Source organism: Epinephelus lanceolatus, chromosome 18 (genome assembly GCF_041903045.1).
Source record: "Epinephelus lanceolatus isolate andai-2023 chromosome 18, ASM4190304v1, whole genome shotgun sequence".
Taxonomy (NCBI): Eukaryota; Metazoa; Chordata; class Actinopteri; order Perciformes; family Serranidae; genus Epinephelus; species Epinephelus lanceolatus.
Genome location: NC_135751.1, coordinates 21,961,710 through 22,069,739, shown reverse-complemented (window position 1 = coordinate 22,069,739; position 108,030 = coordinate 21,961,710). Strand labels below are relative to the sequence as shown.

Below are 108,030 nucleotides of genomic sequence, written 5' to 3'. Positions count from 1 at the left end.
CAAGAAATGTCCGGGTTGAGTTTCTTTCGCCAATTCGAGAGGAGCCACTGATGGCTGCCATATGGTTTCAGGTCAAAACAACAGATTTTTAGCCGTGGCCTTTGTGATGCCTCTGAAGATTAAAATGACAGGGATCCTATCTGTGGCCCTGCTTAATGCTAAACTGAGGCCTTTATGGCTTTTTCTGCATCTCAGAAAAGACACCTCTCCACCCACCAAATGACAGTTTGCCCACAGAGCTGACAGATGTTGCATCACTTCTCCTGCAACTGCTCGTGCGACAGCAGTTATAATGTTAATGGAAAAGACTCTAATAATGGATGTGTGGATTTGAATATGTTTTGCTAAGGGCACTTCAGCAAGGCTCTACAAACACTACCCTAATCTGCAGGAAGCCACAAATGTCATGACACCCCCCCCCCCCACTCCTCCCTCCCCAACCCCCACCCCAACTCACACTCTTCCCCTCAGTGGACCAGGAGACAGTGAACACAACGGACACCCAATACTAATATTTGAGCATGGTAACCAGTACACAGACAGACCGGTGCAGAAGTGGACCATGGGAACAGTCTTTTCAGGCCTGACTGTAAAAATAAGGTAACTCTATACTCCTGCGAGAGACGCCACTGTAGAGGGGTGGAGCAATGAAAAATTGTAAAAGCACCAGGGAGGCATTCAAGAAAACACTGAGAAGGAAAAATATATACATGTGTTTTCTTTTATGGACACCCACGAACGAGTGCAACACAGACAGACACAACAGACACAATGGTGGATGTGAAATCACATATCACAAATCACAATGTTTTTTAAATTGCTGACACAAATGGCCTACATTTTTGTGTGTGTGTGTGTGTGTGTGTGTGTGTGTGTGTGTGTGTGTGTGAGTAGATAAAGTGACCTGAATGCACGCAGTGATTCAGATTTTATCCCTGCATAGTGAGCAGATCAAATGTGAAAAGAATTTGAGTTCTTTTGTGCGGGGGAGAAAAAAAAGCTGCAAGATGCTCCAGAGATAAGCGGTAAGGTAACACTGCAGGTCTCAGGGGAATGAATGCAGGGTGGACGGATTTCTTCTAAACCTGTGAACAGCAGAGACATGTGGCACAGCCTGCACTTAAGCCCACTGTTTGGAGTGCAGAGAGAGATAAGTCACCCTGACTCCAGGCAGCACTTGTGCTGTTGAGAGGGGGAACCAAACCTGCTGCCACAAGCGCTGTCTGTGTCAATTAACTGTATGCACGGTGCCCTAGATTATATGTTTTAATGATTCTAACAATGCAGTAGATCTTTTGTTTTGTCAGCAGTGTTCATAGCAGGTCCTGTTCATGAACTTAGTGTATAGGATTTAGGGGGATATATTAGCAGATATGGAATATGTTACAATAAGTTTTCTTCAGTGTATATTCAATCACCTGAAAATAAGAACTGTTGTGTTATGGTGACCTTAGAATGAGCTGTTTATATCTATAAAGGAAGTGAGTCCTATTCCGTGGAGTTTCTACAGTAGCCCAGAACAGACAAACCAAACACTGCAAGACATTCTCACTCCGACCTCGTCACACACTGACACTTGGTCATGGACTTTCCACAACCACATACGATGTGCAGAGTACCCTGGGTACGTTGGTTGTTGATGTTCTGGGACAGCATGTTAAGTTCTGCCTATTACATGCACTGTCTTCTTTAAAAATACACTTCTGTTTTCACAAGAAATTTAGCATTTACATGCAGTCTCTCAAAATAAACGCACTACGTCAGCAAAACACGGTGAATTGACTTTTGTTTTTATTCCTTCAACAGCTAACACACATGGTTGGGTTTAGGCAACAAAAACACATGGTTAGGTTTATGTGAAAATAACAGGGTTTGGCTTTAGAATCTTATGGGAATGGGGCGAACAATGCTCTCTCAGGTGAAAGTCGGTGTTTGTTGGACCCATTCACCATCCCTCTCATCTGTGTCGTCGGACTTTCGCCCCCTTAACTTGTGTTGTTGTCCTGCTGCATTTCCCCCAACGCTGCTGGGTGCCGTTAAACTGTAACAGCAACCGGCCCCGTATCACATGGACATTAAAGCACGCCTTTTTTTGTTGGTTTCTGACGTCACAAGTCACTGCCCAAATGTTGGATTTTGACGACTTCGGAGTGAGACTGGGCTTACCATTGACTTTAGACAGGGCATTTAAGGTTTTGCGTGGAACGCCCTCAATGACGAGCCAAACAGTGTTGGAAAAATGCTAATTTTTATGTGAAACTGCCTTATTCAGTTTCAGCTTCTGGTAAAAACCTGAACAATGAACACTGAGGGAATCACACTTGGCACATGGGAGATGTTTCAACTGGTTGTGATCTGCAATCCTCTCTGCTAGAAGCAACTAAATCCTACACACTGGTCCTTTAAGATGTATTTTCAAAGTGTGCCCTGCAAGTAAATCTGACTTGCAGATTTATGTGCATATAAGGTAGAGCCAGCAAAGCCTTCAGGCCTAGTGTCAAAATAGCGTTTGGTGTGAATCAGTGTAAAAAAGATGTGTAGCCTGCACGCATCTGGTCACATTACAGAGAACAGAGGTGACAACAGCTTCTCAGATGCAAACTCTGCACATTTCCTTCCCGTTTGACGCGAGCTAGAATCCTCTGAGAGTCATGTAGTCCACCTGACTGACTCAAACAACTTTGATGCACTTGACCTGAAGAACATTCACAGTGTTAAAAATACACATCTCACTCTGGTAAGAGCAACTGTGCAGGAAAGAGGAAGGTTTCCACAGAGGCTTGATGTCTGGGGGGCTTTTTTCTTTGGAAGAGGAAGTGATCTTTCCCGTACCACTCGCTTTCTATTTGAAATCAGAACAGTTTGTTATCTTCAGACGTGTTTTGTCTGGATTGATTCACGTAATTTAAGAAAATCCAGCAATGACTCATTAGATGAAAGAAATGTGGTGCAGACAGTGGCGTGTTGGAGCCCATAGCTGTTGCCTTTATTTCATACATTACATATTGACAGCTGCATCTGTGGCTTAGCTCTGTGTACTATAGAAATGTGGATCAACAAGGGATGGAAAGTCCCCCATCTCACACAACACAGAGCCTGAGAACAGTTCAAGTTTACTGTTAATGACATCCCCAGTGTAATACTGTGTCTAAAAGTAGGAACATAGAGCCGCTCTTCTAAAACAACCTTGCCTTTTTTGGGACTTGAGTTCTTTGAAAAGGGTCTACAGGGATGAGTAATACAAACAATATGGTGTCTTCTTTTTGTAGGTCTGATGCACTACCTAGTTTCTGCTGCTGCACTCATCTCAATCTCTGACTTAAAACCTGCTCACTGTTCCACTTCTGGTAAGTTCAAACCGAGGTCAGGTGACCGCAACATGTCTTAAGAGGCAGATTTGAAGTCTGTCTACTGTAAAGGTGGAGATAGTGTCTTAATGGGAAGTTTTCTCTTTTTTTGCAGACAGTTAGAGAAGAAGATTGATACTGCTGTTATGTTTCTATAAATATGACACTAGCTTAGTACAAAGATGAACATTCTGAAAATGTTAATCCTTTTACAAAACAGATGATGACCAGTTTAAAAAAAATAAGTGCAAATTCAACAATATGTCTCAATTTTTCCATACTCAGTCAGTCTATACTCAGTCATTACATGTGCATATTTTATTCCTACTCCAGTGTAGTAATACTGACATCACCATGCCACGTCAAACTTAAGTGGAAGTTACTGAGGAAGCAGGCTCAGTTAGGCCTTGCCTTACAAACCAATTACAAATCAAATGTTTATGACTGTAGGGCTCCACTAATTTTGGTTTTAGATAAATGCCTGATACAGACTTGTTTTTTTGCACAGTGTCCAACATCTTTAAATATGACCACAGTCTTTTTAGAGAAGTGTATTATGGTCAAGATTGAAACATGAAGTAAGCTACTCACTGTTAAACTTGCTGCTAAAATGTGGTGCCTCTTAAGACCCTGATACATTAAACTGGCTGTCAGTTGCTGGTCAATGTCGGGCCATCGAACATCTGTCACCCTAGGTTTTGTGGTTTGTCGTGCAACACTGGCACTAGTCAGCCATGGTCGGCTGTTTTTCGGCCAAGTCAGCATGTTGAATCAGCGTTGGAGACTGTGGAGTGAATTAAATCACTCTGATTGGCAGTTCAGCTCAGTGCATGAGATGAGAAACGTAAGTGAGGAAAGTAAAGAAAAGGCTAAATTCAAGGGGTGTGAGATCAAAACAAACTTGTTTAATTAGATAATATAAGGTTTTTTTAGCCATTGAGCTCCTTTGGAAAACAGTTCGTAATTGTTTGTGTTATTGTTCATTAGTGCACGGTAAATATCCATTGTTCTTTCAACATCAGGTTGTGTTGTTAGCATCCTAACTGGCTAACTTGGGTCTTGAGAATTATTTCCTCTCATGCAGGCGCAGAACGTACATCCTAGTTGGCTGTATGCTGTGGTCTTTGCTGTGCGTTCAAGTTCAACTTTTTGGCTGAGACACAGGCGACGTGAGGCTACACAACAGCCAGCCTTCACTGCCACTATTTCTTTGATGTCAGTTTGTTATGTCAATATCAGGTGTGCAAAGTCATCCAGGGGGCCAGATTGGACCCCTTGGCCCGCCGGCCATATGTTTGACACCCCTGCTGTAAAGTTTAATTGACATGCTGTATCTATCATATTTACCTGGAACAAAAACCTAAGAGTAAATACAATATGCTTTTATACTGGGACTAATTTTTAGTTGCGGGCAGTTGCCAGGCAACATGTGGAGACTCCTGGAAAGTACTTGCGCCAGCCAAGAAATAGTTTGAAGCGTAACCACCTGCAAAAACTGCTCAACACTTCAGTTCTTGTACAGAATAAACAAGATATCATGTGGTGCTATAGCGAGGTATCCATCATCTCATCTTATTCTCCACAGGAAAGCGAATGTTTCCCAACATGTCTAATTATAGCTTTAACATTGCTCCTTGTTATTGTAGAGACAAATTTCTGAAATGCAATTTAAGAGCTGGCCGGGAGATAAAATGCAAATCACTAAACACATAATAAAGCCCAGTTTTATGACGGATTCATTCCTGTGACGACAACAGCAGCGGCTCATGAAACAATGCTATCCCAGAACAGTTTATTTTGAGGTGCATTTTGGGGCGCACATCCACCATCACATGAAGTAATCTTCCTCAGGGGGTGGGGGTGGGGGGTTACAGGAGGTTTGCTAATAACAGCTGCCAGATGTGCAGAGTCCCTCGAGCCCATGCATATTCTCACAGACAATGGAATGCTTGTGAGGAGCCCCAACAGGAAGTGAGGTCAGGGCTCTTGACCCCTCCCCTAAAAGCTTGGTGAGAGACACAGCAGTGGGGCAGCTTTTAAAAGTGTCCCATCATAAACCCACTGACAGTGAGAGTCTATAAAGCCTTTCTAGTACGCATTTATTACACACTGCTCATTCAACCTGTCAGCACTTTAGCAGAGAGTACAGAAAGTGAACAACAAAAGCTTTGAAGGTGCACCATTAAACTGTTAAAAGTTGTCTCCATCTTCAACAGAATTATTGCAAAGCTTATGACTTTTTTTTTTTCGCAAGTTCTTCTTCTTTTTTCCCCTCAGAGTTCCACATACCAGCTGCTGCGGAGGCGGCAGGGATGAGTGCGGTAAGAGTGGATTGCACAATCTTGAGCCTCTCTCCCCCAGTAAACCATCAGCAGACACGACATGAGTCAAATTTGTTGAAACTGTTTGGTAGGGACTAGACCAAGACTCATTTGCTGGTGGATTTCCACTGGGTATGTTTTACACCTATAGGTTAACTGTATGATGAGCAGCTTCTTCTGTGTAATCTGCTCTGATGTCATTCGGACTGCTGTGCGTGAGACTGTAGACGTACCACCTGCTTCCTGGTTGTCTGAGCTGTGGTCACTTTAAGAGGAGAAATGCCTCTGAATCATCATTGGAGTTTTGTTTCAACCAAAGTGTTTCGTTTTTCATTTCCATCTGACTCTTTTCTCTCAAGCGGTACATGTCAGTTTCCGAGAAACTTTAATGGCACAGGTGGCACCAAAGTATGGTTTTGCGAGCTACAAATAAACCTTAAATCTCTACATTTAACAGTCAAGTCCCAAGTCAGACAAGTCAAGTCCCAGGTCAAGTGGCAAGTCCTAAACTCTGGGTTTCAAGTCCTAAACAAGTCATAATGCGCTCTTCACTTAATGTAATGCCATTTTAACAACAGAGTAATGATATACTTAATGTACAAAAATCATGACTGCTTTAAAATTTGTTCAAACAAGCTTTTTGGAAGCTGCTGTCTAGGGTTGGGTACCGAAACTCGGTACTTTTTGTACTTGGTACCGATTCACGTCGGTACTACCGAGTACCAATTCACTTAAAATGAAACGGTGCCAAATTTCGGTACCTGAGGTGGAGGCGGAGCGAGAGCGCATGACTCACACCTCAGACTCAGCAACAATGGCGACAAAAACAATGTGCAGACAAAAGTTAACGTGCAGCACTGTTCCTAAATGTTCTCAATAAAATGTTGAAACTGAGAAGTTTAGACTATGGGCTCGAACGACACATAGTGCGTCCAAATTCACACCCGTTCTTCTCTGTGGATTTTCTCCACGACTGTGTGTCATAGCGAGAAGCCACGCAGCGGAAACAGCAGAATTGTAGCTTTCCGACAAGGCCAAGCACTTGTCGGTAATCCAATGTTTTCACTGCGAAAAATTACAATAAAATGATGTATAACAGACCTTTCATACAGCTTTGCACACACATTACTCTTGGATGGATTACTCGGGAACGCAGGCTCGCACAAAAATGCCATGCATATCACATGAAAGCGCAGGACCACACACATCATTGTGCTGTCATCCCATCATGCTATAAATACAGATCAATTGTCTACAAAATAAAAACCTGACGAATTTCTTTACAGTCCATTATACAGATCTTGTTATCAGTCACTTCATATAGTGAGGAATATCGTATCTTACCACGTCTTAGGCTTGCGTGTGTTTCTCCCTGTCTGTCCACATTTGTAGTCCGGCTTTCAAGATGCAAATATCTCCATATTGTCCAGTTGACACTCCATCAAACTTTGTATGACAAGACCAGCCACTTCACCTTTGTGCACCCAGACAACTGCAGCCTAATGCATGCTGACAGGGCCGTAGTCACCATATACATTGAGGGGGACACGTGCCCCCCCACCAATGCCCAAAATGTCTCCCCAATATATAACTGAAACTGAGAAACAAATATTATCTTGGAGGACATCATTGCACTTGGTTGACTATTTTTCTATGATCTTAGATGTAAATATTGCATGTTTCTTTCAGATAAAACACATTTTTGACTTGTGAATGAGTCAATGGAATTTCTTGCAATAATGAAAAAATACTGGCAAACATGTCCGCCTGGCACAAACCACATGTTTTGGACAACTGTGAAGTGACAGAATGTCCCACCATCATGGTTCTTATATTGCCAGATTCCAGAAAGTCTCCCCTCTTCATATATGGCAGAATATGTCATTTTCCAACTTGCTATGGTGCGATACATGTAAAAATGTAAGAATTTAGGCACACAGATTTGTTTTTTTCATTGATATAAAAATTAATATAAAATACAGGCACATAGAAGAACATGAAATGATGGCAAATCTGGTTAGCCCTGATTGACCTGGAAAAAAACAAAACAAAATATAGCATGTGTATGTAGCCTTTATAATGACTGTGATATGAGCTTAAAAGTAAAGGCAATAAAAATACCCCAAAAAGGCCTAGGGCCCATACGGTTAAAAAGTACCGAAATAAGGTACTGTTTGGTACCGGTACCGAATTCCAGATACCGGTACTGGTACGGTTCAATTATGAACAGTACCCAACCCTACTGCTGTCTTCATGGTTCTCTCTTGCAACTTGAGCGGATGCTGTCAGATTGGTTCAAGGTGGATTTGGTGGAAATGAAAAGCTTTAACGTTAGTCAATTCAGAAAATGAAGCAAAATGAATTGACTTGTGGCTTGGGAAAAGGTGTCAAGCATTTTCAGGTCAAAATGCTCAAGTCAAGATGAAGTCATGACTCATTGGGGTTAAGGCCCAGATACACATAACCTACATCAAAGACCTACTGGCAATTAAGACCTACTGTTGCATACATGTTGCCTGTGTCTTGCAAAAATAAAAAAAAGTTGCACTGAACACACCGCAAAGACCACAGCCAACAGCTAACTAGCATGTACATTCTGCGTCTGTGTGAAAAGAAAATAATTCTCCATACCAGCAGGAAGCGGTTGTATATATTCTGCATACAAAAAGGAAAACCAGAAGACCAACATGACAAATCAAGATGCTAGTTAGCCAGTTAGCACATTAACAACACAACTCATTGCTGAAAAAGCATACACTGGCAAACAATAACACAAAAAATATGAATAATTTCTGCTAAAAAGCTCAATGGATTTAAAAAAAAAGTAATCTTACCTAACATAACAAATCTGTTTTAATCTTATACTGTCTTGACCTTAGCCATTTGTTTACTTTCCTCACCTCCGTTTCTCTTCTCATGCACTGAGTTGAGCTGCCAGTCAGAGAGAATACATTTACCAACGGACTCCACTGTCTTAAACACCAATTCAACATGTTAAATCTGCCGGAAAAAAAGCTGACAAGGGATAACTCCAGTCAAAATCTAGGGTGCGGGATGCTCTTCGACAACCTGACTTTGACCAACTGCCAACTGTGTGCTTGGTGCACCATGGCTGTATAAGTCTTAGTTGAGTTGCAAGTCTTTTTTTCATTTTAACCCGTGAAGTTTAAAATGATCAAATTTGTGCCTCAAGTCTGACTTGAGTCCAAGTCACGTCACTCTAGTCCACACCTTTGCTTAATGGTGCACCCACAGTTCTTGAAGCGAATCCAAATTTCTTCAGCACAGGAGCCAGGGAGCTCCTACTTTTGTAAGACAACTAATAAATCTTTTAACAACATTACGCAGCTCCCTCTTCTTATCACAGACACATGACATCATAGCCACTTGGGATGACTTTGGCTTTCAGTGTAGTGACTGTGAAGACATTAGTACCTCCTCTGGGGCTGGATAGAGGCTCTGTTACTGGAGCCAGCACCTGCCCTGCTGTATGTCTAGGCGCAGCCCTGATGACTAACAAGCCCTGACTTACCCTCACCTCACCCTCCTTATTACACCTATACTCAGACCTGTGATGTTAAAATCACAGCACTGACTCATCAGAAACAACAAATAAAACAGTGGAGGAGAAGCAGAAGGAGGTGAAATGCCTATTTATTGAATACGCCCCTTTAACATTGGAGACTGTTTTAATTTAATAACAATACCACAGAGCTATATATATATGCCTTTACAGATGGTCAGTGCTCTTCTCAGAGGAAACTGAGCCAGGATGAGTTGTGGGACTCTGGCTCACGCTGGGATCTGCTAGTAGAGAGGAAGTGAAGAGGTTGAACATCTGGAATTCATTTGTGTGCTCCAGAGTGGAGGAAAGGTCCAGAAATAGGCTTAAAAAAGTATTTTCCATATTAATTGCTGTCCACAAACCAGCTACATCGTTATATTTCGACACTGGGGCTCGCGACTCTTTATGGGCATATGACGTTTCCATACAGTCTGTCTCTCGCGTGTGTGTGGGTGTGTGTTTGTGTGTGTGTGTGTGTGAGCGCGTATTGTGCGCGCGCGCCTCCCTGACGCTCCACAGCCCCGTGGAGCTGTTGTTTCCACAGAGCAGGAGGACAATCAGACGGACTGCTGGATTACAGCGACCGAAGAGAAAGTGCTGTTAAAAGAAGTCCCTTTTTTGGCTTCAGTCGCTCCTAATATTTTTTTGGAATCGTCGCACTTTGGGGAGATAATTGTACGGTTTCAGCGGCGGCGCACAGACCGGTATGGATTTACCAAAGACTAGACGAGACACGCCGTCTAGTCCTCCACCAAAGTTTTGATTGTCATCGCTGCCTCTCGACCCCGGAGCGCAGGAAAGCACTGAACTTTGACGCAGCGTTTGTTGAAAGTGGTGACCACATGTGAGGACATTTGGAGACAAATAATTTGTCGGAGCGTCTTTTCGCTGCTCTCTACCACATCTCTCATGGGGTAAGTAAAATACAGTGTCAGTGACAGTCTGCATGTGCTGCAGCAGCCTAACAAAAGGATCTGATGTGTCTCTCCTGCTTTGCAGTTGTACATGAAATGAGTTTATTTCAGTCCCTCGCGTGTAAACTCACCCAGGCTTGTTAATAATGAACTGAAAGTCTACACTGACGCTCAAAAGTCTCGTTGACTCACATACACTTATGACAGCAGAATGGCTCACATGAAGCAACACCTCTGTACGGTTACAGCTCACCAGCAGAAACCAGCCTGCAGCCACAGTGAATATTTGGATTTGTTCGTTAAACACAGTTTGTGTTTTAATGAATAACATAGTGTGGTGTTAAATATTAACGCGCAGGGTTACAGCTGTCGATCATACAGGGGGGTGGAGGTAGAGGTGGAGGGGGCAGTGTATTTTGCTGCATCATATGTTGTCTGCATAACTGTTGTTGTTTGAGATGAGCTGCGTGCACCCCGGGTGCTTCCACGCAGGGGCCTCCCCACACACACATACATTAACACACGCATATCCTTGGAGCCGTTGCGCAGCCTGCTGTGTCTCTCCCCCCCGCCTCCCGCCCTGACCCCTCCGATGTTGTTGAGGCTTGTTCATCCGTCACACTAAGGAAGGCATTGTATTGAAAGGATGTATTAATAAGACAAAAGCCCCCATTATCCCCATGTACCGAAGTTAATCTCATAGGGCCGGAGATGTGCTCCCCAGAGGAAGGCAGCACAGTTTTAACAAGCAGGGTCTTAACAGGCTGCAGCACATTGTTGTCAGAGATTTAAAATGAGCAAAATATAAGATTATCACTAACATGCATTTGCATTGTAAACCAGTGAATATTAGATCATTTGCAACACTTGTTTGTGCCATCCTTCATGTGGTCACTTTCCTTATCACCACTAAACTGACCAGCTTCTTGTTTCCTTGTGTCCGAAAGAATAAACCCTGCAGACAGAGGGATATATAGGTGTCAACAGTCCAGCCATGAGGCATCCTGTTGTAGGAAAATCCTCAAATCACACTGAGATAAGATGATAAGGAGGAGGAACTAATGTTTATTGCCCAGATAAAAGCCCCCATCCATCATCCTCTGTGCTGTGGATGGTCTGGTTCAGTCTGCACAGTGTTGTGCTCATTAGTGGGCTGTCTGAAACTAAAAAAAAAACAGAAGGCTTGTGGCGGCATTAGCTCAAGCCTCAGCCGAGGTTGAGATAACCAAACTTTCAAATGTGCATGGATGCTGCAAAGCCTGTTGAAGTAAGGTTAACAAACATCTTACTGTGATAACATCAGGAGTAGGGGGTGAAGAGGAAGCACGCTCTGCAGTGTTAGGAAGGACTATGAAGCGCTGAAGGCCCTGTCAGCAGGTTCATTGATGCTGGTGTTGTGTGAGAGCAGCTTGGTTTGTTTGGGGGGATGCACAGTCGCTTATGGACTCAGGTGTGTCTCCCAGCATGCCTTGGACCGGCTGAAGACAGGGCAGCCGGCCGGCCGTCTGCATTCGGCCAGTGTGACCACATGACTCACTGCACCAGAACAAAACCAACCACCCCACCAGGCCTGCCCACTGCCAGGCTTCTTCACACACTTCACCATCCTTGGCCTGGGCAAGAGTAACCCCAGGGTGCTGTGAACGGCGTCAACTTATTGGCCAGACACTTGGCAGCTCCAGGCACACACAGCCCTTTACAGACACAGAGCACACATGGTATTGGTCTTACCAGTCTATATAGAGAAAATCTTTTATGTTACAGTGCAGGCAGACTGGCTCAGTCCAGCAGCCCATGACATCATGAGTTGAGGATCTGTGTGTTGCCGACCCGGCTCACTGTGTTCAGTGACCCTGTTTTCCTCTACAAGATGACTGCTGTAATCGGACCTTACTCAATGGGGACTGCCGGGGATAGCATGAGAAATGAAGACAAATAGATGAGCTGAGTAAATAAACAGATGTTTAAGTGCATGGACGAATAAATAAATTGATGGTAATCCAGTGGTGGGAACTGGATTTGCGGGACTTTTTTTTAAAATGGAACAGGTCACTAGGGGGTTGAAGGCGGGAATGGGTGGCGGATGGGTGGTGTCGATCCTTGAAGGATGCTCGGGTTTCAGCTCAGGCCTGAGAGCAGTCTGCTAATAGGAAGCAGCGAGAAGGCTTTTCCTCAGGGAGACTGACTTCTCTTTTGTTGTCTGTACTCACCACTTTATTCAGCCCGATCGGAGGGTTGACAACACTGTAAGATCAGAGGAGCGACCTGCCAGAGGCGCCCTGCCTTTTACCTGGTTAAATGAAACCAGTCAGAGGTCAACACATGACTCTCCAATAAGAATAGGAACTGTGGCAGGCTACAGGACAATGCATGTGTTTACACATTGCTTTGTGGCTTGTCTCTGTGATGGTAATAGTGTTCTGCAGAGAGCCATCTGGGTTCAGAGTTCTAACTACTACTCCCCCTTTAGCTGAAAAACACTTTCCTTGGGTGTGGCAGCTGGAGCAAAATAAACGCCTTCTGTTCGCAAGCTGCCGAATCGCAAGTCACAACACACAGCTGACAGCATGTAGCTTTCACACTCACGGCCAAGAGCTGGGAGTGTCTCAGATCAGAGAAATAAGTATGGCGTCCTCTGCTTTTTTACCCATTTTGTAAACACAATTGCAAATAGGATGTCACTAAAGACTGTGTTTGCTCTCTGCTGGCAGGCAGAGAGACACACATGCACACTTAACTTCCACTATCAGTCTCTCCTTTTCAAAACAACCTTTCTTAGTTGCTGTCAGTGCTGTTCTGATTCTCATATAAACATTTACATAAGCTGATATTTGGCGGAGACTATTTTAAGAAGGTGTTTTACCCAATGAAAGAATCCATTAGCTTTAAAGTCTCCTGTTACATTCCTTTTCCACTTGAAGGACTTGGACAAACTATGAGACCCCCCATGACCAGGCGCTGATGCTTGTAGCAGCATGCAAGGATTTCCTGACACTTTCTGTGGTGGGGATAAGGCTGTTCTTCTTCTGTCACATTTCAAGCTCAGACCAGCCCCTTGTTCCCAACTGCTGCCAGTTGGAAATAATGCTGCAAATGGCTTTTTTTAGAGCTCTGACTGGCATTTTTCATTGTGCAACGTCGCTGCACAGACAGGAGCATTGCACATCTTTCGGAGACAATGACAAGTAGATTGAAGACAAGGTTTCTGGTTACTGCTGCGGCTTTGGATGGGGTCGGCAGCACTTTGCAACCTCTCTTTAGGTTATGCAGTGTGATTTATGAACTGAGCGGGAACAGCCTCATACTGTCTGTTCCAGCAGCAGGCTTAATCAGTGTGGTCATGTTGTGGTTTCCTGATTTCTGGTCATTTTCAGCGCAAGCTCTGGAGCGATCTTTGGAGCAGGTACACATGAAGATGCTGTGGTTTTTCGAGACCTCCTCCTCCTCTTTCTTCTTCCCTCTTGGAAGCCTTTGTTATCCAGTCAGCTTTGTTTGTGCAGCTGGAAAACTCTGCGGGATTACTTCAACACCCCGCCTCCCCAGATCCAAAAGTGAGCTGGAGACAGTTTTCTTGGATTTTGAATTGCCCCCATGCAGCCAGTGAAAGCCTGCTGAAGCAATTTCATTTTGTTTGGAACTGAAAGTTAACTTGATCGCCTCCCAGTGTGCTCTTTCAGACTTTAAAAAAATAAGGCAAAATAGCCAATTGCGATGGCTGTTTTGTTAGAAAGAGCTATTAAGATTGTTTATCCTGTAAAGGCCTCAGATTCAGTCTTTCCAGGCTTAAAGACATGATGGAATTAACCTCCAGCCAAGCACAAGCCGGTTCATGACAAAGGCCAGACTGCTCCATCGCAATAGACAGATTAAGTGGAAGTTGGATCTGTTTACTTAAAACTAAAGTGACAACTGCTCAAACATGTCCATTTCAGATGAGTGTTGTCTCGGTCAAAGTCAAGTAGCTGTTGTCCCATGCCCTCTCAAAAGCTCCACCACAGCAGTACTCGCTTTCTGACCTGTTTGTTATTTTTACAAAATATCCCTTGGCACACCGCTCGACCAAAACCTTGCATAAGGCTTGTAAAGCTGCACAAAAAGCCAAGTTATTTACGGTGGGGCCTTTTCTTTTTAGAAATGTTTTACCTCTGTGCCAGGAAGTAAAGCAGACAGAGTATCCTTCCAAAACTCAGCAAGGTTAATACCTTTTTCCATGCACACATTCACTGGTCTTTAAATGCAGGTTGCATTGGCTCTGCACATATTTTTTTTCTTTTACAGTCTAAGTGTCCTCATGCCAGAGAGGCTGATTCATGTCGAGTTTTTCAAGAAATAAATTTGCTCTTCGAAGCAAGAAATTCTTAAATTGTATAAAATGTCGAGGAACAACTGTAGACTGTGTGGACACAACAATGTTCCCTCACCAGGCAACCGTGTTTTTCTCTAACAACAGAGCTGTGTTTAATGGATGTGTGTTTGCCAGAGGAGTCTGGAGTTGTTTTCCAATGCTGGACCATAAGGAGAGATGGAGGGCCTCCATCAATTCATCATGTTATCAGCGGGCACTAGGCAGAAGCAATCAGGGCAGCTTTGTGCCCTCATGTGTCAGCCTGTGTAGATGGTATCATTTTCCATTGTGCAGCGCTTCGCTCAGAAGCTGTCGCCTTCCCTCCTCTCCTCCGCCGTGCCTTTGATTTTGGCATGCTGTCTCATGACTGTCTGTGGTGATGCTCAATGCAACATCAGTGGAACAAACATGGATGTCACAGTCACAGAGAACCCTCCACGCTACCAAAATACAGGATCGTGTGAATATAAGTTATCATGACTTGTGTTCGCTGGCACGCCATGCAGCAAATAACCACAGTCTCTCTCACGGCAACCTCGCAGTTTCCCAATGAGGCAACAGAACATGAGAAGGGGTGGAGTTCAAGGTCTAGCAACAGAGTAGAATAGGAGCAGGGAGCCAGGACAAAAGAGACCTAAAGAGAGGGTTCAAAGCCATTCATTAGGGGAAAGCTTATTGTAAAGAAAAGGACATAGGAAGGTGTGAGAGGGGTAGAGTGGCTGAAACTTGAATCAAGCACACCTATGCATTCAGACCTGAGGTTTCTGATGCAGGACAGTGAACCCTTATGTAGGTGGTGACTGCATCACGTCAGCCAGGGTACATCAGTATTAAGGATGCCATGTGGTTAACACTATACCTATGCACACACAAGCATGACAGATTCACAGCTGAGCATTTTCATCTGTGGTTTACCGCTGTTCCATGTAAAGCATCATATTCTGAGAAAAGCTTATTACTTTTTCATGCAGAGCAAATCTCACATGCACGCTGCAGAAATACATCCATATCCAAGTTAGATAATGCTGCTATTTCTTGAAGTTGTTATCAGTAAGGTTACATGAAACAAGAGGGTTTAGTTTAGGACGCAGTCACTGTTCTGAAAAAGTAGTTTCTGGGTGCAGTCGAGCTCCAGAGTTTCATGATTCGAGGGCTGATTGTGCAGTCTGTGCTGTAATGAAGTCTTTAATAGGGGACTATAAGAACATGTCTGCCCCAGATGTGCGCTAAATAAATCCTGCTTGATGTGCATTTAATCACCTCTTTGTGGCCTTGTCTTTTGATCTCTGTGGTGAAGTTTAAAATATACGAGAGGAGAAGGGGGCGTCGGAGTGAGGACGACGTGGCCCTGCAAATCAGAGAGCAGCATGAAAGGGAAATATGCAAAATAGAGCGATATAAAAACATGAATAATTTGGAAGATGGTGACTTAAGTTGACAGCAATGGTCCGAGGGTGAAGGTATTACAGTAATTGCCTCTCAGGCGCCACCCTTGGAGATCCCCCACCCCCCAGTGAAGTAGACTGGAGAGGGAGGGGGTGTCTGCCGGTCATGCGGGTTATGGCTCCTAAGGCTGTATGATGCCCCCTTTTTTTTTTTTTTTTTTTACGCAGTTCTTTGTCTCCTACTCCTCTCACTGCTGCTCTAAGAGCCGCATCACATGAACAGCTGCCGTGAATAAAGTACTGCAAAGTTTGTAGAGATGAACTAATTGAGGAACAAGACAAGACTTTTTGTTCCTCACTGAAGTGTGTCGACAGTCTGGACCCCTCAGAAGAGGCTGTACCCAAACTGTCAATCTGCTTGACGAGCGAAAGGGTAATCCCTAATTAAACGATGAAGCCCCATGTATTGGGGACACCCACTCCCCTAATATCTAGCAGCTTATACGAGGCCTTAATGAATTGTGTTAGCATAATAACGGACAAAGAGAGAGGAAGGTTTACTCACACCTCATACAGAGAGTGAAAAAACACGAGGGAACCGTTTAGTTTGTCATTAAAAAGGAACTGTTTTTGATATCTAATGCCATGATGCAGGTACCGTGACTCTGATGCAAACTTGTGGTACTTCTCCATTTTTTTTTGTCCAAAAAAAAGGATGTGATTTATCTATGTCTGTGATATGATTTGGCAAGTCACAGACATTTCTTTGCCAAGTTTTTTTTGTCCGCCTGTTAAATTTGTTGTTCCCTCAGTTGAGTTCCTCTCCAAGCTGCAAACTGTGACATATTGCAGGCCCCCGTCTCATATCTCTCGGTCTGTTCTTCCTCCAGACCGTGCAAGTTACAGCACGACGCTGAAACAGGCTCTCTCGTCTTTCTTGTTTGTACTTCCCCTTAAAACCCCTTGTTTTCATTTGCGTGGTGATTTCGTGAGCCTCTGGTGTTTCAAAACAACAGAGCCTGATGACTTATTTGCCCGTAATTCCCTCCTCCATCCTCGGCCCACACTTTTGCCCCTTGAGTACAAGGCTACAGTGTGTGAAATCACTGCCAGAATGTGTCAGACTCTCTGTCTCTGTGGATTTTTACTACCTTGATTTCCGGTGTTTAGGAAAATAAGTAAACATCTGAAAATATCTAGATGAGAAAGAACAAAAGTGAGTGTGAGCGTAGCACTCTTAGCTTCAGTGCTGACTGTCGATTAGTAAACTGTTTGTCATGGCATTGAGTTGCTGAAGTGAATGCATTTCTACTTAACTGTTACTTTGTTCCACAGTAGGAAGTTGAGGTTGCTGATGCTTTGGTGCCTAGTTTGACCTCAAACGTATATGTTTATGAATATTCTTGTCATGCAGCTTCATTGTACTTCCCAGTTTTAAGAGTCTTATCAGTGAGTTCATTGACAGTGTGGCATGTAGCAGAGATAACAGCGACGGCCTAAGCTCAGGCGCTCATGACTTAACGTGTAAGAACCGTTCTGGGTTTATTCTGCAGAAGAGACGCTGCTTAGCACTTTACAAAGTCACCGTGTGTGACTATGCAGTCTGTGCTGTGCCCAGTGTCGTTTAAAGGACCAATCGTGTCACAGCAGCAACATGAATCCTCATCATCCCAGTTCCAGGGATACTGGAAACATTAATGCTTTTTTTTGCTTGGAAATTGACTGCGGACAGTCAATAGTGTTGCTGTGTTGCTGTGAAAAGATTTCACACACACACAGCCGCGGGGCTGAGGGATGGATAGAGCGGCAAAGATGCTGCAGCCACCTGCCAGCAGACACAGTCCATCCCTGTGTTTCCTGTGGTTGCAAAAAGCGTGACTGCGTGAGCTGCTACAAAAAAAGGCCTGCCCTAACGGGCCCATGTGTGCAGTTGGCAGTGTAGACATCATTGCTGATAAAGTTTAAGAAACGGAAAAGTGTAGAGAAGATGTGGGTGTGCATCTTTCAGTTTAGTCATTTCCTCAGCAGCTTCTGTGGTAGTGGTGGTAAAACTTTGTGGTGGTAGTTAGTTGTGTTTTCTCCCGTGTGTCTGGCATGTCAACACTTGACTTAGGGAAAACGCTCTGACTACATTGCTGTGCTTTGCATATGGAATTTTCCTCCTAGACACCACAGCTCTTGTGCTGTGTCTTGGCTGTATGTAGTCATTTTCACACCTTTTGTTTTACTTTGACTGTAATATTCAAAAAGACACCTTCACATTATTAACAGTTTTAACCTGTTTGAGTCAGGTTTTCCATTGAAACATGATTTGTTTGCCGCTCAGCTCACAATCGCTATCACTCCTGTACCTCATGCACAGCTACTATCACCTTCAAATACTTAAATCCTCCTTATCTGAGTGCTGGTTGTTATGGTGGCAGCACCCACAGACTGTCCTGAAGATGCAGGACACAAGGAGCAGAGAGGAAAAGAAAGGTGGACAGATTCAGTTTACAGTTACAGCAAAGCACTCTCAGACACTGATACCACCATTATCGGCTGTGAAGCTGAGCAGGAAAGAACAAATCACAGCTGCAGATGCTTTCTGTGTATCCATGATAGATTACTTTGTGGCTGAGATAAAGTCTATTCCCAAAGAAAAGCCTGGTGTCTCGAAGAGGGCGCAGGAAGTCATTAAATCTCCTTAAAATGGAAAATGTGCATGATCAACTTTTTCACTTTATAGTCCAAACAAAGACGATCTCTGTGATATAGTCTCATGCCGCCAGCTTTTTAGAGGACACTCTGTGCCGCGAAAGAAAACAGGCCGGATTGGTGCTTTGTTGCCATCACAGCAGCTTGTGAGCAGGAGGTGTGAAGGGCAGATGCAGAAAGATGTGTTACAGGATGTTTCAGACCACAAACTGTTCAACAGGGAAACTCGCTGAGGGATTTTTCTTTTAGGTAAACACAACAGTAAACACATGTACATGCAAACAAGATAAGCTGTAAATGTAAACTGTCTACACACAAGGTTAGTCATCGCTCTTATCTGGACCAAAATGTTTGTAGGAGATTGTACATGTGAGTGAAATTGTGTGTGTGAGTGTATGCGTGAGTGTATGAAACGTGGACGTATAATCTGGGTGAAGGTTTAGAAGCAGGGCTGAACAGTTAATCAAAATTTTATTGAAATTGCAATATGGCCTCCTGCAATTTTAAAACCGCAGTATTTGTTAATGGCGAAATGTGTGTCCGAATATTATTTTGAATTAAATTTCCATTCATTCATTTTGATTTTAGTGTCATGCCTTTTCAGGCCCATGCCACGTGGGTTTACAAGACACTGTTATTTCACAACCGTCTTCCGGTGATGCATGAACAAACAAAGCAAATCACGCGGAAAAGGAAAATAAACAAAACAAATATGAAAGCTTGTGTCGTGCTGCAGAGATGTCCCGGCCTACACATCATATCTAACTCAAGAAAACATTTTTGTTTGGTACAGATCCCTGCAAAAATCATACCATAATCATTAATGGTTTTCTATGAATCATCCATCATTACCTCAAATAGCCTATTGCAGATTGTATCACAGTTGCAATATCAGCCCTTGTTAAAAGCCCTGTTTTTGTTTTGCTCTCCCCAGAGAAAGTACAGCCTGGTTTAAGTAGAGAGTAACAGGTAGCAGGTGGTGTGATGGGGCGCCGTTGCCTTGGTTTGTGGTGAGCAGTAGCTCTGCTAATTGGGGCTTATCAGGTGTTTCTGGGAAAAACACCTGAGGCTTTTGTGTAGCCGTCAGTCCCATGATAGAGAGGGGACCTCTTGTCTGTTGTTGAGATTAGGAGAAAACAAGAATCAGCTTTCGGCAGCTTCCCTGTGAATTATCTTTTTGGAAGCCAGAGAATCGATGCAGCTGTTTGCAACTGTGGTTCCATGGTCGATTAAGCATGTTTTTATCTGTATGTGCGGTTGCGAAAAGCAAGCATAGCTGTGAAAACCCTAGTGATATGTGTCAATGTGAACGTGCATCACAAGAGCATCTCTACGGATGAGAGGATGAGAAATATTTGGTGATAACAACGTTCACATGAGCGATCTGATAGGACATCCTGTCTCAGGTGTCTGTCACTTGTTTGACTTCCTTTGTCTCTTTGGTGCTTGTTTTTTACCCTTCAGTCCACAGTTGTTTCTTTCAACACCTTTTTTTTTTAACCGTTTCTGAGCTTCACTGTGAAATCCAGACAGGATATTGTGTTATTTGTCTCTCTGTAGCCTCTATAAACCTTCACTTACATCACAGTACTTTGACAGTTGTTAGCGATACCAAAGAAAATCAAACTCTTACATCATGTTCTTACGAGAGGAGTCTACAATTAAAAAGTATTTTGAATACATGTATTTTTTTGGAGCAGCTGACTACAACTTCAGTGTATTTATGTTCAAGTCATAATGGAAGAACTTGAGACCATTTTCCAAGTTATTTCAACGTGGAGCTGCAGGTTAAGTTGCATTTCAGTGCTTGAAAATGCTGTCCCAATGTAACCCTTTTAAAAAGTATGGTAATAGTAGTAGTGAAAGTAGACTTAGCTCTACTTTTAAAAACGCTGAATGTAACCTAAATGCAAAAAAATTATATTTAAGTTACACTGAAATATATCTTTAATGCATAAGTGCATTATTTCAGTGTACCTTTCTATGAATTAGTGCACCACAAATGTCATTAGTTACTTCACATAAAGTTACATGGGTTAAGTTAGGAAAAAAATGTGGTGAGAACATACCCTGAAAGAATTCATTTGGTTTCACAGGGGTGCCCAAACACTGGTCGCTGACGGAAAGTCCTGTGTTTAAAACCATTAACCACCCAGACCAAAAGTGGTTTAAAAAGGATAATATTTATAAAATTCTAATATTTTTATATACTTTTAAAACTGTATTAAAATAATAAATCAGCCTCTACTAGTACTTTTTTTTTTTTAAATAAAATACTTAAACTATTCTGTTCATGTACTGAAGTTTTGGGGTTTGTGCTGCTGTTGCTATCCCATTGTGTTTGTTAGGAAATGGCGTGACAACATTTTTGACACTCTGTTTTGTCTGCTGTGGAAGTGTGACAGTGACGTGTGGGTCGAACACAGGGCACAACTTTGAACAACGGGTCGGTCGGGAAGGAGGGGCTCCACAGCAGGAAGTCTGAGCTCCTGTCGACCAGTCGCTGTGGAAACATCTGAATGGCACACGGCAGGTAGAGGCGCAGGGCAGGGCTGCGATGAGACGGGGCTGTAGGCAAACCAGCCCGTCAGGTTTTCACACACAAAGTGAAATCCCTGTGATGACAGAAGCCGAGGACAGCAGGTGACGGGGCGACCTCGTGCTGTCTGCACAACACATAATGAGACCTGTCCAGAGCAAAGCGGGCAGCGCTGAGAGAAAAGATCAAGCTAAAAAACAGTGTCTTTTTTTCATAGCACAGACAGGAGACAGACAGAGCTGGTCTGGTTTGACTGAGTTTTCCATTAATAAAATCATTATATGCTGCAATAATGCAACCTAATATAATTACACTGGTGCAGCTGGAACATGTGCTCAGCCTCAAGCCTCCTATTTGTGTCTATTAGTGGAGCTGGAAAGGATGGGGAGGGGGAGACAAGCTGTCCTGATACAGCAGTTGTGATAAGGGAGTGCTCGACTGTAAATAAATTTCTGCTATGATACAGTTGCATCAGCCAAATGGAAGTGTGCTGTCCCATTATGAAGGCTGAAGGGCAGTGCTATCCACACTGAAGGAGCCTATTGTTCTTTGTTCCTGCTTGAGGAAACAGGGTGCTGCCAACCAATAGCAGCTCCGTGTCGAACCTGCTTGTGTGCAGGGAAATGCTTTGTGTCTGTCACAATTAGCCGTATGCGTGAAGACAGACTTCTGTGCACATGCAGAATGAGGATCTGCGCGGTGCAATGCGTCACATGGATGAGTTTGTGTGTGCGGACGTCACAGTGATGTCTCAGATTCCAGCCTTTGTGTCCAGATGCCGTTCCACATGCATGCTCTCCGTCTGGCTTTGTCTCGTCCCCTCTCCATCTTTCAGTCTTTTGGGGTTTTGCCCAAGCAGAACAGAGATGAAGTTCAGCCCCAGTTTCCACTGAAGGTTTCCAGTTAGGAGCTATAGCTGCCGAAGATGAGCAATGGAAGCATCGGTGTTGAATTACCTCTGGAGCTGGCCTGCTGAAAGATCTTGTTGTTTCTGACAGGTTTAAGACACCAGCTCCACCTCTAATTAGATTTCCAGAGCCTCCAGCTTTCCTTTGTTTTCAGCCCTGGAGCTGCAGCCTATTTTATTTTGTTTGTTTATTGGTTTCTCCTTAAAAAAACGAGCTCCCTGAGTAATTTGATGCCACACTAACTGTTCACAAGGTTTTTGTCAATTTGCTTGGGTGCATTATTACAAAACTTAACATTTTATTAGGTCAAGCTTATTAGTAAGAAACTAATAAGCAGATGACGCATTGGTTTCTCACTAATAAGCTTGTTAATGTATTCAGAGTATAACAACTTATGCCCACAAACCACCTTAAGACAGAAGGCCTTGACACACCAAACCGACATCAAAAATCGAGTGGCTACAAAGGTTGACTGTTGCATCACCTCCCCTCAACACACCACAAAGACTGCAAAGAGGACTGCAAAGAGGAAATAACTCATACCAGCAGGCGGTGGTAGTCTGTATTCATCATTTAAAAAAGGAAACAGGAAGACAGGCAGGATGGATTCAAGACACTAGTTAGCCAATTAGCACAAACACAAACCAGTGTTGAAAGAACAAAGCGAACAATAACTCAAATAATTATTATTAATTAAGAGTTCAGAGGCTAAAAAATTATCTTACCCGACAACTTTGTTTGGATCTGACGCCCTCTCGACTTTGACTTTTTGTTCCTCTTGTGCACTGAGCTGAACTGCCAATCAGAGTGATTCCATCTCTGACCACCATTCAACATGCTGTATTGGCTGGAAAAAAAGCCCACAAGGGCCGACTGGATCCAAAGGTGCAGGACACACCGCACGAACTAGGGCAGCAGTCACTCACAGACAGCCTGACATTGACCAACAGCCGACTGTAGGCTTGGCGTGTCTGGGCCTGATGTGGAAAATCTTTAGTGTGTAAATACTTAAAGGCCACATAATGTAAAAAGTTAGGTTTCCATTTAGTCATAGGTGCTATATAAATACTGTGAAAGTATCAAAATGTTCAATATACAGAGAAATGCATACAGTCGTATTCATAAACCTTTGTCTTTAAACGAGCCGTCGGGATTTCCGAGAAGTTGTGATGTCACAACTATATTATATAAAGTGCTGCTACGGTGCCATTACAGTCGTTCCTCGAGTGAAATGACAGTGCAGAAGTGCCACAAGCGCACATGAAACAGGAACACTGACCAAACAGAGGAGAGTGGGCTTTTATGGGAGGGGGTTGTAAAGAGACTGGCACTAAAACTGATTTTTAGAATGAGGGTGAATACAGTTGTAATCAGGCAGACATCATGAGACAAATACTGTGTTTTTTTAGTGTGAAAGCATGCAAGCATGTTCCAGTAGAAACCCAACATACAAGTATAAACCTGAAAATGAGCTTAATAAGGGACCTTTAATACTGTAATATGATACATGCAGATGGTTTCTGGTTTTCTTTTGATTTGCCACAATCAAGTCTTGCAAAGCTTTTTCTAATAAAGTCAGGGAAACTCCCACCTTTTCCTCTTGGGCATTTATTTGATTTGCTGTCAGCTTGTGTGAACTGGTTGAAAGGGGCAGGGTGGGATGAGAAGGCCTGGCTGATCCACAAGCTATGCTGGAGTTTCGAGAGGTAGCTCACTGGAGTGGAATGGTTCTCTCCCCACAACAATGCCATGTGTTGACAGCCGAGTGCTCGGACAGGCTTAGAGGAATGTCCCCTTCAGACTGCAAGCGCTAGCCCTTTGTCTCAGCACCAACACTCGCGGGGTATTTACTCCTCTACCTGAAGACGATCCCTGCCTGCACAGGTTCGCCAACCCAAGAAAGGGCAGATCTTTGCACGATAATGTTCCTTGGAGTGAATTTCAGTTTCCCCACAGAGTCATTTTTTATCATAACGCACAACTCCCTAGTGAACCACAGGATTATTACTTTCCATTCCTTCTAAGCCGCAACAAGCTGCAACTGTTGCCTGCGTGGGTGTGCAGTTTGGGCTGGACTCAGCGAGTGCAGTCTGTTCTCTGTGTGGCCATTCAATCATGTCATGTGATTGTTCTCTTTACTTTCAATGTAAATCCCAGCTCTTCTTGAATCTGTTTACCTGTTAGATCACCTCAGGGACATTTTGTAATGAGGGGTGTTCATTTTGAACCTCTGGTCTGTTGCAGTTCCTCCACTCTTTGACTTGAAGTGTTTAGTTTCCACTGCTCAGGCTGAGGAACAGGTTGTTGCCTGGCTACTTTGTTTTGCTGGGAGAGTTTTACTTTGGCAAGTGCATTGCTTTGCTGAAAATGTATGTTTGCTTTGTCACAGTTTATTTCATAAGTGCAACTGAACTTCCCTTGTCAGTAACACGGGCCTTCTCTTCCTTTCTGTGTGTCTGCAGGTGACCCACATAGAGCTCCCTAGACGTGACTGTGGACAGGCAGTCTCCCTCCTAGCCTGGGCCCTCTTCCTGTCCTTTCCATAAAGGCAATGATTAACGGTTTAGACGCTCTGCACAACTCCACTGTGTGAATGAATCTTTGCCGTAAAGCCGCTGTGCTCTGCCACCCTGTCACCATGAAGAGCAAGTATTCCCAGTACTACAATCAGAGCCTGATCCACTCCTACTATGCCTACGCGAAGAATATGACCACCCAGGAGCTTGCTAAACGAATCGAGAACAAAAAGCAGCTCACCACCCTCAACATTGTCATCGTGGTCCTCTGCACCATCATCATCCTGGAGAACCTGCTGGTTCTCATCGCCGTCTGCCGCAACAAGAAGTTCCACTCTGCCATGTTCTTCTTCATCGGCAACCTGGCATTCTCTGACCTGCTGGCGGGCTCGGCCTACATAGCCAACATTTTCCTATCAGGATCAAGGACCTTTGACCTGAAGCCTGTGCAGTGGTTCATCCGGGAGGGTACAGCATTTATCGCTCTGGCAGCTTCAGTCTTCAGCTTGTTGGCGATAGCTATAGAGCGCTACATTGCTATCACCAAGGTCAAGGTGTACGGCTCCACGAAAACGTGCCGCATGTTCCTCCTGATTGGAGCTTGTTGGGTCACCTCTATCCTGCTCGGAGGACTTCCAATCATCGGGTGGAACTGCATCAACGACCTCCCTGAGTGCTCAGCTGTATTGCCGCTCTACTCTAAAAAATACATCCTCTTTGTTGTGACCATTTTCAGCCTCATACTACTCTCTATTGTCATCCTCTACGTGAGGATCTATTTGATTGTACGCTCCAGCCATCAGGAAGCGACCAACTCACCAGCCTATGCCCTTTTGAAAACTGTCACCATAGTGCTGGGTGTCTTCATCATGTGCTGGCTGCCCGCTTTTACCATCCTACTCCTAGATTCATCCTGCAGGATACAATTCTGCCCTATCCTCTCCAAAGCAGACATCTTTTTTGGCTTTGCCACTCTGAACTCAGCACTTAACCCAGTGATCTACACACTGCGCAGCAAGGACATGAGAAAGGAGTTCCTGCGTGTGTTGTGCTGCTGGGGGGTGCTGCAAAGCGGGCGGCCATCTGACCGTTGCCTGGTCCCTCTAAAGAGCTCCAGCTCTCTGGAACACTGCACCCACAAACATGAACACCAGACCACACCAATCATGCAAGATTGTACCACCTGTGTTTGATATGGTGCAAAAACATCAGTGTACTTGATGTGTGTGTGTGCGTGTGTGTGTGTGTGTGTGTGTGTGTGTATGAGTGTGTGTGAGAGTGAGAGAAAGCATGTGTGTGTATATGAGATCAAGAAAAGAGGCTGTGATTTGATGGGGAGATGTCAAAAAAGAAGCGAGCACACCCTGGACTGAGATGCCTGGCAAGGCCACAATGCAGACTTTTTGTTATTACAATCAAAGTTGTGTGAATTCACAATCAGCATTCAATCGATTCACCCACGCAGCAGGTGTGAAGACACAATATTTCAAGAGGGGGACCAGTTTAGAAATGTGAAAATAGCTTTTTCATGGGTACTCTCGTTAATTAATATGGAGTTGCAAACCATTTTCATGTATATGCCTGTCATCTTGTTTTTGTTTTTCTTCCTAAACATGTAAACCCCCTATTAAGAGCCAAAAATAGACACATAACATGCATGGTGTCATAGTTATGGTGAGTTGTTTTGGTCCTGTCGAGAACTGAATCAATGCAAAGCTTGCAAAGTCGCACTTTGTAGATTACTTCAGAGATTGTTGTCCTTCGTAAGGTTTAACCATGTTATTCTATTTTACTGATTTATGTATACATCAGGCCCACAGATCCTTTATTCAGTCTTTACAGGGCTGGAGACAGTGATCACCTTCACTCAGTACTGCACTCCAGAGCAGCCAAAACACCGCGAGTGCTCCCTCAACTAAACCAGGGCTATATATTCCCTATATAACCTTGCTTAAACCATTTGATTAACCACAACAAACTTACATAATCTGCTTACATTTAATGCATGAAATCCTAACTTATTTGTAAGTGTTAATGTATGTATGATATATTCCAGCTCCAGCTTCCATCACTAACATCCCTTCCCTCATTCGTCCTCATAATCTGTCCCTCTTGCTTTTACTGTTGTCTTTTGTATCTTAACAGTTTCCGTCGAGGAAGGCCTAATCAGAACACACATTTCCTGAAGTGAGTTGGCACTGATGAGTTGTGCCCCGTGACAGCTGTCCAGCAGCTTTGACTAATGGGGCCGATGTCCTGACAGTGTTGTAGCAACATAGCAGCAATGTGCTGGCTCTGTTTACGCCTTTCTCTTGGGGAATTAGGCTGAATGTATGTATGAAGTGTTTGGGGCTGGCGCTCCATTGTTGACAGTATTATTGATCATCAATTTGAATTACCAAGTCATTGACGAGCAGAGAGTGGGATGAACAGGGTAAGTCACTCTCACTGTGAAGTCTTAAATAGCAGCGTGAACAAAAAAAGTTGTCGTGAACATCCTGGTTTGATTTGTTAGCCATATGCCTTGTGCAGCTAAAGATGTAAACATGTCTCATCTTTCCAAAGACCCCTCACCTCCCTTACAGAACAGGAGAGGATGCGGTTTTTAAATGCACGGGGGGGGGGGGGGGCCTGGGAGGTCACTTTCATCCTCGTTCTCTGACATCCTACAACATGTAACTTCCTTAAGCAGCAGGAAGTCCTGTTTTTCATTGTCCGGTTCCTGTTGTTCAGGGTTACACTAATCTTCTCCCTGTAGACACACATTCAAAACTCTTCTCTCCCTCAGTGTTTTTTTTTTTATATTGACCTTTACATTTAGATGACCAAGTAGAAATGGTGAAAAGCACTTTGGCAGCTTCAGTGATGTTTGCTTTCCCACAGTTTTGTTTTTTTTTTCAAATAGAGAGGTGTTTAAATCTGTGTACCCATCACTTCATTGTGTTGCTTGACTCTCTGACGTTTTATAATAAATACATTAATGACTATGTATGTTTGTATGTAAGTATGTATGTAATTTTGTACAGTATGTATGACTTGTGTTGTATGAAATGTCTCGTGTGCAATAGCCTTTTGTGTCCAGTAGCACGCTGCCTGTGTTAAATCGGTACAATCTGAAACACTAATGTAGGTACATAAACTTTTTGTTAATTTCATTCCCTTTTTTAAAAAAATAAATGAAATACTGAAAGAATCTGTGTTTGTGTGCCTTGAGTTGATTCTGAGCTGTAAACAATTTGACTGCAGCTGTAGCTTATCTGCAGGTCCTGAGACGCCTCCCTATTGTGCTGAGATCTGAGAAGTATTCAGAATGCAGCATTTAATCCAAACATGCTCTGACAAGGTCAGAAAAACACTAGCTTCAACATGAAAGCCAGAAATTGTACATGCAAATACTGCCTGGCCATTAATCATGGCTCTCTTACCTAATAAAGTTGTTCCATGGCTTAAAGGCTAAGGCAAGACAGGGCTATGATGGGAAGCTGGGCAGAGGGCAGGGAGGGTGAAAATGGGGTGTGGTGAAGAAGAATGTCTATTTGTAAGATAGTTTGTCTGAGAGAAGCATAAAGCAAGGCCCCGAGAGAGGTTTTCGGGGTAAGAGGGGGAGACTTTGGGTGAGCGGAGAGGCTGACTTACAGTGGCCTTGGGAGACTTGGGCTTGTTTCCTGTCAGACATCCAGGATTCCTGGGTGGGAACATTGGCTGAATCAGCCCCAGGAGGCTGCGCTGCCGGGAAGGCTGCCAAGTCTTTCCAGTGCCCTGCAGGATATGACATCAGACTCAGAAACCTGTAGGTGAAGTTGTATACACAAAACATTTAAGTCAGCACACAAGACAGATGTGGGTTTGTCCCTGCAAAATGGAACAACGTGGAATCCTAAAACTAAACTAAACATGAACAAAAGAAAAAAAAACACACTTATGTATATCTCCGGCGGATTACTGGTATGTAAATATAGTACACACACCCACACAAACAACTGCCTAAACTGCATGGAAACTACATGCAAAATTGATCCGTGCTCAGTATACATAGGTCTATAAATTGACTTTATGTGAGGAGACTGGTGGTAAATGTGGCCGAGTTAGATTTGCATGTACAATATGACAGCAAGAGGAATCACAGCCATGATTTGACAGAGACAAATATCTGATCCATACAAGCACAACTACTTTGCTTTGCAGTTAATATTGCACTATTTACACTATGTCTGCCTCACACGTGTGTATATGTACATCACTAATGCCTGAGAATTGTTTTCCTTTGTTTTACTCTTCAATAAGGCAGAGTAAAGCCTCAACTATTAAACCTTGTAATGAGCTAACCTCCCAGTGATTTATTTTTTCTTGAAAAGCATACATAATAGATGCCAGAGGTAAGATCTGACGGAGTTGATGTCTTATTGAGTTGACATAAAGTTAAATATTTTTAATTTGACAGCAGTCATAATGAGTAGCCATTTTATTTTATTTTAATGCTCATCAAAACACTTATTCTTAAACCATAATTCCTACTTAGTGTTGATTCAGAGGTGCTGCGGAGATGAGCTGCTGTGGTTAAGACACACCTGATAGCAATATTATTTAATGAATCTATTATAAAATAGAAAGCTTACCATAACTTGAGCAGCATTCCCACCTTTTTGGAAACCAGGAAGTAAGAGAGGAGTCTTTAGGATATAGCTAACCTCTTTTATGTCTGATTAAATTATATTTTTGTAGAAATCTGATGGAATTGACAACAAAGACTATTGTAGCAGTACACTACATTCTTACACTAATGCTATCAGTATGTACTATTAGTTTTAGATTTTAAAGGCTTGTAATGCATTTTTTAAATTAAAGTAAATTAATAATTGTCTGAAGTTGTGAATTCTTGTTTGCGACAAGGGATGTGTTTACTGACACAAGGCAAGTTTAGAAGTTAAAAAATTAAAGCAGATCAAAATATTTTATAAATAATATTTATTTTATATATATAAATCTTTCAAATATTACTGTCCTGATGAGATATGATTTCCTATTTCCCATGATCTCCTATAAAATTCTCCCACTTTTAATTTGTCACTGTTTATAAATATAGCATATTTTTTGCTTTTTATCTTGTCTTAAATACTCTTAAAATGCTGTAACAAAAAAAAAATCCTGCTAGGATTAATAAAGTACTTTATGTATCTATCTTTTTATGAACAAGCCACAGCCCCCCATGCCCAGATTATCAGGGACATAGCCCCACCTTGTGGTGAAATAGGCATATAGCTAGCCATGTTGAAGGGATGTTTTCTCCACTTTTAAATCTACTAAATAAAATCACAGAAGACGTTTAAATGTAATTCTTTATCTAGCCTACATATCAAAGATGGAGACAAAGAGAGACCCAGCCAAGATCTGAATCACAGACATAAAATGAAGCTGAAAAGTGAGTCATTTGCAGCTGTTGCCCTGCACTAAGACATCTACTTTGTTGTTCACTGCAGGAACAATATAATTTATTGAATACGTTAATTCAGAAGTGCAGATGTGTCCCGTCTCTAATCCAGACCATTTCTTGCCAATATAGCTAATTAGTAAACAACATTCAGATTGCTTCCGCCTGGTCAGTTGTCCACAACATCTGGAAAATAGCAGGGGTGAGTTGGGTTGGTTGCTCATTTTAAGAGAATCATACGTTTTGTTAATACAACAATGTGATGAACGTAATTGTGTTTTAAATAATCAAATGTTGTACAAAAATGTGTTTCGTATTCAAACGATGCATTAAGTATGGAGATATTTCGTCCCACATCGAAAGCGTCTCCCCCATGGATCACTGTAGTGGTACGTTCCACAACACCCGGGTTTCCGCGCGAAAAGACGGCCCGCGCGCCCGAATTGCTTATAGCATCCATTGCAAGAAACAGCACGCGACAGGCAGTCACTGTGGAGCCGTACTGTAGTGACCAGCGGCCGGTTTAACCATTGTTTTAACGGATTTTAAAGTGATTTTATCTCTTTTATCTCACACGTTCGGCTAGCTGTCTACCATGCCATCCAGGACTTCCCTGTCTCTGCCAGAGGATGTCAGGAAAAGGTACGTAAACGTTTCTAACCTGAATGCTAATAATGTCCAGATAATGTAGCATGCATGCCGCTTGTTGTCTTGGTCCAAACGCCACAACAGCAACAATAAAACCCGTGTAACGAGGTGCTCTGGACTTGTCGTGAGCGGCTTTGCCCTTTTACCTTTTGCTCCTGCTAGCAGCTGCAGCTAGCGTTAGCTTGTTGTCACTTGACAGTCAGGGCTGATGCCGCATACACAGTTAGCGTAGCCTCCTGTTACCGTTAGCCAGTTAGCATCTTAGCCTGTCAATGGATGGAGCAGCGTGTGAGATTTGGCGCCACTCAGGAAGTTTTGCTCCTTATGTTCCTGCTAGCTCGCTATCAAACTGGTTTCACTGCTAAACCCTGTCAGGATGTGTGCTCCTAAATGAACTCACCGTGGAGTTGTTTTGACGTGTTCGTTGTTCGCAGGCTGCAGGTGCTGGATGAGGATGGAGCTTCCGACGAGGTGGGTTTTGTTTCTTCTTACTGCTTTTGAAAGCATGCAAGTCTCTTTGTCGGTTACTCCAGCTGCTCACTAATTGTTCCTGCTAATGACTGTTCAGTATGGGGATCCCAACATCACTGAAAATGATTGTTACCTCAGGGTCACAGTATTCTCTCACCTTTAAGTCAAGCTGCACTCTTAATTGGATTTCACCATCTTAAATCTGCAGTATTGTCTAGTTCATTTATAATGTATGAATTAAAACGAGTCTCTCCATGAGCTTGAAAGCAAAGTGATGAACTGTACAGATGATGCCTTCTAGATACAACTCTAAGGAGTGCCTCATCAAGTTAATTGAGTCATTTAGATTTAATATCTTGAGCATTATCACTCCCCAAAGAGTCATGAAGATATCATCACTCCTGAGTCGTGATGTCATCTTTAAGATGAGTTTTAGTGTGCTGACAAACATCAGTAAAGTTGTCATCACAGATACATCTGATTTCAAGTTTTGATACGGCAGAAATGTATGAATTAAAATGTGTTTTGTCAAGGATTTATTAGGTAAATTGGTATCAATTCCATTACCATTTCAGTACTACTCAAAAACAATAAATAAATATCACTTCATTAGTTAAACAGGCTAAAGTGTGGCTTTTCTGACCAGAGCTTTTTCTTAAAATGGCATTCAAGGATCATGTGAAGGAGAAGCTCAAGTTGGTGCAGGACTTCCTTCATGATGATGCTCAGGACCAGCTGACCAGCCTGAAGGAGAAGATGAAAAGTTCAGAGATCTCAATGGTTAGTGACTCTTAAAGCTATCCCAATCCAGAAATTTCTCCATGTATTGTTTCTCCTGTAACATGTGTCGTATGCCATGTATTTTCCCAGGAGGTCTACATTTCTAAAGTAAAGGCGTTGCTGGGAAAAGAGCTTCATCATGAAAATGGCTCCCATGTCGATGGCGTGGAGCAGAACGGAAAGACAAACGGCTTCACAAATGGCTCCCACAAAGAGGAGAACAGCGAAGATGTGACCATGGACGTACAGGAAGAAGAGGAGACTGTCAAGTCGCCAACTGCTTCCAAAGGGAAGGGTGGCCGCAAGAGCAAGTCTAATTCTGACTCCAAAAGTAAGCACGTAGTATTTGTCATGCAGCAGCTGCGTTTCAAGATGGAGATGAGTCAAATGTTTGGTATTGGGAATACTCAACCTTGTTTTTTCCCCTTTTGGAAGAGTCTCCAGTCAGCACCAGGGTTACAAGAAACACTGGAAAACAGCCAACCATCATGTCAATGTTCTCTAAAGTGTGCGTAAGAGTTTTATCCTGTGTCTCATACTTTCACTTTTTCAGCAAGTTAAAAAAGAATTCGGTTTAACAGTAAATCTGTCTTGCAGTCAAAAGCGCAAGTCGGAAGACTTGAATGGAGAAGCTACTCCTAAACAAAATGAGGTGAAGGAAGAGGAAGTGGAGGAGGTGAGGCGTTTTTATGTACCCCTGATGTTTAAACATCAAGAGTTTCAATTCTCAATGTCTGCTATATAACACTGCCCACACTCTCCAATCTGTTGTAGTCTCGGGAGGAGAAGCGTCTTAAAGTGGACTCAGTTGAAAAGTAAGTCTTTTGCCCTCTGAACATCAGTGACGGTGATGGAGCTCACACAAGTGCACATACTAATATTTTTCTTTGTGCAGTGCTGCTCCAGAAGAATCAAAGAGTGAGATGATTAAGCCGGTTTCTGCTCCAAAGGTAATGAAACATATTGTTCAGCTCAGTTTCATAGCTGTTAATAATTGTAAGCATTGACACTTTGTGCTGACACAACTTGTATATGTATTTATTTTTTATTACCAGACACCACCTCCCAAATGTCCAGACTGCAGACAATACTTGGATGACTCTGATCTCAAGTTCTTTCAAGGGGATCCCGATAATGCGGTAAGAGTTTGTTTATCATATAAGCAGTGGCTTCATCATGTGTCAATTGTAAAACCTCAATATATTTTTGAATGGACTACATTTTAAAGGGTAATTTTAAACCTGCTCATTCCATCTTCAGCTGGATGAGCCAGAGATGTTAACAGATGAGCGTCTCTCCCTGTTTGACTCAAATGAGGACGGATTCGAGAGCTATGAGGACCTGCCACAGCACAAGATTACAAATTTCAGGTAAGTGATTCTTCATCAGTCTTGAGTGTTTTTAGGTGGCACATAGCTTGTTCAGAGGAACAGACAGGTCCACTCTTATCTTGTACGCATTTGTATTGCAACACCTGAGTTAATTATGGTATTACCTCTTGTGTCTTGCAGTGTTTATGACAAGCGTGGCCATCTTTGTCCATTTGACTCTGGGCTGATTGAGAAGAACGTGGAGCTCTACTTCAGTTGTGTTGTCAAACCCATTTATGATGACAACCCTTGTTTGGACGGTATGAAATCCTATGTTTCAAGAATGGAAACTTGTAAATTAGCCCTGTGATAGTCTGGCAACCTGTCCAGTGTGTACTCATCCTCTCACTCACTGTAAGCTGGGATAGGCTCCAGCCCCCTGTGACCCTTAAAGCTATTACGGAGAATGAATGAATGAATGAATGAATCTATCTTTTTCAGGTGGTGTTCCTGCAAAGAAGCTCGGACCAATCAATGCCTGGTGGATCACTGGTTTTGATGGTGGAGAAAAAGCTCTCATTGGTTTCACTACAGGTAGCAAAGTTTCCGGCTCCAAATCTAATTTTATTTGACCCTCTTTACCCTGTGAAATGTGCTAATTGTTTCCGTATTTATTATCTAGCTTTTGCTGATTATATCCTGATGCAGTCCAGCGAGGAGTACGCGCCCATCTTTGCACTGATGCAGGAGAAGATCTATATGAGCAAGATTGTGGTGGAATTTCTCCAGAAGAATCCTGACGCTACTTATGAGGACCTTCTGAACAAGATTGAGGTGAGGACTTATCATCTTTGTTCATCAATTACAGAGTAAGTGAGTAATTAATACACTGCTCTGAAAACCTTTTGCCTTATGAGGGCACTGTGTCAACATGAAATGCTATGGTAAATACTAACACCTGGTCTCACACACAAGCAGCATAATATTTCTGAGGTGAAGACATGTGATCCCTGGCTGCAGTTCTTGTCTCTGCAACACAATGCCAGGATACTGACTAGTGTATGTTCATCCTGCCCTCAGACAACCGTGCCTCCTGCAGGGCTAAACTTCAACTGCTTCACCGAGGACACGCTGCTGCGCCACGCCCAGTTTGTGGTGGAGCAGGTGGAGAGCTACGATGAGGCCGGCGACTCTGATGAGCAGCCCATCATTGTCACTCCCTGCATGAGAGACCTGATCAAGCTCGCAGGTGTCACTCTCGGGAAGAGGTACAGCTGAGAGATAACTACGATTTGGTTCCTTCTTGTCATTTATTGTACCAGTCATACAGCATAAGTTAGCTTTTCATAGCTACTTTAGGCTAAAGTGAAAACAAACATGAGTGGTGCACACGCTATGTATGTAACCTAAATGAAAACTCCCCACCCATTTTTTTTTTTCTAGCAGAAGCTCCTTTGCAACACAAATGCTTCAGGATTTTGAAATTATCGATCGGCCTTATTTTTTTAAAATTTTTTTTTTTGCTTATATTCCTGTATTTCTGCTCCTCGCTCCTTGTTCTCCCTAATGTCTAACATTCCTTTGACATTTCCTAACGCAGCATGCTGCTGTACTGGTAGGTAGGCCTTGTGAATGCATCCTTAGCTTGTATGGTGGTGTGTTTAGTGTGAAGCATTTAGACGCTATATGGACAAAGAGAGCATTATACCAGAGTTCACGCTAGAGTTGTATTTATTTAATTTTTTGCCATTACATCAGTTTCTTTTAGTTGATCTGGCATATTTGAATTCTTGCCACATAACTAGTGTGCGTGTGTGTGTGTGTGTGTGTGTGTGTGTGTGTGTGTGGACCAGTGTCCATAAGTTATCTTTATTAGTCACAACCAATTGTTCTACAAATTAATTACAAAAAACATACATTTTGAGGATTTTAAAGGGGAAAAAAAACTTTACAAAAAAGGTCTTGACATGGGTTTACATATAAAGAAACAAATTCAGATAACTTCACACACCAATTGGCTTGAGTGACCCCTAAAAGATAATTGGCAGTTTAAACTTGATCTTCATGCAGAATTCTTTTCTCAAAAGAGAATAGGTCAAAGCCTTGAATGTCAAGTGTCTTCTGAGGCCCCGATCACACAGTGTTGCAGATGTCAAAATACAAGGCATACCATACTGCTTTTTTTTGTTGTTGAAGCTTGCCCTGATCAGAGTGCTTTATGTGCCTTGCTTCACCTTTTTTTTTGGTTGATTCAAGGCTTCTTTTAGGATGAGTCAGGGACAGTTTGACAATCTGCCGTCAGTCGTTGGGCCTAATTACAGTTGGTAAAATGTTAGAAAGTAGATAAGGCTACAGTTTGTTCAGATATCTCTTGCAGCTTGCCTGGGGTGACGGATTGACACTATACACTACCTCTTGGTGTCATTGCCACCACAGAAGGCCCGCCTCTCAATTCATCTGACTGGACAATAGGGAAAAAACGCCAATGATGATTTCCACTCTCAGCTAAAGTTTTTTCAACCTGAGGCATTCAGGGTGCTCCTGTAAAAACGTGAGGTGCAAAGAGCCAAGAACATGAGGCACTCGGCAACACAAACATCAGGAGGCAAAACACTTTACTCATGTTTAAAACGCTTACAAAAAGTGACCCTACGCTGCAAAAACGTACTGTCTGATCGGGACCAAAGAGGTTTTGTCACTGCACTACAATAAACCCTGGGCAGACTGGACCCACTACTATGATCACTGGTGTGAACCGTCAGGGTTGAAAGAGAAATTGTATGACCCTTAACCTTGGGCTTAATGTGTGATGGGACTCACACAGATCAATTTCAGTAATACAAAATATAAAACAAAGTTAACGTCCACTTAGGCTTTGTGTAGGCTACAGTTCTGCTCATAGTGTCATTTAGTGAAACAAACTCAACACTACTTAGTTTGTCCTTGTAAAATTGACTTGAACACTCTTCTGAGAAGTCTTACTGAAAAACCAAATAAAAACACTGTGGTTGCCAGATGAAATGAAGGCACACTCCAATCGTTTAGTTGTAACGCAGCGTGTGTGTGTTAGTGTTTTCTGTGCAGGCTAGAGTGTTTTTTAAAAGAACCTTATTGGCCTGTTGCATCTAACGGGAACTCTGCATCGTATATCTTTACTGTGTCTGTTCTGTTTGCTTGTTTCTTATGTTGCATGGCCTGATGCTGTGGTGTGTTGACAGCCAGGGGCTTCATAATGCCATCGCTCCACATATCATCAGGTGTTTGTGCCAAGACAAATGGACCTCTCCTTCTGAACCCAAACTTTACTCTATTTACAGGAGAGCTGCCAGAAGACAAGCCATTCGCCACCCAACAAAGATAGAGAAGGACAGTAAGGGACCGACTAAAGCGACAACTACCACGCTGGTGTACCAGATATTTGACACCTTCTTCTCTGATCAGATAGAGCAGAATGATAAAGAGAGTGGTGGGGTCAAAAGACAGCGCTGTGGTGTCTGTGAGGTGAGAGTTTATGAGAGTGAAGCCCCTCTGTTAAAACACATTCAACAGTGCTTAATGTGTATTTGATTGGTGTCTTGTGTAATTCTTTACAGTTGATATTCATATTTCCTATGTTTGTCTTCAGGTTTGTCAATCTCCTGATTGTGGCAAGTGCACAGCTTGTAAGGACATGATCAAGTTTGGGGGAAGTGGCAAAAGCAAGCAGGCTTGCAAGCAGAGAAGGTAAGCCGGTGTCTGAGCAGTTTAGTCTACAGAGGTCTTTTAATCTTCAGCCTTCTCGAAGTATAGCCCCTTTTGAACTGCAGAAAGTTTCACCAGTGACCAGGAACCTGTTGAGGAACTCATAGCGTTTCGACTGCAGGGACCATGGTCTAAATCAAGTCCATAGACATTATTTTACAGCCCAAATAGTCTCTTATGGGGGATATAGGACCATTTTAGGACGAGGGGAGAACATTTCTGTTTGATAACCTTACAAATGAAATTAGCTTTGCTGTCATCTTAAGCCTAGTTCACATTACATGATTTTCACCGTGATTTTGATGTCGCAGAGGATCTTGAGAGCCACCTTGGTCGGAGGTGAGTCGGCAGATAGTCTGCCACGACGAGTCCTCGTGTGAACAAGCCTACGAGCAAGTCACCCCCTCGTCTGCGACTGGGACTGGATATCTGGCATGCTAGAAAACTGGAGAAGGCTGACACGACTGACAAAGAGCATCAGCCAATGAGAGGCAGGATACGTCCCACGTCAGCACGCAGGAGGACGGAAGAAATGTGAGGACAGCCGCAGGGTTGCCAGGTCCGCTTATTAGCCGCGACTTTGAGCTTGTTTTTTGTAAAGTTGCTTACAAATATTGGTAGCTGCCAACGCTGAGTCAAGCCGGCAAGCAACAACAACAACAATGGCGGCGTCCACAGGATCACAGGGAGTGCGTAGTGTTTGGACCCAGGCCCTGGAGGCAGATCTGATTCAACACTGGGAAGAATATCCATGCCTTTACGATGCGTCGTCTCAAAGTTCAAAAACGTAGTTTGGTGACGTCACCGCGTTATCTGGAGCTCCGTCAACGAGGGCTCGGTGGAGGAATCTTGTGGTGTGCACACACAGGTCGTAGCGCAGTTGGCGAGACCCCTGATGACAGAGACACGTCATCGGGTGTGAACACTCAAAAGATTACGATAGTCTCCGACGCAAAATCGGAATGAAAATCATGTAATGTGAACTAGCCTTCACTGACTCCTTTTTAAAAGGGACAGAAAAACGGAGAAATTGGGTGACTGCTGAGAGAAGAGAGCGACATTGCCATGGTGCTTTGAGAGAGACGGTGAATGAGAGGAATAAAACATTATTTTCTGATTGTTGTACAGCAGTTACATTCTAGAGCATAAATAACCAACACTCAACAGATGATGCACTGTGAAGACAGATGGTGTAATATTTCTCCTGAATTGCATTCATTACATCCACCTTGCAATAATACTGTGCAGCAGTAGATGTCAGTACAGTGCTAAAGTTTTGTGGTCCGAGTCTCTCACTTTAGTCGCTTGATGTGTGATCAACTCCTTAATGTTAATGAGTAATGCTTTTATGTGCTGTGACAGGACATGGTACACTTCGGTCTGTTGATTTTAATTCTCCTTTGCTAACGTACATCTGTCTGTTTCAGATGCCCAAACCTGGCAGTAAAGGAGGCTGAAGATGATGAGAACATTGAAGAGGAAGATGTTCCAGTGGAAAAATCCAAAAAGATTCCCCATGTGAAGAGGAAGAAACAGACCCAGAGCAAACTGACATGGATTGGAGAGCCTGTTCAGGTGTTTATTTTCCCTCTCTTTAAATGTTACAGTGAAGTTGTGTTGTCTTGCATGAGGACTCAGGCATGTGTGTGTGTGGGGGGGGTATTTCTAAAATATATATTCATCTCCAACCCCCTTCAGACTGAGGGGAAGAAGCAGTACTACAGGAAGGTTTGTGTGAACGATGAGGAGCTGGAGGTCGGTGACTGTGTCTCGGTTTCATCAGAGGATCCAAGCATCCCTCTGTATCTGGCAAGGTACGACATTTTTAGACTCTCTGATAAGTTTGTCTGCGTTGCTTCTGTAAATCTAATGACATTCCCTCTCAGGATCGCATCTCTGTGGGAGGACAACAATGGGAAAATGTTCCACGCGCACTGGTTCCATCGTGGGACTCACACAGTGCTGGGAGAGTCTTCTGATCCACTGGAGCTTGTGCTTGTGGATGAGTGTGAAGACATGCTGCTCAATTATGTGCAAGGCAAAGTTAACGTTATGTATAAGGCCCCGTCTAACAACTGGTTCATGGAGGTAGGTTAACTTGACAGCAGGTTCATTTGCACTTTGTTTGACGTTTTTCTTTACCTAATGGTTACATTTTTTATTTCAGGGTGGCATGGACGTGGATATCAAAGTAATCGAAGATGACGGCAAGAGTTTCTTCTATCAGTTCTGGTACGACACAGAGTACGCCCGCTTTGAAACGCCTCCCAAGACCACTCCATCAGAAGACTGCAAGTTCAAGTAAGCACCATCCATGTGTATTTGTACTGCACATGTGATCTTGTTTGTTTTTTTTTGTATGCTTGTTTGTCATGAATATGCTTACCTTTTTGCTTTCAGGTTCTGTTCCAGCTGTGTCAGAATTAAAGAGAGAGAAGAACAGGCAACGCCACGTGCATTTGAGCCCCTGGCGGACCAAGACAACGACTCCAAGGCTCTGTATGCTCTGGCCTGCTTTCAGGGGGAGCAGTTCAAAGTGGGAGACAGTGTCTATCTGCCGCCTGACACTTTTAATTTCAGGTGAGTGAAGTTAGGGCTGGTCAGTACGTAGATATTATTTTATCATGATATGAGACCAGATATTGTCGTAGATTTTGAATAATTATAATTGTTGTCTTTTCCTGTGTTTGTTTTTTTTTTTTTTTTTTTGACCTGCTGCATTACAATAAAGTGATGTAATTTCTGACCTTGCCAGACTGTTACCTGCTCAGTCATCATATCCACATTACTGATGATTGGTAATCAAAAATCTCATCTTGAAAGCACCAATAGTCAACCCTTTAATTTCGCTGTAATGTCAATATCAGGTTATTTGATTCTCTCTGTGTCGTCCAGCCCAAAGTTTAGTGATTCAAAATGTTTTAATTCACTCACACTTGTACAAGGAATAAAATGTATATGCCACTCACTGCTCTCAGTGTGAAGCCCGCCAGTCCAGTGAAGCGCTCCCACAGGAAGGAGGACGTGGACGAGGACCTGTATCCAGAATATTACAGGAAGTCCTCAGACTACATCAAGGGGTCAAACCTGGACGCTCCAGAGCCCTTCCGCATCGGGCGCATCAAGGAGATCTACTATCACAGGCGGAGCAATGGGAAACCCGACACCTCGGAGGTCAAACTGCGACTCTACAAGTTCTATAGGTAAAAAAAAATCACAATTTAATTGGTTGTCGTTCAGAGTTTAGTCTGCACAGAATTAACTGGTTTTGTCTCATCTCCCAGACCTGAGAACACTCACAAAGGTGTCAAAGCCAGTTACCACACAGACATTAATCAGCTGTACTGGAGTGATGAGGAAGTGACGGTCAACATGGCTGAGGTGCTCGGCCGCTGTCAAGTAGAATACGCAGAGGACCTGAATGAGTCAGTCCAGGACTATTCCAGTGGAGGACCTGACCGCTTCTATTTCCTGGAGGTACAGTTGTTATTGCTTTGTATCGGCAGTATGGCATAATTGGCTAATATTCAAAATCAAGGCGGTAATGTGCAAAATGATGTATAAAGATCAGATTTTGGGCTAAATTGGAAAGACTGTTGCAAATGGAAGGCATAATGGCCGTACTTGAACGTATCTTCAACGCAGTGTGCTTGTTTATTCTTATACATATTCCTCTCTCACAGGCTTATAATGCAAAATCAAAAAGCTTTGAGGACCCTCCAAATCACGCTCGCTCTGCTGTACATAAAGGCAAAGGAAAGGGCAAAGGGAAAGGTAAAAATACAGACAAAATATTTACATTTTATTTGATCTAAAATTTGTTTTAGGTTTTCTAAAATCATAATTCAATGATTATTTTGTACAAGGTAAAGGCAAAGGGAAGGCTTCAGCTGTACAAGAACCGCAGGAGTCTCAGAATGAACCACAGACTCTTACAGTGCCCAAATATCGCACGCTGGATGTGTTCTCTGGCTGCGGTGGACTTTCTGAAGGCTTCCACCAGGCTGGTAAGTGCTTGTTCTGTGCCACTCATGAAATATGTTCTGAGATCCACAATTGTTGACCTTTAGAGTTTGGGAAGCTGCAGCTTTTTTCACTGAAAACATGACTTCCGATTGCCGTTTCAGGTATATCTGAGACTCTGTGGGCCATCGAGATGTGGGAGCCCGCAGCCCAGGCCTTCAGGCTCAACAACCCCGGCACCACAGTGTTTACTGAGGACTGCAACATCTTGCTGAAGTTGGTCATGTCCGGAGAGAAGACGAATTCTCTCGGCCAGAAGCTGCCTCAGAAGGGTGACGTGGAGATGCTGTGTGGGGGACCTCCCTGCCAAGGGTTCAGTGGGATGAACCGCTTCAACTCTCGCACTTACTCCAAATTCAAAAACTCCCTCGTGGTCTCCTATCTCAGGTCAGTGTTTGGAAAAGCAGGCTCTATCTTGACCCTGAGATACATAATGTTGCAAGTTTCCTGCAGCAGGCTAAATAAAATACATTTTCCTGTTTTGCAGTTACTGTGATTACTACAGACCCAAGTTCTTCCTGCTTGAGAACGTGAGGAACTTCGTCTCATTTAAGAGCTCCATGGTCCTGAAGCTGACTCTGCGCTGTCTTGTGCGCATGGGCTACCAGTGTACTTTTGGCGTCCTTCAGGTGGGTCTGACTCCAGTGACTATTTGTCGCCAGTCTGGGCAATATTTATTATGAGTTCAGCTAACAGTGAGGAACCTAGGAGAATAGCATTAAACTCTTCACGTGTTAAACTCTCCTGTTTAAGCTTATTGACAAAATGCTGGGCAACGACGGGAAACTCTTGGGAGTAGATACAAAAAATGCAAAACATGACTTTTTTGTTTGTTTTATAGTGAGCCACATGAAGCAACACTATTACATTTCTCTTGTATCTTCTCTTACTTTCTTAAGTAAAAGTACTAATAGCTCACTGTAAAATACTGTGTCAAAGTAAAAGCCCTGCAATGAAAATACAGTGTCTTAATTGTTCTTACATAGTTTTACTTGTGTATTAAAATGCATTTGATTAGGAACAGTTATATGAATTTATGTACTTGGTTACATTCCACCACTGGTCAGCAGTAACTGAAATGACTGTAATTGGGATCAGTGGACCAGTAGTATTTATTAAATCGGGAATATAATAATCCAGTCATTGTAATTACTCTAAAATAAAATCTAAATTAGATTATATGATATTCATGCATTTTTTATGTTCGTCAAATTCAAAGCTGTCTCCTCTGGTTGGATAAACAATGTGGACAGTGAAACAACATGATGTTCTCTTACGTAAGAGAAGATTTTATGAGTTGTCCAGAGCACCCAAGATAAGAGAACAACAAAAGTTATTAAGTTACACATCTTGTGGATGCCAGTTGAACAGCATTAACCTCTTTACATGTAAAACTCTTGGTAAAGCTTATCAGCAACGTGCCTGGCAACTAACTCGTTAGTTACAGTCCAGCTTCCAATGCCATGTGATTAACAAGTGTATTTATTTTTATTTAGATCAGAGTCAGAGATTTGACCCCCTAACAACGACAAAGTCTTGCAACCCCTTGTCAGAAGTTGTATTTTCTTATGAGTGACCTGTTTTCCTTCCAGGTTATGAAGGGATCTAGGAAAAATAGTTTTACATGCCTATGTTTTTATAAGGGCTGAAGTCACCTGTACTATTCCACTAACATGCTCACTGCTGCCCTCCTCATCAGGCTGGTCAGTACGGTGTCGCCCAGACCCGCCGCAGAGCCATCATCCTGGCTGCTGCTCCTGGAGAGAAGCTGCCTCGTTACCCTGAGCCTCTGCACGTGTTTGCTCCCAGAGCCTGCTCCTTGAGTGTGGTGGTGGACGAGAAGAAATTCGTCAGTAATGTCACACGGTAATCATCCTCGACTGCACTGCTTATTGATCTGCTATTCCAGATGACAAACCTGTACAGCTCCTCAACTAGATTGTAACAATGCTGCTGTGTGACTGCACACTAGACTGAACTTTCTGCCTTCAACAGAGGTAACGGAGGAATCTACAGAACCATTACTGTCAGAGATACCATGTCTGACCTGCCAGAGATTCGCAATGGTGCAGCTGCATTGGAGATTTCCTACAACGGGGAACCTCAGTCCTGGTTCCAGAGACAGATCAGAGGCACACAGTATCAGCCCATCCTCAGAGATCATATCTGCAAGGTGAGCTGACTTACGCTGATTTGTCTTGGTGGTAATTTTCACACGATGTAAATGCTCTGAGTTTATGTAGGATAGTAATGTGATCACGTCTTCTCTAGTTGATGGTAAAAGTTTCTAACAAAGGTCTTTGTGTCACCAGGACATGAGTGCTCTGGTTGAAGGCCGGATGCGGCACATCCCGTTGGCTCCAGGCTCCGACTGGAGGGATCTGCCCAACATCGAGGTTCGGCTGAAAGACGGCACCATGACCAAGAAGCTGCGTTACACACACCAGGATAAAAAGAACGGACGCAGCAGCACCGGTGCACTCAGAGGTGTTTGCACTTGTGCAGGAGGTATGTAGGTCTAGTTTTCTGCTTGAATGATAACACAGCTTACATTTCCAGTGTGGAGGCATCTCTGATTGTGTTTGTCATTTTTTTAGGGACGTCATGCGACCCGTTAGATAGGCAGTTCAACACCCTGATCCCCTGGTGTCTGCCCCACACCGGGAACCGCCACAATCACTGGGCCGGACTGTACGGCAGGCTGGAGTGGGATGGCTTCTTCAGCACAACTGTCACCAACCCTGAGCCCATGGGCAAGCAGGTACATGAAGTTTTTACAAACAAGTTTGAATAAAATAAACTTTAGCCAAAATGATGATGTCCGTAATTTGATTTCTGAATCACATGAGGTCCCCAGTTAATACTATCCCCATGCGAATAGGGCTTTAAACAACAGTTGAATTAGTGCTGTTCAAGGCCTGTGACCAATTTCCTGCGTCTTGAATCTTAATCCAAGTGTTTTGATTTCAGGGCCGTGTTCTGCATCCTGAGCAGCACAGAGTGGTCAGTGTGAGAGAGTGTGCACGCTCTCAGGGATTCCCCGACACCTACCGCTTCTTCGGAAACATCCTGGACAAACACAGACAGGTAAGTGCGACTTCACTAAAGCTTGCTCAAAAAGCAAGCAGAAGTGAGAATGTTTTTCTTGAACTTCTGGTTTCTAATTACACTGGTAGTGGAAGTTGGCAAGACACATGACTGTTGGATGTGTAAATAAGCAAAAACAACTGTTTTAGTAATGACAATGCAAGCAGTTCCAACATGGCTTCTTCATTAAATTCAAGGGATGTTACAAATGTTAAATGCCATTTAGACTCTGAGCTGTCATCTGATCATGTAATTGCTTCTTCCTGTTCTGCCAGGTTGGAAATGCAGTGCCCCCTCCACTCTCCAGGGCCATCGGCCTGGAGCTTAAGAAGTGCGTCATGGACAGAATGAAGGAAGAACAAGCAACAGGTGACCTATTTATCTGAATTCTATATTTCCTGATTGACACTAAACACTCAAATATGCAGAAATCCTTAAACGTCTTTCCCCTTCCACAGAGACTGTCAAACAAGAGAAGATGGAGGTCTCTGATTAGGCCCTGGTTCCTTCCCAGCAACAATCAATGTCACGAATCCTGATGCCGACGTGTCAGGAGATCATTTCTTTTAATAAGCTGGCTTTTAACCGTGTCACTAAGTGGCCACCATGGACGTTCTGTGCAGTGCCATTCCATGTTTTGTTTTAACTGTACTTTCTAATCATCATGTTGTTAAGAAATGTTCACCTCATGTGGGATAAATTGTATGTAGTTTTTATATGTGTAAAATTTCAAATAAAGCTCTTATGAAATTGATTTGTGAATTTCATTTAGTGAAATTAACACTGAGCAGTTAAGGAAGCTGGTAGTGTAGTATTAAAGGTCAGGTATTCATTTCGGCTCATATCAGATTGATTTAATTCATATGTGATCGTTCCAACCTGCATCTGTAGTGAACACTTGCCGGACTGCTATGACATGCTTAACAAAACTGATCCACTTAATCTTCAACATCGTTTAAATACAGCACAAGTCTTCTCTTGTAAACGTGCCAATGCTTTTTCATTAGTTTCACACCCACAACAGTTTAACACAGATCTCCTCGACCCAAAACTCAGTGGATTAACTGTAACAAGGTAAAGTAATAATTCTAGTGACTAACGACACAGGTGGTGATGCGCAGCTGTAGGTGCCAAACAAGGTGTTTGTTATTAATAAAGCTAGTGTTATTTAGTAGTCGAACAATTAAGTGAGTCATTTGAGATGCTTTTACTTCTTGTAAATGGCTGCATTTGCAATACACCTCCACGTGCTGGGCAGGTTTGAGAAGTGTTTTGGGGTTGAGTATCAGTTCAGGCACAATGCACTCATGGTGCATTTATATCTGCAAAAACAGCTGTGCATGAAGGAAAATCCAGAAAAATACTGTCAATACAGCATGCACTGAGGAATTTCTCATTTACCATCGTTACTGACTGGATATTCACATTCATTCATTTAAAAAGACCCAAGACTATAACAAATTGCATTAAACTGAAGTCAAATTATTCACAGCTCATAGAAAGTTCTTGCATTAACATAAATCTCTAATGCACTTGTGTGAAACTTCTTTGCACAACTCTTCAATCAGCAATCTGTCCTTGTATATCTATAATGCCACCTCCTATTTGCAAGCATGGATCAAAGAGGCCAAAGGCACATAGAGATTAATTATGAACGTAATGATATAAAAACCTAAGAAAATGGCTAAAAATTATGTACCGCTGGTCACCAAGTGCAAAAAGCAGAGGTGCAAAGTGCAGCAGGGTTCGTTTTCTCTAGTGAAATTATCTTTGGGGAAAATAATACAAATTATGCTGTGATATGCTTGCTTGTCTTTTTTCGGACATACTCAAGTATCAGTAAATGGCACAGCCATATAGCACAAATTACTGTATTGGACAAATGTGTTCGAGCAAGAGGGAAAATGTAATCTTGAGGAGAAAATAACTGCTGTCTAACAAACTAGTAATATCACTATTATACACACATTAGGTTTTTCCAACTAGATTTAGCCTTCTTTGCCGATGTGGCTACGTCTTCAATATCTGATTGTATTATGCCACTAATGGATAATATTGCAAATCATTGAGCAGATATGATATTGGATTTTACGTTTGTTTTTTTTTTTGCAGTGATTTGTGAGGTATGTCACTGGTCAAGCCAAACATTTTTTTAGCCAGTTTCTGAATCGCCATACTGAACAATGTACAGATATCAGTATAAAATACTGATAATTCACAAACACTCACCAAAACCTGCGCTGTTTGAGGTTAAGTAAATGGAAATAACACAGGTGACAAGGCGGTCCTTCAATGCAATCAATTAAGTATTTGCAGACATGAAAAATAGCCCATCCATGACTTTCTCCAAATGAAACACTACACTTTCGACCTGTTCTCAGTTGGCACTTGATCGTAACGGGACAAAATAACATCAAGCCAACGACTGCATAGAAGCAGTGAAGGTTCAGTCAGAATAAAAGCCCTGGTATGTAAAAACTACACAACAAAAAGAAAGCAACAACAAGGAAATTGTGACAGCTGTGATTCTCTTTATTTAAGTAACAGCCATATTTTACCAAAACAATAAAATCTGGCTTCATCCTTGAAGATATTCTGATGGATTCCTCAGTTGTTTGACGGTCTGCAAAGAGAATGAAATAAGATTGTCAGCAACAATAAATAACATGAAATAACACTAGAGGGAAGTGACGATAACTTACTTGGCCCATTCAACATTGAGAATAAGATGGTCGTATCCAAATCCTGACACTCCTGCGATGGCTCTGGCTGCATCCTCCCGGCGGTGGAAACTGATGAAGGCGAATCCCTGCAGGGAACAAAGTATTTGATGGATGAGACAACTGCAACATTATTTTGTTCACTAGTGCGCGGTGAACACTGTGAGTTGTGTCGTTGGTGGCTCACTAGCATCTTCAACCCATCCTGTCTGTTACCCTGTTTCTCTTCTTGAATGACAAATAAAGATTACCACCGCCTGACTGTTGGCTGTTGTCTTTACGATGTGTTCAAGTGCAACTTTTTGGCCAAGACATGGACAACATGAGGTGATGTTTTAGTTTTGGTTTATTGTGTCTGGGCCTTAACAGATACAAAAAGTAGCTGAGAAAAAAAACACCTGTTTCATTTGTGTAAGAATTACAAATGATGTCTACAGTCTAAAAGCTGAAACACCTGCTTTGATCATTTCATTCTACGTGACCTCCTTGCCTTTTGAGTTTTTGTTTTTAAGGTTTTAAAGATTAAACATGCAGATCTTTGTAAGACGAGCACTGACCTTTGACTGTCCTGTGTTCTTGTCCTTGGCCAGATAGATCCTCGAGATGGAGCCAAATGGTCTGAAGAGCTCCTGCAAGTCTGTCTCGCGTGTGTCCTCAGACAGATTGGTCACACGAATAGTGGCATTGTCATCAGCTGTCGGGTGAAAACAAATACTGTTTACATTGGGCAATGATGTTGCTGCTGTACAATTGCTCAGGTAAAGAATAGGTGCATCGAATAAGTAGATGAACACACGTACACCCACCTCTGCGGTTGGGCTGCATGGACTCTCCTCTACGCGTGCCTCCATCCCTCAGGCTCGGGGGCACATACTTCCCAGTCTTGCTCTGCGCAGGCTGTGCAGGTTCTGGCTCCACTGATGAAAGAGAGAAAAACAGGCCACACCAGTCAGAATTTTAGGAACGGCCATCCACTAAGTCAAACAGTGGGTTGCGGAAAATCAAATAAAAATTTGATTATTTAAATGGTGTGCTGATGGTACCAGAGCCAGCAGGCTTGTCCTTGTCTCCAGTAGAAAGCCCAAGCTGTTCAGCCAGCTCCTTCTGCATAGGGCCCAGGGTGTCCTTGTACGGACAGCGGGTGGTCCAATGGTCGCCTTTGCAAATACGGCAAGACACAATCTTCTGTCCTTTCAGTTTGTTCATGGGATCCTCATCCTGGTCTTGGGCGTTCAGGTCCTGCAAGAGGTTTAATGAAGTACTTAGTTTTACAACAATTAAAGCGTTCTGCATGCATTATGTGGACAGCTACACATCAGTGAGCAGCAGCACAAAACCCTAAAGGTCAAAATAGACCCTCACCTCTTTGCTGGAGATGAAAGTCATGAAGACATCATCACTGACTGTGGTGGTGGCAACATTAGGCCCCGGTGCATCATACTCCGAGTTGCCAAATTTTTTCCAGTTCTGAAATAGGAGAACAATGTTATAAGCAGGTTGAGGGCTTCTGGCACAACTTCACCTACTTCCAAGGTGCATGGCGGAGCAGGATAAATCAAAGGCATCGAAACTCCAGCGACACTTAAAAGTATTTAAAACAATATGATACAAGACACCTGACATTACTCAAAGTCTTTGTTTCAAAGTGAATGCAACTACATTAAATTCAAACGCTGACCTTTCTCCTGGCAACAGCTTTTGAGGCTTTTCTTGTCTCGATCTTGAAGGTCCGCACAATCTAGAGGACAAAAAAAAGTAGCAAATGCATAATTCAGTTTTATTTCATAGAAGTAAAATGTTTTATTTCATGTAGTCAGAATGTCCAAGCATATAGCACTTACAAACTACTGTGGTAATAAATGTATAAATGTAGTCGAGCATACAGTCAAAGCTCTAACGAGTGCTGGTACTGTGACCTCGAGGGTTTCTTTTGGTGGTTTTGGTTATCAATGAAAATTAGGGCTGTGCCTAACAATTTCATAGTTAATTAGTCTGTTAATTATTATGTCAATTAATCGTTTAGTTGTTGGGTCAATAAGATGTCAGAAAATGGTAAAAAATAAAAGGCCAATCAGTCTTTCCCAAAGCCCAAGATAAAATCCTCAAATGTCTTTTTTTCCCCAACCAAAAGATATTCAGTTCACTGACACAGAGAAATAAAGAAACCAGAAAACACTGACATTTAATAACCTGGAATCTTTTAATTCCTTAAAAATGTCCTCAAACTGATTATCGAGTTGATGGTTAACAGTTGCAAACTAATCGATTACTCATTCCAAATCTAGTAAATTAATTTTAAGACAGACAGAGGACCTAAAACATACAGACCAATGAATATAAGATGCATTTGTCTGTATGTAGTTTTGAGGGTTGTAGTTTGTTAAGATATCATTACATACCTAACTCAAAAAAAGAAAAAAATCTGCATTAGATTTACTAATACAGTCCTGATGTTTTAAAGATAAATGTCTTTTTACCTCAGTGTTGGTCTCATTGCGTGGGTTAAAGTACAATTAAAGATTATTTCATAACCTGTGTAAGAGCTGCCATATACAAACCAGCACTGTGAACAACCTTCACAGATGCAAAACAAATCGTAGTAAAACTCAACTCACCTTGAACTTCTTTCCGTTGTCATCTATTTTATATTCTGTGATGGTTTTTATGTTTCCTTTGATGGTTTCCTTGGGGGATGGTAGTGTGCCTGACAAATGAATATTTAGACAAGTTAGACTTAGGAAAAGAAACGGTTTTTCCTACTCTCTTGACTTTTTATTGTGCCGATCTGATATAAAATAATGGCTAATGAACTTTCAACACTTTGATTTGCTGCACTGTCAACACTAGCAATTGCCATTGTCATCTCATCATCTCTTGATGATATCTGCAGCTCTGAATAGTCCAGGAATCACTCAACATGCAAGTTACAGTTTGAACATTAGTGAAGACAAACATATTCACATTTTGACATAACCATTCAGTTCATAGATATTATTCCGTTTATGTCCACGTAAAGACAGTACCACTGCTAGCTTGCTAACGTTTAGCTATCTTAACGTTACCGGTGGATGACACTGAGTACGTCACTGTTCACAGGCCACAGCATAACATATTGTCGGTTACATTTCATAATTAACCGTCAATTTATGACAGTAACTCAAACCTTTCAAATATTAAATGTCAAAAACATCACAGATAATAACATATGTTGTCTCCAGCATTAAGCCCGACCACCACGTGGAAGTGGAATCCGCCTAGCCGGCCTCTTCCCCCGGGCACCAGACTACAAGAGACGTGCTAGCATAAGCTAACTACGCTAACTAACTCTTTACCTTCATCTCCTTCCTCCTCGACTTGGTCGGCCCAGCTGGGCTTGGAGCTGGAGGGGAGAGATTGATAAGCAATAAGATCGATAAAAGACCAATAACACAAGCAGAATATTATGAATGTTTCAAAAAACACTCACTCGTCGTATTCAATCGACGGCATCCTCTCAGCTAGCTTAGCTTCAGGACCGTAAAGACTGGAGCAGTGCGAGCCGAGTCGAGCCGCCAATGCACTCACTTCCGGTACTACACTCCGCAATAAAAGCATCGCGTTAGTTTAACTTTTACCTTCACAATAAGAGTCCTGTATACTCTGTCGTTTCTACCACTGATTTTACTGGTGGGAGGTAATTAAGTTACCTTTTCTGCTATTTTATACTTATATTACAATTCAGAAGGAAATATTGTAGCTTTTATTTATGTAAAAGGCCTACCTTTAGTTACCAGGTACTTTGCAGATTAGATTTACAATACACAATATCATTAAAAGATAAATTATGATGTGTTATTATAGATAAAGATTTTAAATGTATATAGCCTACAGTAAAATGATGATAATACGCCTCACTTTTACTGGCTGCAACATCTAAATCAGGGGTGTCAAACTCCTTTTCCTGAGCCACATACAGCCCAATTTGATCTCAGATGGGCCAGACCAATAAAACCATCGCACACTAACTTATAAGTACCATCAGCTCCAATATTTTCCCTTTTTTGTGTGTGAAGAATTACAAGTACATTCTGTAGATGTCCATCCTTTTACGAAACAGATGAACTACCTGAGATGTCATAAGAAAATAAGTGCAGTTTCAACAGTATGCATCAGATTTTCCACATTCACTCAGTCTACTTCTCACTGTCATTACATGTGCATTTATCCAGACATTTCCTGATACAGATTCTTTTGAACTGAAGCTGCTGGCTGACAATATATTGCACAGTGTTCAACATCTTTAAACATGGTCTCAATAAGATCTAGGTGGAAAAGCCTCTGAAGCAGAATTTTACATGAAGTATAGGCAATGCATTGTTTTACTTGCTCCGGAAACCTAAGTCTAATCATCTAGTGAGCCGGATTGGACCATTTAGTGGGCTGATTCTGGCCCACAGACCGTATGTTTGACACCACTGATCTAAATGATGCACACATTAATGCATAAATAATTATCATCCTATAATGTAATATACATTTCCCAAGATAGGCCATGAGTATTTTTACTTTTTGTACTGTGAGTATATTTTGAGTTAATACTCCTGTACTTAAACTTAAGTACAATTGTGAGTGCATGACTTTTAATTGTAACAGAACCTTTCTCTACTGTGGTATTTTTATTTTTACTCAAGTAAAATGCCAATGCACTTCTTCCACCACGGGTGAAATATGAAATTATAAATAACATTTTTTGCTTTGTGTTTTGATGAAAATGTTAAATGTAAAATATTGTAGACCTTCAGTGTCTGATATAGGATAATAGAAATAAAAAGTGGCAGAGTGGTGGTGCATACATCCGGCTAAAACCAACAGTTTTTCTTATCAATTTATGGGAAAAGGGGGAAAAAAGCAATCAGAGGTTTGTGGGTTTCAAGCAAGGAGTTACTTTTTAGAGAGATAAAGTATAACTAATTCTGCTGCACATTTTTTATCATTATTATCATCATTTTTATCTTTCTGTTATTCACGCCTTTTTTTCTTGTGCATTGATTTCACCGTTCATCTTTCAAATAAAACTGCTCGTGTCCTTACATAACCTGTGACCAGGAAGTTGCAACTCAACATTGCTTCACTAAAAATATTAAAACTGCTTCCTCAGAGAGAACTGGCTTAAATCATCTTATGTCAATTCGATTTTTTTGCGTCTCATTAAATCTAGCCTAATTAAATTTGTGCTGTTACACAGTCCTCACTGTCATATATATATATATATATATATATATATATATATATATATATATATATATATATATATATATATATTTTTTTTTTTTTTTTTTGACTGTGAAGATACATCTGCAACGAAGCAAAATGTCTGCGTTTACACACCAACTATGCTGTTGTGCATTTTGAATCATAATCAAAACATGGTCAGAAGATAGAAAACACTCCCGTCTCACTTTGCTTCCTCACATGGTGAAGACAGGAAATGAATCAGAGTGAGGATAATCAAAATTAAAATCAGGCACATTTACAGAAAAATATCTTTATTATAGATGATAATGTTTCAAAGTTAGTAGAACAATAACTTTAAAGCAAAACAAGTCAAGACACGACAAGAAAAAAAAAACTAGAGAGTTGAAATTAGCCAAAGTTTTACAGCATGAAATAATGATGATCCTCAAAGAAAAGCTGACAAGCAGCAGCTCTACTTCCTCATTGAGCCCCTGTTGTTGTCCTCTGGGCTCTTCCCACAACAAGCTACTCTTATACTGTCAAACAAAGCCATGTAAAGGATTGGATGGATACACATGTTCAGGGTTGCCAGTCCCTTCGAAATCTGGTACATACGGTAGACGGTACAGTTAGAAGGATCGTCGCGATGGGCGATTCTCTGATAGAAGTCATAGCTCTGGAAAATGTGGTAAGGCACAAAGGAAATGGCATACAGCACGAGCACTGATGAGACCAACAGGGCAACCTTGCGTTTCTCCAGTGGGGTTATACTGACATTTTTCCACACCACTGAAATCACCACACAGTAAGCCACCAAAGTAACCAGGAAAGGAACAAGACACCCAAACACAGCAAGAAACACTTTGTAAGTTAAGTGAGTGCTCTCATACCCAGGAGTTGTGCGGCAGACCGACACACACAGAGTCTTGTTATTGTTACTGCTGTCAGGGCAAACTGAGGCAAATTTCAACACAGGGCAGGAAATGACTCCTACGATGATCCAGATGATGACACTGACGGCCTTGGCGTGGGCAGGCTTCACATAGGATCGGGTAAAGAAGGGACACGCGAGGGCCACACATCGGTTCACGCTTATCGCCATGATGAAGAAGATGCTCACATACAGGTTGCAGGCGAAAAGGAACCTCTCGATTTTGCACACGGTGTCACCAAACACCCAGTGTTTCTCCAGTAAGTAGTAGACAATCAGCAAAGGCAGGGTCAGGACATACAGCAGGTCACTGACGGCCAGGTTACAAGACAGGACAACCCCTGTGTGCCAGTTTCTTCTCTCTCTGACCACCAGCAGCCACAGGGCAAACAGGTTTCCTGCCAGGGCCAGGATGAACTCAACTCCATACACTGAGGGCAGCAGGGCTATTTGAAACTTCTCACAGGGGAATTGGGGCTTCATCTTGCTTTCAGTTGAAGGACTACGTTATCAAACTGCTTTCACACAGTCTGTACTGTCCAATATCTGTAATTTCAAGTATGTTAGTTCATTCAATTTGAATGAAAGTCATTTTGTTCAGATTTAAATAAGGAACATCTTTGATTACAGTGGTTAAGTATGAGAAGTTCTTTTAATAAAATATTACTTTTTTTAAATAAAAAAAATAGAGACTTAATTTGATACTTAGAAAAGCAGAAATTTAAATATCAACGTTCACTTACTGAAAGGCAGGTGTACAGTGGTCAGTGCTGTGAAGAAGCTTGTAACCTGAAAGTTCATGTCCTGTGTGATATCTGTAAAGAAAGCGTGAAAAGCTCTTTCACCATCCCAATCATCTTGGACAACAAAAGTGAGTGGGACTTTAAGAGCTTTTATAAACCCGAGAGTCACTTCCTCTCTCGGCCTCTGTGCTTTACGCAATTTGAAGAAGCAAAACTATGCTGACACTCATGGCATTTCATTTGCAAAGCAAACTGGTGATAAACAGACCGCAGTCTTAGTGTTAAAACTGATTAAAATGCTTCCTATCATGCTTAGTCATATTTTGATCATGTGAGGACAAAGGTGTTACTGAAGCTTATCAGAAAGTACTATTGGACACTTCAGAGCATACATGACATACATACAGAGCATACAGAGCTGCCAATTAGGTAAACATTTGAAAAAGCAGAACTAAACTAGAGGAAAAATATAGTTCTGTTATTTAAAGCTTCTTAGAAAATGCAGTTCAAAAGGGCAAATTATGACAAAATGTAATATAAAAAAGTCCCATGCCAGCATAAATGGCCACTCAAATGAGTTTATTGCAAAAAGTGTCAACTTGTTCACAGGTCATACAACTAAATAAAATACCGTACTATTCATGGGAAAGTGCCTCAGATGTCATCTTTGGTTTTGCAGGGCTGAGAAATTACAATAGAGAAGCAATAGTAAAATAAAAATAAAAATCCTCCCTTTAACTGAGTTGTTTGTAGTTTAAATATTTACACAAAAGCAGTCCAAAAAAAGCAATTACTTAAACCACTCTGCAAATATGAATGTAGATGAACTACCAGCAAACTCCTGCAAAATTTAGTTTGATTATCTGTAGTTCACACGCAAACACACGGCTATTTTTCTGGTGCTTTGAAAGTCACAGAAACAAAAGCGTAACTGAAATGTTCTGTAGCATTAAAAGTAAAACAGTAGTCTTTGGACTAAACTTACTACTGTGTTAAGACAGATAGATAGATAGATAGATAGATAGATAGATAGATAGATACTGAGTTTGACTTTTGGGGTAACAGACATAGAAATCAGGTCTACTTTGAGCAGGGTTGGTGGGCACATGTGAATGTCACATGAGAATTTTATTATTTATTTTGTTGGAATATTTTGAGAGATTAAGAACTGTTCCATAAGATTAAAATGTATATTGTTCTTATTTATATGTTAGACTTTTATTTTCAAAGGTCAACAGCAAATGTGACGAAGCATAGATGAATTGCTTAAACATGTTTGGCTGTAGAAATGAGCAGATATTCTATTAAATGTTCATGTTTTCTGGTTCTGTCATTTTTGTACATAGGCATACAGCATTTTAACACAGTGCCAACCAACCCTGTGATGGGTCTGGTTGGCACAAATGCACAATATGACTTTAATCACAAGTCACCTCACTTTAGAGAACATTTGTGTACATGAATTTATAGTTGAGACCTTTAAATTTAATTTGTTGCTGGTTATTGTATTCTAAGATAAAAGAGATAAACAGTAGAGGGTAAAAAGTGTGCTATCCACCCCTGGTCTCCTCTATTTATCATAATCAAGTATGATTATACACATTTAAACCTGCTTTTTGGATTCATGCTAACTGGAAAATCATATTGCAGTTTGACAAACAAAGTTTATGTTATCTTTATTCATCAACCACAACCAAGCTTGTGGTTTAGTCGCATTTCCCCCAAGACATAGCCATAAGCCGTCTTTTTTAATGTCTCTCAAGCCTATAGTGCTGCTGAGGCCTCTGGAAACATTTGATGAGATGAGAACAAATTGAATGAACACTAACCCATAATGTAACTGTGTTGAAGGCTAGTAGACACATGTTTATACAATATCCTTGTCAAAGAAATTTACAGTAAAAGTGATGAGGATACATTTCAAGCCAAGTTGCCGTTTTGCAAGTTCTTAACATGACCACTTACTCCGCATTATATTTAAGTAAAAACAACAGAGAAAATGCTTCAGATGCTTCGACTCTCCCTGAGTGTTAGTCTTAGAAAAGATAAAAAATAACCCTATGTCTTTCATGCCGTATTGTTCAATGTTACCTGATCACTGATCCAAGAAATGTCTCATTGCTACTCACAGTTTAATCCTTGGATGGAGTCATTGGTGGAAAACAGCTTAGGAGCATCAGCAAGACAAACCTAAATGTCATAGGTGCGGTCTCTCCAGAGGGGCTCCAACTAAATAGGTGACCAGAAAGTTCAAGTTAAGTGAGAAGCATACCTGCCAGATACATTCTTAAAATTCCAAAGTGTGTGTCTCTGCAAGTAACTCCAGAGTTGAAGAGCTGAATGAGAAAAACCAGAAGTCTTTGCTGGGCCTGTCTTAAAGAAAAGCAAAGATCACTGGCACCCCCAAGGGGGGGGGGCATGGCTCCTCTGGTACAATTTCCTACCCCACCCGTGGCAAAAATTGGAGGTCGATATAACTGTCTTTTAAGCGGCATTTCCACTAAGCAGTCCGGTTCACTTCAGTTCAGTTCTGTACTGTTCCCTATTTTCGTCACCTCTGTTGAGGTACCTCGCACACTGATTGGTACTAAAAGGTGCAATCACTGCAATCCATTGATTGGTCAATGGAGAACAGTCACTCTTGCTTAACGCTGAGTTGTGGCTAGTTTTGCTTCTTGTAATGTTACTCAGTGCTTGAGTTTGACGATGTGAATCCACAGACACACCTTAAATTTCAATACAACTTTGACCAGTCCATTTGTTCTTATCGTCTCTTGGATGACATACACTTTTAGTAATGAGTACAAGCATTTAAAAATATGTATTGATTTAGTCTGGATCATGTGAACTGCATATATTTTAGCCTAATCTTATAACAAAAATGTCAGAGCGTCGCTCTGGTGTGGTCCGGCAACACTAAACCCCTGCTCTTACCTGACAAGAACTCAGTGCACAAACCCAGCTAGTTCTTTTTTTGTTCTAAAAATGTCAGCGTGCTTTCCTGTTGTGTGGACGATAAACAAGGTGCAGATGTCTCTCTGTATCACTGGCTTAAAGGGAAAAAGAGTACTGGATGAAACAGTGAGTAACAACAGAGCCTGCCCACATTTAAGAGTACTGTCCGTGGTGGAAATACCAAACTGATCCAGGGTCTTGGTACATGCCGCAGGAGTTACTTTTGGTTCTAAAGGTACTATACCTAAAGTTTTTGGTGGAAGTGAGTCTGTGGCACACTCATTTTTTCTAACTAGGTAGTGGTATCTTGTGAAAGAAGACAACATAAGACATCCATTGGTGTTAACCATGTCTGCATAATTTGTTGGGAAGGAGGCTAATAAAGCTCCAAAGTTTGGCTAAATTGTGGCGAGGAAAAAACAGGCAAGGCCATTTTCAACGGGGTCCCTTGAACTCTCACCTCAACATATCTGAAAGAAAATGGGTTCTGTGGGTACCCACAAGTTTCCTCTAAACTTGAGATTTGTTCCTGGTTAATGCTTTGTTCCTTGCAATCAATTTACTCCTTAAAATAAAAGCTATATGTTAGTCTTTTTTAAGAAAAGGGCAACCAGACTATTTGAATGATGAATTACCTGAGGCATATACAGATAAATAATAAAGCAGGATTGTTGTGGAACTCAAATTAAATGTGCCGGTATTAGTCTACGCACATCGGATAGTTTTCAACTAGCCTATATAGTCTACTAAAATGGCAAAATTGAATTCATGAAATTCAGTTTTCACTTTTGGTTTTGGTGTGCCACCAAGATTTTCAGTGGCCCCATCAGGCCACTCCTATAAATAACATTTCTGGGAGCGCCACTGGAAAAGATATAGGACACCCTGAAATTATCCCATGCTAAAAAACTGACTGGCTCACTAGAATCATCCACAACATTATAAATTTCATTTTTTTAACACTTTATTGAACAAGTACGCTTTTAATATAAACTCACACAGTGTGAAAAATATATCATTTATGTTCTCATCTGCTGATTTTCAGCAATAAACAGTCTCACAAACAACCATCACTCACTGCTGAGGCACTGATGGCAACTGGAAGTTTGCTGCCATCTGGTGGCCGCACATAATAACACATTCAATGTCCAAGTCCAGAAGCAACGAAGAAAAGGTTCAGCCTTTTCCCTTCCTCTGTTTGAAGCCTTGCTTTGCTCCCGCACCTTTCTTCTTGAAGGCCTGACTGCCCTTCGGACCTTTAGATTGGAAAGATTTGTCCTTATTTTTCTTTCCGCCAAACGTTTTGTTCCCTTCAAATTTCTTCTTTCCACCAATTGTTTTGTTCCCTTCGAATTTCTTCTTTCCACCAAATTTCTTCTCCCGATCACCAGATTTATTTGCTCCAAACGCCTTTCCTCCAGGTTTCATTTTCTTTCCAAATGGTTTCTCCCCATTCCCTGATTTCTTCCATCCTTTTCCTGTTTTGTCTCCTAGCTGTCCTCCTGGACTGTTTCTCTTGGGTAACTTAGCATCTCTGTCTTTTTTAAATGATTTACCAGGTGACAGCTTTCTTTTCTTGGCAGGTCCGTGATTTCTGTCTGAGCCGTGCCTCTTCTTGGCACTGGGGAACATGTCTGCACAGAAGAAAAATTCTTGGTCAATAGATGAATTTAAAAAAAAAAGACCCGAGAGCAAATGGTTTATAGCACACTAACTATATTCACCTTCATCTGGATCCTCTCCTACAGCCTGTCTGTAGTACTCCACCTCATCATCAGATTCAACAGCAGCTGCCTGATCATCCTGTGCGCCAGGATCCTCCACCTCACTGTCCTCTTCAGCCTCAGCTTCAGCACGTTTCCTTTTAATGCCTTCCAGGCTCTTTTTCCTGTTAGGATGGAAACAAAACGTTTTACACTTCACCCAAATTAAAGAAAATGGAGACAGCAGAAGGGTCAAATTATTTGCAAGACCACATTACTTGTTATCTTCTCGTTTCTCTTTCTTCCGAGCAACATTTTGCTCCTGCTCTTTCCGCCGTGTCTCCTTTGCTTTTAGCTGGGCCTCCTTCCTGTTGAGAATCTCCTGTATTTCCTCCTCGGTCTTGGAGACTTGCAAACATAGTACATAACAACTTCCCATTAAAAGACGATCTGTACAAAGCCTACATTGATCAATATGGAATTTAGATGCATCAGTAAGCGTTTACTTTTAGAGAGAAATCATAGAAATCATACCAATTTTTTCATCATATACACCCAAATATATCAAGCAGAGAGGTAAATGAGTAAGAACACAGTGCACTCACTCATGGTGTGGTAAATGACGTTCCCCTCTCCCATGCCTTCCTGGATCTTCATCAGCTGCAGAGTAATGCGAGGACCAATCTGAGGACAAAATGCAACAATTCAGGTGACATTCAAGCATCATCATGTTGTTTTCAACCATTAACGGGCCTGGACAAAACATCAGTACAAGAATACATCTTATTACCTCCTCTTGCAATATGTTATCGATACACTGGCGCCAGATATCAATGCATTATTTAAGCATGCAGGTGCTCCAAACAGATTGCCCTACCAATCTGACAAGAGTCAGTATTTCATGAGTCCTCATGGTGGCATTTATCAAATGAATGAGGGTTAAAGACGTAATTTTCCACTGGGAAGACGGTCTTTCCCCAGACTATGTAGTACAGAGATGCACATACTTTCAAAATGGGAGTTATATGACCAGAGCAAAGGGGCTGAGGGATTTACTTTTGCTCACAAGGCAGAAAACCTTCATCTACCAAAATACAGAGCGCCACAGCATAACAATAAATAGTCCTGCTGGTCGGTGACATAATGTGAACTTGTCTGTGTGACACATTGGCGGCCGGCTGGTAACAAACGATCTGCTATTACAATCAAAGGATAAGCTAAAATATGTTTCATATGTACAGTTAAACAGTGCACTTAAATATGTTTCTGAAAACATTCTAGGTGAGAAATAGGCAGTGCAGTAACATGATCTTAGTTTATATTCAAACAGCAGTGCTTAGTTTTATCTTTGATCAGAGTTCGAGAGAGCGAGATACACTTCTACACTATCCTTGGTGGCGGCATGGGTGACGGATATTACGAAGACGTGTAAGTACAGCCTGTAGCAGGGAGATCTTAGCACTGATAAGATGAGGGGAAGTTTATCACAGTTCATTTACATATACTACACACGATACCATACAGAGCTGGTTGAAAATAGGCAACGTGTCCCTTAAAGTAAACAGAAGTTAACAAACTTGCAGTGAAGAAGAAACTGTTTAGGAAAAAGGAAATAATGGGAGGAACAGGCGAACCAGCTGTAAAAGTGACTGTTTCTTTTTAAGTATGTGCTGTAAAGTGGATCTAATTTATGTCAATGTGAGCGGTGATTCAAGTGAAAATTTTAAAAGCAACATAAAGATTTGGAAAAGTAGGCCAACTTAAATATTTAAAGAAACTTTAAAGTGTTAAATTCGAGAACAGAATTTGGGTCTTGTGTCAAGGAGGACCTAGCTAAGACTGCACTTTTTAGTCCTTTGTTTTATCTCAGTTACCAAAATATGTGAAACTGAAACCACAGTGCAGTTAACAAATACATAATTCTTGATTTTTTGCCTTTTTTAGGATTATTTATTCTTCTTCGGTCACGCACGTCATGATGTATCGCAAATGACTATCTTGCAATATATATTACATATCGCAGGATCATTGTATCGTAATCAGTCGTTATCATGGGCAACCTATTGTGACAGTATCGTAAGTTACTCTGTGATTCCCACTCCTAAACTGTTATATTCCTCAGCACGCTCACCTCGGTCAAACGGACAGCACTCTGCTGGGACGCCATGTTGCCTCGGCCAGAGTAGACCTGTGGTAGCTCAGTTATGTTGTGCTCCCCGTCCTGCTCTGCTTCACTCTCTGAAAGGTTCGCCCCCCTGAGAGTTGTAGGGGAAACACCAAACAGTTCAGATCGCATTATCAATTCTGCAAATGTTAGAACAACAGCTACAGATAATCAACAAGCCAAGCGCCTTTTGACCTCAGGACTTAAAGAACTGCACCTTCACAAGAACCTTACTTCATCATCAGCTCGCTGATATCCTCAAACTTGCTCATGTTGGGGAATTTCTCCTGCATCAGCTTCTTGACTCCGCGGCTCATGCCCACAGGGACGACCTTCAGGCTGCTGCAGGTTGGGAACGTGATCATGTGGGTCAGTGTGAGGTTTACTCAATAAATAAAAAGACAACTGGTAACTGTGTGGAGGCCCATCAGTGCGTTTACTTTGAACATGCATCACTGAACAGTCAAGTTACAAATGTATCATCATCTGAGCCCAACATCTCTGTACTCTGTCAGAGCAGCTACAACCAAGAGTGCAGGTGTGCACACACACGTGCCAAGACTGAGAAAACAATAATTTAATGTTAATAACAAAATATCACTTACTAATGCCGGAATTCAATTTCCTGGGTCTCTGGGTTGTAATTCAGCAGCACACACCTCTTGATGTTGTTGAGGCTCACCTGGAAAACAACAATATCCTTATTTTTTGGGCTTGAACTCAGGGTTGAACTTTTACAGTGCAGAATGACTCGAAGATTCAGAAATCAGAAAGCGTTTACTTTTAATAAATCTTCAAAGGAAATCTCAGAAGACTATACGTTCATCATGTCGACAGGGCTTTGAATCTTGAGTCACCCAAAGTGACACTAATACAATATTCAGCTGGAATAACGTACCTTGTGCACATTAATGGAAGGAAACATGTTCTGAAACATGGTTGCCATGAGTTTAATATGCATGCCATCAGATCCAAAGTTATTAAGGATGAGTAGCGGATGATGTGTGAACTGCTGCTCATGCATCCTGTGCTTCTTCAGAGATGAAACCACATCTTTGACAAGAGAGTACTGAAAGAAACAAAGTTCAAAGAGTCCTTATAAGAGAGGGAAGAAACTTAGGAGTTAAAATGACTTTAGGTGTTTGGGCACATCAGTGCGTTTACTTTGAAAAAAATCACTGACAGTCAAATATTAAAACTTCATCATTTGAGCCCGTCTATTGTTCATGTGTCTTATGTATGAGTTCATGTATTTACCTTGAGTACCCTGAAATGAAGCGTGGGACCTTTGGGAAGTCGAGCAAGTCTCTGAAAGCACAAGAAATGTGGGGTTGGGTGGTAGTACAGGCTTTATGTGGCAAAACTGGAAAGTCCTCCAGTACAGAGGAGCTACAAGCCTATAGTGTGATGTGATCTTACCATGTTGATAGAGCTGGGAGTCTTGCTGAAGATCATGAAGTGTGTCACTCCCAGTGGTCCTGCGATGGCCACAAAGTCTTTCAGCACATTCTTTTTCCTGACCTGAAACAGACAAAAAAAGCAGGGTGTTAAACAGCATGATATGGCAAAGATGCTTTCATCAAGTTCAAACCGATTTATTGTGGTTGCTATTGAAAAGGTCACACCCTCCCTCCAGCAGTGAAATTTAAACATGCATAAAATACAAAAACATTATTGATAATAAAATCACACAGGTGGAAACAAAAAAAGAGAGTTTATATATAAAGATACAAGAATGTAGAGGAATACAAGCTAAAGTAAAGAATAAAATATAGCATACTATTTAAAAGAGATAAAAGAAGAAGAAGATGATATACTTTATGTCTGAAATACACACACGCACAAACAGCTCCTATAAATGCATTAAACAGAGATGTCAGAGTGACAGAGGCTGCCTTGCAGACACCCCGAGCAGCTGGGGGTTTGGTGCCTTGCCGAGGGCACCTCAAGAGTGTACATAAATATGTATATAAAGCTGCAGACAGCTAAGTATTCATTTTCATATTACATTACTTCAGGAAAACCTCAATACTTGACTAAAAAAATGTAATAAAGCCCATATTGACCATGCAGCTACACCTGTGATGCCATTTAAAGCAACTGGAGGACTCCACAAAGCACATGGCATCACCCAGCAGTTGCTTGCATGTGAATACAGTCAGATCTGTGCTGAAGACAGCTGCTCCAGCTTTTAGTCTTACCTTCAGAGACTCTGCAGTGAAAGGCTCCATGACCCTCCGCATGTCCACGATGAGCTGACCCACGTTTTTCCCAACCTGACCCCGGTGAAACACGAAGGAGTGCGGGATGGACCCATACGTCTCCTCGGCCACATGGTTAGCTGTTACTCGGGCTTTCTTCTGGTTCTTTGTCTGAGGGCATGATATCCACATATTAATAATCACGACAAAAGAAAAAGACACTGGACAGAGCCAAGTCAAAGTTAACGTAACAAAAATGCTAGCTAACGTTAGCTATAGGATCTTACAATTCAGCTAGCTCTACTAGTCACCTCACTGCATTTCAACTTCACGTTTTTTATATATTATACTTTGCATTTTCACAACAGACCAACTTCTATAATACTAGTTTTAACTTCACATGAGGCTAACTCGTCACTTCAGGCTAACGTTAACTAGCTAGCACAGGCCAACACTTACCTTTGATTTCCCCATTATTATTCAGTGAGACGAAGAGCACGCTAACTTCGTCAACATTAAAAACATCGACTAACGCTACACTATCAGTATGCTACCCAACAAAATACACCCATAATAACTGTAAAATCTACAGCACGTTCATCTTCGAAGTCAACGCGACGACTTCCACATGGTTCCACCGCCGTGTGTCACACACTAACACATCCGTGCTGCTCACACGTCTTCTAATAGTTCCTAGCAAAGGTGGTCCACGTGTTTGAGCTGGTGCCGCTCACTCTTCAGTGAAATTTACAGTAGATTATATAAAGTGTGTAATCTATATATATTTTAAACGTTAGAATTTAACATTTAAATTCAAATTTGCTTCACTGGCTTGATAATGGTGACGTACAGTATTGCTGGAGTGTGTTGAACACAGTAAAACCTATGTGCAACACATAAAAATGGTTCAACTTATAATTACATGGCACAAAAACATTAATAAAGAGTATTATTTATTGATTTTTTTTATTTGTATTTTCTCCAACTAAAGACCGTGGAGCTGTAAAAATGTTAACCATCAACACAGTAGAAAATGCACATTTTTTATTTGATTTGTTCAGTGTTCAAGTGTTTTATAAATCAATTTATTATTTGTATCAATAATTTCAAACATGACATTACATTGTACAGATGCGTATTTCATGTTATAATATAAAAAAATGATCATTTTAGCATCATATAGGAAGCAACAACATCAAACATACCAAAACTACAACAGACAACTTAGAATTATATGTTTTTGATATGTGAACTTGGACATAATAGGCCCACATCTTGTTTGTTTTACTAAATATAATTTCCCTGATTATTTGAGAGTTTTCAATAGCTTTCTTGTTCTTTGTTATTTTAGAAAGTTCAAAGAGATATTGTAGTTTAGCAAAAAACAGATGGATATTTGGTGTAATCTTATGGATGTGATATTTGCAAACAAGACGGATAAGCTTGAGTGCATTGTTAGCAGACTGTGAGCCTATATTACAATTCAGAAACAAGACCATATCTTCTAAAATTGGTGTCGATCTATTTCGATAAATCAACAGAGAAAACTTCAACGCAGAATTCTTGAGAGTAAAAACACTGATAGAATAAGTGAGAGAAGGACTCACTCTGTGTTTTGAAGCACATGTCGGAGAAATACCTGCTTTAAATTTATGTAATAATGTATTGCAGGGATGATATCTATGTAATATCTTTAAGTGAACAAGTGTTTTAGTCTGCACCGTTTTATCGATGCAGTTCCACAGTGTGACCACTAGAGGGTAACACCTTCATCTCCAACTCGCCTGGAGGAAGTCACAAAGCAGACACTTAAGGTAACACCAAAGATGTCCTCCTGACTAATTGATAACTTTGATAACAATCAGTGAATATTGTAACATCAAAAAGGGGAAGAGACATCTTCAAGGGCAATGCTGCACATGTAACACTTTCCACCCATTGTTGGTCAGTGAATTAGCCTATACAGTATGTTGCCTATGCTAAATGCTAAGCTATCTGTTTCCCCTGCTTTCAAGCTTCTTACATGACCTGAACAGGTTTGTTGAATTTCTTAAAAGTACATAAATATAGAACTGAATAAATAAGGCAATGATTACAGAAACAAATAAGAAGAGAAATAAAACAATAAATACACAGAAACTGATATAGTGAAGTAGTTTATTTGGACGAGTCATGACAAGTCAAAATGTATGCTGTGAGAAAGGCCTATAGGACAAAATAAAACATTCTACAGGATAAATATTAATTTATATCAAGTGTGACATTTTCAATTATTAAACTTTGAAAAACCCATTAAGTAATATAACTAAAGGTGTAGTTAATGAGTGGGAAAGAGAGTTATGTAGAAACATTATTCAAGGGTATCAACAGAGAGCAGAGAGAGAACTCTAACAAAACCGGAAAATGTTTTATTTTAGATTACAGGAGGAATTGAAATCACAAGATGTAATTATAGTTTCAGAAGATAGCAGAAGTGCAACACAGCCAGCTGCTTTGAAACCACAAAAGAGAATTTAATTTTAGGTGTGACACCTCCACCCCATCATTGAGGGATCTTTGACAGCTCTGCAGTGCTGTCAGTAGCAGGATACAACATGGGACAACTGTTGCGACATCAAAGATATTATTTCAAAGTGTTTACTGACAACACTGGCCGCAGAATATGGTGTAACACGAGGTTGACATGGAAATGCTAAACAGTTGTGACAGACGTTTACAGGTCAAAAACTACGTGATGCTGAAATTAACTGGTTGTGACCATCGGTGCAACAAACTGGAATCACCCACCTCACAACATTTAATGCTTCAAATTTTTCATTATTCATTTGTTACTATTATTATTTTTACAGCAGAAAGCAGACACTGCAGTGCTCTATAAGTTAATGTAATGTCTGATGTAGTATTACTCAAGCAAATTAAAATTAAAAAAATTGCAAGCTTGTGCCAACATGTCTGATCAACCATGAAAGTGAGGCCAGGTGTCATACTTGGGCTACACTGCTGCATTTTAATGAATGAACTTTAATTTGAACCTACAAGCACAATTCTGAGGTACATTTCCATTTTAGGATACTTTGTACCTGCAAATATTGTACTTTTTCCCCCAATTATAAATATTTGACAGCAACAGTTACTGGTTACTTTGAAAATTAAGATTTTTACATATAAAACATAATAATCTTAGAAGATATGATGGATTGTTATGGAAAATAATTCAAACTAGCACAAGCTTTGACATTAAAATGCTGCTTAAATGTTAATGTTTCACTAATAAAATTATGACATATTTTCTAATACAAAACTCTGAAAGGGGCCCGAAGAGATACAAGTCAGTTTTGCTGTATTTTTACCTCAGTAAACATATGAATGTAGGACTTTTACTTGTTGTATATTTTTACAGAGTGGTACTGCTGCACCAAACTGTAGGCAGATTAGAGATATAGCCTAGATATATACATATCTGGGGGTCATGTAGTCATTGCTAAGCCTCCCTCTGGCCACCAATTTAGACTTGCCATTAGCATGTTAACTCCCCCAAACAGGTACCAGAACATATACACATATACAATACATACACACACCCACACACATGTCCACAAATGATGTAATACATAAAACAGGCAAACACATGCTGACACACAAACTCACAAGCATACACATACACACAAATGTGCATTGAATAGGAGTACGTACAGTTGTACCAGCCTGTAAACATGTTTATTTCTGCTGTAAATTTGGGCATTATAACACAGGGGTCTATAGAGATTGACTTGCCTCTGGAGCCAACTTGGCTGTTAAAAGAACTGCAGTTTTTGGCTTCATCTTTCAGCACTTGGTTGGAGGTCTACCAAAGTACCAGGCACCGCCCACTGGCCAAACCAGCGTTCTTATTCTACAGCTAAATAGGACACTAAAATATGACCCCGAGATCATTTAAGGTGAGAAATGGACGAAGCAGTAACAGAATCTTGATTCATATTTGTTCAGCGCTGCCTAGTTTGTCAGTTTGGCCTCAGTTCAGGAGCAGTGATTGACATGACTGACAGCTGCTTTAGAGACTCCTCAGCTCTGATTGGTTGTTTTGGTTCACATGCAGTAAGGCCATTAGAAGGCAATAGAGTAGGCAGAGAAGTATGATTTACTTTTTCACAGGTTATCTGTTTCATTTAATGCCTTGTGAACATAGTGACAATTTCCGCAAATATGACAAAAGATTTTTTTCGTAAAACCTCCAACTGTAGCTTTAATGTTTTGTAGAATTTAGTAAAAGGATAGCGTCTCTCACAGACTGAAGCAAACCCACACTAGCAGGGAGATCATGGATCAAGCTACAGATAGTTAATTCATAAATCAACAGAAAACTAATCCGCTACTATCATTTGATATTTTTTTCCTAGTATAAAGGCAGAGCATTTTCTCTTTCTAGCCTCTCTAATGTGGAAATTTGATGATTGTCTTTGTCATGTATAATGATTTTTTTGGGCTGTAAGTCGGACAAAACAAGAAATTTGGGGACATCACCTCAGGCTCTGGGTATTTTTTCATTATTTTCAGACACAATAAAGACAAGTCAAGTGATTGATGAATTAAAATATTTGTTGGTTGCAGCCCTAGTGTTAAACCACTGCATTCAACTACAACACTACTTCAGCTGCTTGTTGGACAGGGTCTGAGGCAGGACAGCAGGTTGATGGCAGAGGGAGGAGACATCCAGCTAAACAGCAGGTACTGGGAGGCGGCACCTCCCCCAGTTTGTAATTATTTGTCTCTCTCTTTAGAGATCCTGAGACAGAACCTCCGGAGAAGAAGAGGCAGTCTAGCTGCTGATAAAACTTTGTTGCTTTGAGATTTATTTGGGAACCAAATTTCTTACATCTTGATTTAAACATTTACGGAGGACCACAGGCGACTTTTAATTTGGAAGAAACTTTAATGTGACTCCTCCTGATCCATGAAGATGTGATTTTTGAAGATGCGTTAGCCTTTATTTTACATCTGTGCACTGCAGCTACACACTGGAGCAGAACATAGACATCCTGAACACGTTTCATCTGCTACGGTGAGTTAAAATCATCCATTTGAATGTAGAAATGCACTGGTAATGTACTGATTATCCAAAGTTACACTTGTTCAAATAACTCATTAGCTTGTTTAATCAATATACAATCCAGAATATTGTTGTTTAATTCAGAAAAAAAGTATTTGAAGTGTAGACATATACTCTTGGTACCAGTGAGAAAGTTACACAGGAGATTCTTGTGTCAGATGTCCATATTGACCTATCTGGGTTCATGTGTTTATGGTGTTGACCCTGGTTGTTGTGGCTGGATGTGGAGCTAACTCTACTGTTGACCATGAAATGGAGGTGTGTTTGCTCTGGCTGGTTGATGTTGACTGTTGTCCTTTCACTGTTGACCTGCTAATAAATTCCAGCCAGGAGGAGATGTGTGTACTCTCACTATGCAAGGAAACATCTGTCAACAGTCAACACCCACAACACACTGTTTCCCTAAAAACAAAGTTTAAGACTTGGTATCAGTTGTGATCAATGTGCTGTCACTGCTGTGGTGATTCTAATCATGTCCTCTCCTCTGCTGCCAGGGTGTTCTCAGGAGTTAAACAGATTTCATGGAGAAGACACTGACAATAGGTCTGACTCTTTTCTTGACGCTGTGTGTGGACATAGCAGCAGCAGGAGGGAAGAAGGAGGGGGCTCATGGCGAGGACACTCAGACACGTTCATCCCGGTCTTCAGATATAAAAGGAGGCCGTTGCTCCTACACTTTCATTGTCCCACAGCAAAAACTGACAGGTGCGCTGTGTTTGAACACACAGTCTGCCTCTATCAACCAGTCAGAGGTTGCAGTGCTGCGGGCGGAGCTCAGGCGGCAGCAGGAGCAGCTGGAGAAGCTCCAAGGCCAGCTGGAGCAGGAAGGGTCCCTTGCCATGGAAGTAAGAGCCCTGCGCAAAGAGAGTAACAGCATGAATTCTCGCATTGCCCAGCTCTATGCCCAGCTTCTACATGAAGTCATACATAAGAAAGACCAGGCTTTGGAGCAGCGAAGGGTGGAGAACCTCCTGCTAAATGCTACAACACAGGTAAGCAGACAACTGCAGTCCTTGTCACAGACATTTCAATTGTTATCAAACTCATCCCTATGACTGCTGTGGGTGGTGCAACATGTCAGGCACTGCAGGTCTCCAGTAACTACAGGGAGCTGGAGAAGAAATATGGAGCCCTCACGTCCATGATGAGCTCCCAGAACCAGTTTATTGCCCGTCTGGAGAAGCAGTGCCAGTGCAGGGAGTCCACCCAGCCTGCTCTGGTAGGGAACAAACTCTAGTCTGCGTGTTGCAAATTTATGCTGAGTTTTTGCACTTGAACTGAGAATGGTGTGTTGTTTTGTGTTGGTCTGGACAGGTGACGACTGAACCACCAAAAACCCAGTCTAATGTGCATCCTAATTACAGCTCTGAAGCCAACGAGATGACAAATGATGTTCAAAGGGACCAAAGTGCTCTTCCACCACAGCAGGAAAAAACACTTCCTTCCCTCCCCAACACCACAGCCAACACCACTACAGACCCTCCTTACATTAGTTTCCCTGTCACAAAGACCCCAGGTACATCAAATGTTAAGAGTATCTTATTGCAGAAGTACTCAATGAGACATAATCTTGTGTGTATACGCTTATCAATCTTTTCTCAGTGTTATTTAGCTGCTTAGATAAGGAGAAGCAGAGGGAGTCAGTGACCTGCTGGTAGGAGCCCTATCTCTCTGGGAATGCCTAAACAATGTCAAAAACAGCCAGCAGCTCTTATCAGAACAGAGAATACTTTATAATGAAAACACACTCGTGAATCACAGCATTTGTTGGAGCTTGTTGTGCAACTGGAATGCTCAAAATGACAGAGTAGGGGATTTGAGCAGTCTTACCAACAAGTCAGCAGAACCAAAGTGACTCCACCGTGAGTGTGTGTGACTCAACTCTTGCTAAAAGGTCTGATGAAATACCGTGCATTGCCACATCTTGTCCTTGTGAACGTGATTCAGCGTGGACTACAAATTCTTGTCAGGGATGACCATTAGGCATTCGAGTGGGAGATTTTCCTCCATGTATACATTTTCTCTGTGCAGATTCCTATGTTCCTCTTATCGCTGTGACATGAGACACTGAACATATGTTGGGAGAAAAATTCCTCAGCTTTAAAAAGATAAGCTGGAGTTGATTTGTGCCTGTGATCAACCTGATGTTAAAACAAACAGAATACCAAAACCATCTGTACCCGGCACCCTTGTGCTTTTCAAAACTGTCACTACGGAGTTAAATAGTGAGTTCCACACAAAATAAAGTAACTCCATATCGGGGGACAAAATAAATAAAATACAGGTTGATAAGATTCATTATGCCTCGATCAGAAAACTGTCTTGATCCCTGACTAATGAGATACCAATACCTTAATACCTTCCTGCCATTTTAGCGGGGTATGCAATATATTTGTGTAAAAGGAAACAAGGCCAAGTTTGCAACATTTCACAATCTCAAATATAAAGAAAGAAAACCTTCTTTCACCTGTTTTCTTACTAAACAGAAAAATACAACTGTACACTCTGAATTTAAGTTTCTCTCTTTCACAGAACTAAGACCAACATAATTGCCTTGTTAACTCATCATAAAACACACTCGATCAAACTCAGCAGAAACAAAACTCACAGCAAACTGTCTTGGTTAGTCTTTCCACTGATCCATCAATTACTATCTCTGATTTGGTCGCCATAAACCCTTAATTCACAGTTAGATGTGAAAATATGCTGGATAACTTCATGCTGTTTTTCCCTGCTGTCTCCCCTCCCTGCTGGCTTTTTACAAGTCCTGTAATGTTATCCCCACCATTTGTAGCCACTACCCCTCTCAGCTCAGCTCCCTCTCAGTGGAGACTGACTTCTGGTGGTGTGTTGTGTGCTATAATACATTGCGTCACCACAGCGTCTTAGTATCAGTTTAATAGAAAGAGGGGCATCTGTATTTTTGAAGGTATTGAAATTATTCTAAATACCCTGGTATACTGTAATACCTTGATACAGCCCAAGCCTAATACTGTATATCTGCATATTGTTTTACTTATCATGGCTCCAATAGGATCCATTCTCACTCCTTTTCTCCCATCTCAGGGCCGTGGCGGGACTGCCACCATGTGCTCGAATCAGGTGAGACCACCAGCGGGATCTACCTGCTCCGTCCACAGAGTGCCAATCGCCTCCTGCAGGCCTGGTGTGAGCAGAGTCGGGCTCAGGGAGGGTGGACGGTCATCCAGAGGAGACAGGATGGGTCGGTCAACTTCTTCAGGACTTGGGAGCAGTATAAGGTGATTACACACAGCTGCAAGTCTGCAAAAGACACTGAGGCTCTTTATTTTGTTCATTTATAGAAGAAAAAAGACTAGAAGTCTACGGTAATGCTAGCAGCTCCATCAGCCCGTTGATACCTGGTATTAACTCACATTTTGGTGATCTGGATGTAAGTTGGACAGCTGAGAACATTGCTATTCACATCTGTATCTATCATGCGTCTCCAGCTGACCACTTGTGTTCAGATTTCATTAATGCCTACGTCACTGACGCTAGAAGACCCAAAAGCCCCGTGCACAGTTATCACGTCCATACTCTTGATGGCTACTTGCTAGTATGCATGCCAGTTATAGAAGTGGTTGTGTCGAGACAGCTGGAGATATCACTGTCAGCAGAATTCACCACGTCTCCCTCTGTAGAGCAAAACTAAGGGCAGTCATGCAACACTTGATCCAACTCGTCGTTAAATGAGCAAGTTTTAGAGTGTTAGCATGCTGTCACCAAGACAACCACCACGTCCTGCACTGATGATACAGTCCTTGTATAAATTTATGAGGTCAAATGTGTCCCAGGCTACCTCGGCAAGTGAGTGAGTGATTGGATAACAATATATTTTAGTGGTTGCTCACACTTGCATTTAGTACCATCCACTTGTGGTCAGATCACCCAAGGCGCATGTTAATACCAGGTATAAACAGGCCCTGTGAGGTTGTACTAAGGCACAGTGCTGATTTGAGGTAAATGCTAACCTTGCCATGCTAACACCCTGATGTTCAGCAGGTATAATGTTTACCACGTTCACCATCTTACTCTAGCGTGTTTGCTAACATCTGATAATTAGCACCAAACAAGGTACAGCAGAGGCTGATGGGAATGCCATTAGTTTTGCAGGTTTTCAGTCATAAACCAAAGTATCTGACAGTTTGAAATTTTGACCTGATGATGGGGCTAGACTAAAAGTCAGACGATCATAATTGCTATTACAGTTCATCCTGAAAGGGAACATGTTTACCACATTTCTTGGCAATCCATCCAAATGTTGTTGAAACATTTCCTGAAAGGCTGGATATCTGAAGGAAGAGTCAGAAGATCCCAAGGGTCAGTAGGAGTCATCCTCTGGGGAGGATACCAATTTCTGTGCCAATCCATTCAGTAGATGCCAAAATATTTCACAGGATAAGTAAAAACTCCTGCCCCCTGAATAAAATGTCATTGCAATCCATCTGATAGTTGATAAAATCTTTCAGCCAAAGTGACGAACAAAGTGACTGACTGACAGTGCCAACTCTAGAGCATGGCTAAAACTGGAGGAACTCATTAAAGAGAATGTGTTGGTGTGTTGCAGCAAGGCTTTGGGAATCTAGACGGGGAGTACTGGCTTGGCCTTGAGCACCTCTACTGGCTGACTAAACAAGCCCAGTATAAGCTACGGGTGGCTATGGAGGACTGGCAGGGCCGGCAGGTGTTTGCTGAGTATGACAGCTTCCACCTGGAACCGGAGAGTGATTGGTACCGACTCCGGTTGGGACAATACCACGGCAACGCAGGGGACTCCCTCTCATGGCACAACAACAAGGCCTTCACCACTCTGGATCGAGACAAGGACAGCTATACAGGTCTGCTCTCCCCTTCGTCCTGCTTTATAGCTCTCTGTTGGTGTTTTGACTTTTTCTGACAGTAAGCCTGTTCCTATGTTGTGTCATCAGGCAACTGCGCACATTACCAGAAAGGAGGCTGGTGGTACCACATGTGTGCCCACTCCAATCTGAATGGTGTGTGGTATCGGGGCGGACACTATCGCAGCCGCTTCCAGGATGGAGTCTACTGGGCGGAGTTCCACGGAGGGTCCTACTCTCTCAAACGAGTTACCATGATGATCAAACCCTCATAACATATTAGCATTGTGGACGTGTGAGAATGGAGCAACCAATAATTAAATAACTTCCTGAAAATGTGATGAAATTTGCACTTAATGTGATTGAAATGTAATAACTTGACCAATAATGTAATATAATGCTGACTGATATTTTAAAACCATTTTTACAGACAATGAAATGACCTATAGGTGGGTCTCTTTTTTAAACGGATGTTTTAATAATTTTGTCATGTTAGCCGTTTAGTTGGCAGTAACACTGAACACTGACTTCATGTTTAGAAAAGTGGACTCTAGCATTAGAATTTGAAATTTACAACAGGTGGGCTGGTGCACTGTTACCAGGCAAAGATGGTAAATTAGCAAAATCCCAATCAGCTGGGAATGAACCTGCCCATAGCCCTGCTGATAGGTTGTTGTGTAACGATTTATCATTAAACCAGAGTAGATCTGAGATAAGACACCACCAGAAGACGCAAACGAGCAATGGAGGCAAAACAGCCACTTACATTATCTGTCAAAATTATTTCCATTAAAATTATTATTATAAATTATTATTCTGATTACCATTAAAAATGACCCACCTGTATGGTACTACATAGGGGAAAAAACAATATTACAATATCAGTCAGGCAGTGTTAATTTAGTTGGTGAAAACTATGACTGAAATTTTTTTTCATAATGAAAACGAGACAATGACGAGCTAAAAATAGATCTTGATGATAAAAACTAAGACAAAATCTATGCTTCATTTTCGTTGACAAGACGAGACGTGATTAAAATGTTCATGGTCGACTATCAGACATTGGAAACTGAGAGCGGACATTTATCTTCAAATGCCGCGTGAGCAACAGCCTGGCAAACTCCGGTAAATATTCTGCCCCAGGATGTTCTGCTAGCCAGCAAAAATACTCAGGGTGTATGCTGAATCGCATACTTTTTCTTTCTACTCTTAGTACGTGCAGCTGCCCTTAAAAAGTACATGCTGTTGTACACACTGGGTGTTTCTCAAAGTCAAGGAAGGTTCCTCCAACGGCCAAATTTCAAGGAGGCTATGTCATCGACCCCCGACGAAGGACTGTTCCAATGTCAAGGATCCTTCTGAATTTCACCAAGGACTGAGTCCTTCTTTCAGAGAAATTCCGAGGATGCATGTGTGTATCCTCAGTGGGTATAAAATCCCCACAATGCTTTGCATACGGTTTGCTGGAAGTGAAACCTGCACCAGCGAAGCTCGGCAGGATTTAGATAACTATGTCATTTATTTGGATTAATATCGCCACGAGTTTTTAATCATACAAGCATGAAAAAAAGTATTGACAGAAACCTCAGAATTTACACTTTCCAATGTGTCCACTGCCAAATAATGAGATTTTTAAAACAATGTGATCTTAGATAAAACATAAAAGTTTGGTTAGTCATTAGTCATTCACAGCAGAGATGGAGTGCTTAAGTGTTTTTGACTTATATATAATATATTGATATGTTCTCCCTAAAAGTCAGTTTTCACTCTGAAAATACTGCTTACATTTGTTTAAAATTGTACAACAACATCAGAAAGTGCCAAAGTCATCAGAGTACCCCGAAACCCCCTCAGTCTGCTGAAGGGTTAATGACGCACACCTGGGGACACTTGTTAGCCTGTTCCAATGTGTGTTTGCTTGATGTTAGGAAGGACAACCTTGGAAGGACTCATGCCAAAGAAGGATCCTTGACTCTGAGAAACACCCACTACTTCCTCATAACGTTACACCCTGAACTATGACCCTCTTACTCATTTATCCATTACCATGGAGATGAAAACAAAATGCCATTCATCCCCCACCTGTCTCTGAGGACAGAACTGACACAGCCTGTCTTCTCCAGGCAGCCAGGTCTGCCTGTGTCTGCCAGTCTCTAGAATCAGGATGTGGTCACTGAGTCTGTACATAGTATGTTTCTCAGTTTCTGATCTGTCACAGCGGGCAGATAGTTTACCATCGTGTACTGTCTGTTTAGAGCCAAATAGCATTGAAGTTTTTTGGGGGGGTTTTGTAGTAGATGTCCAATAGTTTTCCTTTTCTTAAGCTATAACTTGGTCGGGCTGGATTGTGTGAGGGTTGTCCTGTGGGTTTGCAGCTTCAGCTTTTGGTGGGAGATGTGAGTTGTAATCCAGCAGTAAACAATCAGCTGTGTGTGTCTGACTGTGGGTGGTGGAGTTGCTGAATGGATCTGTGGAGTTCCTTAGTTGCAGTGGTGGCTGTTAGCAGCTCTGCCCGTTAGCCCTTGAATAGCAGCGGAACAAGCAGCCACTGGCCACGAGACATCACAGCTGATCCCTGTGGGACTCCACTCAGTCCGAACTGTCTCAGGAAGATTTATGGTCGGATGCTGTTTGTTTGACAAGCAGGTAGGAGACTCAGTTATGAACTTAGCAGAGTTTTCTCTGACGGAGATAAGAATTTAGTTTTACTCACCAACTCCATGAGAAGACACAAGTTTAAACCTCCAGACTGTCATGTTGCAGAAAGAATTCAGGTTTTAAGTTTTTTATCTGAGTTTACAACGAGCCTGGGTACAAATCCTAGTTGTCTCAGATTACTTATTTTGGGTTTACCGGACCTTATACTTTATTCTGCTTAATTTAGACCTGTTGTCCCCCTTCGTGGACACTTTATTGTGCCATCTAGTGGTAAAGAGACCACAATACACTAATCCATGTAGCCTAAAAACAAGATGGCAGCGATTCCTGCCAAGTCAGTCTGCAGCCAGCCCCGACACAAAAGTTGACAACGTCCAAACCTGATCAGATATAATGGTTGAAACTTAATTTATGATTTATAACATGTAGTTTGATACACCATACAAACTTTACCAATTTTGGCAACAGTAACAATCTTAATTGGAAAGTACTCATTTGAAGGACATTGAGACCGTATTACCGTCGTGTTTGATGACAGTAGGACTTTATTATTGTTTCATATGAGGACATTGGGACTTTATTATTGTTGACAATGTTTAGTTTTTTATACTCATCAGGTCCTACCAATCCGAAGGAGAAATTAAAAATGCATACCAAACAAAATGTCAGGTCTCAGGAGGCTACACCTGTCAAAAACTGCTGGAGAAATGACAGTTCGAAAGTGTTTTGAAATTATTTGTATTTGTAGAAAAATTTGTCAAAATGAAATTTTTATACTACCTGTCACCTTGACTAAAACATTTTGAGTTTTCATTGACTAAAACTATGATAAAAATGACTAAAATGTGACTAAAACTAATGAGCATTTTTGTCTCAAGAATGAGGCTAAATCTAAAATAGCTGTCAAACTAACACTGCAGTCAGGAAAGTTTGTAACATAATTTGTCAGGTTATTACATTATTGTGTTTTTATTTCATTTTCAATCAGGTTAGGTGCAATTTCAGGGCATTGTTACATACATTCTCAGGAAACTATTACATTATTGGGTGCTTCAGGGTCCTTTAATTAAGTATATGTTTCAGTGTTATCCCTGTACAGTGCTGAGCCAGTGTGCATCTGTTAAAAGGGGAACATCACCTAAATAAGAATTCCAGTATGTTATTTCCATGGTCTAAGAAAGTTAAATCAATATTTGTTTAACATGAGCTACTCTCACAAGGCCAGAAACCTGAGAAATAAGTCTCACACTTGTGATGAAGTCAAATATAAAGTCTAGACTTTAAATTTTAGTTTTAGCACTTGAGGTTTTTTTTGATTCAGAAGAGAGCTGCTTATGTTTACTCATATTTTTGGACTGTCTTAAACCATGACAATATCATGAATCAACTTTGAAAATAGGCATAGTTCCCCTTTAATAAATATCATGTACCACATGTCTGTCCTCTGTGTTGCAATTTCCTGACAAAATTTGATGTTTTCCAATTTGCCGTGTGCTTTTCAAATTTAAACATATGCCAAATTAGCTCCCTTTTTAAAGAAATACTTTACAAAAAACAGAAAGTGAGTACACAAGATATGGAGGAGAATCATGTATTACCTACGTTTGCTCCCATGATGAACAAACCTGTGGTTTTGGTGTCATATTTCCGCTTGTAGGCAGTTTCCTGTATATCAGGGCGTTGAATTTCCCCTGGTGTGCTTGCTTGCTTTTTAAGGCTCGTGTATCGTGTGAGCAGCAGGTAGTTCACCATCAGGGTCAGCTCTGAATTAGGATTAATCCTGTCCAGATACTAAAGCTAGACAGCCACAGGACCATCCTGGAACACACCTCATCACATCTTCCATCTACCTCCTTCCTCCCATGTGTTCATCCAGCATACTGCCTCTCAGGATGATGGGCCTCATCATGCTGATGATTTCACTGTGTGGTGAGTGTTAATGATGCTCTACGGGAGCTCTATGTGGGCATTAAATGTTAGACTTTATTTTTTGCTGCTGCTAAGGGATAAAACATATTAAAATACTGGCGTACTTTCTTGCTTGCCAGTAGTTTCAATATCTCCACGTGATGGTGACTGAAAAAGAAACCAAAAAGTGTGTGCTAGATTAACCAGAAAAAGAAATTATTAACCAACTTTAAATAATTACTCAAACTAGCAACACACAAATATTTTTTTTTTTTTAATTAAAAGATATTGTGTTAATCCAATTTTCTAACTTGATTATTTTGAGTATTCACAGCAAGAATTGAAGTTGGATAACAATGTTCTTTTTTCAGTGTAATCATTAACATCATTATTTTAAAGTGTGACTTTTTAAAATGCGATTAAAACATTCACATTTTAAGTGGCAGTAGGGCGAGGTGTTATGGTGTTTGTGGTAATAAACTTCCGCTGTGCTATTGGTGACAGTTGACTTGTGTAAACCATGCATGGGTGTGGTGAGATGGAATCCATTTTGAAATAAAACGTATTAGAAGAATTTAGATTTGTTTCTATTCAGCTTTATTGTAATTGCACAGAGTAAAGGTACTGAGACATCTAACAAGACGTGCAAAAAGCAGTTAACTGAAGACGCATGTAGCTATGTATAGTGGTTACATATATTAATAATAATAATAATTAAGATTAAAGGGTAGATATGAATGCACAAAGACACTGGTTCCCAACCTTTTTCCTTGCGGGACCCCTTTTCTAACATTAAGTGAACTGGCGACCCCTGACTATTGTATATATTGTACTCAGTGCATACAGTAACAGTACAGAACAACTGATAAGCTTACCCCAAATGCCTAACTGCAGGACGTGTGTGTAAAATAAGCAATTATAATGAATTTTGAGTAGATCACTTCCTGTGAGTGTTGCATCAAAGATTAGTTCTCCTGATATTTGTAGGAACCTTTTACAGAATTTTTTTTATTTTATTTTATTTTTAACAATCAGACATATTTTAAGGACTTTTTTTGAGACTTTTTTTTGGTTTTCATTTTTCATCTGCTCGTCCATTGTTTTATTAACTCTTTGGCTGTTTTAAATTTGTACTTTTCTAATGCAGGACGAGACTGTTTGGCAGAGAGTGAAGGCGCTGTGATTACAGCTTGTGTTCAGGTCTTTGTCGTGCCCTGTGAGATTAAAAAAAAAAAAAAGAAATCTTGGATAGTAATCTAAACTTAAAAAAAATCATTTAAAAATCAAAATCAAGAAAGCCTTGTAACTCCATGTGAATCTTTTGGGAGCCCTGGTTGGGGTCGGACCCTGAGGTTGGGCAGCAGTGCACCAAGACATACAGTCATGTGCTTCAGTTACAGTAGGCGGTGCAGATATAACTATAAAATAAACAGTGCAGGCTCACTGCAAGTAATCCTAATATTGAGGTAAACATGGTGTGCACTACAAATTCAATATATATGGACAGCGGTATAAAATGTATAGGTATGTGAGAGTGTGTATAGTGCAACTAAGTAAGTGTATGTGCAGTATTGTGGCAGATCTATAGTCTTAAAAACAGAAACTTCAACTTTATATGTATTTCTACATTTGAAAGGTGATGTAAAGTTGTACTTTTTACAATCCTGAAACAAGGTGTTTTTGTCAAGAGACCTTCCATTTACATTGAATCACAAATCTTTATCATAAGCTGTCGTATGACTTGTACACAGGAGGATCATTCTTGTTTTCTGATGTTTAAAGTGAAGATCAGGACTGTTATTACTGGCATAGATGCACCATACTTCAATCACATGTATTTAAAATACAGATTTCTTATTATTTTTGAGTATTTTCTCATTTGTATTTTGCTAAACAAAAAAAAAATCATATACTTATTCTCAAATAAGACATTTTTATCAACAGAAACCTGCAGAAAAATTTGTTTCATCTGTGCTCCCTGGACTGCAATGTTAGTGGATACACAAAGGTGAATACCTTATCGTTGAGGTTGTTGTTGGTATCGGAGGGAGGGTGGCGCTTCTCTGTCTCTTCTACTATCTTGTCCTGTATCATACTCTGCTCACTCCTCTACGCCTATATTTATTGCTCTTGAAAAAAGCCTTTGCTAAATGCTCAGTGTTATTGTCATCTGAAAGAACTCGTGCATCACTGTGGTCTAACTGTTCAGCTCCCCCAGTTGTATTTCACTTTGCTGTTCACTCAGTCAGTCAGTGATCTCTTTGATGAACAGAAACCACCCAGCATGCACTGCTGAATTCGCAGCCTCCCACCTCCTAGAGGGCGGTTGAGGTCAGAGCTCTCGAGGAGACTAAATGTGACCATATCAGCTTGTATAGAATGCAGTTTTGTATTTTGAAATCACAATTTTCTATTATTGTATTGTATTCTATTTTGATACATGTGATGAGCAAGTATGTGTACTTGTACTGTTACGAATACTGTAAGCTAAAATTCAGCCAGTTCAAAGTATAAGTGACATGCACTGGCAGTCTGAGCCACCAGAGTGCAGCAAAGTCTACTTTTAAAATTCCATAAAGGCATTACCATTTCTCTATCAACAGATGCAAACAGTACCTGCCCTACTGATCTCAACCCTCTCACACTGGAGCCGGACAAGGTTCTGGAAGAATATGGAGGGACGGTGTCAGTAAACTGCACCAGCGCAGAAGAGTATCATGATGGGATGTACTGGAGGGTTGGATATAACGTCTCTGAAATAGAATATGACAGTCAGTATATCTCCTGGTCAGTGCCACTGTCAGACTGGAATGTAACAACAGAGTGCAGAGTAAAGCTGACTGGCAATGTTGAATGCAGCAAAGACCTTGAAATCACTCTATACAGTAAGTGTAATTTCAACTGAATATTTTGTAGGCCAATATAAAAGATTAAAAATACTAATCTATTACTTTTTGTTTTGATAGAGAATCCAGAAATGGTTGACCTGTTCCCTACAAAGAATGCACCTGCATCAGAAGGGACACCGTACGAGCTGCAGTGTAATGTTGACAATGTTGCTCCTGTTCAGAACCTCACTGTGAGGTGGTACAAAAACAATCAAACCATCAGGACAGACTCTTTCACCAATACAACGAAAACTCCAGTAAATGAGTCTTCTATTCTGGCTGTGCACCTCAGCAGAGATGAAAACGGAGCCAAGCTCAGATGTGAGGCTCAGCTAGACTTTGGGTCATATGGATCACAACCTCCTGTTATTTCTAACACATACCCTGTTTCTGTGAACTGTGAGTAAACACTTTGTTGTTTCCAGATACCCAAAACTGAATACTGTTAATATTTGGATAAATGAAAAGCCTTCATTTGCCTCCTCAGATGCTCCTGAGCTCATGAACCAAACGGAAGACGTTTTTGTGAATGAGGGTGATAATGTCACCCTGCACTGTGAAGCTGAGGGGCGCCCTCCTCCTGTCTTTAGTTGGACACATGATGGGACTGTTATTTCAGAGAACACAAATATCATCAGCATCACTGGAGCCACCAGCACAACCTACAACTGCACAGCGAGAAATTATCTGGGAAGCATAACGAAGCAAATCCATGTTCATGTGACCAAAACGATCAGAGCAGCAGCCCCTGCAGCCCCTGCAGCCATCACCACCCCTGTGCCATCAACACCAAAAGGTACACATCCTTGTGTCCTTTACGTTTGTTTTAATATGGTATCAGAAATATCTATTGTGCAGCAAAATGAAGCTCTGATTGAATATGCTTACTTCTGAATGACAGCTTGCCCCTTAGAGTTGACACCTGCTGAAGTCGTGGTGCAATTTGGAGATTCAGCTTCAATTAACTGCAGCACGTCAGATGATGATATTTTCGGAATTGGCTGGGAGGCTATATTAGGAGGAACAGGCCTTGAAAACCCTCCTTCTGTCCTCTGGATGGTTAAAAAACTGGAAGACTGGACCATAAAACCTTTGTGCTACATCACTCGGAAAGATAATTCCCAGTGTTCGTTGTCGGCAACCATCACTCTTTACAGTGAGTATAAGTCTACAGAGTGTACTGTACAATATCATCTCTGTGCATCTAGCGTTAAAGTAAATATGGGCAGGGGCGGATTATGAGACAATGGGCCCCTGGGCACAAATATGCAAAAGGCCCCACCACCTTTTGTCGTTGTAGTCATTTTTACCCCTTGGAGTCTTTTCCTGGTCACATGTTAATTTGAGTAACATTTTGGGCCTATTCAGTATTACAGCATTTGTGTATGCATATTTCTTATACAGTTGTGATTGCAATTTTAGGGCAATCATCACATTTGTTTTTTCCCCTACTGATTATTTTCCCTTGCTTTATTCGCAGAGACTCCAGACACTGTGTCACTCTCTGCGTTGCATCAGGGGCCGATGATGGAGGGCACAGAGTACACGCTGAAATGTGACATCCTCAATGTGGCTCCTGTGCAAAAGCTCAAACTGAAGTGGTACCACAACAACGAAAATGTGCACACAGAAATGTTTAGTGACACCAGTATTACCCCAGTCAACGTGTCCTCCACCTTGAGAGTCACTGCTGAGAGAGGTTACAACGGAGCACAGTTCAGATGTGAGGCTGAGCTGCACCTCGGGCCAAACGGACCAGAGATCGTCCCCACTGTAACCTCAGTACCTTACATTGCTGCTGTGCACTGTGAGTTCCCCCCTTACCTATTTGTAACAGGCTTGGGTGGTGTCTTTTTTCTTTAAGGTCACTACATTCTACAAGCTCTATTGAAAATGATTCCCCCGAGATTTCTACCATAACACCTTGATACCACCCGAGCCTAATTTATGCTTGTGAGTTTTTTTTAAACTTGCTAGCCACACACCCCTAATATCAAATATTGATGAATATGCTGATGTTTGATTTTAGATAAACCACTGATCCAAGATTGTCCAAGTAATGTTGCTGGTGTGGAACACAAGCTCAACCTAAACAATTTGACCTGTCGAGCTGATGGGAACCCTCCACCCATTGTTCAGTGGTACCACAAGGGACAACTGATGGATACATCTCAGCCCCTCGACAGGACCCAATCGGGAGGGTACACAGCTGAATTCGTAAATGTTCTTGGCAAGAACAGCACCTCCGTCGATATCACAGTTGAATGTGAGTGAATCAGACCTACTTGATTGCATATAAGTTTAATTCTTTTGCCACTATTTATTCTAAAAGTGTGTTGATACAATGTTCACAGACGGCCCTTCGTTTGTTTGTGATAAACACTATGAGGTTGAAGAGAATGGTAAGGTCCCGTGTGAACCCATGGGAATACCTAAGCCTATCATCACCTGGCATAAGGATGGAAAAAAGATGGATTCCCCACAGCGCTGGACAAAGCATGACAGTGGAACATACTCACTTGAAGCAACCAACAAACATGGAACAGCCAACCACACATTCGACCTTGATGTTTTGTGTAAGTTTTAGCATTTGGAGTCACATAAATAGCCTGTGTATATTGTTTTGTTGACAGTAAATTGCAGCATCTTCTTTTAAAATCTTCCCCCTTTTCTCCACAGATGCTCCTGCGTTTGTGGAGGGAGCTTCTGAGAACGAAAAGGAGGTGACCTCTGGTGAAAATGTGACTTTGGACTGCAGTGCCGAGGGCAACCCACCTCCTTCGATCCAGTGGAGTTACACCTTTGACGTGAATGTCAGGGAGACCACCAGGGGGCGCCAGAAGAGCATCATCGTCACAAGAGCCACGTCTACCAATGCTGGTGTTTACATCTGTGTTGCCACGAATAAAGTTGGGAACGTGACAAGATCTGTCAATCTGATGATGAAAGGTATCATTATTGACTATGTGCAGAACACTTATGGAAATGTAGGCCTGCACAGTAAAGTGGTAACTGATGTTGATGTTGTTATATGAAAAAAACAACAAAAAAAATGGCATCAAGTGGTGAGAAGTACACTCTTAATTTATGTTGTTTTATCTTGTTTGTCATACAGGTAAAAACAGTGCATTCTCCATAGCAGGTATTTGGTGGTGGCTGATTGTCTTGATCATCGTCGGCGGCATCATCATCGCCATGATTGTTGTCCATGTCCACCGGAAAAAGCAAGGACAATATAGTTTTGTCTCTGATGGCTCAGATAGGCCTATCCCTATGACTACTCAGTCAAATGGGGTGCAAGGTTAGGATATTACTTGATGAAGGGGCATGGGTGGACTATGAGACAATGGGCCCCTGGGCACAGATTTGCAAAAGGCCCCTACACCTTTTCTACACGGGAGCAAGACACAGACTTTGTGGTGGTTGTTATTTTTGTCTCAGTTTTGTGTCTCTTTGTAGTCATTCTGCGTCTATTGTGTCTGTTTGTAGTACAGAAACTCTTTATAGTGCATTCAACAGCAAAGTAAATACGGAAGGTATTATGTCATGGGCGGATTATGAGACAATGGGCCCCGGGGCACAAATATGCAAAAGGTCCCACCACCTCTCCTACATATGAGCAACTTGTCTTTGTAGTCATGCAACTTTTTGTGTCTCTTTGCAGCTCCCTTGCATCTCTTTGTGTCTCTTTGTGCTCATTTTGACTCTCTTCCTGGTCGAAATGTGTTTATTTGAGTGATGTTTTGCAAATGAATGCCACGGGGGGCCCTGGGCCTGTGCCTGGTGGGCCTGTAAATACTGTACACAAGAAAATAGAGATGTAAAAATTACTTGTAGCACTTGTTACAACATGTATTCTTATTTGTTGGCCTTTGAAATTTACCCTAGTTTTTACATTTTTTATTATTCTTAATAAAGTTACACAACAACTCCATTGCTTACTGAATGTACTTTATGATTATGATCTTTATGGTAGATTTAGCTTTGATTATTGTCAATGCCGGAGTTTGCATTATCACAATATTTTGGAAATGGTCACATTAAAAAGTGTAGGCCTCTTATTGTGCAGCCACATAGTAAGCTGGGGACAAACAGGACAGGGGTGAGTGACTTTTGATTAGGAAAGCATATTGTACAAGTAGCCTAATTTCATATGAATAATTCAGTCAGTTTAAATTGGTTGTTAGTATAGACACAAGTCTCCAGCCCTTTATTTAATCACTCATAACATGAATATGTGAATTTGGTGAGTGTGTCCAAGCATGTGTTTTTGGGTTTTGAATTTTAGGATGTGTCAGGGCAACACAAAGCCCCTGAGGCTCAATGCCTTGCTCAGAGGACACTCGTAAGTAAACCAGGGTCAACAGAGAACAACACCAAGTGCCAGTGTGCAGCAGAGTCCTGTGACCAGTGTCGCTTGTGGTTCAGCGCGCTGCCCCTTTAAGATTTAGGATTTGGGAGTGACGCGGATATGAAAGCTAGTTTATCCCTCTTTCCTTCGCTATGAAAAATATTTGGACAAACCAGACTAGCCACTGCCAGCCCTTGATAATTAGCTAATAATGATGCTGCTTTACATTATTTGTTGAGGGAATCAAAAGCGAAGTGCGCAGTGGTTAAGACAGATTTATCACTAACTGGGGATTAGACTCGCCAGGGCCGTCCTCCGAGCTGCTGGGATAACTTTGGAGAAGTTCTTTGTATTCAGGATAGTCAGACAGCTTGGCCGACAAGCTGAACATGGACTGGGGTACAGAGCTTTGGGTGAGTCCATCCTCTGGCTTGCTTTTGGGGGTAATATTCCCAGGTTTGACACAGCGATGCGATTTCTTACGTAGAGTTTGTTGAGAAAGTCGCTCCTGTTAGTGAGGAATGTGTGAAGAAGCGGCGAGACGCTGCAGAACGGTGCATTCAGGAACCGAGTTCCATTATCGGACAGTTGTTTTGTCTCAAGCGTTTAGCGAGTTGAAACAAAGAGTGAGTGGTGAAACTGAAGCCCACCGCCAACATGTTGCTCTTGTGCAAAGTGAAGCAGTCAATCTTAGATCCACGCTTGCACGCACTTCAGTTGGATCTTTACTTTTTACTGTGTTACCCCGCAGTGTTTTTATAGTGGGACATCTGCAGTGCACGAGGCAAACAGCTGTGAAGTTGCCTAAATTTAAAATTTATAATTGCATTTTTAAAAAAAGGAATAATTTTCTCCCTTATGCCAGACATAAATCACACAGCCCGTTGTTTATATCTACAAGCAAGGTGCTAAATCAAAGTCCAATTTGCAAAAGTATGTCTAGGTATCATATGTCCTGCGTGACTGACAAGAGTGTTAACTGTGGGTTTAACAGTACATTGTTGATGTCAGGCTGAAAATGGTGTCAGAGTACTATTTATTCTGCACACACAAAAGGTGTAAGTGTGCTGAGGTGGGTTGTACCCAGTGGGATGTCTCACTGTTTACTGTCTGGCACACCTTGCTTCCATAGCGATGAAATCAGATGCTGTCACCTGCCTTGACAACAAGTTTCATCGCTGATGAAGTGCCTCATGTGTCCACCTGAGCGGCATGATTATTTATTCAAGGTGTGATTTGTTGGATTGAGTGCTTATGTAAAAAGATTCCATCAGGACATGATTATTTATTGGGCTCAGTTGACCGTTGTTGCAGTTAAAATGAACCGCTTTAGCTGGTAATTGTAAATTATGAGAAGTATTTGCTGCTACCAACAGTGACACTATCCAGAAACTAAACAAACCCTGGTGAAAACCCCACCACATAACACATTACCCTGATGTTTGCCACAGTTTTGTGTCAGCAGCACTGTACCATGGCGATGAAGCCACACATTTGCAAACACTCACACGAGCTCAGGGAACCTGGATATGTAAAATGGAGCATTGCAAAGATGAGGATTGGGAGGTTGTGACCTCATTACAGAGTCTCCCCCTAGGCCTCTTCCCCTGTCCCTTTTCCATTGCTGGTGCAACAGCCTAATTAGTTTTGCCCTACTTTGATTGAGTCAGAGAAACATCCGTACCCCCAGTATTAATCAGAGGCTGTATCTTTCCTGTTCGTGGCATGAAGTTGTCACACTGGAAACTACACACAAAAGCCGGTATTCTTTCTTCAGTCAATGTGAAACACAAATGATTTCCTCAAAGTCGTTTTACAGTGGCTTTATTTGGCTATGGCCGCACCTGTCTGCTTGGACAAAGCCCTGCAGGCATAATTCTGGTAATGTTTGGTTGAAGAGTCATCCCTAGGGCCAAGTCAGCTCGCTGGCATCTGTCCCCTGATTGTCGTTAATCCAATGGCTATTTTAAGGCACAAGTTTGCAGAGTGCAAGATCAGTGTCTAAGCAGGAGCTGTGATAGTGAGTGCTACCAGGCCAATCCTGAGAACCACAGTGTGGCAGGTCTGGTCGGGCCAGGCCCCTAATTTTCTGGAACACAGGGTGACTCAAGGCTGAAACATCCACCCAAGCCTTGTAGGTCGCTGACTTTCAGGGTGACTCCTTTTGAAGTTATTTGGCGTTCACTTGATGCCAGATTTCTTTGGAAGTATTGGAAGATGGGGTGTAACGGACGTGTTGCTCACTTAGAGTTTTAACTCTGAAGCATGATGTAGCAGTCTTGTTGCATCCGCTAGCCTAAATCTGTGCCACAAAAATAGGTTATGGCTTGCCTTGTTTGGAAGTTCTATAATTACCAGGGCGGAAGTACAATATTTAACTTACCCATCGAAAATGGTGAAATGAGTGAAGGTGAGAAAGATGTCAATAAATGTTCCTAAGGAATACGTCACAATATGTAAGAGCTACTCAAACTGTCCAAACTATATGTAAAGGGATGAAGTAATGATGAATTATCCAGGATGAAAGCCACATCTTTACAATTCTCGTTCAGTCAAAATCACAATCATTTGTAAGTTGTCAGGAGCAAACCATTTGAGATTTATGAAAATCAGTTTAGTGCAAACCCAGTCTACGGGGACCTATAAAGATAATTTTCACTGTGGCTTTGGATGTATATAAATCTCAGTCGTGTGACAGCCGCTGGTGTTTGACGAGACAGTAATAATGTCCTTGCAAGTTATTTCGATGCGTTTCAAGCCCGTTTTAATGAGGATGGCTCTCCTCTAACTGGGGTGCTCTTGTTTTGAATCAAGCAGTCACAGTTGATTTACAGAGATTATCAGATGCTTCTTTTTCCGCCATTTATGAAAGAGCACATGGTGATGAGTTCACCCAAGGCTGATTCTTTACCAGCAATGCTGCACTCACTTAATGATGTGTGTAGGCTACATAGAGGAAACAGTCAACATGTACAAACATTATGTCAGAAAAAAAATAAATATGTGTATCTTTTGCGGCGTTGTCAGTTGCTGCTCAGTTTGGTTTTTTAATTCATGTTAAACGGATGCTGATACTTTTGGTAAAGGTAGTGTCCCCTTATTGAGTCACTGAAGGGCAATGTGTTTTATAAGTGACAAATACATCAGACAACATCCTTGTGAAAACAGTGTACACCAGTAGTTTGATCACACACAAACAAAATAAAATCTTTTATTGTGGGACTAATAGGTAGACTCTACTCACTCAGCTACATTCCATCATCTTAATCCCGTGGGATGTTTTTTTAAAAATGTTATTGTACTCGTAGAACAAGAAGCAGAAGGAAAACAATCTAGTGAATCATGTTGTTTTTTTCCTGGTGTAAAAACGATTCAACAATGGCTGAAACCGTTTTTTAATTCTATTTTTGCACCACACTGGGGCACAACATCCCCGCAATCACAGAAATAAAATGAGAGTAGAATAGACAGCGAAGTGTTTGCTGTAGTTATTTGGCTGGCACAGAAGAAAATGGCAGTTGTTGTTAGTTGCTATGGTGACAATACGTCAGCACTCACTAGTTTGAAAACTGCCTGTTGGCCTATTCTCACCCTTAAGCAAAAAAATTACAACCATACATCAAACACAGTTTCTGTCTTTCACCAAACTATGACTAACATCAGCTTAGCTGCCGTTAACTCATCCTAAAACACGCTTAATTCAGGCTGGAAAGAAGCTCACCAAACTCATCTTAGTTAATCTCATTAGTCATCTAGTTAGTCGTAGTCCAGTGTTCCAACAAACACCAACTCGCTGCTCTCTGTTGTTTGGAGGCAGCTACAAACATGCAGTTAATGTTAGGTCTGCCCCCGACTTATCGACCAGTAGTCACCATTTAGGGCCATTAGTCGACTAGTCGCCTGCATGTTTACAATATTAATTTAATTCTTAAATTATTAATTTTGGGCGGGGCAACACAATGTTTTGAGTTAAAGGTGTAAGAAAGAATAGTATCAGTAAAATTGTTAACACTGTGCTACATTACAGAGAAATACAAAACCGTACTAATGAACCTTCATTAATATAGGCCTATATTTTATCTACCAGTGCACGTCACACACTGAGCGAGCCGCCTGTTAATGACGCTGTCGGCAAAGCAGTAATGATTGTGCTAAGTGGCTAATGGGCATGTAGCTACTTACATGTTTCAGATGATGCGTCATGTTTGTAGTCGACCAATGAAGATGAGTTTACATATCACCTAGGGTTCGTCCTTCACCTTCTCAAAATGATTCCACACTTTGGATTTCCTGCCCGACATGTTATTAACTAGCCTGTGTAATAACCTCAGGTACCAGCCCTGTGAACTAAACTCCTATCTGATTGCTGCTGAGCGTGGCCACTTCCTGTGTCTGTCCTTCCAAAACATTGTCCAGTCATATAGGTTTTGATTTACTTTGACACTGCGCAGCTCCTAATTGAGTTTCACGTTTGTTTGTTTTTCCCTCTTTGACTAAGCAACCGATGAAATCTTGTCGACTAAAGACCTTTCTGGTTGACTAACGTTTGGTCGACTATTAGGGGGCAGCCCTAATTAATGGCAACAAATTAAACAGGAAAATAACATAACAATGGCTCGCTTTGACGATCCTGCTGCACTGATTTGAATGGAAATGTCCATTCTATTCTCATTCTGTTTCTATGCTCACAATAGGCCTTTTTCATTGAAGCCATTTTGACACGAGATAGTAGGAATTACACAGGTGTAAATAATCAAACTAATGACGGTTGAATTCCATTTAGCTGCTTTGATTTCAGGATCCTTGTATCCTGCATGCTTCCTCACAGGCACTCCCACTGGAGCGCTTGAGCCGAACAGAAGCATCGTTAGTGTTGATAGTAACAACTGTGATTTTTCCTGCTATGACAGGTCAATATATCTGCTGGGAGAGCGGCCTATATTCTCTGACAGACTATTAGAAAGGCTTGAGGAAGGCACCAAGACATCGACTGACACTCCCAAAAAAGATCTGTAGATGACAGCTCTGATGATTCAAAATTATGCCAGGTGTTCTTCTTAAAGTGCAGCTGTGATTCAGGGCGTTGTGTCTTAATACAGAATGTTCAGCTGTTCAGCATATCTCACCTGAGCCTGAGGTGTTATCAACATTATTACATATGCATCGTGCAGCTGTATTGTAAACAAAAGTGTAAATATTGAAATGAGAAATGGCAGATACTGGGAGTAGGATCACTTGAAATAGGAGACAAAATACTGGTTTGAAGACCTCCCTGCTGTCCAGCCTACACAGACGCTGCACCCACAGCAGCTTGCCTAACAATTTCAAACCTCCCCATCAATCTCCACAGTAGATGACCTGTTTTTTTGCACACATTGCCACACACTGATGAGCAGTCCTGAACTGTGATATGCAAATAATAGACATCCATGCAAAACACCTGTATCGAAAGATGGGTGCAGGATGTAACTTTCCATTTCTGCTATTATAACCTCTCCACAAATATAATGCGTAAAATCCACTTAGGCATGCAGTTATAGTTCTGTCATCAAGAACTCAAAGATCTGGACGTTCTGGCTCTCAGTACTTTATTTATTTATATGTTATCTTTCGTACAAGCATGCACCCTGAAGTGCTTCACACAGCAAAATTGAAACAACAGAAAGAAAAAAAATCAATAAACAACAATAAATAAAATATTACAAGACTAAAAAAATACAACAAAAAACAATAAAATGTTTTAAAAAATCATCAAGCGAGAGTCAGTAAAATAAAATGAATACCAGGGATACAAAGTAAGTATTACAACCTTCAAATGAATGCTATGATATTACTTTAAACCAAAAGCCAGAAAAAGATAAGTCTTTAATTTACTTTAAAAATACCAAGAGAGCTTGCCATTCTAATATCTAGAAGTTCCACAATTTTGGGGTGCAAAAACAGAAGGCACTTTCACCGGTGTTTTTATTGGATACATAAGGAACATTTAAAAGAAAAACAGTGGCAGAAACATAACATGAAAGAAAGTGAGATCATTTAAAGCTTTATGAACACGTAAAGATCATTAAAATGAAATCTAAAGGTGCAGGTAGTCCGTGCACTGTCCTGTCAGTGGCGCAATGTGATCCATTTTCCTTGTTTTAGTTAAAACTGGCTGCAGCACTCTGAACTAGCTTTAGTTTTCTTTTAATCCAGTAAAAGGGAATTACAGTAGTCTAAATGTAATAAAATAATAAAATCACGAGGGAGAATTTTATGATCTCTCCGAATTGATTAAAGGTCTTACTTTGGCGGTATTCCTAAGATGCAGGGTTGCAGCCACTGTATCTTACCAGCTGTTCCTTTGTGCCTCAGTTTGATTGCATTTCAATTGTATTTTTAATCCTGCTGCCTTCACTGCTTGATTACGTTATGTGTTTGAGGTTATTGGGGAAACCTGAATTGCTTTTGCAGTTAGTGGCAGCATTAACCTTTCACTAATTAAGAATCTAATCCTATATTCAGTGTGTTTTATGGTCAGTGTAGGTAGTTATAGCCTTCTGTCCTGTTAATGTGGAGAGGTTCGACTGGATGCAGACAACCACTGCTCATGTTTAGATCATTCATAAATAAATAAATCTCTTTTTACACCTCAGCAGGGCAACATTTGAACAAAGTGGTCTCTAACATCCTGCTAATTGGTTATTTACTGCCATTCAATTTCCACTTGCAAGTCACACATCCACATCTAATAAGAAAATCTGTTGTAAACACAAGCACCTTTAGGAAATTGGAAAATCTGTACTTGTAAGTCAGCTGCATTGACGATCATTACTTTTGCTCCGTAATTAATGACTCTAAATTAAACCCCTAACACTGCCTATTGGTTAGATGTTATAGTGGTGATGGATTGCAGGCCTCTAACCTTTCACTGTGCTCTGTGATTAAGCGAAACATTGTCTCATTCATTTGGGTTTTGTCTCTTGTCTCTGTTTTACCTGAGGGGCAGGAAGGGTACAGACTAACATGGCCCGGCTTGTCAGGAGCCCCTCTCAACGTGCCCCCTCCTCAGTACTGAAGCATAGCAGAAAGTGTGGGGGAATTGTTTTGAGTGCAGAGTGAGAGAAGATTGGCTTAGATATCGTCTCTCACTCTTAACAGGCTTGTCTGAGCTTGAAGGTGTCATAAAATGCTCTACCAAATAAAGAACAAAAGATAACATAGCTCTCTCATGCTCTGTAATGCGAAAAGGAAAAGTCAGTAGATTCAGTTGCACTGTGCCAAAGGTTTATGAATTTGAAACTAGTCATAAAATAAGTCAAAGCGCTACATTAATATGCTTATTTAGTCATCCATAATATGTCACATTGCTCAATACAGCAGGACATGTAGGCCTATCAGAACAGCACCTCCTTTTTCCTGCCTGTGACCCCTGTTATGCACAGTAGTGCCCCCAAAGGAGGGCAGGGGAGGCTGTGGCCACTGTGTGTGGAGGCTGACACAACTCTCTTTAAAAAAAAAAAAAAAATTAAAAGGCTGTCATGCATTCATTCTTTAAGCTAGCATGAAGATTGTGGCATCTTGTGAAACTAGACAACCTAAGGCATCCACTGGAACCAACCATGTCGGCATAGCTTGTCGGGAAGGGGGGCTAAATAAAACTCCAGTTTGAGCTAAATTTAGGGCAGCCAAACCAGCCTAGTTGAAAACACTGAATAGATAAAACATTTCAAAACAGAATTGTTGTGGAACTCAAAATGTTAACTATAAAATATGAAAATATATCAGTATGGGCTTCCTTACGTCTCTATATTGACATAGTTTTCAACTAGCCTTAATACTTTAGGAGCATAATGGAATTCTTGAAATCCAGTGATAGCTTTTGCCGCCCCAAGATCCTCAGTGACCCCATCTGGCCACCCCTATAAAAAAATTCTGGGGACGCCACTGGTCGTGACCTTGTGTCCTTCGACTGTCCTCCCTAGTTAACAGCACTGGTGTCTTGTGATTTAAAGCTTGGCGGAAGTTTGGGACTCATTGCCAAGATTTTGTGCACATGTGGAGAGCATCCGTGGAATCCAACATGCAGGAACAAGCGTCAGTGTGTTTAGTTTATTGCCCTCTATTCAAGATTCGTTTAGATGACCTCAGACTCAACCAGACGAACGTCCCAGTTACTACCCAGAAGTTAACACATGTTCCACGTCCTGCAGAGTGTTGGCTTAATATCTTGTCCTTTATTTGCACCTTTTCTCCAGGACCAATATGACATCATTGAGAAGCACACACAGTCCGGCCTGGAGCTGGTGGAGAAGTATGTGAAATTTGTGAAGGAGAGGACGGAGATCGAGCAAAACTATGCCAAACAACTGAGGTAGGCCTCGCTCTTGTTCACCCTTGCTTTCTGCCTCAAATGCTTTGTGTGCAAAACAGTGTGTGCCAGCATGTGTGTGTTTGCATGGGTGCATGTTAACAGGCTGTTTATGAAATGTTTGTGGGGTCTTATGACTACATTCGGGACTGAATTGAACTTGTCTCTGAAACACTGGCCTCATTCTCCAGCTGCGGCCTGCTCGCTCTCTCCCTCTTTTTCTCCTCATCCATGGTGCTCCCTCTCCCAGTTGTCTCCCAGTCTCCAGGCCCACATGTGCTGCAGTGCTGAGCTTTGCTGGAGAGGAGAGGAAGTGGGAGCAGACTGGCACATGATAGACAGGATGTGGTCAGAGGGAGGGAGAGAGTGAAAGGAGGAAGAAAAACTATTTTAATATGTTCATATAAATGGACTGCTGTTTTTAATCCTATTGTATAAAACAGCCAGCGGTTGTGTAAGAATAGTTTTATTTAGTGAGCTTTCTTCTTCTCTTTCCACAGGAACCTCTCAAAGAAATATAACCTGAAACGAAGCAGCAAAGATGAACCAGAGTGCAGGTGAATCACTGCAAAGCATATCTTTAAAGAAAACTAGGTTTAGTTTTCACTTTTTCTTTATTAAGTACTTTTAGCAGCTAAAACTGTGCTTCCTGCGTTTGGAATTACACTTTGGCCCAAGTAGTGTGTGAAGCTCTCGGTGAGGGAACTAACACACAAAGACAGAACTGACCTGCAAATAATATCACGTTTAGGAATCGCCTTGTCATTAGTGTCTTTCATGTTGTAGTGGGGCAGGGGGGGGTTGCTGTTGGAGCCATTTAAATGCCCCTTAAAGGAAGCAGGAACAAGGAAGTCATGAGCTTCTTATTATGACTTGGCCCACTGCTGACTTCTCTTTGAGCCTGTGTATGCATCATCTTATCGGTGGTCTCATCACTGTGTTCTCATTTCTCCACCCTTTCCTCTCTCCTCCTATGAAATGATAGGTTGTCCAGCTACCAATCGTTTTTGGACATCCTGAATGAGATGAACGACTACGCCGGGCAGAGGGAGCTGATTGCTGAGAACATGATGATGAACATTTGCATCGATCTCACCAAGTACCTGCAGGAGCTCAAGCAGGAACGCAAGACGGTGAGCGAGTATAGCAAGTAAATCTGGTATGTTTCCACAGGTAAAATGGTGCGTTTGAGCGCAAAATAATTACACTGAACAAAAACTGTAATGCAACACTTTTTAAGTTGAAGATCTAAGACTTTTTTATGCACACAGAAGACTTATGTGTCTCAAATTTTGGCTGCAAATTTGTTAAAATGCATGTTTGGGAGCATTTTTCCTCTTCCAAGATAATCTGTCCACCTGGCAGGTGTGGCATATCAAGATGATTAAACAGCATCATTACTGGCATGGCGTGACTGCAGGAATGTCCACCAGAGCTGTTGCCCTTGAACTGTACGTTCATTACATTACCGCAAGCCATCTCCAGTGCCGTTTCCATGATTTGGCAGTACATCCAACCAACCACACAACCCCAGAACACGTATAACCACACTAGCCCAGGACCTCCACATCCAGGGTCTTCATCTGCAAGATCACCCGAGACCAGCCACCCGGACAGCTGATGCAATAAATGGTTTTCACAACTGCAGAATTTCTGGAAAAACTGTTAGAAACTGCCTCACAGAAGCTCATCTGCGTGCTCGTCGTCCTCACCAGGGTCTTGACCTGACAGCAGTTGGTCATCACAACCGACTTGAGTGGGCACCTGCTCACTGTCGATGGCGTCTGTCACTTTGGAGAAGTGTTTTTTCCACAGATGGGTCCTGTTTCACACTGTACCAGGCAAATGGCAGTCAGCGTGTATGGAATCGTGTGGGCCAGTGGTTTGCGAATGCCAACATTGTGAACATTGAGTCCCCAGTGAGGGCAGTTAGGGTTATGGTACTTTAACACAGTGGTTCCCAACTGGTGGGTTGCAGTCTGAAAGTGGGTCGCGGGTCTATTCTGAATGGACCGCAAGTGACTCGTGAACACATCAAATTTGTAAAAAACATACTTTATTTTTGAATTACAGTTAATTTCCGGCTCAAGATTTTATTTTGAAGTGCCATTTCCTGTTGTAGAGTGAGTGAATAACAGACAGCTACTTGAAAGAGACAGCAAACTAACCGGACGATGTAGCCAAATGCAAGTATGACGCTCGAACTAATGACTAAAGAACAATCTGGCCCCCTTGGACCAGTTGAGAACCACTGTTTTAACAAATTTGTGACAAAAATTTTAGAGAAATAAATCTGTTGAGACCTTTCAAAAATGGGAGCAAAAGCAAAAATGTTGTGTTTAAATTTTGGTCCAGTGTAGCTTTAAACACACCGTCTTCAGGCTCCTTTTAAAGGGAAACTTGTTGAATTTTTAACACAGCCTTTGTTGCAACAGTTGTCTTCCCTCCTGTAAACAGTTGCAGGTTGGTGCAGGTCTGTCAGTTGATTAGTCGACTATTCATTGCAGCCCTAGAGTGTATTTGCACGTGTCTGCAGCACCACATTCAATAGCAGTCAAGAAGATACCAAATGAGATTTTCAATCGTAGTCCACAGCACACACTGCTGGGAGGGGAATAGAGGCAGATTTACAGGAGGAGTGGAGATGTGGAGATCTCACTGTTGTGGCAGGAAGGAAGCCTTACAGAGTGAGTTAGACTTAGTGTCTCCAGGGGGAGGTATGGTCTGAGCAGTGGTGTGCCATTTTTTCTATGAGGAATGCATTGGCTGTGTCCCACTTAGACTGCGGAACAGTGCAGCCATGTACAGGCTGTTGCTGCAGACGTGATGTCTCAGACAGACACACTGGTATTTGTTTTCTTGTCTGTTATGTTGTGTTGCTTTTGGAGGTCATTGTTTATTCAGTGTCTGCCCCTGCACATGGCTGTCTCTCTTGCTGTCATCTGACCCGCCTCCCCTCCTCTCACTCCGTCTATTTTTATGAATGTCTGCAGTATCTGATGGAAGCCAAGAAGGCCCAGCAGAGTTTGGAGAGCACCTACAAGCAGCTCGACAGTGTAAGTCTGCACACAGAATTTTAAAAGATTGATTAAAGACTTTCCAAAATACATTTTTTCTTATGAGGCGTCCATCATTCTTAATGTCTCATGATTACATTTTTTGTGATAAGCAAAGCTGTTAGGTAGTTTTTAGAGCCTCTTGTGTCTTTGTGTTGGGTTCATTATAAAAAATGGGCAGAGTTCTCTCTAAGCTGATGGGTCCACGTTGGCCAGGTGGCTATATTTGTCTATAGTTAAAACAGATGGACAGATTGCAAAGCAGTTACCCATTTTAGACTCCTATCATCAATCCAAGACCTATTAAGTTATGATTGGAGATGTTCCCTCCCCTATCCGTCTTTTTAGAAAGACAATGAGAAATGCTTTGCTCAAAATAGTAGAACCTCCTCATATTTCATTCAGGCACTTAGCTGACTGAACTAAACGTGGTCTTTCTCTGTATCCCTCCATCTTTCTTTTCTTTCTGCACACCAGAGTAAAAAGCGCTTCGAGAGGGAATGGAGAGAAGCGGAGCGTGCAGCACAGTACGCAGAGAAGACTGATCAAGACATTAATGCCACGAAGGCGGACGTTGAAAAAGTAACAAGGGAGGGGGGGATCTTCATTGTGAGGAATCTTTACCCAAAGTAGAATCAGATTCACTTGGTTAACCTGTTTGTTGTGTGTGTGGTTTCAGGCCAAACAGCAGGCTCATATGAGAGCACACGTAGCAGAGGAGTGTAAGAACGACTACGCTGCTCAGCTTCAGAAGTACAACAAGGAGCAGAACCAGTTCTATTTTAATGATATGCCACTCATTTTCAATGTAAGTGAATGACATATGGCAACATAACACTGTTAATGGTGTCAATGTTTATGGCACAGTAATAACTGGTAGTTTGCCAAAATATTGCTAAACTGATTTAACCATGTTACTAACATTTTGAGACTTGACTCTCTGGTCATACCTTGTACTTTTATTTAGATTTCTATGCTGCATTTATTTTTAGATTTCTTAACCACAAAAATCAAAGTTGCACTCATTGATTTAAAGCCAGAGACGAACTTTTCACTTAAATCCGTTTATTTTATTTCACCTGTTCACGTTTAAAATAATACTTCACCTGCAAAATGATCATTTGTTATCATTTACCCACCACATAGTACCTTGAATATGTAAGCAAAACTTGGTTTCTCTGGCATGCCTCCATGGTAAACAGAGATACAAAAATCGCTAACATTCCTCGTGAATTTAAGTAAACAGGGACCACGTTTAACTACAGCAAAGCTATATCAAAATATCAGTTTACAACCTCTCACACAACTCGTGCAGTATAATCCAAGTCTCATTTATCCAGTCGTATGCTCAGTACTTTTCAAACACATGCACTTTTGCTAAAAAAAACATGCCCTTAGCTACCTGAGCATCCTCTAAGAGCAGAGTTCAGATGTACATGAGTGTCTGGACATGCTGCTTGGCCTTGCACGAGACTGTTTGTTTTAACCTGTAATGTTTTAGCAAATGTGTTTAGAAAGTACTGAACATGCGACTGAAAAAATGGGACTTGGATTATACTTTATGAGTTGTGTGAGAGTTTGTAAATGGATGTTTTGATATAGATTTACTGTTGTTGAATATGACCTGTTTATTTCAGTTCGTTAAGAATATTTGCCTTTTTTGGATTCTTTGCTCATTGTGGAGGCTGCGAGAAAAACAAAGTTTTCCTCACAAATTCAAGGTAACATGCGGTGAGTGATTGATATACAAATACTCATTATACAGTGCTTTTCAAAACAGTGTTACAAAGTGCTTCACAAGGCAGCAAAACAAAACACACAAGTGACGAAATCAACAGGTTTTAAAAGACTAATTTGGTGTATAAAAAACAAGGAAATTAAAGACAGTTCAAAGGAAATCAAAACTCAAGTAAAATCAGGAAAGGCTGTCTGATAAAAATATGTTTTAAGGAGAGATCACTGACTGGGCAGACTTGATTTCCTCAGGTAGATTGTTCCAAAGCCTAGAGGCCCTGACTGTACTAAGAGGTCAGAGATAGAGTCATGAGATAGGCCATGAAGAGCCTTGAAAGTATTCAATAAAATCTTAAGATCCATTCCAAAACATACTGGGAGCCAGTGTAAAGTAGGAGTGACATGATCACATCTCATGGTTCTGGTTAAAAGCCTGGCAGCTGGTCATTTGGTCATTTTCGGGTGAAGTATTCCTTCAAGTTTTGGCTTTGGAGATTTCATCAGAGCATTACTTTATAATCATAAATGACTAAACTTCCTGCTTGATATTAAGATACATATTGTATTATGTATTATGTATTGTGACAGCTCTAATGGCAGTGTCTGAGCAACCATTGTTTGTGTTCACTAGAAATTGCAGGATCTGGACGAGAGGCGAGTACGGAAGTTGGCGCAAGGCTACATCTTGTTCTCAGACACGGAGAAGCATGTGATGCCTATCATTGGCAAGTGCCTGGAAGGCATTACTAAAGCCGGCACTAATGTTAACGAGAGGAATGTGAGTTGGTCTCATAAAAATGCTAAATGGATTTGAATGTGTAGCATGGCTTTACGCAGACCCATTTGTTTTAACTGTGCATCTGTTGGAAAATAACTCCTGCTCTTATCCATAATTGCATCTATTACAGGACTCCATGGTTGTAATAGAGCAGAACAAGTCTGGCTTTGAACGCCCTGGAGATGTGGAGTTTGAGGACTACAGTCAGGGCATCAACCGAGCCTCATCTGACAGTAGCCTGGGGACGCCTAAAGGCCCCATGGAACTTCTGGGGAAGAATAGGAGCAAAAACTTTTGGCTTTTCAGCAAAAAGAGTAAGGTAGGACTGTCCACCATAGGCACATTTAACCCAGTGACATGGCCTCTCACTAAAAGATAAGTTTTTTTTGCATTGTGGTAATTGTGGTATGAATGCACTTGCAACCCCTCCACCAATGATCCATGGCAGCAGATATCAATATCAGCAGGTGGGCAGTCAGTTAGAATAGCGGGTGACTCCCTGCGCGACAATGTCAGTGTTTTGAGCCACAGCGGCTTCAGGAAGGAGGCAGGAAATCCCCTCTCCAGAGAGCACTCATGATGGACCTGTGGTTGTGGCTACACACACACACACACACACACACACACACACACATATACACAACCTTCTCATCTCTGACGCTCAGTAAATAATGCATGAATCTCTTTCATTATATTATACATGGACTCACCCCCCCCACCCCCCGACACTTCTAGAACAGGTCCTTTGCATGACTCTGTCCCTGACTGAATAAACCTTGCCCCCCCCAACACACACGCACCCTCCCTCCTTCTGCAGTGTGGTTTCCAGTAGGTCAACTGGCAGTCAGCATTCTGCTGTGCTTGTGCTTTCATCAGCACGGGGCCCAAACAACATTGAATTTTTCTCTACAGGCATCCACAAACACACTGCTTCTATTATACTGCCCAGAACCTAGCATTATGTCTCTCACCACAATAAAATCTTTGTACCAACAACTGGGATGACACCAGGTTTGCAAGGTCAGAAAAACTGGATCAGGTCCAGAAATTGCTGTTTTTGTATCGGGTCTTGAGAATTTATTTGGGTCAGAAGTGCTTCACTAAAGCATGGGTCTTATCCGAAAAAGAGCACTTATTGTTGAGGTCCGAAATTGAACTGGTGATATGAGTAGCTGACCACTAACCAGCTCACCCCCCCCCCCCCCCCCCCCCCTCCTGCCTCAGCACTAAACGATCCCTTCTTTCTTCCCCTGCAGTGTTTGCTTGTTCAGCGCCTCTCTCGCCTCTCTGCATGTCTTACTGGCTGTGCTCTGCTGTGCACTCTGTCTGTTCTGTGTATGTGTGTGGCACACTGCTCTGTGTCATCAGTCATGCTCTCCCAATTAGGGCTGCAGAGCAGTTTGAATAGGAGGCTGACTATACTGGCTTGAGTGAGCTTTTTGGTTTATGTCTGGCCCTTAAACATTCCCACTCTTAGCTGCTCTCCTGTACTTAGATTGCCATAACTCTCAAGAAAAGTAGCACATACCCAGCCGACGTTCACATAATGATAGTGCTGTACACGCAGCTCTCAGTATTTACACAAGGGACCTTGTTGTAGGTGTGTTTTAGACGTTCACTATTGAAGACTAGAAGACATCAGCCTCCTGTGTAGTTTAGCTAATAGATCCCACCCTCACCTTTGCACTCAGACATACAGCTGACACTGAGAGGTTTTGCTTTAGATCACTGCGGGCATGTTTTCAAGTTAACCTCTTTGTAAGAGGTCAGAGAGGCCCAGATGAATCTATATTCGCAGATGACACTGTGGTAATTAAGCAGGCTATTTATAGCAATTGCACTGATGTATGAATTGATATTTCATCTATATAGGTCAGGCTCAGTGGGTAGCACAGTTTGAACTGTGAACATGCATTTTCTCACAGAATCGTAATGATTGTGTTGGCTTATTTTCATTGTTTTGGCCACCATGAAGAAACATTTTACCGACTGATTCTCACTGGAGACGCAGAGAAATGCTGCGACCAAACTAGGAAGCTTTGCAAACTCTCAGAACTGTTGAAAAAAGATAATTTTTATTTTAAACCAGCTCTTTAGAGCATAAAACAATAAATCATTGCAGTCAGTGTTTAGATAGCCCAGTTTTATCCATTTGAGGAGCTAAAATCCAGGTACTTAACCTTAACGGTTTGAGTCATACTGGAATGAATCCATGATGTAAAAATATATAAATCTGTCAATAATTATTATTTTTAATAGCCGAGTATTGTATGCACCACATAAAGATATGTTTATGCATGGCATTTTAGGCTGCCCTCCACATTAATGTTGGCCCAGTTTAATATGCAACTCAATGTTGCACATGTTCTCGGGTGTCTGTGCTCTGTCTCTATTTCAGTTTAAGAGATCTTTAGCCCAAAAAACATTGAAGACCCCCTGTTATAGATAACTGAGGCATGATGCCCTACAGAGCCATGCAGGAATGAGTCTTAAAACCTAGAAAAGAGTTAGCATCTTAGCACTCCTGGTTCCCTTGTTTCAAAGTCAATGGGTATTTTGAATGGGTTTCTGATTAGATGCCTAAAATAAGGTCTGTAGTTCAAACAAGCTTGAGAGATTTTCAAGTTTTGCTCATAAAATAGCATAAAAAAGATGTCATCATGCCGAACATAGCTTAAAAACATTGTTGTGGTGGTGACATTAAAACACGTGACCCTAGGGTAGTTAGTTTACAGCTGAAAGTTAGCCTTTTACCTCTGGTGATTGCATTTATGCTTCAAAAATCTAGAATTGGTGTTCATAGTGAAAATTATCTTGCTGGTGACAAGAACTCGTAACCCATGATGGGTAAAACTATGAAAATAAGAGCCAGGCTGTAAAAGATTGTGTAGTTGGCCTGTCCTACTTCCTCATCGAGGCCCACCTGACCCTTCAACCATGCTTGAGTTTGACTGCAGGTGTTGGGCTGCTGTGGCTTTGGTGTAGGAGCTATGGTCGGTTGCTTGCTATCTTAATTTTTTGTATGTTTGTTTTTTAAATCTCTGTGTTGATAAAAGCCAAAGAGACAGATGTGTGTTTGTGCTTTCATGCTCTCTGGGCTCCTGTGCCGGGTTTGCTCCAGTGTTGTCTTCCTGGCTTTGTGGTGTGCTTTAAGGTGTTGATGGTGTCTTTTTCTTTCCCTTGTCACCTTGTTGTTTTTGTCTTCCCCCCTCCCCATCTTCCCTCTTTTCCCTATCCTCTCATCCCCCTCTCCCCCATCCCTGCGCACCGCCTGCATACCTCATGCTCGGGTGCTGGTACTTTGGGTCTCGCTCCACCCACAGCTCTCTCCCTCCACGCTCCCACCTTTCTCCACACCCCCCGCCCCCTCGCCCGCTAACGGACCCCCTTCCCCCAAGTTTGGCCGGGACCCCCTGTCGTACTGTTTGAAGGAGATCAATAAGACAGTCAAACCCAGAATCTCTTCCTTCCGGACACTCAGGAGATCGGTGAGTCACCAGAGGAGAGGGTTTGGGTGTCAGGAGGCCTCCACTCATCAGGGCTTGCACATCAACCTGTGTTCCTGCCTGTGCAAGAACAACTGAATTCCTTAGCTGAATAAGACTATTCACATTTTTAACACTGAAACATGTAGCAGATTACATCTCACTATGGCTTTTTTTTGCTGTTCTTAAAGGAATAATGTGTAAGATTTAGGGGGATTTAGTGGCATCTTGTATTGGGGATTGAAGATTGCAGCCAGCTGAAACTTCTCCTGGTTAGGATTCCTTCAGTGGTCTGTGTTCAAGAGGTGTTTACTGGGAGACGAATTATACCCAGAGGTCTTTTCCTGTCCAAAAAAGACCATGTGATTTATACTTGTAAAAACACTGAATTAGAAAGGTCTCAAATTAAAAATCAATGTCTTTCCAATGCTGTTTGGCTTGTCGCAGAGGGCCACCTAATTATGGTGGCTGATGCTAAAATGTAGAAACACAAATGGCCCTATCTAGAGCTAGTGCTTGGTTTGTCCCTTCTGGGCTACTGTAGAAACATGGTGGTGTAACATGAGGATCTCCATGGATGAGGACTGGCTCCCTATGTAGATATAAACAGCTCATTCCAAGGTAACAAAAACATAATGATTCTTATTCTCACGTGATTATACACTAAAGAAAACTAGCTTATTATATCATATTCAATTGCTGCCATTATATCCCCCTAAATCCTACACACTGGACCTTTATTATTTATACATGTTATAAAGATGAAAGCAAGAGTCACTTTAAAAGATATTATGAGATGTTTCTACACACATACTGTTTCTTTTTCCCTCAGAAGTTTACTCCAGAGAGGATGACGGTAATATTGACATCAAAAAGCTGGTGTGGGGGACTCAGTTGTGACACTTAAAAATGGCCACCTTTCCAATACAACAGCTCATCGTATTAAAATAATTTTCCTTTAAAAAAAAAAAAAAAGCTCAGATACATTTTGACTAAATGTCTGAACATGCAGCATCCATGTTCATGTTCTGTGGCAAAAGGCTTGTTCTCTTTAGCTTGTGTTGAAGAGGTGGCCACCTGGTGGTGGAGCAAGAGAGGGGTGCATGGAAGCACAAGCGGAAACAAATTTTAAAGTAGCCTCAATTGGTTTTGGCACTTTGATGGGTCACCTGTTTCTATTCAAGATTTTTTGTCTTGAACTTTAAGAAATCAGCCAATATAAAGTTATAAGAGTTTTCTATCTCACATTTGTCAGTTTTGGGTTCAGCTCACTGTTGTACATGTGCTGGTTTTACATTAATAACCCTAACCAGTGTGTCACTGGAAGATTTGAAGCTAATGTTTTGTCAGTTAAATATTTTCCCCTTGAGCTGAATTCAAACTGCAGGCGTTGTGTTCCTCCTGAGGTGTCTGTTTCTTCTCCATGGTTACTTACATTATGAAACTGTTGAGACTAAGTTCAGTGTTAACGTCCACTTTCCTGTGAACTCTTGCAGCCTACGGTGACAGAGGACTTTGCCCATCTTCCTCCCGAGCAGCGCAGGAAGAGGTTACAACAGAAACTAGAGGAAATTTGCAAAGAGCTGCAGAAAGAAGTAGATCAGAGGTGTGTGTGTGCGTTCGTGTGTATACGCGGGTATCCTTCTGCGTATTAATAACCATCCCTGTTAGAACTCCTCTGGTGGGAGTGTGGATATAATATTCATGCAGCGCACATCAGTGTGTGTAACTCTGTGGTGTCTGCGTGAGTGTGCGAATTGTTTACTCAGCCCTGAGCTCTGCAGGGAACCGATTTCTACTGAAAGTCACCCCCTCCTTCCTCCCTTGTTCCTCTCTCAATCTCCCTCTCTCCTCTCTTCAGCGAGGCCCTGGGGAAAATGAAAGATGTTTATGAGAAAAATCCTCAAATGGGAGACCCTGCTAGTCTGGCATCCCAAATCAGCCAGACGTCCCAGAATATAGAGCGGCTCAGAGGAGAGCTCAACAAGTATGAGGTAATTCTGACGTCTATTTCTTAATACATGTTATGAAATCAGCATTTCCCATTATGAGGTGCGCCCATTCAAAGATTTTGTTCCATATTAGGCCATACAAATGAACCTGACATGATATATTCACCATGTAATGCATCTCAATAAACAGTGTTTTAACACATCTGTCCTTTTCCTTTTCACTTTGGCTCTGTCACGTAGACTTGGCTGGCTGAGGCAGGAGGTCGAGGAGACACGTTGCGCTATAAAACTCACACATTCAACAACAACGGAGCTCACGACACACTCAGGTAACACCAACGTCTACTAACAGACAGTGTGTTTGGCACAATGATGTGCTGTCAGCTTCACAAAGGAAAACCAGTGTTTTTCTCTGCAGCCCTGATGGAGCTCACTCTGATGAAAGCACTCCCGACCCCTCGCAGGCCATCTATGCTGAGTTTGATGATGACTTTGAGGACGAGGAACTAGCTGCTCCGATTGGGAAATGCACAGCCATGTACGGCTTCCCTGGTATGTCACAGGCTCCTGTAGCTGACTGGGATGCATGAAAAATGATCCTTGATTAAATGTTTTAATGAAAAGAGCTCAGTTTCTTTCAAACCTCAGCTTTTGCCTTAGAAATCAGTAGCTTTCCTATCAATTTGACTTTTTAAAAGTGTTAGTGGTTTGATGATGCAATCTGGGTGAATAATCTTTGTGTTCCCACAGTTGGAGGAGTGTTTTCTTTAAAGCGTTCACTATTTCTGTTAATACCAGAGAGCGATGCGTAAATTTGGAGATTAAAGGGTGCTATTTGGCAGCAGCAAATTAGTGTATTTTTAAGGTGTTTTTGTCGATGCACATGCCTTCTGATCAGCAAACACTACATTAAGTTCTGCAGGGGCATGCACAGACAATTTGCATGTACCTCAATGGTGTAAAATACAGTTACAAAGTAACATTAAGCAATTTTGTGCTTGCATCACCTTGCAGCAACACAGTAATTGCAGGTGACGCCAGAGGAATCAGGCTGAAGTTGGCTTTGTCTAGTTTTGTATGTTTTATTTTATTTATTTAACCCAGAGTTAACCAGATCAACAATCTCTTTTATAAAGGAGACTTGGCCAAGACAGCAGCACACAAATGTTACTGCCGAACAACCACGCAATAAAAACCACAGAAGATATACAGTAACATGTGAAACTATTAGAACACCTACCTATGACAAGACCCAAACAACTCATTCATCCTTGTACTTGTAAGAGCTTTAAAGTCAGGTAGAGAGACCAGTTCATGTAGTTTCAAATCTTAAGGTATATGTACTAGAATACAGAGCAGATACAAAATATTATATAGGATTTCATGAGTATTTTCTGGCCTTATCTTCCCATATTTCACTGTAGCAATTAAAAGTCTTTCACTTGATCACCCGGCTCTCCAATGCTCTCTAAACTGGAGCTTTTGGGGTTACCCCCTCCACAGAATAGCACTTTCTCTAACATAATTTCAAAGACGAAACTCATTCACATCACCATGCAGAGTTATAACATATTGTATCTGTCACTGGCTGAAATATTTGTTTTAGTAAGTTATTGGCCTACTTCCAGCAAAAAACAAAATGCCTCTGAGAAAATAGGCCTACTTCCCCATAAATTAACTAAAGGAAGTGGTTGTTTGACATTTCTATCATAATGCCTCACCTCCTGATAGTCTGAATTGAGCTCTGCAGCTCTCCACTTAGTTGCCTCTCTCTTGCATGTAGCCTGCTGCCTATATGTTAGCCAGCTAGCTAGCCAAGGTTGGTTCATGTTATAGCATAATAGGAGGCAATGTGGTGCAATGTGATGCAATTGTGACGAACTGCATATTGGTCGCAAGCATATGTGGACATTTTTATTCACTAGGCATCCCAGTAATTAATGGTTAATCATTCCCACAACTTAAAAATACTCGACCCATCGGAGCTCTCAGTGGTTTGTTGCAGGAGTTTCACATGACAGTGGTCCTAGGGCACAGTTTTGTGCCATTTATCTCACAGTTGGTCTAACTTTGATATTTATGGGTTACTCATATTCCTCTTTTACAACAGCAAAAGTACAATTTTTTTCCTCCAGAGAGGCAGCTCAGCCAAACAGGGCAAATAGGCTATTACTTGTGTGACTTAAGAGATATACCTGTGCATGTCCCTGTAGTTCTGACAGTATTTTAATTTGTGTAGCAAAGAAGGAGGAAAATATTTCTTGAACCTGCATGAGGAGCGAGGTCAAAGGTTTTTTCTGTAGTAGCTACCATCTAGTTTGTATCTCTTTCAGGTGCCAGTGAAGGGACCATCTCCATGCAGGAAGGGGAGGTGCTGGCCGTGGTAGAGGAGGACAAAGGGGACGGCTGGACCCGTGTCCGTAGGAACAATGGAGATGAAGGCTACATACCTACATCTTATGTCACCATCAGCCTCAACAAATGACAGGCATATGAGGAATAAAATAAGAAGAAATGATCACTTCACCAAAACTGTATGCAGTTCTTCCCATGGGACCAATCATAAAGAAGCCACAGCACTATGGGCGGGGCCACTGGTGTACCCAGAAGGGGATCCAAATAAGGTGCTTTGATTTCTTGAGAGAGGTGCCCCAAATGGGCAGAGGGATGGCGCTGACGGTATGTTCCTCGTGGCTTACATTAAATTATTGTAATCCCAGTTACCTAAGCAACCTAAACCACAAGGTTATTTTACTTCTTGATATCACATCACAGTAATTTTTTGGTTTTGGTTAAAAAAATGTTGCATGGATCTTAGGCACCATCACGGTACGAGTGCTCGCCTTGTTCCACAGCCTAATAAGGCATTAGCTTCTGAATGTGGGAGGAAAGAGTAGAGGGAGAGAGGAGGAAGATGAGTGCTGCTGCCATCTTTACACTGAGTGTTAATACCAGTACAAACCTAGGAGGAAGTTACCTCACCTGTTTACCTTTTATTCAGTTAAAAACTGACCTGCAGTTCTCATTCGTCTCACGCGTGCCGCTTTCTAGCTTTACTAGCACTTGTGAAGATGTATGGCACCGTCACTTTGCTCGTGGTTGGACTCCAGATCCTGAGTGTCCCCAGGGGACGAGTGAGGTATGGGGGAGAATGCTTTACCTTTGGTTTCCAGCAATTTGTGAGACCAAATGTGTAGAAGCCTCCCCGTCGTGGTAAATCACATGCACACAACCGTACAAGAATAAGACAATCACAGCCATATCATCATTTAAATTCACTTTCAATCCATAGCAGTAACAAGGATATAACAGATGTTTTCTAATAGCTACAACCTGAAAATTGTGCTAAAAATAATTTATTACAAATGTGTATGTTCTATGAATAAACTTTTTTTTAGGTTTGACAGAAGTTGTACTTTGTATTAAGGATATTCTCACATTGTTCTTTTCCCCTTGCACACATAGTGGACAGTCTGTAGCCACAAAAGGGAGTAAATAATGCACACATCAAATGCGCTACATTAAGACTATTGTATTTATGTAATAAATAATATATATTTTAGCTTTCACAACACCACTATTGTCTTATTAGCTTTTTTTAACCATTCAAATAAAGATTGTTGCATTGTGAGAGAAAACTAAAAGTCTCTAATTATGTCGCTAATAATGTTTGGATTTACTTCACATCTTCCAAGTCCTGTTTTTTAATTACATTGTTATGGAGCCAGCAACAAGCAGTAACTGCTCACGTGTCTTCGGTGCCTTCCTCTTTAAAACCATTGTGTATATAAACCATTTTTTTTTTTTTTTTTTTGCATATAAGACATTTTGTTTTCTTAATAAATGTAAAGCACATTTCAAAGTTAGAAGTGGTTACATCATTTCTGGACTTGAAAATTAAATATTTGAAACAGACATGGTGTTTTTTGGTCGTGTGTTTGTACAATTTCTTGTTCCATTTTGTGAGTTTTAGGTCTATAAAGTCATTCAAGTTGGACTCTAATGAGTAGTGACATCCATTTTGAGAGCTTTGTCTGCCAGAACATCTCAGTCAATATATTTTCTGCTTCCCAGGATAGTTTAGTCGATACCTGTGAGCATGCATCACTTTTAACTGAAGCATGAAACTGTGGAAGCTGGATTTGTAGTTTCAGCGGGTTTAAAATGAGGCAGGAGGTGGATGGAGGATTTGAGGTTTTGCTCGTCAAACAAGATTTATTGCAAATTCTGCTTTCATACTAATGACAA

The 108,030-nt window shown here is 41.6% G+C and overlaps 7 protein-coding genes and 1 long non-coding RNA gene across 13 annotated transcripts; 5 read left to right on the top strand and 3 right to left on the bottom strand.

Annotated features, from left to right (window-relative positions):
• The first annotated feature begins 9,765 nt into the window (after positions 1–9,765).
• s1pr2 (sphingosine-1-phosphate receptor 2) lies at positions 9,766–27,730 on the top strand. The gene is made up of 2 exons (XM_033645919.2): positions 9,766–10,147; positions 24,484–27,730. Exon 2 carries the CDS (start codon positions 24,615–24,617, stop codon positions 25,728–25,730), a length of 1,116 nt encoding a protein of 371 aa, XP_033501810.1. The 5' UTR covers positions 9,766–10,147; positions 24,484–24,614; the 3' UTR covers positions 25,731–27,730.
• A 2,642-nt stretch (positions 27,731–30,372) lies between these two features.
• On the top strand, positions 30,373–44,775 carry dnmt1 (DNA (cytosine-5-)-methyltransferase 1). 2 transcript variants are annotated; one of them, XM_078161299.1, is made up of 35 exons: positions 30,373–30,607; positions 31,048–31,084; positions 31,757–31,864; positions 31,955–32,195; positions 32,300–32,372; positions 32,462–32,540; positions 32,639–32,679; positions 32,760–32,814; positions 32,920–33,003; positions 33,125–33,234; positions 33,376–33,494; positions 33,676–33,768; positions 33,857–34,008; positions 34,255–34,442; positions 34,775–34,789; positions 36,492–36,675; positions 36,800–36,897; positions 38,343–38,490; positions 38,614–38,729; positions 38,802–39,003; positions 39,083–39,216; positions 39,316–39,495; positions 39,894–40,118; positions 40,200–40,392; positions 40,599–40,689; positions 40,782–40,922; positions 41,043–41,325; positions 41,426–41,567; positions 42,638–42,804; positions 42,934–43,111; positions 43,251–43,446; positions 43,536–43,699; positions 43,909–44,025; positions 44,301–44,394; positions 44,484–44,775. In XM_078161299.1, the coding sequence occupies exons 1-35, from the start codon at positions 30,561–30,563 to the stop codon at positions 44,519–44,521; spliced, it is 4,533 nt and encodes a 1,510-aa protein (XP_078017425.1). In that variant the 5' UTR covers positions 30,373–30,560; the 3' UTR covers positions 44,522–44,775. The 2 variants fall into 2 exon arrangements, with proteins under 2 accessions (XP_078017425.1, XP_033501190.2); XM_033645299.2 differs by lacking the exon at positions 34,775–34,789.
• A 1,761-nt stretch (positions 44,776–46,536) lies between these two features.
• On the bottom strand, positions 46,537–50,332 carry eif3g (eukaryotic translation initiation factor 3, subunit G). 2 transcript variants are annotated; one of them, XM_033644136.2, is made up of 10 exons: positions 50,212–50,332; positions 50,078–50,124; positions 49,361–49,449; positions 48,424–48,483; positions 48,108–48,212; positions 47,789–47,984; positions 47,546–47,662; positions 47,303–47,439; positions 46,728–46,834; positions 46,537–46,648 (listed from the first exon to the last, which is right to left on the bottom strand). In XM_033644136.2, exons 1-10 carry the CDS (start codon positions 50,232–50,234, stop codon positions 46,633–46,635), a joined length of 897 nt encoding a protein of 298 aa, XP_033500027.2. In that variant the 5' UTR covers positions 50,235–50,332; the 3' UTR covers positions 46,537–46,632. The 2 variants fall into 2 exon arrangements, with proteins under 2 accessions (XP_033500027.2, XP_033500028.2); XM_033644137.2 differs by having other exon boundaries at positions 47,552–47,662; positions 50,212–50,331.
• Positions 50,333–52,318: 1,986 nt separating this feature from the next.
• On the bottom strand, positions 52,319–63,315 carry LOC117269036 (suppressor of SWI4 1 homolog). Its single transcript, XM_033645852.2, has 13 exons — positions 63,116–63,315; positions 62,657–62,827; positions 61,875–61,976; positions 61,713–61,763; positions 61,354–61,524; positions 61,061–61,137; positions 60,690–60,797; positions 60,423–60,546; positions 58,897–58,975; positions 58,570–58,699; positions 58,313–58,476; positions 57,767–58,222; positions 52,319–53,396 (listed from the first exon to the last, which is right to left on the bottom strand). Exons 1-13 carry the CDS (start codon positions 63,128–63,130, stop codon positions 52,432–52,434), a joined length of 2,613 nt encoding a protein of 870 aa, XP_033501743.2. The 5' UTR covers positions 63,131–63,315; the 3' UTR covers positions 52,319–52,431.
• A 4,969-nt stretch (positions 63,316–68,284) lies between these two features.
• angptl6 (angiopoietin-like 6) lies at positions 68,285–76,714 on the top strand. Its single transcript, XM_033645312.2, has 6 exons — positions 68,285–68,755; positions 68,845–68,982; positions 69,078–69,279; positions 70,830–71,023; positions 72,352–72,622; positions 72,713–76,714. Exons 1-6 carry the CDS (start codon positions 68,285–68,287, stop codon positions 72,895–72,897), a joined length of 1,461 nt encoding a protein of 486 aa, XP_033501203.1. The 3' UTR covers positions 72,898–76,714.
• On the bottom strand, positions 68,493–76,998 carry LOC144458575 (uncharacterized). Of its 2 annotated transcripts, none has more exons than XR_013487950.1 (3): positions 76,879–76,998; positions 70,780–71,045; positions 68,493–68,617 (listed from the first exon to the last, which is right to left on the bottom strand). It is a non-coding gene; the product is annotated as an uncharacterized LOC144458575 (long non-coding RNA). The 2 variants fall into 2 exon arrangements; XR_013487949.1 differs by lacking the exon at positions 76,879–76,998 and adding an exon at positions 72,019–72,356.
• On the top strand, positions 76,986–84,008 carry LOC117268671 (vascular cell adhesion protein 1). Its single transcript, XM_033645310.2, has 10 exons — positions 76,986–77,209; positions 79,792–80,073; positions 80,155–80,475; positions 80,564–80,872; positions 80,978–81,232; positions 81,557–81,883; positions 82,106–82,342; positions 82,431–82,652; positions 82,756–83,025; positions 83,192–84,008. Exons 1-10 carry the CDS (start codon positions 77,143–77,145, stop codon positions 83,380–83,382), a joined length of 2,481 nt encoding a protein of 826 aa, XP_033501201.2. The 5' UTR covers positions 76,986–77,142; the 3' UTR covers positions 83,383–84,008.
• A 150-nt stretch (positions 84,009–84,158) lies between these two features.
• trip10a (thyroid hormone receptor interactor 10a) lies at positions 84,159–107,697 on the top strand. Of its 3 annotated transcripts, none has more exons than XM_078161076.1 (15): positions 84,159–84,840; positions 92,665–92,780; positions 93,278–93,334; positions 93,763–93,910; positions 95,771–95,833; positions 96,311–96,415; positions 96,513–96,641; positions 98,199–98,345; positions 98,476–98,664; positions 102,663–102,686; positions 103,327–103,436; positions 103,692–103,824; positions 104,023–104,111; positions 104,201–104,334; positions 106,116–107,697. In XM_078161076.1, the coding sequence occupies exons 1-15, from the start codon at positions 84,817–84,819 to the stop codon at positions 106,265–106,267; spliced, it is 1,620 nt and encodes a 539-aa protein (XP_078017202.1). In that variant the 5' UTR covers positions 84,159–84,816; the 3' UTR covers positions 106,268–107,697. The 3 variants fall into 3 exon arrangements, with proteins under 3 accessions (XP_078017202.1, XP_078017200.1, XP_078017203.1); XM_078161074.1 differs by lacking the exon at positions 102,663–102,686 and adding an exon at positions 101,669–101,833; XM_078161077.1 differs by lacking the exon at positions 102,663–102,686.
• Positions 107,698–108,030: the final 333 nt, after the last annotated feature.

Bases quoted from the DNA above. Each gene is read 5' to 3' on its own strand.
- angptl6 (XM_033645312.2), top strand. From the start codon at position 68,285: ATGGAGAAGACACTGACAATAGGTCTGACTCTTTTCTTGACGCTGTGT. The intron at 68,983-69,077 runs GTAGGGAACAAA...TGGTCTGGACAG, and splicing joins AGTCCACCCAGCCTGCTCTG to GTGACGACTGAACCACCAAA. The intron at 71,024-72,351 runs GTGATTACACAC...GGTGTGTTGCAG, and splicing joins GGACTTGGGAGCAGTATAAG to CAAGGCTTTGGGAATCTAGA.
- s1pr2 (XM_033645919.2), top strand. From the start codon at position 24,615: ATGAATCTTTGCCGTAAAGCCGCTGTGCTCTGCCACCCTGTCACCATG.
- LOC117269036 (XM_033645852.2), bottom strand. The intron at 60,798-61,060 runs GTAAGTGATATT...CCCAACCTGCAG, and splicing joins GAAATTGAATTCCGGCATTA to CAGCCTGAAGGTCGTCCCTG. The intron at 53,397-57,766 runs GAACCTTTTCTT...CAGTTTGATAAC, and splicing joins ACAGAGGAAGGGAAAAGGCT to GTAGTCCTTCAACTGAAAGC.
- LOC117268671 (XM_033645310.2), top strand. From the start codon at position 77,143: ATGTGTTCATCCAGCATACTGCCTCTCAGGATGATGGGCCTCATCATG. The intron at 80,873-80,977 runs GTACACATCCTT...TCTGAATGACAG, and splicing joins TGTGCCATCAACACCAAAAG to CTTGCCCCTTAGAGTTGACA. The intron at 82,343-82,430 runs GTGAGTGAATCA...CAATGTTCACAG, and splicing joins CGTCGATATCACAGTTGAAT to ACGGCCCTTCGTTTGTTTGT.
- trip10a (XM_078161074.1), top strand. From the start codon at position 84,817: ATGGACTGGGGTACAGAGCTTTGG. The intron at 84,841-92,664 runs GTGAGTCCATCC...CCTTTTCTCCAG, and splicing joins ACTGGGGTACAGAGCTTTGG to GACCAATATGACATCATTGA. The intron at 104,112-104,200 runs GTAACACCAACG...TTTTCTCTGCAG, and splicing joins GGAGCTCACGACACACTCAG to CCCTGATGGAGCTCACTCTG.
- eif3g (XM_033644136.2), bottom strand. From the start codon at position 50,234: ATGCCGTCGATTGAATACGACGA. The intron at 49,450-50,077 runs GTAAAGAGTTAG...TTCATTTGTCAG, and splicing joins CGAGGAGGAAGGAGATGAAG to GCACACTACCATCCCCCAAG. The intron at 47,440-47,545 runs GTACGTGTGTTC...TTCACCCGACAG, and splicing joins GCCCAACCGCAGAGGTGGGT to CTGATGACAATGCCACTATT.
- dnmt1 (XM_078161299.1), top strand. From the start codon at position 30,561: ATGCCATCCAGGACTTCCCTGTCTCTGCCAGAGGATGTCAGGAAAAG. The intron at 38,491-38,613 runs GTGTTTATTTTC...AACCCCCTTCAG, and splicing joins GGATTGGAGAGCCTGTTCAG to ACTGAGGGGAAGAAGCAGTA. The intron at 40,119-40,199 runs GTAAAAAAAAAT...CTCATCTCCCAG, and splicing joins CGACTCTACAAGTTCTATAG to ACCTGAGAACACTCACAAAG.